We start from the raw sequence: 144,179 nt of genomic DNA, 5'->3' as shown, positions 1-144,179 counted from the left end.
CTTACTTCGCAGAAACCATTGGATCGGATTACTCTAAAGCGGAATCAAGCTCACGACCAGACGTCTCCTCTCAAACCGTCCTCTTCCGCCGTTGGTCGGTCATCGCATCTCGACAGTTCTGATGATAGCTCTGCCGATGACTCATCTCCCACTGAGGGGGAGTTACCACAGTACTCGAACCGGTTCGATCAACTTAGTACTCAAGTGCAGGATCTCTATTCCGCGGTGAATGATCTACGTACTGAGCAAGTCCGTCAGGGAACTGTACTTGATTCCGTGTTGACGATTCTTCATCGTCAGTTTCCTCCGAGTTCCTAGTCTTTGGTATTTGTGCCAAAAAGGGGGAGAGTGTCTCAGTGTTTAAGTGTCTAGGTGTGTAGGGGGAGTATGGGCATAGGGGGAGTTTAGTGGAGTTTACTTGATGGTTGAACTTGGCATTTGAAACTTAACTTGAAGTAATTGTGATAACGTGTGTTTAATCTTTGTCTGTTTAAATTTTTGCTCTTGTGATAACTTGTGTTTTGATTTTTTTATTTCAAGTTATGTTCACTTGATCTTGGATTGGTATATGTTTCCTTGCAGGGATTGATGTGCAAAATATTCTAGACTTGTTGATTGCTCAGTTTGAAGTCATTGTAATATCTTGTAACCTAAGTGTTTTGTCACAAATTGCCAAAGGGGGAGATTGTTAGGTTTTTTATTTGTTGGCAATTTTGTACAAAATATTCTAAGTGTATTCTTTCATGTATTTGAGCTTTACACAAGTCTAGAATATCACTAGTGTGAAGAATTTCAAGATCATTGGAGAAAAGCCGTCGCGTTCTCACCGCGTTCACAAACGCGTTCGAACGCGAAATCTGCGTTCACACAGACAGAGAGCCGCGTTCACAAGCGCGTTCGAACGTGGGAACTGCGTTCACACAGACAGAGAGCCGCGTTCACAAGCGCGTTCGAACGCGGGCACTGCGTTCACATAGACAGAGAGTCGCGTTCACAAGCGCGTTCGAACGCGGGCACTGCGTTCACACAGACGGAGAGCAGCGTTCACAAACGCGTTCGAACGCAACTTGAAGATTCAAGGTGCGCGTTCGAACGCACTTGGGCCTGTTCGAACGCACCTGAGATTAAGTTAGGCCGTTCGAACGCACTCGGGCCGCGTTCGAACGCACCTATGAAGTTTGCAATTTATTGGATTTTCGTGAGTACGAATATGACTTGGATTTGGCTCTATCTTGGAGATCATATATAAGGATAGTGTTGCCCTAACCTAGGGTAGTTGAAGAAGATTATTCAAGGAGACTTTTTGGAGGCTACATCGATTCTTTAACAAATAAGGCCCTTCGCATCTACAAATCTTAATCTTTCGTCTTAAGGGCTATCTAGACGAAAGATCAATCTCGAGGGCTACTGAGATTGGACTTCAATCACAAGAAGCAGTGAATCGTGGGTTCTAACGATCAAGACTGAGAGGAACAAAGTCGTTTGGATCGACGGGTTGTTTTGTGAGTCAGTCTTGTAACTGCTACTATCATAGTGATTGGTTTTGATCCGAGTTTGGATCCGTGGTTTTTTTTTCCCGTTTGGGTTTTCCACGTTAAAATCTTGGCGTTCATCTCTACTTTCGTTTTTAATATTTCTTCCGACTTTTACTTAAGCGAATGATAAATATCATTGCCTAAAGGTTAGATACATACGTGTGTCTAGGGATTTTCAGAGTTATTAGATGAGTTAGCCGATGCTACCATCTTCACCAAGCTAGATCTATGAGCCGGCTACCACCAAATCAGGGTTCGGGAGGTCGACGTCCATAAGTAGGTCTTTCAAACCCATGATAGGCATTATGAGTTCCTTGTAATGATCTTCGACCTCACCAATACCCTAGTGGCTTTTCAAGGGCTAATGAATGATGTATTTCACTCGCTTTTTCAATAGTATGTTTTGGTGTTTTTCGAAGACATCCTTATTTATAGCTGATCGAAGGAGGAGCACCCATACCACCTATAGACGGTCATGGAACTCCTACAAGTGCACGAGCTGAAGGTGAAGAAGAGAAAGTGCCTTTGGGGGCAGCCACGGTTTGGGTACCTAGGACACTTCATATCTTTCATAGGTGTGGAGGTAGATCCCGTGAAAGTTGCTAGTATGGTCCGCTAGCCACGATCAAGGATGCCCAAGGAGCTCCAAGGCTTCCTCGGTCTCACCGGCTACTACCGATGTTTCATCTAGGGCTACAGGAAAACCTTCGCAAAGGCAGTTTGAATGGAACGACAAGGCAAAATGGACATTTGAAAAACTCAAGCAAGCCATGATCAAGGCACCCATGTTGGCCCTACTAGATTTCACCAAAACCTTTATAGTCTAGTGTGATGCATCTGCATCAGGGATTAGTGCAATTTTGATACAAGAAGGGCAACTCATACCTTACATGAGCAAGACTCTCTCAAACCGATCATGCCAATTATCAACGTATGAGTGTGAGATGCTTGTCGTGGTCCATAGTTACCAAGTGGCACCCCTGCCTTATAAAAGGTGATTCATAGTGCACACCAATCAAAGAAGTCTATTACTTACTTGGGCAAAGGATCCAAACTTCGGCACAACAAAGGTGGCTCTCCAAGTTGCTCGGGTATTATTATGACTTGGTTTACAAAAAGAGTTAAGAGAATGGTGAAGTCAATACTCTCTCGCACCAACCCGGTGCAGCTGAGCTAACCACCCTGACGATTCCAACCCTTCCCTTGTTGGACCGGATCAAGGAGGCTACCTTGAAGAACCCCAACCTAGTAGAACTTGTGGCTCAAGTGACTCAACACCCGTCAAGTCATATAGCATATATCACGACAGGCAAACTTGTACCCAAGGGAGACCAGATCCTAAGACTAACTATTGAAGACTAATGGACTACTTTGTGATATGGACCGAGCTTCCACTACCCAATCAAGCTCGAATACAGAAAAGCAGTCCACACAGTTGGAGGAAATAATCTCAAAATATTATATCATAGATAGAAAATTACAAAACCAGTAGTGGTCGATCCGTAACTTCCTGATCTATGTTTTTAGTATTCATGCCCTTTACATATTCTGACTACACCTAGGGAAAAAATACGCAAAAGTGGGGTGAAGGTGGAGGTGACAGCTGATGGTGATGCTAAGAGAGATGATAATGGTGATGGATTGGATGGCACGAGGTGTTGAGGGAATAAGGATAAGGGGAGAGAAGTTGGTCAAGATCCCAAGGAGGAGAGAAGACTCAATAGTCAAGGGGGATTAGAGGTAACTGGTGATGAGATGGCACACGGATAAGGCTTGAACGAGGACAGAGAAGAATTAGGGTATAGAAGGAAAGGAAGGGAAGGAAAATCAATATTCATTCATAATGATCCTTTAGGTTGCCATCCAGATCTTAAGAGGCTAACCTAACAAGCTAAAATGACAAAGAATGGACTCCCTGACGTTGCCCACTTATCTGAAGATATCTTCGGATCTCGCCGTCTGATTCTTCTGAAATTAGATTTGTTGAAAAGATATTTTCCAGGGTTATGACCTATCAAAATTTCACATTGATCCAATAGCTATATCTTTAGGAATCCTCTTCTAAAGTTCCATGTAAGATCTTGTCCAGATTTGAAAACGGGATAGATCAAACCTTAATACATGGGGAGATCGTATCACATCGCCTGAAGTTTGGCTCAAAGCCGCGGTCGAATTCCATCTAATCGCACTCGTTTGCCACTTCTTTTAAAATCCATCCATATTTCTAAGAAGTCAAAGGTTACCGAGCCCAAACTTTGCATCCATTAAGTTCCCAATATAATGTCAACCCCTCGTAAAGCTAAGGGGTAAAGATCCAAGGTGAAGAAATTACCTTCAATCTTCAAAAGAACCCCTCGGCATACATCATTCACCCTGAGCGTTGTGCTATCTCCTAAAGCTACATCGAATCCAGAGGTTGCGTCAATAGTCATTCCTATCTTTTTTACCACATGCTCATCCATGAAGTTGTGGGTTCTCCGGTGTCGATGAGGATCCTCACTGTTTGATTCTTCATGGTGCCATCAACTCGAAGCATCCAAGGTGCATTAGCGTAGGTGTAGGCATGTATGGATATCTTGGCATGGACCTCCTCGCTACTCTCCAAAGTTTCTTGGTCTTCCACCAAGTCCTCTAATTCATCCTCCACCATTTTCTCTTCATATCCTTTGTTTCATCCAACACCATCACCGTGGCCATCAATCGGGCACATTTGTGCCCCGAAATGAATCGCTCATCACAATAAAAACACAACCCTTTAGTTCTTCTTTTTCAACTTGGACTGGGGTAAGTCTCCTCATGGTAGTTCGGGGAGGTCCCCTCACCTCTAGTTATAGCCGTGGAGGTAATCTTGCATCTAACGTCTTAGGTGGAGCTGCTGACATGTGATATGTGGCTGTAGTTTGTCGAGGCACTCCTCTAAATTCCATGGTGCTCCAACCCTCTTTTGCCGCCAACCAAAGCTCTCGAAGCTTCTTTTCCATCAATCAAGTTGTTGCAAAAGCCTCAAGCAATGTTGTTGGTCAAGCAACCTTCATTTCTACTTGAATGTCCCACCTAAGGCCACTAATAAATGTGCTCTTGAGTTGGGAATCCAACTAGCCCCACACTCAATTGCTAACACGCTCGAACTCCTCTTAATATGCTCTCACCGTAGTCCTTTGGTTAGCTTGGTGAGAACAGCATGGAAATCTTTATAACTAGAGGGTCCAAATCAGACGTAAAAAGCATTAGCGAACTTCTCCCACGTTCGATAGGGCTGAGCTTGATTCGTGGCCTAGTACCATCAAATGGCGGTGTCTTCAAGATGAAAGGATGCTAACAGCACCTTTTATGCATTAGGTGTCCTTTGGTACTCATAGAATTGCTCCGCTTAATAAACTCAATTGAGCAGATCTCCATTGATGGGCGGGAAGTTGAGGCGAACAGTCCCTACATAGACGTCATGTTACTCTTCTTCGTGTCAGTTGAGCCTTCCTTCCCTTGGGTTTAATCCAGCATCCTTAGGATGGTGTCAAGGGGTCGCTGGTTCTTTGTAATCCACCCACTCATCATCATCATCATCATCATCATGAAGAGGTGGATCCGATGCTCGATTGCGTTGAAATACCAGTTGGGTACGTTACGCCTTTTGGTCGGCGTAGGCAGCAAAAGGCCTCCTAGCGTAACCACCCATGGGGACTTCATGATCTTCCTCCCACCTAGTATGGAATGGTGGAGGTGGTGTCCCTTGGTGAAAATGTGGTTCCATCAGTTATGCAACACGGGCTCAAGTAGGGAACTCGATCGCCATCGTACCCCTTGGTGCACTTAAGGGGACTTGAGTCATGGCTTCAATCAATGCTTGCAAGGCATGTTGTGTCTCCATCTTGTCCACAAACATCTTGATCAGATCTGAGTTGACCATGGAGGTCATTGGAGGAGTTTCGACCGGTGAGTTTGGGTTAGCCTCCGATCTGATAATCTCCATGGCCTCCTCCTCAGCAGAGGTGCCTTCATTGGGTCTTGTTGCCACAGATCTAGTTGTTTGCATGGTGTCCAAGGAACGGTGGCTCTGATACCACTTGATATTGACCGAACGTTCGCTACCTAATCAAGCTCGAATGCAACAAAGCAGTCCATGCGGTTAGAGGAAAATAATCTCAAAATATTTTACCATAGATAAAAAATTACGAAACTAGTGGTGGTCGATCTGTAACTTCTTGATCTACATTTTTCGTATTCACGCCCTTAGTAGATTCTGACTGTACCTAGGAAAAAAATGCAAAAGTGGGGTGAAGGTGGAGGTGACGGGTGATGGTGATGATGGGGTAGGGGTGTAAACGAGCCGAGCCTGAGCGAGCCGGCTCTGGCTCAGGCTCGGCTCGAAATTAGTTTCGAGCCTCACAATGTTGCTCAGGCTCGGCTCAGCTCAACCCGAGCCGAGCTCGAGCTAAGCCTAACCGAGCCCAAGCAAACCTCGAGCTCGATTAGAGGATGAGGCGGTGGCGACGTGGGCGGTTGCGACGTGGGCGGTGGCGACATGTACAGCGGCTTGCCGAAGGAGTCGGAGACGTATGGAGGAGGCCGACGACGGAGGAGGAGGAGGAGGCCGACGACGGAGGAGGAGGAGGAGGAGGCCAACGACGGAGGAGGAGTTGGAGGAGGCCGACGGAGAGGAAGGTGTGACGCCGTGGTGGTGGCTTGCCGTCGTTGCTGATGGAAACCGACGGGGAGGGAAGAGTGAAGGTGATCGGGTGGATGAGGGTGAGAGTGAAGGTGAGGGTGGGGGAATTGATGATAGGGAAGGTGATGTGATGGGAAAGGTGAAGTAATTAATGAGGGTGGGGTAGGTGAGGGTAGGTGAGGGTGGGGTAGGTGAGGATGATGAATGTTGGGATAGTTACGGGTGAGAATGAGTTAGTGAGGGACACGTGGCAATATTTCCTTATGCCATGTGTCCTTAGTCATAGGGACTCAGGCTATCGAGCCTATCGAGCCGAGCCTGAGCGAGCCGGCTCCAGCTCAGGCTCGGCTCGATATTAATTTCGAGCCTATTATAATGGCTCGGGCTCGGCTCAGCTCTGATCGAGCCGAGCCGGACTCGAGCTTCACCCGAGCCGAGCCCGAGCTGCTCGTCAAGCCTGACAGCCCTATGATGGGGTAAGAGAGATAATAATGGTGATGGATTGGGTGGCATGGGGTGTTAAGAGAATAAGGATACGGGGGGAGAAGTTGGTCGAGATCCCAAGGAAGACAGAGGACTCGACAGTCGAGGGGGATTAGAGGTAACCAGTAACGAGATGGCACACAGATACGGCTTGAACAAGGAGGGAGAAGAATTAGGGTAGAGAAGAAAGGGAAGGGAAAGGAAGGGAAGGGAAATCAATATTCATTCATAATATTTCTTTAGGTTGCCATCCACATCTTAAGAGGCTAGCCTAAGAAGCCAAAATGGCAAATAATAACCCTAGAAATAATAAATTCTTCTCGACCGCATTCGAACACATAATTCGTGTTCACTGTCGATCCGAACGTATGCAAGCATTCTCACGTGGATGTTTGAATGGGGTCGAGTGCGTTTGAATGCACAAATTGCGTTCTTTCTCAATGTGAACACCTGCAGGTGTTCGCAAGGGGCATTTGAACGCGACCTCCCCCACGTTCAAATGCGACATACAGAATCTTTATTTTTTCTGAAGAAAACAATTAGAACAAAATAAGAATAGATCCTCATAGGTTGTATCCATACTCGAGATGACTCAGCGTAGTCCGAACCACATCACTTTGATTAGCCAATTCCTTCACTCACCCCTCGTGGGATAGGAGGGCATCTTCCAAACCAACAAGTGACTAAGGCTCCGATTGCTGGTGGACTAGCATGAAGAAGAACATGTGCAACTACATACACACCTATGAAGTCTACCAACAAACCAAAATAGACTAGACTCCACCATTTGACCTTCTCCGACCTTTCCCATGCTAGAAAATGTGGGAAGATATCTCGATGGACTTCATTGAAGGCTTACCAACCAACCATGGGTGATTGGTTATCATGGTGGTGGTGGTTTGCGAATGAGGATGCGATATATGGTTGAAGACTATGATTGGCCTACAACTGTGGTAAAAATCATACGGAAGGTATAGACAGTTAAGATAAAAAGACGAAGGGGGAGAAGAAGACCTGCCCTACAGCACTAGGGGGATCGACCTCTAGGGAAGATTAGAAGCTAGACGAGACCGTGCCAACGGAAGAGGTGGCATTGGTTGGTGAAGAGGGAGGAGAGAGATGTAGAGGCCTGCAACCTAGCTGAGAGAGATGCTAGGGTAAAAGTCAATTAATCCTTCATTCCAAGCAAGCCTAAGATACAAGTCATAAGGCCCTATTTATACATATTAAATCAAAAAGCCTAAAACAAATTTAACTAAACTAATATTCCTTATCTTCTCGTATTAATCCTTCATTTTTCTATAGATAGATTCTGAGTCTGGAGAAGTCGTGAATACCAAAGTTGTAGATCTGGAGGTTGGAGATCTTATCCTATTGGTTTGATATTATTTGCCTATCTATAGAATATTCTATGAATATTTTACCAAATCTGCACAGAGTTAGATTTAGCTAATTAAATAAAATTCTAACATACTAAAACTTTGACTAAACCATGTAAGAATAACAAATAAGATAACTAGACTTGATCTATCAAGCCCAATATCTTTCAAGGTGATCCGATCTAGCCTTTCGCGTTTGAACATGACCTATAGAAATTATTTTAATAAAAATAAATAACTAATGCTGTTAGGTTTTTATTTGTTGGCAATTATGTACAAAATATTCTAAGTGTATTTTTTTCATGTATATGAGCTTTTCACATGTCTAGAATATCTCTGGTGTGAAGAATTGCAAGATCATTGGAGAAAAGCCATCGCGTTCACACCGCGTTCACAAACGCGTTTGAACGCGAAAACTGCGTTCACACAGACAAAGAGCTGCGTTCCCAAGCGCGTTCACAAGCGCGTTCGAACGCGGGCACTGCGTTCACACAGATAGAGAGCCGCGTTCACAAGTGCGTTCGAACGCGGGCACTACGTTCACACAGACAGAAAGCCGGTTCATCTCTGCTTTCGTTCTTAATATTTCTTCGGATTTTTACTTAAGCGAACGAGCGATATTATTGCCTAGTGTTTAGATACATACATGTGTCTAGGGGTTTTTTCAATTGGTATCAGATCAGGTTCTCTCACTATTTGAGAGAGATCAGATAGGTATGGATTTTCATAGAGATGGACCCTCATCTATTAGACTTCCTATTCTAGATGGATCAAATTATGGATATTGGAAAGCTAGGATGAGAGCTTATTTGAAGTCTATAGATGAACGAGTATGGATGGCCATTATGAACGGTTGGAGTCCACCAATGTACATGGTGAATGATGAGTTTGTTGAGAAACCGATTGAGTCATGGGATAAGACAGATTATGAAAAAGTTGGCTGGAATAGCAAAGCAATAAATGTAATTTTTAGTTGTGTTTCCTTGGAAGAATTTAGAAGAATTTCTACTTGTGAAATAGCAAAAGAAGCCTGGACGATCTTAGAAACAACTCATGAAGAAACAGTCGCTGTAAAACTTTCGAAACTTCAGAGGTTGACTACTAGTTTTGAAACCCTACGTATGGAGGAGAATGAGACATTTGATGAGTTCTATGCAAAGCTGAGTGATATAGTCAACTCTAGTTTCAATCTAGGAGAGAAAATTACTGAAAACAGAATTGTCCGTAAGATCCTTAGGTCTCTTCCAGAAAGATTTCAGACGAAAGTTACAACTATTAAGGAAAGTAAGGACATCGACTCTATGAAAGTTAAACAATTGGTAGGAAATCTACAAACATTTAAGTCCAGTCTTTCAAAATCGAGGAAGTCCAAAGGGATGGCCCTATCCACAGTTGAATAAAATTTAGAGGAGTCTGATGATGAAGGTGATTTAGATGTTGAGATGTTGGCTATGTTTGTCAAAAAGTTTAATAAATTCTTTCGGAAGCCAAACAAGTTTAATGCTAAAAAACTTGAGAAAAGCAAAGCCTTTGTGAAAAAGAAGAATACTGTGAGTTCAAATACAGGTGGTACAAACAACAATGTTAAACAAAAAAATAAGAATACTGAGAATAAAGTTTAATGTTTTGAATGTTCTGGTTTTGAACACATCGCACAAGAATGCCCTAATCGTCTTAAGAGAAAGGGTAAAGCTATGAAAGTTACTTGGGATGATTCAGATGAATCTAATGATGATTCTGAAAAGGACGAAGAAAACTTTGTAGCATTTGCCTCTTCTCTACTTAATACTAACTCTGTTGTTAATACTGATGGTACAGATGATTTTGATATGTTACCTGCTGAGGAAGATGAATCTGAAATTCAAAAGGCATATAATGACTTGTACCTGGAGTCGTTTAAACTCAAGAAAAACAATCTTACACTACTTCAACGACTCAAGGTAATTGAACCAGAAAGAATTCAATTTGATGAGAAGTACAAATTGGAGCTTGAACGTGTCAAAGACCTTTCTGAACAACTTGACAAGGCAAAAAATAAAATGAAGGCTGATGAAATTGAACTAGAGCGATTGCATAAGGAAGTTACATTTCTAAAAGGGAAGAACAAACTGAACGAGATTCTAAAAGCTCAGATCTCTGGAAAAGACAGGTATGGTGTTGGATATACTAGTAATTCAAATAATAATAAAACTGTTTTTGTTTCTGCAGGTATACGAAAGGAAGAATACCTAAAGCCATCAATCGCATTTTCAAAGCAATCCTGGATAAATCCTTCAAAATTGAAGTTGAATCTACAAACTGGTAAATCTTTGACGGCACCAAAGGTAAACTTTAGTCACACTCCTCGACAAAAGGTGAGTAGAAAAAGGTTTGTTCCGACATGCTATCATTGCGACATTCTAGGGCATATTCGACATCATTGTAAATTTTTGCAAAAACCTAGAACTGCTTTCATTTATGGGATGAAAACAAAGGCCATATGGGTCAAGAAAAGTGATTTGAAATGTTATGTTGTGCATACAGCCTTAAAAGCTTTAAATTCTGATTTGTAGTATTTAGACAGTGGCTGTTCAAGACATATGTCGGGTGACGAGTCTTTATTTTCTAATCTCGAAAAACATGAAGGGGGAGTTGTGACATTCGGAGATGGTAACTCATCCAAGGTAATAGGTAAAGGAAAGGTAAGTACTCCAGGGATTCCTAGTCTCGAAAATGTTCTTTATGTTAATGGCTTGAAAGCAAATTTATTAAGCATCATTCAATTTTGTGATGAAGGCTATGAGGTAGAATTCTCTAAAAATGATTGTACTATTCTAGATCATGATGGTAATGTTATATGTTATGGATCTAGAACATCTGATAATTGCTATGTCGTTGGAACTTCACATAAACTGAAATGTAACAGTGCCTCAGTTGACATTGCAGATCTTTGGCATCAACATCTTGGACATGTAAATCACAAGAAATTATTTACTCTGTCCAAACATGAAGTGGTAAGAGGAATACCTAAGATAAAAGAAATGTCAAAAAGAGTGTGGTTCGTGTCAAATTGGAAAACAAATTCGTATCTCACACAAGAAGGTAAATGCAGCTACTACTGACCGTGTGCTACGATTAGTTCATATGGACTTGATGGGTCCAACAAAAACGGAAAGTCTTGGAGGTAAACGCTATATATTCTTAATGGCCGATGATTACTCGAGATATACCTGGGTTGCTTTTCTACGTAAGAAGTCTGAAACCTTTGAAGTTTTTAAATCACTATGCTTAAAATTGCAGAATGAAAAATCTACAACCCTAGTTAGGATTCATTCTGATCATGGTAGAGAATTTGAAAATAAAAATTTTTCTATATTTTGCAATTCTCTTGGTATTCAACATGAGTTTTCAGCTCCTATAACTCCACAACAGAACGGGATTGTTGAAAGAAAAAACCGAGTTGTGTAGGAAATGGCTAGGGTTATGCTTCACGCTAAAAAGGTTACTCAAAGGTTTTGGGTAGAGGCGGTCAATACATCGGTACATGTGATAAATCGTGTTTATCTAAGACCAGGTACAAATATGACTGCTTATGAAATCTGGAAAGGTAAGAAACCTAGTGTTAAATATTTTCAAGTTTTTGGTAGTAAATGTTATATCTTGCGTGATCGAGAATATTTGACTAAATTTGACATTAGAATTAGCGAAGGCATCTTCTTGGGGTATTCGAATAATAGTAGAGCCTACAGAGTATTTAATCTTGACACTTCTACTGTTATGGAATCTGCTAATGTTATGATAGATGAATCCTCGACTGACTTAACTGAAGCTACTCCTATTTCTGTTTCTGCAGATACATACTACGAAGAAATAGGAAAGGAGCTTGATCTGAAAATTGAGAATCAGGACGAGGACAAAGTTGAAATGAACAAAAATGACTGCAACGTACCGGAACCATCTGCTAGAGTGAAATCAAATCATCCACTGTCACAAGTGATTGGAGACGTGAATGAACCAATTAAGACAAGACGACAAATCCAAAGTGAGGTATCATTTACTTGTTATACATCTTCTTTTGAACCTAAAAATGTGAAGGAAGCATTGTTAGACGATTCTTGGGTTAATGCTATGCATGAGGAATTAGAGCAATTTTCTAGGATTAATGTTTGGTATTTAGTTCCTAGACCTAAGAATGTGAATGTCATTGGAACAAAATGGATTTATAAGAATAAAAGTGATGAACATGGCAATATAGTTCGAAATAAAGCCAAACTAGTAGCACAGGGATACACTCAGGTTGAGGGTATAGATTTTGATGAGACATTTGCTCCTGTTGCTAGATTAGAGTCTATTCGTATACTGCTTGCCATTGCTTGTCATTTAAAATTTAAATTGTTTCAAATGGATGTTAAAAGTGCTTTCTTGAATGGTATCCTGAATGAAGATGTTTATGTGGAACAACCAAAGGGTTTCGAAGATCAAAAATTTTCTTCTCATGTTTTTAAATTGAAAAAGGCTCTTTACGGGCTAAAACAAGCTCCAAGAGCTTGGTATGAGAAGTTGACCACCTTTTTAGTGGATGCGGGGTTCACTCAAGGCGGAGTGGAAAAGACATTGTTCATTAGACGTGAAAACAAGAGTTTAGTTGTGGCACAAATATATGCGGATGACATTGTTTTCGGGGCGACGAGTCAATCATTAGCTAAGGAGTTTGCAGATCTCATGCACAGTCATTTTGAGATGAGCATGATAGGTGAGTTGAAGTTCTTTTTAAGACTTCAAATCACTCAATTGGAGAGAGGGACTTTTATCGCTCAAACCAAATATGCTAAGGATCTTGTGACTAAATTTGGTTTAGAAAATGCAAAACATGCTAGAACTCCTATGAGTACAACTACCAAACTAGGTAAGGACATGTCAGGAAAAAGTGTTGATCAGACAGTGTATAGGAGCATGATTGGTAGCCTTTTGTACTTAACTACTAATAGACCTGACATTGCATTTAGTCTCGGTGTGTGTACTAGGTTTCAGTCTGAATCTAAGGAGTCACATTTGTTTGCTGTGAAACGTATCATAAAATATGTTCGTGACACAGTTGATTTAGGTATCTGGTTTACTTATGACTCGGGCGCTATCATATCGGGATACACGGATTCTGATTGGGCAGGTTCATGTGATGATAGAAAAGTACTTCAGGTGGATGTTTTTATGTTGGAAACAATCTGGTTGCTTGGCACAGTAAGAAAAAAAAACTCGATATCTTTATCTACTGCGGAGGCCGAGTATATTGCAGCAGGGAGTTGTTGTTCTCAGTTACTATGGATGAAACAGATGGTCAAGGATTATGGCATTGAACAAGATACTATGGTGCTTTATTGTGACAACATGAGTGCTATTAATATATCGAAAAATCCTGTTCAACACTCGCGTACAAAACATATTGATATCCGACATCATTTTATACGTGAGTTAGTTGAAGACAAAACAATAGCACTAGAACAAGTTGAGACGGAGAAACAGTTGGGTGATTTGTTTACAAAACCTTTGGATTTACAGAGATTTGAGTATCTTCGTACATCCTTAGGGATTTGTGCTTTGGACTGATTTTATTGGGATTTGAGTTCATTTTAGTTTGCGAGTTTCTTTCGTTTCATTTTTTTTAGGTTTTCTTTTACTCTGAAATTTTCTTTGGTTTTAGTTTCAGATCTGTCGAGAGTTTTTGTCATAAAATAAAATTGATGCACTCCTAGATTCAATAATATACTCTTGACATAAAAATATGATTTTTCTCTTGATTATGAGTTATTATAGTCAATCTTGTCATCTTGAAGTATATTGTATCAAGTTTGATTTTGTCACTCCTTCGACTTCTATTCTAATGAAACCAAATTTAATGCACTCATAACGTATGTGTATTCTTGAGTAAGCATGATATCATGAATTATTTTTTTAAATAGCTCACTATTAAATTTGATTTGCACAGTTTGACCTCATGCTTAGTCATAAAAAATTTGTTCATAAAAGATCAATGAAAAGGGCTACAATGAGTTAGTGTGAAAGCCGTCTTGTTTAGAGTCCAATTTAACTCAGTACATTATTTGCAAATTTTAAAAAAAAAATTGACATATGTGAATTTCTTTTTGCACATTGTTTGATTTGTAATATAAGAAAAGGGCTACCTACTCATGTGTGAAAGCCATCAATGCACATATATGTTTCAGTAAAAAAAAATAATACAGGAAAAATTCCTGTTGTGTTATGGAGAATAAGTCGAAAAGTGCAAAATTTCAATACTAAGTTGGTTTGACTACTGTGTTACATCATTGTTTATATAGGAAAGTTTGTTTAAGAAGATTGGTTCATGTTATCTATGCTCATCTTGCATATGCGTATCGTTATGATCAATCAAGATTAATTTAATTTTGAGTGATGCATTAGAATTGATTATAATATGCTTTTGATGATTTGATTGATTCATGTATGACTTATTTCATTTGATTGTCATATTCTATGTGTTGAATATATTTTGAATTTCTAGAAGTGCATCTCCAAAGTCTATTGATCTTGATTGATTTCGAGCGGTTTCAAGTTTTGATCACGTTAAAGTTAATATCTTGATGTTTTTTTGTGCGATTAAACGTGATAACTTAGCATTTTTAAGTGGAAGATGGATTTCACTTAGGGTCTTCATAGTTTCTAGAATTTTTGGATTTCTTGTTATTTTTTTTGTACTCTTTGGGCATATGTTGAATCTTGCGACTTTTTTCCTTCTCTAGAATGCCTAAAAAAAAATAGAAAAAAAAGCTACAGTTACCAAGAAACCAAGGCCGCCTTCGTCACCTACCTCGACTTCGTGTTGACAATTCTTTATCGTCAGTTCCCTCCGAGTTCCTAGTCTTTGGCATTTGTGTCAAAAAGGGGGGAGAGTGTGTTAGGTTTTTATTTGTTGGTAATTGTGTACAAAATATTCTAAGTGTATTTTTTACATGTATATGAGCTTTACACAAGTCTAGAATATCTCTGGTCTAAAGAATTGCAAGGTTATTGGAGAAAAGCTGTTGAGTTCACACCGCGTTCACAAACGCGTTCGAACGCGGGCACTGCGTTCACACAGACAGATAGCCGCGTTCATAAACGCGTTCGAACGCGGGCACTGTGTTCACACAGATAGAGAGCTGCGTTCACAAACGAGTTCGAACGCGGTGCGTTCACAAACGAATTCGAACGCGAAATCTGCGTTCACACAGACAGAGAGCCGCGTTCACAAACGCGTTCGAACGCGGGCACTGCGTTCACACAGACAGAGAGCCGTGTTCACAAACGCGTTCGAACGCAACCTGAAGAATTCAAGCTGTCGCGTTCGAACGCACTCGAGCCCGTTCGAACGCACCAACAAAGTTTAAAAATATTGGACTTTCATGAGTACGGATAAGATTCAGATTTGACTCTATCTTGAAGATCATGAGTACGGATAAGATTCAGATTTGGCTCTATCTTGAAGATCATGAGTACGGATAAGATTCGGATTTGGCTCTATCTTGAAGAACATGATGTTACGATCCTTCCTCGGCTATAGGCTCTGATACCAGATTGATACGAACCCTCTTTTGGTGCTATGGCTCTGATTCAAGATTAATACGATCTTGCACGGAACTTTGAGATCAGATCCCGAAATGAAGATCATGAGTACGGATAAGATTCAGATTTGGCTCTATCTTGAAGATCATGAGTACGGATAAGATTCGGATTTGGCTCTATCTTGAAGAACATGATGTTACGATCCTTCCTCGGCTATAGGCTCTGATACCAGATTGATACGAACCCTCTTTTGGTGCTATGGCTCTGATTCAAGATTAATACGATCTTGCACGGAACTTTGAGATCAGATCCCGAAATATCCCGCCGTTGGATCGCTGTGAAATTTTGATATGTTGTAGGCCCGGAAAAGAGCTTTCCAACGGATCTAGTTTCAGGCGAATCGGAGATGGGGATCTCGAAATATCGTTCGTTTAGTGGACGAACGTTAGGATACTCTGTTTTTGGATTCCGTGGATGAAGGCACGAAATCCTGGGTAATGGTGGATTGTGGAGGGCCGGTGTTGATGGGGTGGCACCGGTGTAAAAGTGATGGTGGAAGGGTTATGGATGATGGAAAGGTTAGGGATAGCGATGGATAAATTGAAAGAAGGGGGAGAAGAGGGCCACTCCTAAGGGACTAGGGTGATTGGCCTGTCGAGGGAGATTAGAAGCGGCGTCGCCGGGGAGATTGAGGGAACGGGAGCGAAGAAGATGAAGGAGGCAAGGCAAACTCAATTCTCAATAATCAATAATAATTTTGGTTGCCCTACACATCCTTTTATAGGCTAACCAACAACTCAATCTTATCCTAAAACACAATTTTCCCCGATCGCGTTCGAACTCGCCCGAGTCGCGTTCGAACGCGACTTACAGAAAACCTATTTTAATGAAAAATAATTACTAAAACATGAAAATAAATCTCTCCTAAGGTAAATCCAAACTTGAGACGATGTCGGTGAAGTCCGAATCGTATCACATGAGTACGGATAAGACTCAGAGTTGGCTCTATCTTGAAGATCATGAGTACGGATAAGACTCGGATTTGGCTCTATCTTGAATATCATATATAAGGATTATGAAACCCTAACTCTAGGGGAGTGGAAGAAACATTATTGAGGGTGACTTCTTGAAGCTACATCGGTTCTTCTACCAACAAGGTTCCACTCATCTACAAGAATTTAATCTTTCGTCTTAAGGGTGATCTAGACGAAAGATCAATCTCGAGGGCTACTGAGATTGGACTTCAATCACAAGAAGCAGTGAATCGTGGGTTCTAGCGATCAAGACTGAGAGAAACAAAGTCGTTTGGATCGACGGGGTGTTTTGTGAGTCAGTCTTGTAACTGCTACTATTATAGTGATTGGTTTTGATCCGAGTTTGGATCCGTGGTTTTTTTCCCGTTTTGGGTTTTTCCACGTTAAAATCTTGGCGTTCATCTCTACTTTCGTTTTAAATATTTCTTCCGACTTTTACTTAAGCGAACGAGAAATATCATTGCCTAGAGGTTAGATACATACGTGTGTCTAGGGATTTTTTTTTTTCAATTGGTATCAGAGCAGGTTCTCTCACTCTTTGAGAGAGATCAGATAGGCATGGATTTTCATAGAGATGGACAATCATCTATTAGACCTCCTATTCTAGATGGATCAAATTATGGATATTGGAAAGCTAGGATGAGAGCTTATTTGAAATCTATAGATGAGCGAGTATGGATGACCATTGTGAACGGTTGGAGTCCACCAATGTACATGGTGAATGAAAAACTTATTGAGAAACCGATTGACTCATGGGATAGGTCAGACTATGACAAAGTCGGCTGGAATAGCAAAGCAATAAATGCTATTTTTAGTTGTGTTTCCTCGGAAGAATTTAGAAGAATTTCTACGTGTGAGATAGCAAAAGAAGCTTGGACGATCTTAGAAACTACTCACGAAGGAACCATGGCTGTAAAACTTTCGAAACTTCAGAGGTTGACTACTAGTTTTGAAACCCTACGTATGGAGGAGAATGAGACATTTGATGAGTTCTATGCAAAGCTGAGTGATATAGTCAACTCTAGTTTCAACTTAGGAGAGAAACTTCCTGAAAATAGAATTGTCCGTAAGAACCTTAGGTCCCTTCCAGATAGGTTTCAGGCAAAAGTTACAGCTATTGAGGAAAGTAAGGATATCGATTCAATGAAAGTTGAACAATTGGTAGGAAATCTACAAACATTTGAGTCCAGTCTTTCAAAATCGAGGAAGTCCAAAGGGATGGCCCTATCTACAGTTGAACAAAATTTAGAGGAGTCGGATAATGAAGGTGATTTAGATGTTGAGATGTTGACCATGTTTGTCAAAAAGTTCAATAAATTCTTTCGGAAGCCAAACAAGTTAAATGCTGAAAAACTTGAGAAAAGCAAAGCCTTTGTAAAAAGGAAGAATACTATAAGTTCAAATACAGGTGGTACCAACAACAATGTCAAACAGAAAAATAAGAATTTTGAGAATAAAGTTCAATGTTTTGAATGTTCTGGTTTTGGACACATCGCACAAGAATGCCCTAATCGTCTTAAGAGGAAGGGCAAAGTTATGAAAGTTACTTGGGATGACTCAGATGAATATATTGATGATTCTGAAAAGGACGAAGAAAACTTTGTAGCTTTTACCTCTTCTCTACTTTATACTGACTCTATTGTTGATACTGGTAGTACAGATGATCAGGATATGTTACTTGCTGAGGAAGATGAATCTGAAATCCAAAAGGCATATAATGACGTATACCTAGAGTCGTTTAAACTCAAGAAAAGCAATCTTAGACTACTTCAACGACTCAAGGAAATTGAACCAGAAAGAATTCAATTTGAGGAGAAGTACAAATTGGAGCTTGAACGTGTCAAAGACCTTTCTGAACAACTTGACAATGCGAAAAATAAAATGAAGGTTGATGAAATTGAACTAGAGCGATTGCATAAGGAAGTTACATTTCTGAAAGGGAAGAACAAACTTGACGAAATTCTAAAAGCTCAGATATCTGGAAAAGACAGGTATGGTGTTGGATACACTGGTAATTCAAATAATAATAAAACTGTATTTGTTTCTGCAGGTATAGAAAAGGAAGAATACCTGAAGCCATCAACCGCATTTACAAAGCAATCATGGATGAACCCTTCTAAACAGAACTTGAATATACAAACTGGTGAATCTTCGACGGTACCAAAGGTAAACTCTAATCACTCTCCTCGACATAAGGTGAGTAGAAAAAGGTTTGTTCCGACATGCTATCATTGCGGCATTCTAGGGCATATTCGACCACATTGCAAATTTTTGCAAAAACCTAGAAGTGCTTTTATTTATGGGATGAAAACAAAGGCCATATGGATCAAGAAATCTGATTTGAAATGTTATGTTGTGTTGAAAGCCTTAAATTCTGAATTGTGGTATTTAGATAGTGGCTGTTCAAGACATATGTCGGGTGACCAGTCTTTATTTTCTAATCTCGAAAAACATGAAGGGGGAGTTGTGACATTCGGAGATGGTAACTCATCCAAGGTAATAGGTAAAGGAAAGGTAAGTACTCCAGGGATTCCTAGTCTCGAAAATGTTCTTTATGTTAATGGCTTGAAAGCAAATTTATTAAGCATCATTCAATTTTGTGATGAAGGCTATGAGGTAGAATTCTCTAAAAATGATTGTACTATTCTAGATCATGATGGTAATGTTATATGTTTTGGATCTAGAACATCTAATAATTGCTATATTGTTAGAACTTCACATAATCTGAAATGTAACAAGATAAAACAATAGCAATAGAACATGTTGAGATGGAGAAACAGTTGGGTGATTTGTTACAAAACCTTTTGATTTACAGAGATTTCAGTATCTTCGCATTTATTTAGGGATTTGTGCTTTGGATTGATTTGTGTTTTAGTTTGCGAGTTTCTTATTATTTTGTTTCATTTTTTTTAGGTTTTATTTTACTCTGAAATTTTCTTTAGTTTCAGTTTTAGATTTGTCGAGAGTTTTTGTTATAAAAAAACATTGATGCACTCCTAGATTCAATAATATACTCTTGACATAAAAATATGACTTTTCTTTTGATTATGAGTTATTATAGTCAATCTTATCATCTTGTAGTATATTGTATCAATTTTGATTTTGTCACTCCCTCGACTTCTATAATAATAAATTTTTAATGCCTCATAACGTATATATATTCTTGTGTGAGCATGATATCATGAATATTTTTTTAAATAGCTCACTATTAACTTTGATTTGCACAGTTTGACCTCATACTTAGTTATCAAATATATTTTTATAAAAGATCAATGAAAAGGGCTACAATGAGTTAGTGTAAAAGCCGTCTTGTTTCGAGTCCAGTTTGACTCAGTACATTATATGCAAATTCAAAAAAAAAATGATAGATGTGAATTTCTTCTTACACTTTATTTGATTTGTACTACAAGAAAAGGGCTACCTACTCATGTGTGAAAGCCATCATTGCACCTATTTTTTTTAAAAAAAAAATACAGGAAAAATTTCTGCTATGTTATGGAGAATAAGTCGAAAAGTGTAAAATTTCAATACTAAGTCGGTTTGACTACTGTGTTGCATCATTGTTTATATAGGAAAGTTTGTTTAAGAAGATTGGTTCATGTTATCTATGCTCATCTTGCATATGCGTATTGTTATGATCAATCAAGATTAATTTAATTTTGAGTGATGCATTAGAATTGATTATAATATGCTTTTGATGACTTGATTGATCTGTGTATGATTTATTTCATTTTATTGTCATATTCTATGTCTTGAATGTATTTTGAATTTTTAGAAGTGCATCTTCAAAGTCTATTGATCTTGATTGATTTCGTGTAGTTTCAAGTTTTGATCACGTTAAAGTTAATATCTTGATGTTTTTTATGCAATTGAACGTGATAACTTGCATTTTTAAGTGGAAGATGGATTTCACTTAGGGTCTTCATGGTATCTAGAATTTTTGGATTTTTTTTGTATTCTTTGGGCATATATTGAATCTTGCGACTTTTTTCCTTCTCTAGAATGCCTAAAAAAACTACAGTTACCAAGAAACCAAGGCCGCCTTCTTCACCTACCTCGACTCTGTGTTGACGATTCTTCATCGTCAGTTTCCTCCGAGTTCCTAGTCTTTGGCATTTGTGTCAAAAAGGGGGAGAGTGTCTTAGTGTCTAGGTTAGTGTCTAGGTGTCTAGGTGTGTAGGGGGAGTATGAGCATAGGGGGAGTTTATGAGAGTCTTAAGTACTTTTGAACTTTGCTTGAAGTAACTATGAACTTTGTCTGCTTAAGTACTTTTGAATTTATGCTACATTGATAACTTGTGTTTAGATTGTTTATTCATTTCAAGTTATTTTCACTTGATCTTGGATTGGTATATGTTTATTTGCAGGGCTTGATGTGCAAAATATTCTAGACTTGTTGATTGCTCAATTTGAAGTCTTTGTAATATCTTGTAACCTAGGTGTTTTGTCACAAATTGTATTGTTAGGTTTTTATTTGTTGGCAATTGTGTACAAAATATTCTAAGTGTATTTTTTACATGTATATGAGCTTTACACAAGTCTAGAATATCTCTGGTCTAAAGAATTGCAAGGTTATTGGAGAAAAGCTGTTGAGTTCACACCGCGTTCACAAACACGTTCGAACGCGGTGCGTTCACAAACGCGTTCGAACGCGGGCACTGCGTTCACACAGACAGAGAGCCGCGTTCACAAACGCGTTCGAACGCGGGCACTGCGTTCACACAGACAGAGAGTTGCGTTCACAAACGAGTTCGAACGCGGTGCGTTCACAAACGAGTTCGAACGCAGTGCGTTCACAAACGAGTTCGAACGCGAAATCTGCGTTCACACAGACAGAGAGCCGCGTTCACAAACGCGTTCGAATGCGGGCACTGCGTTCACACAGACAGAGAGCCGTGTTCACAAACGCGTTCGAACGCAACCTGAAGAATTCAAGCTGTCGCGTTCGAACGCACTCGAGCCCGTTCGAACGCACCAACAAAGTTTAAAAATATTGGACTTTCATGAGTACGGATAAGATTCAGATTTGGCTCTATCTTGAAGATCATGAGTACGGATAAGATTCAGATTTGGCTCTATCTTGAAGATCATGAGTACGGATAAGATTCGGATTTGGCTCTATCTTGAAGAACATGAGTACGGATAAGACTCAGAGTTGGCTCTATCTTGAAGATCATGAGTACGGATAAGACTCGGATTTGGCTCTATCTTGAATATCATATATAAGGATTATGAAACCCTAACTCTAGGGGAGTGGAAGAAACATTATTGAGGGTGACTTCTTGAAGCTACATCGGTTCTTCTACCAACAAGGTTCCACTCATCTACAAGAATTTAATCTTTCGTCTTAAGGGTGATCTAGACGAAAGATCAATCTCGAGGGCTACTGAGATTGGACTTCAATCACAAGAAGCAGTGAATCGTGGGTTCTAGCGATCAAGACTGAGAGAAACAAAGTCGTTTGGATCGACGGGGTGTTTTGTGAGTCAGTCTTGTAACTGCTACTATTATAGTGATTGGTTTTGATCCGAGTTTGGATCCGTGGTTTTTTTCCCGTTTTGGGTTTTTCCACGTTAAAATCTTGGCGTTCATCTCTACTTTCGTTTTAAATATTTCTTCCGACTTTTACTTAAGCGAACGAGAAATATCATTGCCTAGAGGTTAGATACATACGTGTGTCTAGGGATTTATTTTTTTTTCAGAGTGTCTTAGTGTCTAGGTGTCTAGGTGTGTAGGGGGAGTATGAGCATAGGGGGAGTTTATGAGAGTCTTAAGTACATTTGAACTTAACTTGAAGTAATTGTGATAACGTGTGTTTAATCTTTGTCTGTTTAAATTTTTGCTCTTGTGATAACTTGTGTTTTAATTTTTTTTATTTCAAGTTATTTTCACTTGATCTTGGATTGGTATAGGTTTCTTTGCAGAGATTGATGTGCAAAATATTCTAGACTTGTTAATTGCTCAGTTTGAAGTCTTTGTAATAACTTGTAACCTAGGTGTTTTGTCACAAATTGTCAAAGGGGGAGATTGTTAGGTTTTTATTTGTTGGCAATTATGTACAAAATATTCTAAGTGTATTTTTTCATGTATATGAGCTTTTCACAAGTCTAGAATATCTCTGGTGTGAAGAATTACAAGATCATTGGAGAAAAGCCGTCGCGTTCACACCGCATTCATAAATGCGTTCGAACGTGAAAACTGCGTTCACACAGACAGAGAGCCGCGTTCACAAGCGCGTTCGAACGCGGGCACTGCGTTCACACAGACAGAGAGCCGCGTTCATAAGCGCGTTCGAACGCGGGCACTGCGTTCACATAGACAGAGAGCCGCATTCACAAACGCGTTCGAACGCGGGTACTACGTTCACACAGACCGAGAGCAGCATTCACAAACGCGTTCGAACGCAACCTGAAGAATTCAAGCTGTCGCGTTCGAACGCACTTGGGCCCGTTCGAACGCACCTGAGATTAAGTCAGGCCGTTCAAACGCACCCGGGCCGCGTTCGAACGCACCCGGGCCGCGTTCGAACGCACCTATGAAGTTTGCAATTTATTGGATTTTCGTGAGTACGGATAAAACTTAGATTTGGCTCTATCTTGAATATCATATATAAGGATTATGAAACCCTATCTCTAGTGTGGTTGAAGAAGCATTATTGAAAGAGATTTCTTGAGGCTACATCGGCTCTTCAACGAACAAGGTTCCACTCATCTACAAGAATTTAATCTTTCGTCTTAAGGGCGATCTAGACGAAAGATCAATCTCGAGGTTTACTAAGATTGGAGTTCAATCACGAGAAGCAGTGAATCGTGGGTTCTTGCGATCAAGACTGAGAGGAACAAAGTCGTTTGGATCGACGGGTTGTTTTGTGAGTTAGTCTTGTAACTGCTATTATCATAGTGATTGGTTTTGATCCGCGTTTGGATCCGTGGTTTTTTTCCCGTTTTGGGTTTTTCCACGTTAAAATCTTGGCGTTCATCTCTGCTTTCGTTCTTAATATTTCTTCGGATTTTTACTTAAGCGAACGAGCGATATTATTGCTTAGTGTTTAGATACATACGTGTGTCTAGGGGTTTTTTCAAATGCAATAAGAAAAGACCCTAACTAAGTGTATCAGCCCACCACGCTTCCCCCACTTTGTCCTTAAGATGAAAAGTCAGGGAAACGCTCCAAAATATCCATCTCCAACTCCCATGTCGCCTCATCAGGTGACTTGCCAAGCTAATCGACTAGAATCTCTATCTCTAATCTGGTATCCTGACGTCGTTAGTGCCTAGCAAGTACACGAACTGTCTTTATAATCTCTGTCTCCTCTAATGGCTCCAATAGAAGTGATCTAACGACCTCATAATCTCCAATGCGCTCCCTCAGCAATGAAACATGGAAGACAGAATGCACTCTCGACCCCTCCGGCAGCTCCAAATGATATGCAATTGGACCGATACTCTCTAACACCCGATACAAATTGGATTAAGCCAGTTCATAACAATTGGTATCAGAGCCAAGCAAACCTCAAACCTCTATTAATGGTTGAAACAAGATGACATCAACAAGGAGACCAATGGAGAGCACACCGACAAGGAAAGATTCAATCCACAATAACCATAACCGTGAGACCAATTTCTTTCGAGCGACCACAGCAGGACCGAGTCAACCAACGTTCAAGGGTGTGAACATAGGCTTGGCGATGAACTTAGGGGCATGTTCCAAACATTGCTGCATAGGGTTAACGAAATGCAGAATGATCATAATGCTTCAAAGGAATATGTCATGAATCGATCGACTTCGTCATTTCCTCGACAAAGATCGATGCCTCAAGAAGGACCAGCGGTGGGACCACACCGAACTGATACCCCACAGATCTAAGTGCGACATGTTATTGTCAATAATCCTCTTTTACCTATGCCTACACATCATCTCTCACCTCTATTACAAAACCCAAGACCGGCGGTGGTGGAACCCGAGAGGCGAGCTACACTAGTGTGCTTCATCGATGAGGAGGATTAGCACTTTGAGGATGAGTTTGATCCCTTTGGAGATAGTGATGGACGTGCTCGAGGATTTAGAGAAGGATATCAACATGCACAAAGATTCAGACTTGAACTAAGGATCTTTCGCGAACTTGACAAATTCGGGGGAGAACCACACGCTTGAACTTTCCAAAATTTTAAGGCGTTGATCCAACGGATTGGTTATTTCAAGTGGAACAATACATTAATTGTCAAGAGACAGCGGAGGACACAAAGGTTCCGATGGTAAGCTTTCACCTCCAAGGAATGGTATTGCATTGGTATCGATCGGTTATTCGTGGTGGAATGATGTGATTCGGACTAGATCGGATCACCTCAAAAGACATCGGGCTTGATAGAGAAAGTCTAATTATCTTATTTATTATTTTTATGTGGTTTAGTCAAAGTCTTAGTTTGTTAGGATTTTATTTAATTAGCTAAATTCAGCTCTATGTAGATTTAGAAAAATATTTGCAGAATATTCTACAAATACTAGAATAATATCAAACAAGTTGGATAAGATCGCCAACCTCCAAATCTACAACTTTTCTATTCAAACTTCTCTAGATTCAGAATCTATCAGCGGAAAAATGAAGGGTTAATCCGAGAAGATAAGAAAGACTTATGGCTTGTATCTTAGGTGTGCTTGAATTGGCTTTTGCCCTAGCATCTCTCTCAGCTAGACCATTGGCCTCTACATCTTCCTCCTCCCTCTTCACCAACTAGCGCCACCTCTTCCATTGGCACGATCTCGTCTAACTTCTAATCTCTCTCTGTCGCCGATCCCCCTAGTCCCGTAAGGCAGACCTACTTCTCCCCGTTCGTCTCTTTATCTTAACCGTCTCTATCTCTTGTACGATTTTTACCACAGTTGTAGGTCAATCATAGCCTTCAACCATCTATTGCATCCACATTTGCAAACCACCACCACCATCATCTATTGCCGAGCCCCCTCCATCAACTACTCAACCTCCACTCTATCATCACCTCCATCCTATACCTAGGAATCTGTGCCTCCACCCGCGAATCCTAAATCCCATATAGAACCGCTATGAATCGGATCAAGCCAGTTCGTAACAATTGTCTCTCCAAGTATGAGCGCTTCTTAGTGCTCGGCCACCCTTTCATTGCACATAAGGTTATGGAAGTCCTCATTGATGACATGGCTAAACTTCATGGGACACCATGGTCTATTGTGTCTGACCGAGATCTAGTGTTCACAAGTCAATTTTGATAGAAATTCTTTCATCTACAAGGCATGGCATTCTAGATGAGCTTGGCATACCATCTATAGACAGATGGGCAGATGGAGATCTTGAACTGATGTTTGGAGCAGTACCTATGGTGCTACGTTGGAGAGCAACCAATGCAGTGGCTCTAGTTCTTACTGAGTGGAGTGGGCTTATAACATTTTCCACCATTTAGCCACAAGCACCATGTTGTTTGAGGCGGTTTGTGGGAGGAACCCCCTACCTTAGTCTCCTATGCATCCGGCAAAAGGAACTCACAAATGTTAAGGAAACCCTAGTGGATTGGGATGTTCAAGTCCCATAGTTGAGAGCCAACTTGGTGATTGCATAAAATCAGATGAAGTAGATCTATAACCGACAACACTAGGATCAGACATTCAAAGTAGGAAATTGGGTCTACGTCAAACTCCAGACCTACCGACTTGATCTTCTAGATGACTTAGGGCTACACCTAGTGTTCCATGTATTAGCTTTGCGAGTTTGAGTTTCAACTAAAACTGCTATTGTGACCGACATATTGTTACCATTCAGCTTGTTATGACTTTTGTTTATTTTTTATTTTAGAAATAGCTTTTGTTCTAGAAGAATAGGATTTCTGACAATCGTGTTTGAGCGCAACTTCCTGCATTTGAATGCGACTATCGAACGCCTACATATGTTCGCAAAAATAGAGAATGTGTTTAGTGCATTTGAATGCGTTTGACCACGTTTGAATGCACCATTCCATTACCCATGTTCCTCACACCACCATCTGACCCATAGTCAGTATTTTCTGCATAACTTTTGATCTACAAGTCTGATCGATGTGATCCTGGTTGCGTTGGATCCCTTATTTCAAGAGAAATAGTCTGTCCAAGTTATAGATCTATTGAATGGTTAGATCTCCCACAGATCTCCTTGAAAGTTTTACCCTAAAAAGAATTTGGGATGTTCTTCAGAATTTGCACTCTGATTATTCCTAAACCTATCACATACCTAATCCAACCACACATGACTAAGAACCCATGCCACTTTGAGTTCTAGCCAAGAGGAGGGTTCTAGTAGATGAAATATTGATCATGCAAGTACAAGTGGAATAGGCCAACAGACCAACGAACATCCGACTTGGGAGTCCGAGTTTGAGTTGACGCAATGCTTCTTGGACTTCTCACCTTGACCATAACAATTTGGTATGAGAGTAGACCCTTGTTGTGGATCAAGTCTAATCGGGCTGTAACACATTACTTCCTTAAAAAGAATGACTTAGCATTAATGACAAATATAAAAAATAAGATTAGACTTTCAAACTGAACGCGTTCATTTTTTATACTGAATACACACCTTTTGATGACAAAATGCCCACCACTTTATATAAGGGATGGGCACAAATTTTAATAAATTATGTATATTGTATTATAAGAAGATGTGCATCTGTCATTGTAGGAAATAGACAAGTCATTTGTACAAGAACTCTTCAATTTTCTAAATATCAACAATGGGCCATTCTATGCATCTCTTATGTAATTTATATGTAATTCATTACAAAAGATGTGTATCTAGTATATAAAATAAATGCATTTAGTTTTAAGGGCCCAAACTTTCTACTACTAAAAATAAGAGTGTTGTTCTTGATATGAACAAAACTCAGCCCGGATTAACCACTGTTGTAGGAAGATAAAGTACGCAGTCTGTGGAGAATATTAACCAAATATTGTAACATCGTCAGCAAATTACAAAACTAGTTGGGTTTGATTCGTATCTTCTTGAACTATGCTTTTGGTATATTCTCCCTTTGTAAATTATGATCTCTGATCTCTGCTAGGTGTAAAGTTCCATGGAATCTTTATGGAAGGGTTAGTGATGGGAAGTGATGGCAATGGTGGAGATGTAATAAATATGGGGTAATGATATAGGTTGCTCAAGGGTTGTAGGGTGAAGGAAGAGAAGGGAGAAGTGAGTCAGTGTCTTAAGAAGGAGGGAGGGTCCGCTGGACGATAAAGGCTAGGGGTAATTGGCGATGAAGGTGCATGGCTAGGGATTGAAGGAGGAGGGAGAAGTGTTCAATCTAGAAGGGAGAAGAAAAGAAAATTTAAAATTTTCATTCATAAACCCTAATGAGATTGCCATGCACATTATGTATTGGTGGCTAATCTAACAAAAACAACATAAAAATCAAAATCACATCCTAATACAAGCATCTTCGTTGAGTTCGTTCGAACGCGCCCGAAAGATATTTGAACACACTTTGAGTGATCTCTATCTTTGCGAACGCACTCAGGCGTTCAAACACAATCGTTGAACCTAAAACAATATGAAATCCTAATTCTAGCGGATTTCCATCAATCGCGTTCGAACGCACCCGATCGCATTCGAACACACTAAAAAATCCCCATCTCTGGATGTGCGAACGTGATACAGGCGTTCGAACTAGCCCGACCGTGTTCGAACGCATAATATGCGTTCTCTGTATTTGCGTACCTGATGCAGACGTTCACAAGGGCGTTCAAATGCGACCTACATGAATTTTATTTTAATGAAAATAAACACATAATGCAATAAGAAAAGATCCTAACTAAGTGTATCGGCCCACTACGCTTCCCCCACATTGCCCTAAAGGTGAAAAGTTGGGGAAACGCTCCAAGATATCAATCTCCAACTCCCATGTCACCTCGTCGGATGGCTTGCCAAGCCACTCAACTATAATCTCCATCTCCAATCTGGTATCATGTCATCGTCAGTGCCTAACAAGTACACGAACTGGCTCTACAATCTCTATCTCCTCCAATGGCTCCAGTAGAACTGATCCAACGATCTCATGATCTCCAATGCGCTCCTGTAGCAATAAAACATGGAAGACGGGATACACTCTCGACCCCTTCGACAACTCCAAACGATATGCAACCAGACCAATATGCTCCAACACCCGAAACGGACCAAAGTAGCGATGTGCTAACTTTTGGTTACGCATCGAACTTAAAGTTACCTGTCGATAGGGTTGCACCCTCACAAACACCTAACCGCCAATGTTGAACTCCTGCTCCCTATAGCTACGATCATAAATTTGCTTCATGTGGTTTTGAGCAAGTTTAAGATGGGCACGCAACCTCCTCAATGTGGCGTCTCTATCCATCAATGCTAAGTCCACCTTCGTCCTATCTGCCAATGCCACTAGATCATAATCGCGCAACGTCGGAGCCGTGCGTCCATACACCACCTCAAATGGAGTCATGCCAATGCTGCTATGGTTGGCGATGTTATAAGACCACTCTGCCCACGGTAAGAACTCCAACCATCGTCTCGGCATCTCTCCAACAAAGCACCTCAAATACTGCTCAATGCCTCGATTAACCACCTCAGGATGTCGCTCCAGATCATCTATCAGCTCCTGCAACAATCTTAAAATATCTGGGTCAGATATACATGCATACCTCAGCTCGTCAAGGAAGGGAAAAGTAGGAGATGAATAGGCTACAAGCTCGGTGATATCGAGTTGGCGCGATAGTGCATCCGTGCTCTATTTTCCGTTCCCTTCTTGTATTAGATTTCATAATCATATCCCCAGTAATTTTGTGACCCATCACTACTGTGCCGGAGTGTGTATACGTTGTCCCATAAAGTATGTTTCTTTAATTGGTTCGGATAATGAATCGCCTACCGATCAACTAAGCCCTCCATTTTGTCACCGTATGCAGAATTGCCAACATCTCTCTTTCATAAGTCGATAATTGCTGAAATTTTTGTGATTAAGCCTTTCTAAGATAGGTAATGGAACGTTCTTCTTACATTAGTATAGCTCTTATGCCAACACCTTACGCATCACATTCCACAATGAACTCTTTGGTGAAGTCCGGTAGCGCAAGAATGGGTGCCGTCGTCATTGATATTTTCAATTTTTCAAAGGCTGAAGTGGCTTCATCCGTTCATCTAAAATAGTCCTTCTTCAACAAAAAAGTAAGAGGACCAACGATCTTACCATATCTAGCGATGAAGCATCGATAATATCCGATTAGCCCCAAAAATCCTCTTAATCTGGTGGTAGTAGTAGGAATAGGCCAAGCGGTTATACATACAACCTTTTGAGAATCCGCTGCTACACCATTCGCTAAAATGATGTGGCCTAAATACTCCACCTTTGGTACTCCCCATAGGCACTTGGACTCCTTGATCTTCAATTGGTTTTGTTCTAACAAATTTAGCACGTCCTCCAAATGCCGCCAATACTCCAATTCAGTCCTACTATGCACGAAATTATCGTCAAAAAATACCAAGACATACCTTTGCAAGAGAGGCCAAAATATATCATTCATGAGGCCTTGAAAGGTAGCTGGAGCATTGGTGAGACCAAAAGGCATCACTCGGAACATGTAATACCCGTTTGGAGTTCAAAATACAGTTTTATGCACATCCGCTAAGTGAACTCTAATTTAATGATACCCGGCCCTCAAGTGAGGTGGGGGATGATGTGAAGGCATAGGTAGGAGGGATTCATTGATACTTATATGACTCACCTAGACCTATGGGATATCGGTTCGATGAGGTCCCACCGCTGGTCCTTAAAACTTCGTTCGTCGTCGAGGAGATGACGAACCCAATCAATTCACGACATACTCCTTGAATTCATTGTGATCCTTTTGTATGTTGTCAACTCTATGCAGAACATGCCCTTAAGTTCATCCATATTCGAACCCATAGACGTTGGTTGACTCGGTCCTACCGTGGTCGTTCCAAAGAAATCGGCCTTACAGTTAAGATCATCGTGCATTGAGTCCTCCCTTGTCGGTGTGCTCTGCATAAGTCTTCTTGCGGATGTCATCTTTCTCGTTTCAACCATCAATGGAGGTCTGAGGTTTGCCTGCTCTGATGCCAATTGTTAGACTCTAATAGCAAATTGATAGGCTCTGATACCAAATTGATAGGCTCTAATACCAAATTGATGGGCTCTAATACCAATTGATAGAATTGATGGGCTCTAATACCAATTTATAGAATTGATGAGCTCTGATACCAAATTGATGCACTCTGATACCAGTTTGATGGGTTCTTATACCAAAAGATCAGCTACGAAATAATTACCTAAGATCTGAATTTATTGTAGAAAGTAATCCACGCAACTATGAAAAAATATTCGTCAGATATTGTCTAGTAGTCCGAAAATTACAAAACTAATTGGGTTGAATTTGTAACTTCCTAATCTACAACTTTCATATTTACACTCTTCATAGATTCTAATTGTAGCAGAGACGAAAACACAGAATAACGTGGGTGATGGTGGTGGTGACGGGTGGAGTGGATGTTAGGGTTATGGATGGGTATGGAGATGAGGGTAGATTGTAGAAGTGATTAAGAAAGTAGACAAAGGGAACGAAGTGGTCAAGATCCCAAAGAAGAGGGGTGACTCGATAGTCGAGGGAGATTAGAAGTGAGGAGAAACCTTGCCATTGATAGAGGTGGAAGGATGGTGAAGAAGGAGGAGGGAGAAGTCTAAAGAGAAGATAGGAGGCAAAAAAATCAATAATTCAATAGCATAATGAAGTTAGCTGCCTTCCACAAATTTATAGAAGCTAGCCAACAAGTCCTAAAATAATATGAAACCCTAATTCTAGAGGATTCTTGTCGATCGCGTTCGAACACGATACAGGCATTCGAACGCACAATATGCGTTCTCTGTATTTGCAAACCTGATGTAGGCGTTCACAAGAGCATTCGAACGCAACCCCACCAGCGTTTGAACGCGACCTACAGGAATTTTATTTTAATAAAAATAAACACCGAATGCAATAAGAAAAGATCCTGACTAAATGTATCAGCATATAAATGCATTGTCTACTTTTACAATCTACACATATTTTCATAAATATACTGATACACCTTATTAGAGTCTTTTTTTTATTGTATTAGTTATTTATTTTTATTAAAATAAACTTTTTGTAGGTCGCATTCAAATGCGAAAGGAGGCACGTTTGAACGCCTTTGCGAATGCCTACATCAATTCATAAAAATAGAGAACGTGAAATATGCGTTCGAACGCGGTCGGGCATATTCGAATGCCTACATGCGAATACCTACATCAGTTCGCATCCATAGAGAATGTCTTTTGTGCGTTCGAACACGATCGACCCCTTTCGAATGCGATCGACGAGAGTCCACTAGAATTAAGTAATTGTTATTTGGGCTTGTTGGCAAGTCTCTATAAAGGTGTGGATGGCAGTTAAAATTATTATGATGAATGAATATTAGTTTCTATCCTCTATCCTCTCTCTAGTCTCTCTATACTAATCTCCCTCCTCCCTCTTCACCAACCAGCCATCTCTATCGTTAGCAAGGTCTCATCTATCTTTTAATCTTCCTCGTCTGTCGAGTCCTCCCTCCTCTTTAGGATCTCAACCACTTCTTCCCCTTCATCCTTATCCCTAACACTACATCAACCATCCACCCTCATCTACATTATCATCTATAACCCTAATATCCACTCCACTCGTTGCCACCATCATCATTCTCACTCTATCATGTTTTCGTCCCAATTGCAGTTCAAATCTTCGAAGAGCATAAATACAAAAAACGTAGATCGGGAAGTTATGGATCGATCAAACTTAGTTTTGTAATTTTCTAATAATAGGAGAATATTAGGTGAATATTTTTTCTCGGTTGCGCAAACTGGATCCTACAATCAATCCAAATCTTGAAGAGATCATTCTGTAACCTATCATTGGTATTAGAGCCGGGTGAACCTCGGACCTCTATTAATGGTGGAGACAAGGAAGATGGCATCAACAAGGAGATCAATGGAGAGTACACCAATAAGAGAAGACTCAATCCACGAAAACCCTAACCGAGAGGTCGATTCCTTTGAGGCGGCCACGGTAGGACCGAGTCAACAAACGTCCATGGGTGTGAATATAGGCTTGGTGGATGAACTTAGGGGCATATTCTAAACATTGTTGTATTGGGTGGACGCAATGCAGAATGATCATAATGCCTTGAAGGAATATGTCATGAACCAATGGGCTTTGTCATCTCTTTGATGAAAATCGGTGCATCAAAAAGGACTAGCGATGGAACCACACCGAACTGATACCACATAGGTCCAGGTATGACATGTTAATGTCAATGATCCTATTTTAGACCTGAACTAAGGATTTTTCGCAAACCTGACAATGCTATCTAGGGGAAAATCGCACGCCTAGACTTTTCAAAATTCTAAGGCGGTGATCCAATGGACTGGGTGTTTTAAGTAAAGCAGTATTTTGATTGTCAAGGGATAGTAGAGGATGCAAAGGTACCGATGGTAAGCTTTCACCTCCAAGGATCATAAAAATAGGAGACATAATTCACATGGATATAGTAAGTCTCGCTTGGGCTGCTTTAATGGTAGTCTTTACATTTTCTCTTTCACTCATAGTATGGGGAAGGAGTGGACTCTAGGGATACTACTAATTTGATTTATAGCTTATTCCAGTGGTATGCCACCGCACCTCGAAATTGCATTGGTATCAATCGACTATTCGTGGTGGAGGATTTACCTGTTTGGGTAGACTTTTGTAGGAGAATTACACGTAGATTTAGGACAGTGACGTATGAAGATTTTACGGCCACATTAAGCAAGATAGTTCAGAGGACAATTGTATTAGAGTACTAAGCTGAATTTGAAAGAGTTGGTAGTCGTTGCGAGCCACTTTAGCCCGAATCAACATTGATGAGCACATTCATTTTAGGGCTGCGGGAGGAGATCTAGGCTGATGTTCATGCTCTGTGTCCTACCACTCTTGAGGAGGTCTTTGAGAAGGCCGTGAGGATGGGGCAAAAGAACAAGGCTATCAAGATGGCAACGAAAGCAAGTTGGGGCAACCGAGATAGGCAGTTTGCACCTACAATGTCGGCTAGAAATTCTGTGGGTTCAAAGGTAGCGGCTGCTAGTACTGGAGCACGACCACCCTTGAGACCCTCTTTCGATGATAAAGGAGGCACAAGACCCTCCGTTCAAACTCTCATACCTGCCTAGGTGGAGGAGTGAAGAGCAAAGGGCCTTTGCTTTTAAGGTGATGAACGTTTTACCCCTGGTTATTGATTTTTCAAACCGATCGAGAGTGTGATGCTCATCGACAGTCTCAAGGGGGACGATGAGGTTGTTGGTGATGGAGAGTATTCAGAGAAGGTCCATGAGGAAGCCATGGAGGAGGGCGTAGAGGAAGATATCCAAGCTAAAATACCGATGCATGCATATTCGGGTACTTTCGCACCGAGGACATTGCGGGTGGACAGACTCGTTAGAAAGCATTGTGTGCACATCCTTATCTATTCTGAGAGTACATATAATTTAATAGATGATTAGTGAGGAAGTTGGGTTTAGACACTAAACCGACTACAAGGTTTGAGGTTGCTATTAGAGATGGCACGAAGCTTCGGGCGGATAGCTTGTGTCGTCGGATTGGTATACGAGTACAATGGCATGACATCATTGTGGACTTGTATTCATTGGCGTTGTAGGGAGCAAACATTGTCCTTGGCACTCAGTGGTTGCAGAGCTTGGTACCCGTCACTTTTGATTTTCGGAGTATGTGGATGAAATTTAAGCAAGGAAACAAAGAGGTGCGGCTTGATGGCGTTCGATCTCCACCGATTCCAGCGATGCAACCGATGGTGGGGTCGCCTTGTGCAAGTGATTTGGCTTATTTTCTTCAGTTAGGACTAATAGGAGATGAGTCTCTAATGAGTTTGATACTATTCAGGTTTCACCGATAACGTCTCGAGCATAGATACACTTTAGGGGTGTCTTTGTTTCTTGTTTTAGTGTTTAATTCATAGAAAAATAATTTTTTTGTATGTTGCGTTCGAACGCGGGTGGAGTGCATTTGAACACACTTGTGAACACCTTCATTAAGTTCGCATATACAGAGAGTGCGAAATGTGCGTTCGAACGCCATTTTCAAACGCACCTGCGAACGCCTACATCGTGTTCACACATACAAAGAACGCAAAATATGCGTTCAAACGCAATCGGGCACATTCGAACGCGATCGGCGAAAATATAAGTTTTAGGGTTAAAAATTACCATTTTTGAATTGTTTGGTTAGCCTCTAAAGGTGTGGATGGTAACCATAGAATCATTATTGAATGAGTTAAGTTTTGCCTTGTCTCCTTCGTTTTCTTCTCTCCCATTCACTTGTTCCATGGCGTCGCTGCTTCTAGCCTCCCTCGACTGGCCAATCACCCTAGTCCCTTAGGGGGGTGGCCCACTCCTCCCCTTTCTTCCAATCTGATACGATCATGCCTCGGGCTATGGAGCTCTGATACCAAGTTGATACGATCTCCCCTTAGGCTAAGGTTCGATCTTTTCCAATTTCCTAATCTGGACTAGATCTGGCACGAAACTTTGAAATAAGATCCCAAAATATGTCGCTGTCGGATCGACGTGAAACTTTGATATGTTGTAGACCCATAAAATAGCTTTCCAACAAATCTAGTGTTAGGCGAATCAGATATGGGGATCTTGAGATATCGTCCGATTAGTGGATGAAGGTTGGGTGGTCTGTTTTCCGTGGATGGAGGCACGTGATCCTAGGTAATGGTGGTTGAAGGTGGATCGGCGTTAATTGGGTGGCACCGGTAAAAAGTGGTGGTGGAAGGGTTATGATTGATGGAAGGGTTAGGGCAAGTGTTGGATAGATTGGAAGAAGGGGGAGGAGAAGGTCACCCCTAAGGGACTAGGGTGATTGGCCAGTCGAGAGAGGTTAGAAGCGGCGTCGCCGGGGTTTGAGAGAACGGGAGCGAAGAAGACGAAGGAGGCAAAGCATACTCAATTCTCAATAATCAATAATCAATAATGACTTTGGTTGCCATCCACATCCTTTTAAAGGCTAACCAACAACTCAAAATTAACCCTAAAAATACAATTTTCGCCGACCGCGTTCGAACTCGCCCGATCGCGTTCGAACGCACCGAGTTCACTCCTCTGGATTTGCGAACGCGATGCAGGCGTTCGAACGCGCTGCAGGCGTTCGAACGCGCTGCAGGCGTTCGAACGCGCGATCGAACGCCCCTCTCGGTATTTGCAAACATGATGCAAGCGTTCACAGTGCGTTCGAACGCACCAGTGCACTCTCTTCACCCACGTTCACAACCCCATTCACAAACTGCATTCGAACTCACTCCACCCGCGTTCGAACGCGACGTACAAAAAACTTATTTTAATGGAAATTAAACACTAAAACATGAAATAAAAACACTCCTAAAGTGAATCCATGCTCGAGACGACGTCGGTGAAGTCCGAATCGTATCAATTCACCACGCTTCCGCAACCTTTTCCTCAAGGTTTGAAATTTGGGAAGCGATCCATGATATCTGACTCTAGCTCCCATGTAGACTCGTCAGTAGGTTTGCCTAGCCACTCAATCAACACTTCAGTCTCTAATCTGGACCCATGACGTCTTCTCCTACAGCCTAAGACTCGGACCGGTTCAGTGGGGCCATCTTCCTCCATTGGTTCGGGTAAGGCCGAACCCACCACATGGCTAAGCCCGATCTGGGCTTTCAATGCTGATACATGGAAGACCGGATGTAACCTGGTTCCTTCAGGTAGGTCCAACCGGTAAGCTACTGGACCAATTCGTTGTAGCACTCGATACAGACCGTAGTACTTGTAACCCAACTTTTGGTTCAAAATTGGCCTCAATGTTGATTGCCAATACGGTTGAGCTCGAACGAACACCAATTGATCCACCTCAAATTCTCGCTCACGTCGGCCTTTGTCATAAGTTTGCTTCATGCGGTTTTGGGCTGTGGCTAGGTGAGTCTTGAGCAGTCTCAATGTTTCATCTCGATCAGCAAGCTCCAAGTCAAGCTCAGTCCTATCCGCCGCCGCGAGTCTATCATAGGCACCCAAGACAAGGGGAGTGCGCCCATAAACCGCCTCAAAGGGGGTCATGCCGATGCTAGAGTGATGAACAGTATTGTATGACCACTCAGCCCATGGAAGGAATTTGACCCAATCCTTTGGTCGATCCGCCACAAAGCATCACAAGTATTGCTCCAGTCCGCGATTCACCACTTCGGTTTGGCCATCCGTCTCGGGGTGATAAGCTGAACTCATGTTGATTTGAATCCCCTGCAATCTGAAGAACTCGGACCAAAACTCACTAATGAAGATGCGATCCCAGTCTGACACGATCGTCCTAGGCATCCCATGCAAGCGTGCCACTTCCCGAACAAAAATTTCAGCAACCCTTTTCACTGAAAACGGGTGAGACAATGTTATGAAATGAGCATATTTGCTCACTCTATCCACCACAACAAACACCACCGATTGTCCCCGAACCTCCGGCAGCCCCTCGATGAAGTCCATGGAGATATCCTCCCAAATACACTCTGGTATAGGTAGTGGTTGCAGCAACCCGCTAGGCTTGAGTGCCTCCGATTTGACTCGTTGGCAGATTTGACATTCACGCACATACTTCTTCACGTCCGTCTTCATCACTGTCCATGTACAGTTTTGGGCCAGCCGCTTGTAGGTACGTAATACCCCTTCATGACCTGCTATAGGAGTATCATGGAAGTGTGCCATCGCGCTTCCGGGGTACCTTGATTCACCTGCACTCTAGTACTAACCCATCACGCTCCTCGTGCTCGGGGTGGCTTGAGGGGTTCTCTCTCAACTCCTCCATGAGTTGGACCAGCTCACTATCCTCTGCACTGGCTCTCCACAGATCTGAGAAGAAAGAAAAGGTGGGCGCCGAGAAAGAAGCGAGCTCCCTTGCGATCCCTTCATTTGGAAGTTCAAGTAGCGGTTGGCTTCCATCTAGCAGCACTCTCTTGTCATTTCTCCAAAACGTCAATGTGAGGCTTGTAAAATCAAATGTCACGGGGCCCAAGCTTCGAAGCTATTGGGTCCCTAAAATAATATCGGCACCTTGCAAGGCCAACGGATAAAGATCCAATGTAAAAGTTTGGCCTTGCACCTTCAATTCTGCACCTCCACAAATAGAATCCGCTCGTAATGTGGTGCCATCTCCAATCGTCACATCAAACCCCTCCGTGGGTTCCGACTTAAGCCCAATCTTCTTAAGGAGCCTCTTGTCAATGAAGTTGTGGGTGGACCCGGTGTCAATCAAGATTCTCATTGTGGTTTTCTTGACTACACCGTTCACCCGCAAGGTCTTTGGCGCAGCTGTCCCTGAATAGGCGTGGAGGGAGATTTCGGCTATCATGTCCTCCACGGGTTGCTCCTCAGCTTCTTCTCCTTGATGTCCAGCCACATCTACACTTTCAGCTGCAAACTCATCCTCAGCTTCCTCCAATCCATCGATTAGTATCACCAATCCCATCGATTTAGCGCAGCGATACCCGGGTACAAACTTCTCATCACAACGGAAGCATAGGCCCTTGGCCCTTTGTTCCTCCACTTGGGCAGGTGTGAGTGCTCGTCCCGGACCTCTAGGTGCATACTTCACATCTTGGGATGGCTTCAAGGGTGCTCGAGGAGGAACCACTGCAGCAGTAACTCTTGGTACTCCGGTGATGTTTCCTGCCGTTATGGTTGGTTGGGATTGATTGCGGCTTCCTTGGCTCGTCCAACTCTGTTTCAGGTGTAACTTAATGGCCCTATGTTTGTCTTCCATAAGCATTGCATCTTCGAAAGCCTCCTTTAAGGTTCTAGGCCTTAAAGCCCTCACATCAGCTTGTATGTCACCCCGCAGCCCTGAGATGAAGGTGCTGCGAAGTTGCTGATCCATCCATGGTGGATGACATCAGCTACTAATACTCTCAAATTCTTCTTGGTATGCCCCAACCGTAGTCTTTTGCATAGTTTTTAAGAGGAGAGCATCAAAGTCTTCATACCTCGATGCTCCAAATCGCCGTGTGATATCGACGCAAAATTCAGCCCAAGTTTCGATGGCCTCTATGGCATTGGCTGCTCGAAACCAATGAAGCGCCGCCTCCTCAAGGTGGAAGCTCGCAAGCGTCACCTTGTATTCTTCCGCCGTACCTTGGTATGCAAAGAATTGCTCCGCCCTATACAACCAATCGATCGGATCGCCACCTTTGAACTTGGGAAATTCGAGACGCACGACTTGTCCACGGATGCCATTATCTCATTCCGGATCATGTCCAAGTCCTTGTCTAACCGGGGGAGGATGCACCATGAAGGGTTGATGATCCCTCCTTCGGTTTTAATTAACTCACCGTGGTTCCGGATCGTGTTGACCCGCATAAAGTATGGAAGGCTCCTCTGATCGGTTCGGATAATAAATCATTTACCAATCAAATAAGGCCTCCACCTTATCAGCGCATGTAGAATTGCTAGCATATCTCTCTCATAAGTCGATAATTGCTAAGATTTTTACGATAAAGCCTTACTAAGATAGGCAATGGGACGTCCTTCTTGCATTAGTACAGCTCCTATGCAACCACCCGACGCATCACATTCAACAATGAATTCTTTGGTGAAGTTCGGTAGCGCTAGAATGGGTGCCGTCATCATTGCTGTTTTCAATTTTTCAAAGGCTAAAGTGGCTTCATCCGTCCATCTAAAAGAGTCCTTCTTCAACAAAGAAATGAGAGGAGCAACGATCTTGCCATATCCGGCGATGAATCGACGATAATAACCAGTCAGTCCCAAAAATCCTCTCAATTCAGTGGTAGTAGTAGGAATAGGCCAAGCGGTCATACATGCAACTTTTTGAGGATTCGCTGCTACACTATCCGCTAAAATGATGTGGCATAAATACTCCACCTTTGGTACTCCCCATAGGCACTTGAACTTCTTAATCTTCAATTGGTTTTGCTCCAACAAACTCAACACGTCCTCTAACTGCTGCTAATGCTACAATTCAGTTCTACTATACACCAAAATATCGTCAAAAAATACCAAAACATACCTTCGTAAGAGAGGCCGAAATATATCATTCATGAGGCCTTGGAAGGTAGCTGGAGCATTGGTGAGACCAAAAGGCATCACTCGAAACACGTAATGCCCGTCCGGAGTCCGAAATGTCATTTTGTGTACATCTGCCTAGTGAACTCTAATTTGATGATGCCTAACCCTCAAGTCAAGCTTACTAAATATAGTCGCCCTTGCAAGCTCGTCCAGCAGCTCCTAAATAATCAGAATAGGATATCGGTCCTTGACAATAATAGCATTTAGTGCTCGATAGTCGACACAAAAACGCCATGTTCTGTCCTTTTTTCTCACCAATACCACGGGGGATGAGTATGAACTATGACTTGGTTGTATGAGGCCTTGCTCTAACATCTCGGCTACCATCTTTGAGATAACTTCTTTTTGCATATGTGGATACCGATATGGCCTCACGTTAGCTGATGCAGTCCCGGGTATAATCTCTATACGATGGTTCGCCGCTCTCCTCGATGGCAACTCCTACGGCTCCTCAAACAGTCCAGAAAAGTTATCTAATAAATTAGACTATTCAATTATAGTACCTGAACTCGTTTGAGGCTCATCTCCTACTGGTCCTAACTGAAGAAGGTAGACCAAATCATACGCACAAGGCAGCCCCACCATAGGCTGCATCACGGGAATCGGCGAAGTCCGTACACCATCAAGCCACATATCTTTGTTTCCTTGTTTATATTTCATCCACATGCTCCGGAAATCAAATGTGACGGGCCCCAAACTTTGTAACCACCGAACACCAAGGACAATGTCCGCTCCTCGTAGCGCCAACGGATACATGTCCACAATGATGTCGTGTCCTTGCACCCGTATACCGACTCGGCGACATAAGCTCTCCGCCCTAAGCTTTGTGCTGTCTCCAATAGCAACGTCAAACCCCGTAGTCGATTCGGCATCCAAACCCAATCTCCTCACTAACCTCTCATTTAGAAAGTTGTGTGTACTCCCCGAATCAATGAGGATGTGCACATAATGCTTTCTAACGAGTCCATCTACTCATAACGTCCTCGGCGAAGAAGTACCCAAATATGCAAGCATCGATATTTTAGCTTGGATATCTTCCTCAACGCCCTCCTCAACGGTCTCCTCATGGGTCTCCTCTGGACACTCTCCATCATCATCATTTTCATCATCCTCCTCGGGACCATCGATAAGGATCACACTCCCGATAAGTTTAGAACACCGATGACCAAGGGTGAAACGCTCATCACATCGAAAGCAAAGACCCTTCGCTCTTCACTCCTCCACATAAGTAGGTGTGAAAGTTCGAACGAGGGGGTCTAGTGCCTCCTCTAATATCGGAAGACGGTCTCAAAGGTGGTCGTGGTCTACTAGTCACAGCCGCTGTTTTTGAAATCGCAGAATTTGTAGCCGACGTTCTAGGTGCAAACCGCCCATCTCGGTTGCCAATTGGTTTTCACTGCCATCTTTAGAGCTCTATGTTTTTGTTCCATCCTCACTGCTTTCTCAAAGGCCTCCTCAAGAGTAGTAGGACATAGAGCACGAACGTCCGCTTGTATCTCCTCTCGCAGCCCTGAAATAAATGTACTCATCAATGTATGTTTAGGCCACGGTGGCTCACAATGACTACTGACTCTTTCAAACTCAGCTTGGTACTCCAATCCTTTGAACCATCTTGCTTAATATGGCAGCAAAATCTTCATATGCTGTTGTCTCAAATCTGCATGTAATCCTCCTACAAAAATCAGTCCATCCGGTAAATCCACCACCATGAATAATCGATCTATACCAATGCAATGTCGTTCCTTGGAGGTGAAAGCTTGCCATCTGGACTTTTGCATCTTCTGCTATACCTTGACAATCAAAATATTGTTCAACTTGAAATACCCAATTCGTTGGATCACTATCTTAAAATTTTGGAAAGTCCAAACATGCGATGCTTCCCTAAATAGCATTGTCAGGTTTGCGAAAGATCCTTAGTTCAGGTCTAAACCTTTCGGCATGTTGATCACCTTCTCTAAATCTTCGAGCACGTCCATCACCATCTCTATAGGGATCAACCTCATCCTCATAGTGCCAATCCTCCTCATCGACGAAGCGCACCGGTGCCTCACGCCTCTCGGGTTCCATCACCACCGGTCTTAGGTTTTGTAACGAAGGTGGGGAATGATGTGAAGGCATAGGCAGGAGGGGATCATTGACACTCATATGACGCATCTAGACCTGTGGGGTATCTGTTCGATAGGGTCCCACCGCTGGTCCTTCTTGAAACTCTGTTCGTCGTCAAGGAGATGACGAACCCAATCGATTCACGACATATTCCTTGAATTCATTGTGATCCTTTTGTATGTTATCAACTCTATGAAACAATGTTTGGAACATACCCCTTAGTTCATCCATATTCGAACCCATAGACGTTAGTTGACTTGGTCCTACCGTGGTCGCTTCAAGGGAATCGGCCTCACGGTGAGGATCATCATGCATTGAGTCCTCCCTTGTCAGTGTGCTCTCTATAGGTCTCCTTGTTAATGTCATCTTTCTTATTTCAACCATTAATGGAGGTCTGAGTTTCGCCTGCTCTGATACCAATTGATAGGCTCTGATACCAATTTGTTAAAGCTCGGATACCAAATTGATGGGATCTAGAACCAAAAGATCGGCTACGGAATAATTCCTTAAGATCTGAATTTATTGTAGGAAGCAGTCCATACAACCGTGAAAAACTATTTGTCAAATATTCTTCGGTAGTTAGAAAATAATGAAACTAACTGGGTTGGATCCGTATCTTCCTAATCTACAACTTTTGTATTTATGCCCTTCATAGATTCAAATTGTAGCATGGATAAAAATATGGAATAACGTGGGTGATGGTGGTGGTGACGGGTGGAGGTTATGGATGGGTATGGAGATGAGGGTGGATTATGAAAGTGATTAAGGGAAGTAGACGAAGGGAACAAAGTGGTCGAGATCCCAAAAAAGAGGGGTGGCTCGACAATCGAGGGAGATTAGAAACGAGGAGAAACCTTGCCAATGGTAAAGGTGGAAGGATGGTGAAGAGGGAGGAGGGAAGAGTCTAGAGAGAAGATAGGAGGCAAGAAATTAAGAATCCAATAGAAATATAAAGTTGGGTGCCATCCACATATTTATAGAGGCTAGTCAACAAGTCCTAAAATAATACGAAACCCTAACAAACCAACTAAACCAGTATTCCTTATCTTCTCCGAATACCTTTTGGATTAAGCTTTCATTTTTTCATAGATATATTCTGAATCTGGAGAAGTCATAAATATCAAAGTTGTAGATCTAGAGGTTTTTGACCTTATCCAACTGGTTTTATATTTTTTGGATATGTATCCAATATTCTACAAATATATTTCTAAAATTGCGCAAAGCTGAATTTAGCTAATTAGATAAAATCCTAACTAAGTGTATCATGCTCCAGCTACTTTTTAAGGCCTCATGAATGATAGTTTTAGGCCTCTACTACTAAGGTATGTCTTAGTATTCTTTGACGATATTTTGGTGTATAGTAGGACTAAAATGGAGCATTAGCAGTATTTAGAGGATGTGCTAAATTTATTGAAGTAAAACTAGCTGAAGATTAAGAAATCCAAGTGCCTATGGGGAGTTCCACAAGTAAAGTATTTAGGCTACATCATCATAGTGGAAGGAGTGGCGGCGGATCCTCAAAAGGTGGCGTGCATGACCGCTTGGCCGATCCCTACTTCCACCACAGGATTACGAAAATTCTTGGGGCTATCCAGGTATTATCATCGCTTGATTTCTAGAGCATGTGGATGAAATTTAAGCAAAGAAACAAAGAGGTACGGCTTGATGGCATTCGATCCCCGCTGATTCCAACGATGCAACTAATGGTGGGGCTGCCTTATGTGAGTGATTTGTCCTATCTTCTTTAGTTAGGACCAGCAGGAGATGAGCATTTAATAAGTCCAGGTACTACAATTGATTTGTCTAGTTTATTAGATAAATTTGTTGTACTGTTTGAGGAGCCAAAGGAGTTGCTGTCAAAGCAAACGGTGGACTATCACATAGAGATTGTGCCCAGAGCTACACCGACGAACGTGAGGCCGTATCGGTATCCACATGTGTAGAAAGAAGTTATCTCCAAGATAGTAGCCGAGATATTGGAGCTAGGCCTCATACAACCAAGTTATAGCTCTTAATCATTGCTCATGCTATTTGTGCGAAAGAAGGACAAGATATGACATTTTTGTGTCTACTATTAAGGACCGGTATCCTATTCCGATCATAGAGGAACTATTAAACAAGCTTGTAGTGGCAACCATATTTAGCAAGCTTGACTTAAGGGTCGGGTATCATCAAATTAGAGTTCATCCGGCGGATGTGCACAAAATTACATTTTGGACTCCGGACAAGCACTACGAGTTCTAGGTGATGCCTTTTGGTCTCACCAATGCTCTAGTTACTTTTCAAGGCCTCATAAATGATATTTTTTTACCTCTACTGCGACAGTATGTCTTAGTATTCTTTGATGATATTTTGGTGTACAGTAGGACTGAATTAAAGTTGGTGGTATTTGGAGGATGTGTTGAATTTGTTAAAGCAAAACCACTTGAAGATTAAGAAATCCAAGTGCCTATGGGGAGTACCAGAAGCGGAGTATTTAGGTTACATTATCACAGCGGAAAGAGTAGCGGTGGATCCTCAAAAGATGGCGTGCATGATTGCTTGGCCGATCTTTACTTCCACCATAGGATTGCGAGGATCCTTTGGACTGACCGGGTATTATCGCCACTTCATCGCTAGGTTTGGCAAGATCGCTTGATACACCATATTATATTCTTTTCTTATTGTATTAGTTATTTATTTTTATTAAAATAAATTTTTTGTAAGTCGCGTTTGAATGCGAAAGGGTCGCGTTCGAACACCACGTTCGACCACCTTGTGCTCAGACTCTAGACGGGCATTACGAGTTCCAGGTGATGCCTTCTAGTCTCACCAATGCTCCAGCTACCTTTCAAGGCCTGATGAATGATATATTTCGGCCTTTATTGCGAAGGTATGTCTTGATATTTTTTGACGACATTTTGGTGTATAGCATGAATGAATTGGAGCATTAGCGGCATTTGGAGGATGTGTTGAATTTGTGATACACTTAGTTAGGATCTTTTTTTATTGCATTAGGTGTTTATTTTCAATAAAATAAAATTCCTGTAGGTCGCATTCAAATACCCTTGTGAACGCCTGCACTAGGTTCACAAATACAGAGAACGCATATTGTGCATTCGAACACCGTCGAGAGAGTTCGAATGCCCACATTCGAACGCCTATATCGCATTCGCACATCCAGAGATTGAGCTTTTTGAGTGCATTCAAACACGATTGAGCGCGTTCAAACGCGATCGGGTGTGTTCGAACGCGATTGATGGGAAAGTTCTAAAATTAGGATTTCATATTGTTTTAGGACTTATTGGCTAGCCTCTATAAATATGTAGATGGTAGCCAACTTTATTATGCTATTGGATTCTTGATTTTTTGCCTCCTATCTTCTCTTTAGACTTCTCCCTCCTTCCTCTTCACCATCCTTTCACATCTACCGTTAGCAAAGTTTCTTCTAACTTCTAATCTCTCTTGACTGTCAAGCCACCCCTCTTCTTTGAGATCTCGACCACTTCGTTCCTTTCGTCTACTTCCCTTAATCACTTCCACAATCCACCCTCATCTCCATATACATCCATAATGCTAACATCCACTACACCTGTCACCACCACCATTACCCACGTTATTTCATATTTTTGTCATAGTTACAGTTCGATTCTGTGAAGGGCGTAAATATAAAAATTGTAGATCAGGAAGTACATATCTAACCCAATTAGTTTCATAATTTTCTAGCTACCATAGAATATCTGACAAATATTTTCCCATGGTTAGAGCAGAGAGCTTATGTCGCCGGGTCGATATACGGGTGCAAGGACACGACATCATTGTGGACTTGTATCCGTTGGCGCTGCGAGGAGCAAACATTGTTCTTTGTGCTTAGTGGTTACAGAGTTTGGGACCCATCATATTTGATTTTCGGAGCATGTGGATGAAATATAAACAAGGAAATAAAGATGTGCGGCTTGATGGTGTTCAGTCTTTGTCAATTCCTGCAATGCAGCATATGGTGGGGCTGCCTTGTGCGTATGATTTGACCTTTCTTCTTCAGTTAGGACCAGCAGGAGATGAGCCTCAAATAAGTTCAGGTACTACTATTAAATTGTCTAATTTATTAGATAACTTTTTTGGACTGTTTGAGGAGCTATAGGAGTTGCTACCAAGGAGAACGGCGGACCATCGCATAGAGATTGCGGCAGAAATTATTAGAGCATTTTCACCAAACTTCAAAGGCTGGTCATGAGAGTGTTTTGAGAACTTATAGGAGGATATCTCAGAGTTGCACGTGGCTAGGATTGAGAAAGGATGTGAGGAGTTTTGTCCGTGCTTACGAAGTCTGTCAAAGGGTTAAAGCAACCACATTGAAACTGGCCAGATTACTATAGCCTTTACCTATATCGGACTGTGTTTAGGAGGACATTTTTATGGATTTCATAGAGGGTCTTTCGCTGGTACGTGGTTATTCCATTATCTTTGTGGTGGTTGATAGATTAAGCAAGTATGCACACTTTTGGTATTGTCATATCCGTTTTCAGCCAAGTCGGTGGCTGAAATATTTGGTAGAGATATTGCTCAATTACATGGCAAGGGACTCTATTAAACTTTAATTCAGCCTACCATCTATAGATGGACGGTCAAACCGAGGTGGTCAATCGAAACATTGAGCAGTATTTGAGGTGCTTTGGTTGACAGATGCCGAGACGATGGTTGGAGTTCTTATCATGGGCGAAGTGGTCTTATAACACTGCCTACCATAGCAACATTGGCATGACTCCATTTGAGGTGGTGTACAGACTAGACAGAGGTGGACTTAGCGTTAATGGATAGAGACGCCACATTGAGGAGGTTGTGTGCTCATCTTAAACTTGCTCAAAACTGCATGAAGCAAGTTTATGATCGTAGCCAAAGGGAGTAGGAGTTCGACATCGACAGTTGGGTGTTTATGAGGGTGCAACCATATCGGCAGGTGACATTGCGTCCGATGCATAACCAAAAGTTAGCACATCGTTACTTTGGTCTGTTTCGAGTGTTGGAGTGTATTGGTCTGGTTCCATATCGTTTGGAGCTATCGGAGGGGTCGAGAGTGCATCTTGTCTTTCATGTTTCATTACTGAGAAAGCGCATTGGAGATCACAAGGTAATTGGATTGGTTCTACCGGAGTCATTGGAAGAGATAGAGATTGTAGAGCAAGTTCATGTGCTTGCCAGACGCTGACGACGACATGGTACCAAATTGGAGATGGAGATTCTAGTTGAGTGGCTTAGCAAGCTATCTGATGAGGCGACATGAGAGTTGGAGACTGATATCTTGGAGCGTTTCTTCAACTTTTCACCTTGAAGGTAAGGTGGGGGAAATGTGGTGGGTTGATACATTTAGTTAGGATCTTTTCTTATTGCATTAGGTGTTTATGTTTAATAAAATAAAATTCATGTACGTTGCGTTCGAACGTAAGAAGGGTCATGTTTGAACTCCTTTGTGAACACCTACATTAGGTTCACAAATACAAAAAATGCATATTATGTGTTCGAACGTGGTCGGGCGAGTTCGAATACCTATATCGCGTTCGCACATCCAGAGATGGAGCTTTTTGAGTGCGTACGAACATGATCGACGAAAAAGTTCTAGAATTAGGGTTTCATATTGTTTTAGGACTTGTTGGCTAATCTCTATAAATATGTGGATGGCAGCCAACTTCATCATGCTGTTAGATTATTGATTTCTTGCCTCTTATCTTCTCTCTAGACTCTTCCCTCCTCCCTCTTTATCATTATTCCATCTCTATCGTTAGCAAGGTTTCTTTTAATTTCTAATCTCCTTTGACTATCAAGCCACCCCTCTTCTTTGGGATCTCAACCACTTCGTTCCCTTCGTCTACTTCCATTAATCACTTCCACAATCCACCCTCATCTCCATATCCATCCATAACCCTAACATCCACTCCACCCGTCACCACCACCATCACCCACATTATTTCATGTTTTCATCCCAGTTACAGCTCGATTCTATGAAGGGCATAAATATGAAAGTTGTAGGTTAGGAAGTTATATAGCTAACCCAATTAGTTTCATAATTTTCGACTACCGGAGAATATCTAACAAATATTTTCCCACGGTTGCGCGGATTGATTCCTAAAATACATTTAGATCTTAAAAGAATCGTAGCATAGCCTATCTTTGGTACAAGAACCAATCAATTTGTTGAAGCAAAACCAATTGAAGATCAAGAAGTCCAAATGCCTATGGAGAGTACCACAAGTGGAGTATTTAGGCCATATCATTTCAGTAGATAGTGTAGTGGCAGATTCTCAAAAGGTTGTATGCATGACCGCTTGGCCTATTTCTAGTACTACCATCGAATTGAGAGGATTTTTAGGGCTGACCGGATATTATCGCCGATTCATCGCCAGATATGGAGAGATTGCTGCTCTTCTCACTTCTTTGTTGAAGGACTCTATTAGATGAATGGATGAAGCCACTACAGTCTTTGAAAAATTAAAAACAACAATGACAATAGCACCCGTTTTAGCACTATCGGACTTCACCAAAGAGTTCATTATGGAATGTGATACATTGGGTGTTAGAATAGGAGCTATACTAATATAAGGAGGATGTCCCATTGCCTATCTTAGCAAGGATTTATCACAAAAATCTTAGCAATTATCGACTTATGAGAGAGATATTGGTAATTCTGCATGCGGTGACAAAGTGGAGGCCTTATTTGATCGGTAGGCAATTCATTATCTGAACCGATCAAAGGAGTAGCGCATACACACTCCGACACAATAGAGATTGGTCACAAAATTGCTGGGGTATGATTATGAAATTTAATACAAAAAGGAAACGAAAAATAGAGCAGTGAATGCATTATCGCGCTAACCTAATACCGCCGAGCTTGCAGCCTATTCTTCTCCTACCTTTCCCTCCTTTGACGAGCTGAGGTATGCATGTACATCTGACCCAGATATTTTGAGATTGTTATAGGAGGTGATGGATGATCTAGGCTGCAACTGGAACTAAAACACGATATAGTGCGGGTGATGATGGTGGTGATGGGTGGAGTATATGTTAGGGTTATGGATGATAATGGAGGTGAGAGTGGATGGATGATGTTGTTTAAGTGATTAAGATGAAGAAGAAGAAGTGGTTGAGATCACAAAGAAGAGGGAGGACTCGACAGACGAGGGATATTAGAAGTTACGAGAGACCTTGCCAACGGTAAAGGTGGTAGATTGGTGAAGAGGGAGGAGAGAGATTAGGGTAGAGAAGAAAGGAGGTAAGAAATCAATAATCCAGTAGCATAATAATTATGGTTGCCATCCACACCTTTATAGAGACAAGTCAACAAGCCAAAATATAATTATTAACCATAATTCTAGAAGATTCCCGTCGATCACGTTTGAACGCGCCCGATCGTGTTTGAACACACAAAATACGTTCTGTATCGATACGAATGCGATAAAGGCATTTGAACGCCACGTTCAAACATGACCGACCGTGTTCGAACGCGACTAACTATGTTCGAACGCACATTTCGCGTTCTTTGTATTTGTGAACCTAATGTAGGCGTTCACAAATGCGTTCGAACGCACCCCCAACCACGTTCGAACGCGACCTACAGAAAATTTATTTTAATAAAAATAAATAACTAATGCAATAAGAAAAAATCCTAACTAAATGTATTAATCATTCCGTAACCTATTATATACATCAACGACCTTTAGAATTTAGGTGTTTACATTGCATGTGATCTTTAGATTGTGTTTCAGAATACTTATATTACTAAAGAACAAGATGAGGAAGATGAACAGTGAACATGATAGGAGAGATGTTCGATGAAGAAACTATATTCTATGATTATCAAATGAGACCATTTTAGAGGAGAAAGGGTATTTGAATTGTTATTAATAAAAATAGAAGAAAATGAAAAAAAAGAATGAGAGGAAGAATGTAACGCCCTCGTTGGGCACACGACACGCGCAGCGCACGCGATAAGTTGGGTGGGGCTTGTCATTTATAGATACACTCCTGTGCTTATATTATTATGACATCATCAAATAAAATCTATTAACATATCTATGCTCATATAATTTATTACCAAATAAATCATACTATCAATCAGATAAACATGTTAACATATGAATATCTAAGTCCATAATAATATACATTAGATCACTACATAATCTGGCAGGGCTACACAAGCAACGACAAACTATCAAGATACAACTTATAACCACTAACACATAAGTATAATATAATCTGACCTGTATTATATAAATTATCATTTGGTATAATAAAATATAAATATAACAAACAATGATACAACTCAATTTCTATGCAAATTATCATCTATACCATTTTGCACCTATAGCTCACCTCATTATTCTAGAAATAGCTTTTCAGAATGTCTCAAGTGCCACGCACGTGTCGTGTAGGCTCGTGCCATGTATGTGTTTAGAGTTTGGGTGTTACAAATATTATTTTTATTAGTAATTTTTTTTTGCTTGGTTAAAAACTAATTGTTTTTGTCTTTTAATTTTGGTGCTTACCTTAGCTAATATTCTGTCTATTTTTTGTATATTTTTGAGAATATTTTATTTAGGTGATGTGCATGACTTTTTACTAGGTCTAATGCATACCTAAGAGAAAGATGAATAGTGAACAAAATGGGAGAGTTATTGAATCAAGAAATTATCTAAAAGGATTGCAAAATGAAATCATTTTAAGGAAGAGAATATTTGACTTTTTCCTAATAAAACTAGAAGAATACGTAAGCAAAATGAGAGGAATAACATGGCATAAAATAAGAGAAAGAAGATGAAAATTGGAAGAAGCATGCTAAAAAAATAATGGAAGTCTTTTTTTAAGTTTGTTAGGTCTAAATTAGTAAATAACCTAATGGGATAATTTTGCAGGTATTAGTTTTGGTTGTTCTGGACAACTTAATCTTTTTTAAATTTATTAGGCTAAATCAATAAAAAAAAAACACTCGAAATATAATTCTGTAATTGGAGAGCCCATTTATGCCGATCGCAAAACTAAAGCGCTTTTTAGTGCAAATCGCCAGATGGGCTAAAAGCCACTAAGCCGGTTTCCCTATCTCTTCTTCGCGCTCACCTTATCCTCCGCCTTTCCGCCTTCCAGCCTCCCAAATGGCTCTTTTCTCGTTCTCTTTGGCTCTCCCCGCCATTAAGCCGCACGAATCTCACCTCTCTCGCTTCGTCTTTCCCTGGAGAGCAAAATCTAGGCACTTTCGAAATCCCTCTCTCCGCGGCTTTTCGCCCTCCTGTACTAGTAATGGCGCCTCGACCTCCGGCGTCGCATCTGCCGTTCCTCAATCCGAGTCGAAGGTTCCGGAAGGCGGCGTAAGAGCTTCTTCAGTTCTCACGTTTCAGCAGGCAATTCAGCGCCTTCAGGTTTGCGGCTGCTTCTTTTCGATGCCAGCTTATAGCAGATTCCAATTTGATCATGCAGTTTTCTTAGAAGTGAAGTATTTAAATTGAACCAAAAAGCTCTATTTGGGTCAAACAAGAGAATTTGGTACGGTCTTTAGGAAAGATGTATGCCAATTTGACAATTTATGGATAATTAAAACATAATGTATAAAATGAAGGGCAAATTTTTTTTAGCAAGAGTCGTTTTGTGTTTATTGTGTTTTGCAACCTGGATATTTAATCTATCTACTTTATTGTGTTTTGCAACCTGGATATAAAATGAAGAAAACTGACCGGTTAGTTGGTCCGAGAGAGTGAACTTTTCCCTAGTTACTTTGACAATGCATGATAGATTTGATAAATTCCCTTAGCTTAAACTGACCTAAGCCTGTTAGCCTTGCTTCTTTTGAGTTCAACGGAATCACTGGACTGGGTCAGGGATCCCTGAAGCCTATTTCGGTAACCAAACACTTTTTTAATTTTTTTTCCTAATCATGGTCGGTCCCCACTAAATAAAAAAATGATAATATATAAATTCTAATCTCTCTCAAATCAATTCTAATTTTACCCTTAATATGACTTAAATTTATTAATCTAAGGTATTGTCAATTTTCTCTCTCTCTTCTCTCTCTCTCTCCTCTCTTTTCCAAAAAATAAATAATATTTTGAAAAAACCCCTAGACACACGTATGTATTTAAACACTAGACAATGATATCGCTCGTTCGCTTAAGTAAAAGTCCGAAGAAATATTAAGAACGAAAGCAGAGATGAACGCCAAGATTTTAACGTGGAAAAACCCAAAACGGGAAAAAAACTATGGATCCAAACTCGGATCAAAACCAATCACTATGATAGTAGCAGTTACAAGACTGACTCACAAAACAACCCGTCAATCCAAACGACTTTGTTCCTCTCAGTCTTGATCGCTAGAACCCACGATTCACTGCTTCTTGTGATTGAAATCCAATCTCAGTAGCCCTCGAGATTGATCTTTCGTCTAGATAGCCCTTAAGACGAAAGATTAAATTCTTGTAGATGAGTGGGACCTTGTTCGTTGAAGAACCGATGTAGCCTCAAGAACTCTCCTTCAATAATGCTTCTTCAACCACCCTAGAGATAGGGTTTCATAATCCTTATATATGATATTCAAGATAGAGCCAAATCCGAGTCTTATCCGTACTCACGAAAGTCCAAGATTTTCAAACTTCGTTGGTATGACTTCGAATGGCATGACTTGATCTCATCAACTTTGCTCCAATAATTTTGCAATTCTTCAAAACTAGAGATTTTCTAGACTTGTGTAAAACTCATATACATGTAAAAAATACACTTAGAATATTTTGTACACAATTACCAACAATTAAAAAATCTAACATATTTTATTAGAAAAGTGCTCGTATTTCACCATTGCTCACAAAAAGGTAATAATAGAAAAAAAGTATTCATACAAACCGGTGAAAAAAATTAAAAATTATTATTTAATATAATTTACTGATATGTTTAATATAATTGTAAAATGGCTAACTTGCAATTATATTTAATAAATTTAATAATAATATTTTAGTACTATTTGTATTACACATACTTAATTTTCCCCAAAAACAAATATTTTTTTACTTTTTAATGTCACATCAAAGTAATAATTACACCAATATTGTAAGTATTTTCTTTATCTATTTATTATTTCCCTCAAAAATAAATATTTTATTCTCTAATTTTTTTAAAAATTTATTAAGTCCACAATAGATGGTGGAGTAGTTGTAGACTTGTGAGCTTTAAAGCCCACAACAATTCACTTTTCTTAATAAGATATGAACAACTTCTATAAAAAAAAATTGAAGAATAATAATATGTTAAAAATAAAAAATAAAAAAATTCAAAAATAATAAAAAATATTTATAAACTAATACTAAAAAAATGATATTAAGAACATTATTACAAATGATGAAAATTTTTAAAAAATAATATAGCCTTACACGTGGGCTTAAAAAAAGAAGTAATATTATATTATTATTTAAAATAAAATATTAACCTTATATTATTTTAGAAAAAAGAATATGTAAGCCTACGTAGCAGTGGTTGCGGGCTGACATGCATAACCCACAAACAAGGCTTACATGCATTGTAAGCTCATTTGTTGGCTTACATGCATAAGCTCGCAATCGGGGCTTATATGCATGTTAAGCTCATATGCGGGCTTATATGCATAAGCCTACAAACAGGTACAAGCCCACAAATCAATAATTTAAGATTTTATTATTATTGCTAAAATAGTAATATTTTTAAATTTTATTATCAACGTCAAAGGGTAATTTGGACTATTAATTTTATATATCATTTATTTTACTCCAAAATTAATACCTTTTTTATTTTTTCACATCACATCAAAAGTAATAATTACACTTCAGCTTAGTTCACAACCAAATGTCATATTTCTTGTACTAGTTCAAGAATCTTAAATTAAGATTAAGAAATAGAGCTAGCTAATTTAGTTTGGAGTTTAACCTCAAACTAAACAAGGTCTTACATCACTCCTCACGAAATGGTTACTTTAGGAGTTTCAAAATTTCAACTTTTAATCTGATAATTTTTCTTTTGTTTGATTCCACTCCATCAGTTGTTGTTAGGTTACTATTAACTGAAGGTGTTTTTGGTGAGTAAAATGATAAGGTTCAACATGTAGGATGCAAAACTCAGTATACTGCAAACATGCTGTAATGGATAGAAAGTTATTGTTGTAGATTATGACCAAGAAAGTTGCTCTTAATTCATTTTCTCTCCTTGCTTTTTCTAGACTTGGAATAATTTATGTCATGGAAATTTTGATAACAATACAGGATTGAATGAAAAGCAATCCTCTTCTCCATTTCTACTTAGACCTCCAATGTGTTTTCCTGCAAGTTTTTCTCATATGTTGCATTGTGGTAACCCAGTATATAGTGGGGAATAAAGTTGTGATCCAAGTGCTAGATTTCACTAGGAACAATCTGGAGCCAATTGAGTATATCAAGGGTTTGAAAGGTACATATAGAGATTTGATAAATGTCTTTAAGTTGGAGGCTTTTGCCAAATTTTCAGTCAGGATCTTAAATTAGAAATCAAAAGGCCCTTAAACATTAGATTCATCTTTAACTTCGTATACAAAATGTAAGCCTATGTCAAGAAAAGAAAAGTGCACTCTTTGGGTCATAAGATTCTATTTGACCATTGTGGAATTATATACATAGTAAATCTACTGAATTCATGATCTTTTCAATCTTTATCTTTTTTCCAATGTTTGATCTTCATTATCATCTATGATTTTTCACTACGATATGAAGGTGGCTATGGTACTAAAAGTTGGACATGTTAAATTCATTTAGGAATAGCAAGATGCTTTTACTTTTGAATTATAATACAAACAATAAATTCACATTTTTAAACTATTAAAAAAGAAAGAAGTTACGTTCCTGTCTTTAAATCCATAAGGTGATATAGGTCAAATGCAAGTTTGATTTGGAGCTGAAGAGGAAAGATAAATTGCTGTATTGATATGATGCCCTCGATATATTACTATATTTAAGCATTTCTTAATGCAGTCAGTACACTAGTAGATTTGAAAAGCTTTGTATTTATAGATAATAAAAGTTTGATATGTATCAGTATCAACCATTACTTGTCTGGAACAAGGGATGAACTAGGTTTTCCCTTGGTTCCACACCCTATTGTTAGCAGTATTGCATGCAATGTTCTAATCTAGTTGTGGGTGCCATGTTACTATAGTGGAAGAAGAGGCAGATTGGGTTCACGGCCGGTGAAATGATGGAAAATAGATACACCATTTTGACTACCATATTGGCCTAACCACTACTCGTTAAGATAAGGTCTTCCTAATAAGGGCTTCAACTAATGTTCCTCTGATGTCCTATGTCCGCAATTTGGGTCACTGGGATGGCGAGAGGAGAATAGTGGAAGGGAGAGAGGAGAGAGGGAGAGGAAGTACATTCTCAACGTTGATTTCTACACTCACCACTATCCCCATCTCACCTCCTAGTCTACTGTAACATTAGAAGAAAGGAGAGAGGGAGGAAAGAGATGGTGAAAGTCTGAAAGAGGATAAGTATATTTGTCTTGAATTACAAAGACAGAGATTATAAAATCCTAAGCTAATAAGTAATAAATAAATGATTAAATGTAAACCTGGACCATATTTCCTCCTATTGCAGTCATAACATTGCTAAAACATATAACAACTTGGACCACATAAAACAAATAAATAATCAACCGAAACTAATGCTAGAAATAGACTAAACAAGCTTTCCTAATGCAAGATTTAAAACTCATGAATTATAGTCACGTGTCTTTCACTCTTTCATATTGCCATACTCATACTTATCAATCAAAATTTCACTTAGGCAAATTTTTTGCCATTTCAAAACATAAGAAAATATTTGATGTTTTAGAATATTATAGAAGTATGTAACAATGTCAACACAATTCCATATTGAACACATATTACATGATCACCAATACAAGTCCAAGTTCAACACATAACCAAAACTATGCAATGAAATTCAATAACATCATTAATTTCTTGTGTAGTCACCTGTTGCAACAGTCAGAAAGATTTGGTAAGTTAATATTATTATTGAGAAATTAAATAAAGAAGAAAAATAGTCATAAATACAATCAGGAGATGGTAGTCATAAATACAATCATAATTATACTGTAGAATACTGTATATCTATTACATTCATAAAAAATGATGTTAAGAATAAGAATGAAATCTTCAATATAGAAGTTTCCAACTTTCTTGTAAAATGTGTAGTAAATTGGTAATATCAATATCAATGTTTGAGCTGTAACCTAACAACAGTTTGTCATGCTCTTTTATTCATCTACAAACATAACCCTGTACAAACTTCTAAATTGCAGGAATATTGGGCTTCTGTGGGATGTGCCATAATGCAATGCAGCAATACAGAGGTAATGCGCAGTTTCTTTTCTAATTGTACATTACCCATAAAGTTGTTCTCAGGCTCTAGGCATGTGATGTAATTATTTTGAGACAGCACTTGTTATAACTTATAGATTTTACACATACCTTGGAAAGGCATAAGCTCATCTTAGCCTTATTATTTTCCTAGTGATGGAGTATCTGATGTTTATTTGCTTGATGATGAGTTACCATTCTTGTTTTTGAAATAGCTTTTCTAATTTTTGATTTTTTGCATCTTATGATTATCAGTCAAGTTATTGTGGTTTTATAAACTGCGAATTACCTGTCAGGTTGGAGCTGGAACAATGAACCCCTTGACATTTTTGAGAGTATTAGGTCCAGAACCATGGAATGTTGCGTAAGTATGCTTTGCATTTCTTTAATTCTATTAATTGGTATGTTATGCTATTGAGGGATTATAACCAAGTATGAGACAAATTCTTTGCATTTCTTTACTTCTATTAATTGGTATGCTGTGATATTGAGGGCAGTTCTTTGGAAACTCGACTGTTCGACAGTCTAAGACATATGGTACTTTCCTAATATTATGTTTAGCATTCAATTTTCATCTGTATGTTTTGTCCATAGAGTGCAGCTCTTTGGTCGAGAAGGCTCCTTGCATGGATTGATTAGATGTAGTGCTAGCTAACTCATCAATAATTCTCTAAAGCAACGCTTTAGATGCAGTTTAACAGTATGTTACTATGTGCAGTGAGTATCACTTTTGGTGCCACAGATTTGTGTGGGAGATGAGGGCGCCCCCTGGAGGCCTAGCTAAACAGAGAATCATCGAGAGGGGACAATCATATCACTTTGACTAGTTTAAGTGAAGATCTGCTAGATGATCACCTAATGGATTGTTAATGAAAATATAAGAGACAAGTAGTTAGTGGACTCCTGTAGAGAGGCAATGATATGCTTATCTCCTTTCTCAGATTGGGCTCCATGGCATGAGAAGCGTGTTTTTTTAGTATGTTTTTTGTTGGATCTCCACTATATTGTTCATTTGATTACCTATACAACACTATGATTGGAGTCTGTAATTGGGTATTTTCAATCTTAAGTTGACCGTTTTCATGACTTAGTTAATTGATTATGTAGTGACTAGTTTGATAAGGAAATATAAGGCTGCATTACAAAGTCTAAAAGCCCAACTACATAAACTCTACTGACAACTCTTTCCTTTGTACTATATGACAGCATAAAATTTTGTGCCAAGTAGCTAAACCATGATAAATATTTCCTATAATATTCATGTATCCAGATAAAAGAGGAAGGAAGCTGCACATTAACAAACTAAAATAAAATTTTCCTTGGACATGAGCCAAGAGGGAGAGATGCTGTGAAGTATGTCTTCTCAATTTCAGTGAATAATTGCTTATATGGGTCAATGGTCCATCATTACTAATTAAGGCAAGTGCTATTAAGACCATTCATCACTCAGGGTTAAGACAAATCAATTCTGATGTCTTTAATGTTCACATGTCAAACTTAAAATCACATGGAATCATGGATGGCCGTGTCGTGCTGGCGGCGAACCGACACATGGCACGAGGGGTGCCGCATAGTACCCCTCCTAGTAGCTTCGCCGTGACCTCGTTGTTGAGCTTGCCATCGCCGATTGCTGCTTGCCGAGTTGTCGCTTGCTGTCGCCAAGTTGCCGCTCGTCGCTCAAGTTTGCACCCTTGTCGGGTGCCCTAGCTTGAGGGATGGAGAGAGAGAGAGAGAGAGAGAGAGAGAGAGAGAGAGAGAGAGAGAGAGAGGGTCGATTTAAAAATTTAAGTTGTGGATCTGGACGGGGGTTCAAACTCGGGAGACGACGAGCGGTAAGCGACGACTGCGACTGCGAAGGTGAGTAGTCCCTTACCTTTTTCTCTCTCTCTCTCTTAGGCAGGGTCGGTGGTCGGCACGGTCCGTGCCTGTGGCGCGGCCATCATTGAATGGAACTAAATCAAGTTTGTTTTGAAGTTAATTTGTACACAAGGTTCATAAGTTGAGATGGTTTTTGTATACATTGCGATTATTTTTTCAATCCTTCAATTTTAGCTACCTAATTTAATCATCTCAGGGAATGCTAATTTATTAATTTGGTGTTAGGTATGATGCACTTTCCATCAGTTCTCTCTATAAGGGTATTTTTGTTTAATGCAAAGTAGGAAAGGAAAGTGATAATTTTTTGAAAAATGATGACTTTCACCGTTATATGTGCAAATACAAGATATGTGCAAATCTTGGACTTCATCCACTTCTTGTCAACCAAACACACCCTAGAGGAAAGAAGTGGATGAAGTCCAAGATTTGCACATATCGTTATGTATTATTTGATTAATCATGTTGCTGATCCTTACGTTCTTTGGGATGTGTCTACACATTGTTATCTTATGCTATTAAATCTTTACTTTCTTTTGAAGTGTTGGATAAATGAGTTTGACCTTTCAGTTAATATATAATGTGAACACAATACTAAAATATTTTGTTTCAGGTATGTGGAGCCAAGTATACGACCTGATGACAGCCGTTATGGAGACAATCCTAATAGGCTTCAGCGCCATACTCAATTTCAGGTCCGATTTGCATTCCATTTGCACAAATGCTAGCATAGCTTTCATGCAGATTGGTTTTTAGCTGTTTGGGCATGACTCTTGTGCAGGTCATCTTAAAGCCCGATCCTGGAAATTCACAAGATCTCTTCCTTCGTAGCCTTTCAGCATTGGGTATGTTGTTGGTATTTTATTCTTTTTGGAAACAAAGTCCAATGAGATAGTTCTGCAGTATTATAGTATCACAAATCAATTTGTGCAAATTGTGGTTGTGCATCTTCTTTTATTTTAGTTGCTTACGAATTGTTGAATACTCTTTGTATTGAACATTTGTCTTGTAGCAAACTTTAGTAGATCATTGTTCTTTCTGATTGGGCGTGGCCATGCTTGAATTTTGAAGTTATTATTTGATAAATTATTATGTAGTATTTTTGTTATAGAGGAAGTCGAGATGTCAGTGAGCTAATGGTGGCAACCTTTTTCATTGGATATTAAGAGGGTGTACCCAATTTAGTATCATAATTTTCAGTTTCCATTCATTCTTCTGAAAGAGCAAAACAAACTTTGAGGTTCATTAGCTTCTGCTTTATTTCCAGTAGGGTTTTGGTGGCTTTTGCTTTCGATCATTTTTAATGTGTAAAAAGTTTGAAATTCTACATAATCAAAAAATAAATAGATGTAATAATCAAACTAACATAGTATGATGGAAATAGTCGGAAAAATGGTGGATCATGTAGGTGGCATCGCCATGGTGCAAAGATGAAGTGGTGAGAGGTGTGGTGTGTACAACAGAAAAAGGTAAGTGTTTCTATCATTGAATGATTTTAGTTTGCTGGGGATGAGATAATGAATCATATCCGCAAAACTTACTGAAGGTTTAGGATGAAAGTTGTGGATGGTGTGCAGCAGAGCAGGGTCCTCAAGAGAAAGAACTTCATTACATAGAGATATTTTTATGCTGGTTGTTGCAATATATCTAAGGAACCATGTGATGATGTAAACTGTATCCATTCCTTCTCTTAAATTTACCCTAAACCAGTTCGATTGCTGGTTTTGGGCAAAACAAATCTATATGGGTTAAAATTGAGAAAATCTTTAGCATATTTCAGCTTAAACTTTTGGCTCAAATAGTTAGTACACTTACTTTTCTCAAAAAGGATGTCTGAACCATTATGCAATTTGAGGACTAATATCTTCTGCATTTTCTGTAAAGTGAAAACAGCCCTTTCCAACCTCTGCTTTCACAACAAGAACTTGTCACTATTTTTCAGCCTTGTCTTTTATTTTTTTCTTTTTTTCAGAAAGAGTAAAGGAAAGTATCTCATATTTGTTAAGTATCGTCCTTTTTTTTTTGAGGAAAGGCTAATGAGCACATATTTTTGTGTTGAATAGCACTTAGTCATGCCTTTGCAAGGTATAGGACTTTTTGTTGGCTAATCGATGGACATATAGCATGAAAAGCTACAATACTTTGAAACTTTGTAAAACTAAAAATCAAGGATTTGAGTTTCGGCCTGGCCTGCTGCCTGCTGCTGTCAGTAGCAGACAGCTGTCTGCTGACAGCTGCTGCTGTCAGCAACAGACAGCTGTCTGCTGACAGCTGGTGCTGACAGCAGCAGCTGACAACTGCTGCTGTCAGCAGCAGTAGAGAGAGAGGGAGAGAGAGAGTGAGGGAGAGAGAGGAAGGGAGAGAAAAGGAGAGAGAGAGGGAAAGAGTAAGAGAGAGAGTGAGAGAGAGAGGAAAGATTAAAAAAAATGGGGAATGAGAGAGAGAAAATGGAAAAGAGAGTGTGGGAGAGAGAAAGATTAAAAAAAAAAGGTGAGAAAGAAAGAGAGAAAAAGATAAAAAAAAGAATGTGGGAGAGAATGAATAGAAAAGAAGAGAAGGAGAAAAAGATATTTTTACTTTTTAGGCTTTATATGTGAGTAATTATTATTTCTTATTTTCTTATAATTTTTTCTAAATTTTTAGAAATTTCTCTAACATTTTTAATAATATTTAGAATTTTATTTAATTAAAATAATCCGATCCGATACAGGCAGCCGATACGGTCGATACGGCCGATACAGCCGATACGTATCGTTTTTTCGGACGGCCGATCCCGATCCCGATACCAATTTTTGGAACCTTGCTAAAAATGCTATTTATTCTCTATTAGTTCAGTTGAGATGTAGATGGCATGCTCATTTGTATATGTTTGTTGTCCTGTTGACTAGTCTACGTCTACTAGTAGAATCCTCTGTTTTAGGAAAAAAAATGATTGCAACATGTTATAGAGATAGTTTCTTAATAAAAGTTATTGGAAAGATGTGTTGTCTCACTGTCACATCCATCTATGTGGTGGAGTGATGAAATGCAAGACCTTAAGGCCAATTTGTTTAGCCTCATTTAATTATTCTTATATGAAGAAGTTAATTACTTTATTGAGTGGTTAAAAGATTGTTATGATATGCATCTCAGGAATCAATGTTGCGGAGCATGATATTCGCTTTGTGGAGGACAACTGGGAAAGCCCGGTACACTGAACTCTTCTAGCTTGATTCTCTTGTCAGTTTTGTCTCAAGCATAGATGGTTTCCAGTTCAAATATATACAAGATAAAGTCAACTTTGTTTATTTATTCTATCCTTTGATTTATTTAGTGGTCACCAATTTAAAGGATCTCTGTGACTACTTGCATGGAGAAACATATTTAGTTAGGGCAGATGTTTCTATATGCTAAAATGTTACCACAATTAAACTTTGCAGGTTCTCGGTGCTTGGGGGTTGGGATGGGAAATATGGATGGATGGGATGGAAATTACACAATTCACATATTTTCAGCAGGTATGCCCATTTGCATGTGCTCCTTTTTACAAAATATAATTTTTCTAAGGGCCAGTTTGAATGGATCCAGATGTTGTGTGATTCATAGGAATTTGGCATTTCTATTGGAAAGGAGAGGCAGATAGGAATAATTTCCCTAAGGGTGTTCAGGAAGCATTTTAGATGGAGGGTTCCCCCTAGGAAAATTCCTTTTCATTAGGAAAAGAAAAATCCAGTCTCATCATGTTTTTTTTATTTTCCTATTCTCCTCTTCGCATTCTCTGTTCTTTGAATTCCAATGCAGCCCCTCTTTCCTTCTCCCTTCCCCCCTTTATTCTCCCCCTCTCACCCTTTTTAGCAAGTGTCCGACCACACCTCATGTTGAACTACTGGCCATGACCAACGACCCCCTCCAGCAGTAGTTGTGATTGTGCTGACATCGCCTCTCTTAAGCTACCTCTCCTATGACGGTATGAGCCTCTCACGATCTCCTTGCATTACATCATTGCCACCCCCATCTTCTTCCTCTCTTTTGTCCTCCCTAAAGTTTCCTCTATGGCTCTACATTAGATAGAAGCTTATCCTCCTATCTATAGTTGCAATAGCTAGTTCTTATCATGAATGGTCGTGTTGTGCTAGTAATGGCATAACACATGGCACGGGGTGTGCTAGTGGCACACTAATGCCGACCGGCATGCATGTTGTGCTGAGCTGGTCATTGTGCCATGTAGAGCCATCTTTTTAAATTTTTTTCTATTTCTATCAATTATTATCAAACTAACTAATCAATTGATCATTTAGAAGGTTTAAATAAAATTGACGATAATGAGACTAGAGATGATAATGATGATGGTGATAGTGATGTTGATAATAATGAGACTTATTCTAGTGTCGGTGATGATGGAGATGAGACATGCATCTCTGTTACACAATTTTCTCAGAGAAGTATTCTTTTTACATACAACTTCAGTTTGTAGGTAGTACGACATCAGAAGAGGTGCACCCATAGGATGATGTGTTCATTATAATTACCATCATATTAGTCACACTCACTAAAATCAGAACACTATTATTATACTTTATAAACATAATCTGCATATGCTCATGGTGTGTCTATGGTTGTGCCTGTATTGGGTCTGTTCATTTCTGTGCATATTTAATATCCATATCATATTGTAGGAGCATTACAAAATTTTTATTTGTATAAAGGCTATGTGAAACGTTACAATGAGTAATACTATCAGTGAATGAACTTTGAAGAATATCGATAGTATTTAACGCAATATTCTCGTATTATTCTTATGTCGACAAATAAAGTCTTTGATTCTCTTTGCCATTTTATGTTCAAATAGATATTAATTTTAATTATTAAATTATTATTAATTAATATTATGTGTTCAATTATATTATGGAGTATTCAATTATATTATAGAGTGTTCTATCATTAATATTAGTTTTAATGAATATTTTCAATCATAGTATGTATTGAATAGTAATTATATTTAATTGTTGCTTAATCTTTAATAAAATGTCATTTACAAAAATAATATAAAAATAAAGCATTATAATGTAGGTTTTAAACTTTTAATATATATATTTAAATCAAAAATAAAAGATTGACATATTGAAGATCAAAAGAACAACTTTATCTTAAAAAATTTATTAAAAATATTATAAATGCGTGCCAGTGACACGTAAGGGCGTGCCATTGGCATGGCAAGGCGTGCCAAGGTGTGCTGCTCGGGACACTCTGTGTCGATTTGCATGGCCATCGTTGGTTCCTATGGGCTAAATCCTGAATGAATTAGCATATGATGCCAGATAGGCCTTAAATGTTTGTTCTTACTGCTCTATTTTTCTTTATGCATGAAACATCTCTCTAGATATACTCATGAAGCTAGTGTTCTTATGTTTTTTACTTGACACTATCTGAGGTAATGGACTAATCATTGCTTTGAGAATTATGCCACCATTCCATCTCAATATGAGGATGTGTAGTTGAGTTAGAGATGTCTTCCTTTGAGTCTTTCAGTTTAATGATAAACTTATTTGGCCACCACTTTTGAATTATACTAGTGATTACATTTAATGCATTTATTTCTGTAGGCTGGAAGTCTTCAACTGCAGCCTGTTTCTGTTGAAATAACTTATGGGCTCGAACGCATCCTAATGTTACTTCAGGTAAGTAGGTCAACAATGCTTTACTACCTTCTTAGGCTACAAAAGCAACTCCTAAAGCACCCTATTAGCTATGTGAACAGCTATCTGATGATTTTCACACTGAACCTGCTATAATGTTTAGTAAATATGTACTAAATACTTGCATATATTAACTGTTATATATATAGAGCACTTACTCTAGAATGTTGCATGTGAAATATCGTACCACCACTTATTCGCCTAACAGATGATTCTCAGTTGGTAATTTATATATTATTGGTTCATTATTGTGCCATTTATTTTCTGTGTAAGATATAATGAAGGATGAGAGATATTAGTATTTATTTTGCTTTTACTCAACTCTTCTACTTTTTTGCCTCAGATGTTCATTGTGTTATATTCATTCTTTAAAAGCAACCTATATACTTTTGTTCTACTATGATCACCCACGTTTTGGGCTTTGTACCTGCTAATATATGTTAAGCAGGTTGTGCTAGAACTCTTTATTTAAGAGTTTGTTGTTATAACATTCTAATTTTGTTCCTATTTTTCTGTTAGACAGTCACAATTCTTCTAAAGTGTATAAATTCAGTTAAAATTTTCCTTGACCAACTATTTAGCTTCACTGGTCAATTTTAGAGAACTCTTTTCTCTGTTCCTTGTAAACATTTTTGAAAGAGCTGACCTTACTTTTAATTAGATATGATTGGCAGGGTGTAGATCATTTCAAGAAGATACAATACGCTGATGGGATTACATATGGAGAACTATTTTTGGAGAATGAGTAAATTACTTACTGAGGAATTTCAGAGCATATTATTGTCATTCATTTTGTTGTCTATAACTTCATAGACACTTTTTGCTATCTATTACTTTTTATTTTGTTTTTCTTCCTATCTGGTCTTCTGGGTATTAGAATGGGCATTTATTATATTCTCGATCTCATGAAAAGTTTCTTGAGCCTCACATGGTTTGGACCTTTTGGTAATGTCGAATTGGTACAATTCTAAAATTGCATAATCTGTTTGAGATATTCCGCTATTTGGTGGTCAATTGATTGACGAAGAGTGCGCACTCGTACATTGCAAGCAGAAATTTTCGTAAAAAAAATAGCCTGGTTGCATGACATGTCGAGATCTATAGTTTCAAACCGTGACCCGATCTTCATAAGCTACTTTTGGCAAGAGTACTTCAAATAGCCATCTCCTCCTCTATATTGGGGAGATCTCTTCCTCCTCGTTTCATCATGCAGCCATAGTTCTGGTGGTTGTCATCGAAAGCTCGTGTCCAAGAAACGGTGGTTCTGATACCACTCTTGATACGGTTTCTCCTTAGGCTAAGGTTTGATCTATCCCGTTTTCAAATTTGAACAGGATTTGACACGGAATTTTGGAAAAGAATTCCGAAAGTTGCAGCCGTCGGATCAATGTGAAATTTTGATATGTTGTAGTCTTGAAAAAAAGCTTTCCAACAAATCTAATTTCAGAGAAATCAAACGGTTGGATTTTGAGATATCGTCTGACAAGTAGACGAACGTCAGAGAGTCCGTCTATGGATCCGTGGATGAAGGCACGAGATCCTAAGTGATGATTGATGGTGGTAGACCGGCGGTAATGGGGTGGTATTGGTGAGTAAGTGGTAGTGGAAGGGTTATAGGTGATGGAAGGGGTTAGGGTGAGGTAATAGATAGATTGGAAGACGGGGGAGGAGTGGCCTGCCCCTAAGGGACTAGGGTGAGTGGCCGATCGAGGGAAGCTAGAAGCAGCAGCATTGGGGAACGAGAGAACGAGAGAGAAGAAGAAGACTAGAGCAAACCTCAATTTATTCAATAATGAGTCCTTAGTTATCATCCATATTTTAGAGGCTAACCAAATAATTTAAAAATGGCAATTATTAACTCTAGAAACAGTGGATTTTCGCCGATCGTGTTCGAACACACATTTGGCGTTCTCTGTATTTGCGAATGTGATGTAGACGTTTACAAGCGCATTTGAACGCACCCCACTCGCGTTCAAACGCGACATACAGAAAATCTTTTTTTTTTCTTGAAATAAACACTAAAATAAGAATAAAAGATACCCCTAAAGTGTATCCATGCTCGAGACGACATCGGTAAAGCCTAAATTCAATCCACCACGCTTTCGCAACCTTGTTCTCAAGGTGTGAAATTGGGGAAGCGATCCATGATATCTGACTCGAGCTCCCAGGTAGACTCGTTTGTTGGCTTGCCTAACCACTCAATCAACACTTCTGTCTCCAACCTAGATCCATGGCGTCTTCTCCTACGGCTTAAGACTCGGACTGGTTCAGCTGGGTTATCTTCCTCCATTGGTCCGGGTAAGGCCAAACCCACCTTATGGTTAGGCCTGATCTGGGCCTTCAATGTCAACACATAGAAAACCAGATGGATCTGAGTTCTCTTAGGTAGGTCCAACCGGTAAGCTACTGGTTCGATTCGTTGTAGCACTCGATATGGCCCGTAGTACTTGTGACCTAGCTTCTAGTTCAAAATCGTCCTCAATGTGGATTGTCGATATGGTTAAGCTTAAACGAACACCAATTGGTCAACCTCAAACTCTCGCTCGCATCGGCCTTTGTCATGAGTCTGTTTCATACGGTTTTGGGCTGATGCTAGGTGAATCTTGAGTCGTCTCAAGGTTTCATCTCGGTTCGCAAATTCCAAGTCGAGTTTGGTCCGATCCACTGTTGCGAGTCTATCGTAGGCACGCAAGATAGGGGGAGTGCATCCATAAACTGCCTGAAAGGGAGTCATGCCGATGCTACAGTGACGAGCTGTATTATAAGACCACTCGGCCCATGGAAGGAATTTGACCCAATCCTTTGGTCGGTCCGCCACAAAGCAATGCAAGTATTACTCTAGTCCGCGATTCACTACCTCGGTTTGGCCATCCGTCTCGGGGTGATAAGTTGAACTAAGGTTGACTCGAGCCCCTTACAATCTGAAGAACTCGGACCAAAACTCGCTGATGAAGATGCGATCCCGGTCTGACAGGATCGTCCTAGGCATCCCATGCAAGCGTGCCACTTTCTGAACAAAAATCTCAGCAACCTTCTTCGCTGAAAACAAGTGCGTCAGTGCTATGAAATGAGCGTATTTTTGCTGAGGTTAACCAAACAATCCAAAAAGACTTTTTTGGAATTATTAACCCTAGAAACAGTGGATTTTTGCTGATCGCGTTTGAACGCACATTTTATATTTTCTGTATTTGCGAATCTGATGTAGGTGTTCATAAGCGCGTTCGAATGCACCCCACCCGCGTTTGAAAGCGACGTACAGAAAACTTGTTTTTTTCCTGGAATAAACACTAAAAATAAGAATAAAAGACACCCATAAAGTATATCCATGTTCGAGACGACATCGGTGAAGTCCGAATCGTATCAATTAGGTGACAATTGCTTGTACATGCCCTCAACTTTTTCATTTACATACTGATGGATGTGTAATGCACAAATGGATGGTAGATAACATGGTCTCATCATGTTTTGCATATTGAATATTTGAACTTGGCAGGAAGAAAGGTTGTTGATGTTGATGGATTATGAACTAATTGTAACAGATTGTTCATAATCGCTTAGTGTAAAGAAGGGTTTGCTATGCAAGATTAATAGGAAAAAATGGGAAAATGGGAAGGAGAAAAGAAGAAATTAAAGAATAGATGCAGTCTCCTTTCTGAAGTCTTTGCACTAATTACTTTTTCCACTGAAAAACCATTTCTTAATGAGAAGTTTTGGAAAAGGGGAAGTACTAGTTGGACAAACTACTAATTGAGTCCTTGTATGAAATGTTTTATCTGTCATTGTGAAACAATATTTTATAAAGAATTACCCAAACATGTCAAAGATGGTATTGTAGAATTCCTGATAAACTGTCATGGTGCATGTACTGTATCTCTATTTTCTGAGGGATACGTTGAAATTGTAATATGTGTTGTTGCAGATTTTTACCAACTTGGAATGTATATATTAGTGATTTATTTTGCAACATATGTATCGTTGAATCATGGTTACATCATTATTGTTAAAAATCATGACCTGCATCTATAAATTGTTAGAATCATTCTATCATCAGTTATTGTTTAAATTTTTAAGTTGGTGGTATCAAATAGTATTTTAGATATGCAGTATTCAGACTATTTTATCATTTTCTTGATGTAGGAAGGAGATGAGTGCTTACTATCTAGAACATGCCAATGTTGATTATATTCAAAGACACTTTGAGAGTTCCGAAGAAGAGGCTCGCTCATTGCTTTCACTTGGGCTTCCAATTCCTGCGTATGCCTATAACTGACTTTCCACTTGAGTATTCTTTACCAAAAGCAATCCAGTCTTGCCACTTTGTTAAAGTTAACTATTGCTTTGCAATTTGTTAGGTACGATCAGCTTCTGAAAGCTTCTCATGCTTTTAATATTTTAGATTCTCGAGGCTTTGTCGGTGTAACTGAGCGGGCTAGATATTTTGGTCGCATGCGCAGGTGAATTATTTCCTTCTCTACTTTTATATCTTTTAGTATATCTCTTGGTCGCATGCGTAGTTGAATTATTTCCTCCTCTACTTTTATATCTTTTAGTATATCTCTTTGGAAATCAATATTAATTTTAGCTTTAGTCATAGTTTGAACTTTGAATGGATGAATATTCAAATTTGCTTGTCTAATAGTTATGTTTTAGTGCATTAACTTCTTCAATATTTGTGTTCTACCATTTCCCTCATGTTTTGATGTGAATTAGGCTAGGTCGAATTATATCATGAGGACATTGGGCTCAATGGATTAGGTCTAGTTATCTCATTTGTTCTGCTTACGTGGTTAGTTAGAATCTTAGTAGGTTAGAATTTAAATAATTAGCTAAGTTTAGTTCTCCGCACTTTTAGAAAAATATTCATAAGATATTCATTCGACGTCCAAAAAATACAAAACAAGTTGGATAAAGCTCTATGATGCCATTATTTAGAACTTTATATTCAAAGCTTTCTTAGATTTGGACTCTATTTGTGGTAGAAAGAAGAATTAATCTGAGAAGGATAAAAAATGCTGATTTAGCTAAGCCCTTAAGGCAAATTCTAGTACAAGGCAATTTAGGACTAGTCTCTCTCTCTCTCTCTCTCTCTCTCTATATATATATATATATATATATATGTGTGTGTGTGTGTGGAGAGCAGCCTTAATTTAATGAGTCAATGAATGGAGGAAGAATTATTGGCTTAAGTCTTTATCGCCCTATCTCATCCTCATCTTAGCTGACGGCTATAACTCCTCCCTCCTCCTTCACCAATCGACGCCAAGGTTCTCGTCCAGTCCTAATCTCTCTTGTTTGCTGCACCACCCTTGCTCCTAATGGCCGGCTTTCTATTCCTTATCTTTTATTCCTCTCAGGTAGCGGAGAAATTATCCTAACTTTTGATTACTGATTTGTCGATATCTCTAGATCCAATTGGCCAAACTCTGAGATCTTTGATCAGTTGAAAAGTCTCTTTCAAAGCGACAACATATCCAAATTTCAACATGATCCAATGGTTAGATCATCTATAATCACCATCGAAACTTTCGTGCTCAAATCTGTCTAGAAATTGATTCGAATCGAATCAAGGTGATTCATATCAATTTTGTATCGAATCAAGGCGGCCACAAATCCACCACATAGTGGCTTGCGACCACCCGCAGCATCGACAAAAAGAGAATCGGCAACCATTTCCATGGAATGAATTTTGGAGTAGATGCAAGAGAATCAGCTGTAGATCATGAGGAGCATTGAGGGGACCTGACGAAGCATAGAAGCGTCCCAATGTAGTACTGAGGCACTAATGCAACTCCTCAACCAATGGCAAGAGACACCAATCGAAATGCTAGCCCCTTCAAGTGAGCAACCTGGATGGAAGGCTCCTCCACCACGGGCACCCTCACTTCTCAGGCCTCTAGACTTATTGAAACACCCAAACCTCCAAATACACGTGTAAACCGCGTGGGTAAATCCTCCCACGTGGTGCATCATATGACCTATCAGTACAAGGATTTCACAAAGCACACAACAGCACAATTTCACCATAAATAACTCAACTAATGGAGTCCGGATACAAGTTCCACAGGCCACAACAAGCCTTCCAAATATACATCCAAAATACTATGCTAAAGTCCAAAAAAATACAACGTCATCATCATACCCTCACAGGGGCTTAATACAATTAACATACGTACTGAAAAGAAAGAAAACGGCTACTCCTCGCTACCCGCACCTGCGTCCCCTAGCTCTGAAATAATACCGCCACGAGGGGTGAGCTTACAGCCCAGCGAGTAGGATCCATACAATCTAAAATAATGACATCACATGTGTATATCCAATATATGCCTATATTTGCTAATGATAACGACATGCTTATTGAAATGACTTACCATAATTTACTAAGTCAATGCAATTGATAAAGATTACCAATCACTATCCTGGAACCTGCTAGTTCCTAAACATATTATGATAAGTTCACACAGGTATGAAGCTTAAGACAATCTCTTATTCGTACACATCTCAATCATAGGTTTTACATGTTATGCATAGCAATAAAATAGCAGTTTAGTCATCTCATGTCTACCAAAGCAATAATCATACTTATCATCGCTCACCGAGCTATTCGCCACATAGGGTAAATACTCTTACGAAACAATCATCCATCATCACATACATTAAGGGGGGATATATACACATCTAGCGGTAATGTCACCTACACGTGTATGGCGACACTACATGTGACCGGTTGTCTGTGGCCATCAGACTCAGGACCCCGGTCGTAAGCCCATATCTCACTCTCTCTAAATCATCACCGCCCTCGGCGGGAGAATCGGGAGCCCTCGGCTCATCAACAGACGCCCTGACCCTGCGTCGTCGGGTACCGCTAGAGTTATATCCCCGCCTCACAATCATGTTCTTCTATCATTATAATCTAGTCCTAACTATGCAGTATAACTACCTGAACGCCACACAAGCTTTCCGACCTCAGGTGTAGGCCGCTAATAGTATAGACATATATGATTCACTCTACCCTTAACTCTGGGCTGAGTGAGTAGGGGTACTGCCTAGTCAGAATTCGACTACTAATGATAGGTGGAAGTGGTGCAGTGTTTATGCGTGTATAAAGCATGTTATAGTCATTATGATCATTACATTCCATGTTCACAGCAATCATACATCTATGCAATAGTATACCATACAGGACACATGTAAAGCATTATCGTACACATTAACATTCTCATGATACTATGATGAACAGGTTATAAATAACTACATATGCAAAAGATATAACAGGGAGTACCAACTGCATGCATTAATACCGACATTTCCTACAGTATCATGACAGGTATAATGACTGTAATTATGTTATTCTAGATTTGTATAACTCTACTCGCCTGGGGGGTCTCCACGGTATGGTAAAACTCGTCAGCTAGTCCGGAATCCCAAAATCTTCCTCACGCGGTGTCAATCCTATTAATTCACGCAAGTAAGCCATTAGCGAACTAATAGAATTAATTATCTTATTAGCACATTTATGCTTGGTACGAGTCAATGGTATCCTAGGAATCTTATGTTATCCCAAAATTAAGGATCAGGTTAATCAAATCTGGTGAAAATGATAGACAGGGTTATATGGTCCAAATGGCCCCAAATGGGCTAGGCTAGAGGCAATGGGTAGGCCTAAACCCAACCCACAAGCAATAGGGCCTTGGTGGGCTGGGGGCCCAGCCACAGCCCACCAAGGTTGGAATAGTGGGCTGCAGACTGCAGCCCACTCCACAATGGGCTAATGGGCTGCAGCCTGCAGCCCACCCGGATCCAAGGCTAGGTGGGCTGCGGCCTGCAGCCCACCCGAGTCTAGGTGGGCTGCGGCCCGCAGTGCAGCCCACCCCAACAGATTAGTGGGCTGCAGACCACTGCAGCCCACTAAGGGGGAAATGGGTGGGGGTTAAACCCCCACCCCTCCACCCCATCTCCTTCCACTCCCGATGGAAGGAGGGTGAGGCGGAGAGAAGAGCCCACGAGGCTGCGGGGCTGCGGCGGCGCGGCACGAGGCCGGCGACACAGCGCGGGGACGGCGGCGGCATGGGTCCAGCACAGCACGAGGCCGAGGGGGGGAAGGAAAATGGGAGAAAGGAAGGAGGGGAGGAGAGCTTACCGGAGGGGGGGATGGTCGGCGAGCTCGGCGGCTCCGGCGGCTGTCGGCAACCACGAGAGAGAGAGAGAGAGAGAGAGAGAGAGAGAGGAGGGCTGCGGGGTGGCTGCGGTGAGGGGGAAGAGATGAGGGAGATGGGGAAGATGGCGTGCATGGCAAAGGAAGGGAAGAAGAAGAAGAAAAAGGAGGGCAGGGTGGCAGGCTGACAGGCTCGGCACGTGCGTCAGTCAGAGGTTTTTTTTTTTTTTTTTTTAATATATTTTGGGGTGTTACACTTATGTCTAGAACAGCCAGGGGCCAGACCAAGGTCTCGACCTTACCTAGACCAGACCAAAGAGTCTCCTAGGGCGAGAGGAATGTCTCCTCACATTGATGACTTCAAGTCCGAGACGAGTTGGACTTGAGAGATATGCCAATTTTTAGACCGCAATGAGCCGCTAAGCACTCCCTCCAACACCATGTTAGAGGTCGTGATCATGAAGGTGGAATCCATGAGCACTCGGTCCATCTAGAGTTTTCTAAATATCATGCAAGGTTGCTTTTGATTGAGTCTATCAAGTAGAATAATTCTTTAACTACTTTGAAACACTCGATGATCAAAATGTATTGTTACCATCTTTCCACCTCAAAGAGAGGGCCCTTCGATGTTCCTAATTGGTTACAGTCTAATTGAATATGATGATATTCAAGCGTTGTTAACCAAGGTTATTCAAAAGACTTGCGTATGAGCATATCAAGAGGAATTTGAGAGAATCAACAACTACGTAGATGCGTGGAGCAACTCTGCATTAAAGAGTACCTACATTTGTGGTCTTCGTGCTAACATCTAAGCTAAGTCAAGACTTCGCACCAGATCACTGGATAAAGCCTTTACCCTCACGTTGATGGAAGAGAAGAAGATTAGGACAATGGAGACAATGGTGAGAAAAGGCTGGACCAGCCCTCGGATCAGCCAAGCCATGGGCACACCCATGAATCAGATGCTTGGAGCAGCCCGAGACTATTGGCTTCGGGTGTGCCAAATTAGGGATGGGCTCAGCCGAATCAAAGTCGACTAGCCCTACCTTGAACAAGGCTAGACCCTAAAGATCAGTTGAGGATGATAGGCCAATGTCTTACCCCGACACAATTAGAAGAACGACGCTTTAAAGATCTATGTTTCTATTATGATGAATGTTTCATTCCCAGGTAAAAGTGTGCCAGACAACCTGCAACCATCATGAATGAGAGAGTTAGCTGATGATGAATTTGAGGATGACATAGAGGATTTGTCGGTGGCGGAACATGACTAAATTGAAGAGGACACACAATTGATAAAGTAACTACAGAAGGTTTGAAAACCACCATGGACACTTTAAAGACAAGATAACGTAAGCATGATAGATTGATGTGAATCGGATTAGATCAGATCACATTATGAGGACATTGGTCTCAATAGTTAGTTTAATTATCTTATTTATTTTTGTACGTAGTTAGTCAGAGTTTTAGTAGGTTGGAATTTCTATAAAATTAGCTAAATTCAGTTAAGTTCTATGCTGTTTTGAAAAAATATTCGTAAGATATTCATTTGATATCTAAATAGCACGAAACAAGTTGGATAAGCTCGGTGACATCATTATTTGGAACTTTTATATTCAACTAAATCATATCCAAATTAGAAGGATAAAGGAGACTAATTTAACTAAATCATAGCCAAATTACAAGTGGTTCGAACTAGTATATCACTCGTAGTCACCTTCAAAAATCCATTCTAAAATTTGTCCAGAGACTGTCGCAGACTGGTCAAGTTTATTCGAAGTGAGCTTGTACCAATTTGGTATCAGAGCTCGAGTACCATCTAGGCCAGGTTCGTAACAAATTAATGATATGATAAGATTTGAGATGATATTGATAATGTTGATAATGGTGGCGCTGATAAAGATGAGACTTAATCTGAGATTGGTACTGTTGATAATGGAGATAAGACATACGCTCCTACACAACCTTCTTAGAAAGATATTATTTTTATTAAAAAGGAAAACTTCACATATGCCATCGAAGATTAAGATTATGGGGCTAGATCTAGATAAGCATAAGGTAGAATTTATCAGAGATAGAAGAAAGAAAAGAATCATCTCAAATTCAACATGATTACAGTCAAATGAGAGAAAAATTTGAAATTAAGGTAGTAGGATATCATGAGAGATGTGTTCACAGGATTATCTAAGTTTATCATTATTATCATCATATCAATCACATCCAACAAAGTCACAATAACACCCTTATTATATTCTATATTTATATTTTGTATATGCCTATTATGTGTTTATGTCGGTGCCGGTCATTTCTGTGCATGTATAATATTTATATCACATCATAAGAGAATTGTAAAATCCACATTTATATGAAACCTATATGAGATATTACAATGAGCAATGCTATTAGTATATGAATTTGAAGATTATCAATAATATTTGATGTAATATTTGATTATTTTCATGCTATTCGTGCGTTGACAAATGAAGTTTTTGATCCTTTCCATCATTTTATGTTCAATTAGGTAATAATTTTTATTATTGAACTATTATCGTTTAATTATTGTATTCAATCATATTATGTGTTAAATAATATTTTTATTTGACTCTTCCTATATTATAGGTCATTTACAAAAATAATCTTAGGATAAAAGATAAATATAGTCTTTAATATATATGTTCCTACCTTAGGTGAAGGATTGACGTGCCGAAGACCTAACAATATCTTTTAATGCACTAAATTTTTAATTAAAAATATGTTAAAAGCATGCTGATGTGTGCCAGTTGGCACTCCCCATGCCTTCAGCTCGACCATATTCGGTGGTATCCTGAAGTTGTAGCCTAATCAGTTAAATGAAGTCCCATTAATATGAATGTAACAATTACGGAAACATCAATATCTAATAACCCCGAGTCATGTCATCGAGTCATGCCCCATGAGCTTGAGGATATTCTATTTTTACAACATATTTCGATCTCCCATTCATTGAATAATTGATTGCTAACTCATGGCTACAGATTACAGCCTCCGTGGTACTCTATGTATGCTCTTCTTTTATTGGGTAGGTCCTCTACAAAGCTCTACACTTCACCTAAATTATGTGCTGTAATGGTTATAGTTTGGAGTTTGTAGATTTCTGTGAAATGAAAATTCATTCTCTGAGATGATCATTGTAGACCTGATGTTATATAATTCTGAGTTGAAATATATCTGTTTTGCATAAATGGATTTATGTGTAACTGCTTCTCTTTATCTCTTATTAATTATTGGCTTTCTTAAGCAGTCTTGCTCGCCAATGTGCTCAGTTATGGGTGATGACACGTGAGAATCTTGGCCATCCTTTGGGCATCTCTTATGAAGCAAATAATCTTGTCTATCGCAGCTCTCTTGAAATGGATTCAAGAATGGTTTGATCTGTAAAATTTTATTGGATCTGCATAGCTTAAAAAAATGCCTATGTTATTGGTCTTTTTGCTAGGCATATGTTGTATATATAGATTCATGTTTCTGTTACTGAATAGAGCAATTTCCACATTATAGATCTTTGTTTACTGAGCTTTTGAGTGACATCCATATTCATTATTCACATTTATAGTTTGAATCATTGAATGTATTTGGTGCTTCTTAGTCTTATATTACATTTCAGAAATTATTTGCCTGGAACAGCACCAATGGAGCTTTGATACGAACAAGCTGCATGCAAGAATGATATTTAAACTTTTACTAGTCTTATTATTGCAGATGTGTAGAAAACTAGAAATTAGCCATTACAATGACATTTTAGGGCAGTTTGTCTTGATGTAATAGAACTTTCACACATATGAAGTGTAACATAGGAATTAGTTTTTAGTTTGTAGATCCCGTGAAATAACCTTTCCAATGGCTAAATTAGGCTCATCTGCTGCATCTAGACGTCCAATTTAATTAAGTGGATGTCACAACACATTCTCCTAATTTTTTAATGGGAAGAAAAGAGGGAAAATATAAAACTTATGTTTTATTAATTTCTCATTTAACACTACAAATGGTGCATTTTGAAATGCAAGAAACCAAATGGCCTCTATATTAGTTTTGGTTCCTGAATATGCACATGACATTGTCCCGCCATCATGAGGAATTTATCTTTGTCATATAAAAAGAGGTGATGTTTCTAGCCATCATTTGTGTTCAAACTGTGTTATCTATGGTTGACTATGATGAACATTTAGTTATAACATAGTTCAACAGTTACGAATTGTATCGTTTCTACTTATGCATATATAACATACCAATCTCTGTTAGGACCACCATTGACTTTTGTTGAAAGAAATTAACAAGGCACACCAATTTAAGTTGATGGTGCATACATCTGTTTCACCTAGGATTCGAGATCATACTCATTCTGTCCATTGTAGGAGAAGACATTCTTGAATGTCAGTGAACTATAATTTAGTATAATTTTACGACCTAAGTCAAACATGGATAAACTTGACTGTAATTTGGCCACCATATTTTCTTGTTATCCTGTACATAAGCAGTATCCTACATACTAATGGATAAAGACAGTTGTATAATTGTTACAAATAAACTTAGTTCTAACTTGAGATTTTATGAGTTTGACGACTTATCCAGTAAATTTAATATGGCGAATGCGAGTTACAAGTATTAATTCCATTTGGTGCACTTAACCTTTACATATTTCCGGATCTGTTATAAGCTTGAATAGTGGTGTAGTGTTGCATTAGATAGCTTGATAGCTGAATTAAAGCTTAATGTGAGGTAAACTATTAGCTTTGAAAGAATCCTTACAGGTTACAGCAGTAATATTAATGCTCAGACATCACTGATATGTGGCATATTGTATATCCATAGCTCAAGTGTGTCAATGAGCCAACGGTTGAATATTTTGCATTAACTGCCAATGTATATGGGTATGATCAAGGGTTCTTGGATCATTTTGGATAAGTTCAAGTGAATAAATTGTCAGAGGCACGATGTTGGGGTAAATATTGCATATTTGGGTTAGTGACTTTGCATAAGGAAGAAATTTCACTGAAAAATAAGTAGATATGTAGATAAGAGCAGAGCAAACATAATTTGTTTATCACAGGACAATGGGCAGGAGAAATATTTAGTCAAAATGAAAATATGGGACTATATGTTGGGACATTAGAAAGGAATAACATAAAAATTAGAAATAATGCAGATTTAGTCAAAATGAAAATATGGGACTATATGTTAGGACTATGTTGGGACATTGAAAGGTTGGGGAGGTGTAAACAAAATAGAACATTGAGTGATTGACTAATGACAGTTTATTCAGATTGTGACGGTACATGTTGCCATAACATAATAATTTGGAAGGAAGGCTACTACTATCTTTAAATTCACATTAGATATAAGGCATTTCAGTTTGAATATATAAATATGTTCTGCTTACACTACTTAATCCTATGTTCAACATTGCTTTTGGCATTTTAAAGATCTATTATAAGATGTCCTGTCATTGACGTACTTAGGAGTTGATGGAGCAAGTTCGGCAATTTGTTCTTGAAATTGGAACAGAAGAGATGCCACCTCATGATGTATTAGCAGCAAGTGATCAAGTAAGTTTACTTCTTATCTCACTGAACTGATGCTAGGTCTTCTCCTTAGAGTGATTCAATAATGTAATGAATCTTAGGAGAAGATATTAACCGTTTTTTCTTATCATAGATGATACGCTTTCTTGAGTATTGACACATAAGAAAGAAGATAAAAGAAGCTTGTATCTGGAGAAATATTCTATTGGCTTGGGCACTTTAAGATGCTTCACAACTTTCCTACCATTAAATGTGGCTTATTTTCTTTTTTTTTTCTTGTTGTTGTAAAGATGTAAAGAACTGATTTTAAGGCTGCCTCTTTCTTGATTGGTTATTTCTTTTGGTCCATTTCAGCTTAAAACATTACTAATGCAAGCACTAGAGAAACGAAGACTAAACCACGGGAAAGTGTCAACTTATGGTACACCACGCCGAGCAGTGGTATCATTTTCTATCTATATTTTAAATAATAGATATTTTGTATTTGTAGTGAGATTATCCTTTTAAATTTCCTTGCACATATATTAATTGTAAGTTCATCATCTTTTGCCTTTTCTTGGTAGTGTTATTATGCAAAGATGTTTGCTATCTCTATATATTCAGTTATTCTTATTAATTTTTGAAATACAAATAGTTGTGAGTTGTGACTATCTAGAAACATCTGTTTCATTAGCTAAAATAACTCCATATCTTACTGTTTCATTCTGTTACTGTCTACAATTTTTTAAAAGTTTTACAATTGAAATGTGAACATTTAACATGCTGTTAGCCATTGATTAAAGTTCTTTTCAGATCATATGATGTTGGACCAAATCTTCACTATTGAAATCGTTAGTTTACATGTCATGCTGGGAATTTGGTTATTACATACAGACATACTTTTTGATGCATGACATGGCCTTGCGTGCCCATCAGTACATAAGATATTGTGGAGAGTGCCAAATTTATTTTTTATTTTATGCTAATATCTAAGTGGATTAAGTCATATATACTGTTCCATCATCTTTAAAGGAGAAATTTACATGCAAGCAAATTGCATAATTTACTGATTTTTGCAATTTCTACCCATTTGAGTCTATGAGTACAACTGGATAATAAATTTCAACTCTTACATATAGTGCATAAGCTGGCTTTCATATGGAGGTGTTAAAGGCTTGATATATATTATAAATTTGTTATCTTATAATTTAAGCTTTTGGATCATTTGGTGACTTAATATGGTACCAGAGCTAGTTTTTGTGGAGGTCATAGGTTCAAACCTCATTAGCATGCATTTATTCCATAGTTTTTAGTATTGTAATATAGTCTCGCACATCTTATTATCTATCATCGGTCCAAGTGTGATATTAGGGAGGACTGTACGTTAGGGGGCATGTTAAAGGCAATAACATACATTATTAATATGTTACCTAAATAGCTTAAGCTGTTGGGTTAACTAGTTATCTATATCTAACAAGAGAAAACACTATTCCTGCCAAATTTATGCAATGGAACATAAATGATAAAAGGCATGATAATGTTATTTTCTATATAGTTATGTACTACCTTGTAAGGTGCTAGTATCTCCAAGGTTAAGGAGGCTATAATCATGCGGAGCATCACTATTGCAGCAACTTGTCAGACTTTATGAACCTGTCAGGAAGCCAACATTGTATGAGAAATAGCAAATACGTAGACACCTGTCTTAGTATTATCCTTTATGAAGTGATTAATCAAGCAAATATTTCTTAATTTATGCTCTTATTTTGATTTCTTCTAAAATATTCTGTGATATCTATTATCTAAAATTCATCTCAGTATAATATGCATATAACTGTTAATTCCCTAACAAGATTGAAGATATAAGTAAGGTCAATGAACGATTTGCAGATTTCTGTTGAAAATCTTAGCTCCAAGCAAGTGGAGGATGAGACTGAATTGCGTGGGCCCCCAGTTGCAAAGGCATTTGACCAAGAAGGAAACCATACTAAGGTCATAGCTTGTCACTTTTTTGCTTGTTGCAACTAGCAATTTCCGGTTCTTTGGATAGTTCATGTAGTGAAAAGAAAGGATTTTAAATTTTTTATGACTCCAACTAAATGAACAAAAATTGCAAGACATATGTTATTTGCTAGAATTTTGGTCAGTTTTTATTATGTTACTTTGTCCCTAAAATTTTACCCAGCTGTTCTTACCATTTCCTTTTGTCATGAATCTTAATGATAGATTCTTCTAAAAGTCATCTAGCAAACATATTGGTGATATGAATAAGGCACATATAATGTGACTTGAATTAATGATAACTGAATAATTCTCTGTTTGTCTTCAGGCTGCTCTCGGTTTTTGCCGTAAGAATAGTGTCTCTGTTGACTGTCTATATAAGAAATTTGAAGGTTTGTAGTAGTTTATTTTGTTCAAATACACACTGTTCTTATCTAGTTTACCTTTATTTTTCCTGAATCATTTATTCTCTATTTGTCCTTCCCTGTCTTTATTGGAATACATTTAAGTAGTTTTTTGTGACTTGCTACATTCTTGAAATCCAAACTTGTATATTTTATTTAATTATCTCACTTATGCCTCATCTATATACTGAGCTTGATTTACATCTGATGATCCCTTATTAAGGCAATGATGGAGACTGAATTATTGGTTATTGGAAAATTTAGTCATAATAGTTAAGTATTTATTTAATTATAATTAATACTAAGCTTGCTGCGGAGACAAGTTGACCTTATTCTTCCAGCTTGGGTAGTAGTGCTACTTGGCAAGGATTCACTAGTTGGTTTTGGATTGGGTTTGGCTTATGGAATTTCAGTTCCGCTACTTTATTGTCTTCAACATAATGAGAACATTTCTGGCCGATTACGTGTGTAAACAAACTTATGATTTCTCATGAGATAAGGATATTAAAGAAGGGATACAAAATATGGTAATGATGTTCCTCAGACATTTCTTAACTATATATGGTATTTATAATAGAAAATAGGGATTAAATGGGGGTTAAATGAGGTTTGAAATAAGGACATCTACAAAAGTAGGCTTTGATATTATGTTAACTCACTAACTACTCTAAATGCTTTAGTTATTAGAGAACTTATGGAACAACGGTTTATCGTTTATATTCTAATATTTTGCTCACTTTTGGGCTTGAAAGTTGACACTTTGCTAGGACCAAAAAGTGGACTTGACTTAACTGGTCCTAGCCATAATATCCTCATTCAAGGATATCTACATTTTAAGCTTTTAGGTCAATTAGTTATCTGAGAAACCTCTTTCATTTACACTCTTCTCCCCTCCAACCTCTCAATTTTTCTTCCTTTTCCCGTCTATTTTTAATCTCCCATACCCCACCTTGTCTACCCTGCTTCTCTATGCTTCCTCCACCCAAAAGTGAGACAAAAGAAAGAAAATGAGAACTTATCAATTTATCAGGCTGGTTCATCACTCATCAAGGGTTAATCTTGTAGTTTCTTTGACAATATACATTATCTCGTCTAGTTCTCTGACCTAACACTTTCAATTTTTGCCCATTATACATTATCTTTAATGAATATTTAATTACTTACTGTCATCCTTTTTTTTTAATCAGGCAGATGTGTAATTATATCCTTGCTACTGTTCAACCATATGCAGACATGAAAATGTAGATATCCTTGAATGAGGATATTATGTGCCTATGTGGTGCTTTAGAACTTGCTTGTTTATCAGATGGCCAATGTTGATGCCATTTGTATCTATTACATAATTACATCTACATATGGGTGAAAATGGGTCAGATAATATCTAAAAATGTAGGATATGGGCTGCAAAATTCCTATCCGACGAGGATTCTTGGATACAGATAGAAATTCTAAAAAAATTCGGATTTGGATTCGGATATAGATTTGGATATGGATTCGGATTTGGATATCCATTTATCCACAACTATGTAACTTGAATTCACTAGTATTTAATAGATTTCAAAATTTCAAGCTCTCCTAACTAGGTTTGGTTATAATTTATTTTGCCTTTTCATTTTCGATAATCCACATTCTACTATTAAATATGGATTATTCAAATAGTCATTCATTAGTAATTATATATAAATAAATTTGTTAGTATGTTACATATCCTCAAACTTTCTACCTCTTACAATCATGAAATTTCAAATATATTTAGATCCATTTATTTTTCAAATCTATATAAATCCCCATTTTATTTGTATATTTATTCTTTTAAGGTCTAGGCATTCAATTTGTATTGAAATCCATTAAAGATTTAGTTTATATTTGAATCTATTTAAGATTCAGTTCATATCCGTATCCGTTTAAGATTTGATTTATATTCGAGTAATATCCATATTTGTTTTATATGGATATGGCTTTACATTTTGTTATCCGTTCAACATCCATATCCGAATCTATATATAGGGCAAACATATGGATTTGAATGTGGGTTGACAAGTATCTGATCTGTATCTGGTTCGTTTTTATCCCTACATCTATGCTGTTACAATTAGAATTTGGATTTCATTATGTAGAGCAGTACAGTAACTTTCAGTCACTAATTACTATGGACTGCATCAGTTTTTGAAATAGTAGATTTATTCATTAGATAACCATTATATCTATATATATGTTTCAGGTAAAACAGAATATGTCTATGTTCGAGTTAAAGAGGCTGCGCGATCTGCTTTAGAGGTTCTTATTTGTTCTCTTTGCTTAGAAAATCATTTTATCTCGGAGAATTTGATAAATAAAAGGAATAGTGTAATGCTATTTTATTGTACCATTGTATGAGATCTGTTACATTTGGAGTCAATGGTAGACCGGCGGTTTATGAAATCCTTTTGATTCCTAGTTCCACTTTAATAATTGCATGATGCAATTTTTTGTAAATTCTTCCTACCTTTATGCATAGTTTTCTTTGTACCTAACTATAAATGGTAATGTTGATATGAATATTTTTAATTTTCTCAGGTTCTATCTGAAGATCTGCCAAGCATACTAGCTAATATTTCATTTGCCAAGTCAATGCGCTGGAACTCTCATGTAATCGTATCCTCAATTTTTATCTTCTCCCAACTTAGTTCCCAAATATAATTTTTTCTCTGTTTCTTTTTAGCAGAATATATAATATATTCATTGTCCCTCATTATTCTACATATGTTATTTGGGGATGTTTAAGTTTTTACCCATGAAATCATAAACGCTAGTTCCGATATATTATTTTTTCTATTGGAAAAATTCAATTTGTTCATTTATTGCTTATATTTCTTTTCATGTATTATTACTTAATATTTATATTCTTGGCCAAGCTGCTCATGGCAAAGGTGGCATTTGCCGTGCTGGTGGGATAGTAGTTCATGTTTGTGTTGGGGCATTTGACACTTGTATACTACACAAGTTAGGGAGTGTAATGGATCCCTTGGTATCAAAATTTTCAATTGAAGATCAGAAAAAGGTCGAAGTTAAAAAATAGGAGGGTTGCAAACAGTAACTAAGAAGGTTCCAAACAATGAAGAGCTCAACTTCTGAAAATTCCACTTCATAAGAAAGACAACAATTCAGAGTTTTGCCAGTTTAGGCTCTAGCTTCAGTGTTGTTGTTTCAAACTTTTCTATAATATATATATATATATTAATCCAAAAGTTAATAATACGAGAAAATATTAGGAAATAGGAGAAAATGAAGAATAATAACAGAAAATTAGAAAGAATCACATAATCACTTAACGTCATGAAGATAGTGAAAATATTGGATTAAGAGTGAGATAGATATATGTCTTGCATTTTTGGATGACTTAGTTTTAGTTGATGATGAAATAGTGTGTAATATCCTTCAAGGATGGCCGTGCTGATGGGTTGCCAGCATGTGGGTGCTGTCAGCATCCTTCCAAATCAAATTTTTTAGGGCTTTTTTGGAAGGAAGATGGGAGGAAGCGGATGATTTAGACGGATCGCTTCTCATGATGTGCTTGAGAATAAGTTAGGTTCCACTTTGAAAGCGGATCTCCAGTTCTTCTCAAAACAAATATCAGCATGAGAATAGTGGATCCTAACTTGTTCTTATGCCACATGAGAATAGAAGATGGAAATGTTGGGGGAGATTTAGAAACCTAGCCTGAATTAGTGAAATAGATATAAAAAGTCAAACCCTAAGTCAAAGTCAAAGTCAACAGTTAAATCCACATCAAACTAGGAAAGCCTAAACCTACTTGATTTAGAAAACTGATTCCCAATCGAACTTTGAAAACCAAAACCAAGTAGGAGATGAAAATCCTAATTCTAGTCGGGTTAAGTAATCCTAATCCTTGTAGGACTAGGAAAATTTGATACTACTCATACTATAAAAATGAACCAAACTCAAGTTGTAAAGTGAAAACTAAGAGTAGGAAAAGTAAAAGCGTAGCAAAGACATGGCCACGACTTTTTTATTGTGGAAAACTTCCCACATAAAGAGAAAAAATTACATATCTGATAAACCTCTCGGATTAATTTTTTTTCATGTTAAAATATAGATAGGAGATTTACTTACAGCCACTTATATTTGGATGGTCTCATGGATTGAACTTTTTCTCTTGCTCGAACTTCACGTGTTGATGAATTACTTAGCAAAATAGATCACTCCTCATTCTTTCTACTAAATACGATATGGATCAAACTCTATAATTCCTCATGCCAGTATAGATGTGCATGTAGACAATTTGGTTTAGCTACTCAGTGCTCGATGATTAGACTTTGATGCAGCCTATCACATGGACATTAAGTAGCTCTTCTCACACTTTGGTAGAAGGTATACTTTATGATAAAACTAGAAACTCGTAGATGATAAAATTGAAAACTCCTCGAATTCTCCCTGCATTGATCTTCCTTCTGTCCTCTAGTTATGGCAGCCCCTAAGCTCTACAACCATTGAATTCCCAACACTAAGTCTGCCATTCTCAACACCAATGGGTACACGTCGAGGGTGAAGGCAAAGCCTTGCACCCGCAGTGGTACTTGGCGACATACATCGTCAGCTTGTAGAGTCGTGCTGTCACCTATGGTCACATTGAAACCTACCGTCGTCTCTAGCTCTAGGCCTATCTTCCTCAAGAGCATCTTTTTTAGGAAGTTATGAGTACTTTTATCCGGTGATGGCCATGCCAGTACTTTTAATAAATTTTTAAGTATATTTAGAGATGTTTTTGGGTCTTTGGTATGTCAATTTTTAATTTTTTATCTAAATATATGTATTAAAATTTAAAATCTACATTATAATGTTTTATCTTTAAATTATTTTTGTAAATGACCTATTTTATTAAAGATAAAATAACAGTTGAATATAAATATTATTCAACACATAATATGATTGAAACATTTATTAAAATTAATATTAATGATTAAACACTCCATAATATGATTGAATACTCTATAATATAATTGAACACATAATAACATTCAATACATAATTGATAATAGTTCAAAAATTAAAACTAATATCTAATTGAACGTAGAATGACGAAGATGATCAAAGACTTCATTTGCTGGCACAAGAATAACACGAGAATATTGCGTTAAATACTGTTGATATTCTTCAAAACTTATTCACTGATAATATTGCTCTTTATAACATCTCACATAGTCTTCATAGAAATAAGAATTTTATAATTCTTCGATGATATGATATGGATATTAAATATACACGGGATCGACCAGCACAGGCACAGGCACACCATAAGCATATGCAAATTGTGGATATGGAGTATAATAAGGGTATTGTGGCTCTAGTGGGTGTGATTGATATGATGGTAATGATGATGAACTTATATCATCTTGTGGGCGCACCTCTCCTAATGTCCTGCTACCTATAGACTCAAGTCCTTCCCTCATCTGACTATAATCATATTGAGCTTGAGATGATCTCTTTCCTTTCTTCTGTCTCTGATAAATTTGGCTTTGTGGTTGTCTACGTCTAGCAAATGAATTGTCATTCCAATTTTAAAAAATGACAAATAAATTATCATTTCAAAAATAACAAATGACAAAAGTTAATTGATGAAAATAAGAAAAAGTAAAAAAAATAGGTTCTACATGTCAATCATGTTTGTTAAGAAAATAAGTTGATTGATAAAGATTGATGGAAATAGAAAAATTTTAAAAAAAATGTCTCTACATTGGCATATGACTGGCACAAGATTGTGCCAGATGGCACGGATAGGCACTGCACGCGTGCCGATCGGCACGGCTTGGCACGGGGGTGTGCCACTGGCACACCCGGTGCCAAGTGCCGTGCCTCTACTGGTACGGCAAGTGCTGGTTGGCACGGGGCATGTCGACCGGCACGGCCATCCTTGCTTTTATCTATCAAAATCTGAACGATAGTCCGTTTGATGAATCCTTCCATTCGTAGTGTTTTGGCGCCATCGTGCCCGAGTACACATGCAACAGAATTTCAGTCACCATCTCCTCTTTATTCTCCTCTGTCTTGACTTCAGCTCTTGAGACTCCTCTAGACCTTCAATAGCAAGGTCCTTTATCACATCTTGTGGACCATCAAGAAGAACGACACCCATTGGTTGTGTGCAACAATGACCTGGTGAGTACTTCTCATCGTTTCTAAATCTAAGCCCTTTAGAGCGTCGCTCATCCACCTAAGCAGGTGTGAGAGTCCATCCAGGGATTCTAAAAGCATGCTTCACATCAACAGACATTTTCGAAGGAGCCCTCAATCTAGCACTAACAATCGGTGCTCTCCAATTGGTTGCGGCGTTTGTGACAGGTGCGCTTGGTCGATTGGCTTGGCATGTGTCTCGACCGGTCCAAGCCACTCGCTAGTGCAACCTTAGCTTCTCCTATATGATCCTTCACCATCTCGATGTGGTGCTCAACCTAAGTGCCTCGATGTCAACTTGGATGTCGCCACAAAGAATTGATAGGAAGGCGCTCCATTGGTGAAGATAAGACCATGGTGGATCACATCGGCTATGGATGCGCTCGAAGTCTTCCACCTAGGCCTTCATCAATTTTTTTTGGCACACCTTGTTAAGCATAGTGTGGACGTTGTCATAATCGGTTAGACCAAACTGCTTGCACAAGGCATTGATGAACTTAACCCAAGTCCAAAATTGACAATATGTGCTTGTCGAACGGAACTATTGCAGCGGTGTATCCCGAGGTGGAATGATGCCATCACCACCTTGTGATCCTCAAGCATCCCTCAGAACTTGAAGAATTGCTTCACCTTGAAGATCCACATGAGTGGATCACCTTCCTTGTACTTTGGGAAGTCGAGCCTTGAGGTCATTCTTTCGATTTTGGGTCGAACCCAAACCCGACCAGTGGAGGGGGTGGGTGCACCACGAGGTGATGGTATAAGTTGAACCCAAACCCAATCGGTGCATGTTGTCTCGGCTCCTCTCGTTCGTGCTCGGTCTCAGACTCAAGTCTAGCCCATGTGTTAGCACCCTAATTAATCTGAAAGCCTACATCTTCCTTGTGCAACCCTTGCCACGTCCCAACTGTGGCCCTTAACTCTGGAGGGTTACGCATGATCGGTGGCTGCGGCCTAAGGGCGTGGTTGCAGTGGGGCGCCTCCTAGTATGTTCTAATTAAGAGTCCTAATGCAAGAATAACATTTGAGTCCAATTCGTCGTTGAGCGTTTGAATAAGGCCAAGGGCATTCGAATGCTTAAAGGTGCTTTCTACTCTTGGGCTAGGGCATTCGAGCGCCCTGCTTAGGCGTTCGAATGTCTGGACCGAGAGTGGTGGACTGGCTAATTTTGGTTCGTATTAGATGATGCCTTAGTCCAACATTTCCGCAACCAACTTTGTAATTTTTTTTTTTTGAACATGCAGGTACCTATAAGGTCTCATGTTGGCTGGCTTAGCCACTAGCACAATCTTTGTGTTGATTTGAACTTCTTCTTGGCAGCAGCCCTTTAGGTTCATGAAACAAACCAAAATATTCAGTTAATAATCTAATTATTCCAGTGTTTTATCTTCACCAGGAGGAGTCATAGATTCAGTTGGGGCTAGTTGCAACAAGTAGGTCCATCCCCTAGCTCTTGGCAGCCCCGTCATTAGGTGCAAAGTCGGGCTCGGCTGGGATTTAACACCATCAAGGTGCACTACTCTTTCAGTTCGCTGGAACATCATCCATATACACCTAAATTTAAAAGTGACCAGTCCTAAGTTTTGAAGCTATTGAGTACCTAGGACAACATTAGCATTTCGAAGGGTAAAGGGATACAAGTCCGCGATCAAATCGTGGCCTTGGACTCATATCTCCACTCGACGGCACAAGATGTCCACTCGAAGCTTATTGCTGTCACTGGTCACCACCTCAAAATAAAAGGTTACTTTCGCCTACAATCCTATTTTATTCATCAATCACTTGTCCAAGAAGTTATGTGTACTATCCAAATTGATAAGAATGTGTACCATGCTTCTTGACTAAGCCATCTACTCGAAATGTCCTTGGTGGGAAGGCTCATAAGTATGCGTGCATTGAGATTTTGGCTTACACTTCTTTCACATACTCCTCCATTGTCTCTTCTAGATTCTCTTCTTCGCCCTCTTCAACATTAATGTTTTCCTAGCCTCCTTTTGACCATCAATTAACATCACACTCCCTGTCATCTTCGCACACTGGTGATCGAGTGTAGATCGCTTGTCACAACGAAAACATAGACCTTTTGCTCAGCTCTTCTCAACCTACGCTGATGTTAGAAAGTATGAATAGCGCGTCTAGCACCTCCTCACCTCCTCTTACATCTGCTGAAGTTCAAAGGGGTGGTTGTCCAGAATTTCCAATTGTAGCCCTCGGTCCGATGGAAAAATTTCCTAGCATCGAGTTCTGCACACCAGGTGCCTCGTGTCTTGGTTGGGTCCAGCAGTTTGTATCTAGTTTCAGAGTCGTCTATACTTCTTTTCCATAAGTATAGTTCCTCCAAGGTCCATGGTTGAAGCGCCTGAACGCTTGGATTTACTCTACGGTCCTAAGATAAAAGTGTTCTTTAACAATGACTCTGACCCTGGTGGAAAGCAACGAGCACTAATTTTATTGAACTCTTCTTGATATGCAAGCACGGTGGTTCACTAAACTGTCTTAGTAAGAAAAGCATTGAAATCTTCATAGCTCGTTGCTGTCAACTGTTTAGTGAGGCCGGTACTAAAGATTTCTTGTTGGTACTAAAAATTTCCCATCGATCCAAGTTTTGTGCACGGTAGCTATTTGATACCAATGCAAAGTTGAGCATTCAAGATGAAAACTTGCGAGCAAGACTTTTTAATCCTCCAGCATACTCTGAAAGACAAATAATTGCTCTACATGATATAGGCAATCAACCGGATCTCCGTTGCTGAATTTTGGAAAATCTAGCCACACTGCATGGGTGCCATTTGGATTATATCTTTTTCTAGGTCTGACCTGGGGTGTTGTGGTCCCATTCGATAGCGGTTTCTCCTCCTTTTTACCTTGGCTCGGCATGGTTCAAGGTCCAACTCCTCTTGCCAATAGTCCTCTTCGTCAAAATTTTCGAAATTGACTCGGTTCTCGTGCCCGCCATTGACTGATTCTTGAAAGTCAATGTTTGCTACTCTGGCCATACCTAAATGGGATAGCAAGGGTTCTATGTTCTGGTTTGGAGGTATTTGAGAGCCTTGAGGGGCTGATGGTGCGGCTGGAACTGTCGAAATTGGCATTGAAGGCCTTGGATGTAGTGTAGCCGGATTGGATAGTCGAGTGGCGATTAATTTTAGAGCCTCCGTATGCCTTTGCGATGTTTTCATGTTTCTTTGTGTCATGATCATGTTTTCTAGCGTCGTAGAAGGGTCTCCATGTGGCTTGGGGCTATCGGTGTATCCTTCGATCTCCTACCAGTTGGATCTTGATTTGCGGCGACTTTAGCGCCCTCCATGCGCGTCATTTCTTTTGTAGTCTTTTGTGATGTTGTGGTCACTATTGATGGAGCTTCAAGGTGGTCTTTAGGTTCGACTGGCTCTTATACCACTTGGTACGTTCTAGTTAAGAACGTATCAGGGTTCAATCGATTTATACTTCAATTTTAGAATTTAATAAAGGTTAGGCTAAGGCAAAGTGTAGAATATGAATTCAGTGGCGAAATTAGGCGTGTGATTAGGCTATAAGTCGATGAGAAGAACGAGAGGAACATGTTGGTGGTAGTGGTTTGGGTAAAGGTTGTGAGTTGGTAGATGATAACCCAACGTAAAAGTTACGTGGTAAACTAGGGCAAATTGTAAAGGTAACTTGTAGATGTCGAAAACTTGGTAGAATGGAAGAAGGGAGGAGGGAGAACTTGGATCGTCCCTTAGGGGCAAGGGGGGCAATCAATCAAGGAGGAAGGAAGCAATGACATCTCTAATCAAGGCTAGGTTGGTCAAAACCTCGAGTTAGTCAACTGAGAGAGAAAGAGAGCAAGAGAAATGAATATAGAGATCAATAATGCTCAAAATAATTAAATGTTTATCCAAACGGGGTTGTCTCAATATCTGTTTATAGGCTAACCATATCCTAGAACAATAAAAAAGTCCTAATGCTAAAAAAACACGTAAACAAATCAAGTTCAAGTCAAATTCGTTGTCGGGAGTTTAAACGGGGCCAGGGTGTTAAAATGCCTAAATGTGCCTTTTGCCCTTGAGCTAGGGCATTCGAACGCTTGGACTTGAGAGTGGTGGATTTGCTTTATTTTGGTTTGTATCACCTTTGTTTGGGCTATAGCCAATGGGGTGAGGAGCTGGACAAGTTGATCATGGTGTCAGTTCCTAGTACACATCATGTCTAGTAGCAAGCTCGTGATGGTTGTGGGCAGATCTGGACTTGATTGGCAACCCACATGGTGAGGAACTTTGAGGATAATGCCCCTCTCTCTTCACTGCGCGTCGATGATTCCGGTATGTCCTCTGTCATGCGCTTTAAAGACATGGATCTAGTAATCGTCATCTCTACACTCTATCAAAGGTTTGACTTATTTTGGTATCAAAGTTGTTACGATCTCTCTTAGTAAAGACGGATTCAATCTTAACAATGGTTCTGGAGAGATCTTGAGTGAAAAATTTGGATGACAATGCTGATCGGTATAACTGTCGACAAGACCTGAAATTCAAATGTTGTTTCTCTAGAAGTGAATAATCTAATAAAATTAGAATCTCGTCGATCAAATGGGTAGATTAAAAGTTACGATAGATTGAATGACCAAAGGTCAATAGTGGTGATATAGATGTGGATAGTGAATCGACTCTTAGGGACGAATGGAGATGGATGGACGTAATGGAAGGGCGGTGGCGGCAGTGGCCACAACCAAGGTTGAAGCTCGGCGAGAGAGAGAGAGAGAGATTGCACAAGAGGGAGAGTGCGAGGGAGATAAGGCTAGGTCAAAACTCAATTCATTCGATTATGATTAAAGTGGTATGAACCTAATTATTTATAGATGGTCATGGTACAAATCGGTTTGACTATTCCAACCACATCAACTCAATCAAACTAAAACTGAAAGCAAATTCACCTAATACAAGGACTAAACTGCAAAAGCAAGCAACCTAAATAAATCAAAGGGGTTCCAACTCCTATCAGGTTAGCCCAAGACTACTAGGTTGGCCCAAGTCGTAACAGCGACACGACCATACATGTTGCGGCACGTGCTGTGTCAATAAATTATCGACACAAACCGTGCCTATGGCACAACCATTCTTGATATCCTTAAGCTCGAGGGTTTAGGGGAGCTTGACTTGTGTTGGACGGATATAAGAAAGTAAAAGGTTGTTGAAATAGTAGCTTCATTTAATACCAAGAAGGGCTGTAAAAGGAGAGTCTTTTGATTGATATGGCCTATGAATATATAGGTTGAATATGAGAGGATGAAGAGGTTATAGGGGTTGTTGTTGTTGAATTGTTGCATAATTTCTGCAATTGAGAGTAAAATTGCAGCAATTCAGGACAATAAATATAGGCCATTGCAGAATTTATTTTTCAGATCTAATCTAATGCAGTTTTAGGAAGATTTGGGGGATCAGCTAGGGTTAAGGTTTAAATGATTGTAGTACTAGAAATTAGGGATTAGGGTTTGAAGGGGTAGGATTCAGCTATGTTTAGGCTGTTTTCCAAGCCAAAAGAAGAGAAAAAGAAAGGATACCTTTCGGACTCTCGGTCTTGTTGGAATCACATCATGGTTAGCTTCACTCACTTGTCTCAACCTTCGCTGAGGATTACTGATAGGAGTTCATTGTGTGCCCTTATCAATAGGATTTCCATGTATAACTTTCAAACAGTGGATTGATAGGGCTTCAGTCCGTTATTTGAACTCCTTGTGTACAACAATTCATAAGAGAAGAGGACAAGAAACATGAGGTGAATAAATAATAGTGTAACTGTGTCAGAACCTAAAATAGAATTTCATTTAATCATATGTAATTGATTAGTAATGAACAACCCACTTAGGATGGCTATTGTCCTGCATATGCTCTTGTCATACACATCACATCTATTTTTCCTTATAATAAATGGAGATGGAAAGATGGTTGAAACCAAGGTACTTAACCAATTTTTTGTTCTTGGAAAGAGAAAATAAATTTATTGGCCACAAAATAAATATACATAATGAATCTGCTTTTGACTTCCACATTCTAATTTTTTTCCTGTTGTAGTCCAAATTTGAAATATGTTTTTCTTGAAATAAGTTCAAAATTTGTGAGTTACCTCCAATATCTTTTAATATGAGAAATGATACTCCAGAAGTCAATTTGCTGAATCTTTGGGCCCCTAGCTTGTTCCATGATTGATTAATTTATTACTTGATAACCTGTCTTTTAAATGGACTCCGGAGAAGGTTTCTTTATATAATTTTGATACATATAAGAAAAATTCAGAATATTGACAGAGCTGGATAACTGGCCAAGAAATCTGCTTGCTTTAAAAGTAGATGAACTTCATGATGTCTTTTTGGTAGGCATACTTTTGCAAAAATAATATCAAGACAAATATGGTGCATTTGGGAAAGTTTTTTTTTTTTCTTCCCAGCAGGAAGAATAAATTGCATAATTTATTGACACACAATAAGTGATGTTATATTTGCCTTGAAGTTGGAAAAGTAGAAAAGTTCTCCTTAATCTTGTGAATAATATGGCGAAAATGGACTGGTCTCTCGTTACTGTTTTGCTCAAACACCTTTATCTAACACTTTAATGGATCATGTACTCTGCAAGTATTTAGATGTGTTTAGCTAGTTTGGAGGTTCACATGACTCTATATACATGCATATGCAGCCCATAATATATAGAAATATCAATAAATGTTACACAAAGTACAAACAAGTGAAGTTTTATTCTCCTCTATCTTGAGCTTTGGTAGAGATCCATGCATAGTCCTAATAGTTATTAAATCTTAGAAAGAACCAAGGATTACACAGAAGCTGATGACTTTCCTATTCTTTATATGCCTAATCAGGTTTCATAACAATGTTAAGCTAATTATGCTGTTTAGTTTTCTGTTTCACTCATTTGTTGTGTTTATTGATTGTGTTTGACTGTTTGTAGGTTGTCTTCAGTCGGCCAGTTCGCTGGATATTAGCAATGCATGGTGATTTAGTTGTACCATTTACTTTTGCCGAAGTTTCTAGGTGATCCTTTTAGTCCTTGGACTTAATGTGGGAAATGTATCATTTATACTTGACCTTTCAATCACAGTATGTTTTCAGAATTTCATCTGTCAGTAATCCTTTTTTTGCTGTATTTATTGTTCCTTACTAATTTAAGTATTATTTCACATCACTTGGTGTGACAGTAGAATTTCTCATTGCATTCAAGAGGTCATGGTTCCGTACATACTTATTCTGAGACAACCTCCTTAGTAACAAACAATAAGGCTGCGTAGATCTTGCCTCAGACACCATGACATCCAATGATCTTTTGGATACAAATAGTAAGGTAGGATATCAGTGTCATGAATTTTGAGGAAATCTTTGTAGTGTACGGTACAGGTCGTGGCAATCATGAGAAAAGCTCTTTGAATTGACCAAATCCTAGGCTTTTGGTATATCATGAGAAAAGCTTCTGGTATATCATGAGAAAAGCTCTTGGATTGACCAAATCCTAGGCTTTTTCTTGAGTGAGTAATGTATCAATTATGTATCATTGATCTTTGAAAGGATAACTATCAAACTATCAATTCACCATTAGGCAAGATGTTTCTAAATGGAACATAACATGCTTTAAGAAAAGATTGTGGCAAATTAGCAACATTCAGAAGAATATCAATCCCACTAATAGTTGTAACTCATGTCAGCTGTGTGCACTTATAATATGGAGTACTATCCTACCAACAAGTTCTATCCCTTTGATGCAAAACGTGGTGGAGAAAGATAAAATAGGGAAATAAGAAGGGAAGGAATGGGGTTTCACACCTCCACCCTAAGAAATGGTTTCATACCAAAATTCTCTAGAGAACAAATCACATAAACTTTCATTAAATTCTAAAGAAAATATAACAGGTTTATATATAGACATATAATGGAATTAAGCAAAAAACACCCTACATAGGAAATAAATAAAAGACATCCTAAATAAATTAAAATCAGAACCAGATCCCTATAGGAGGGATCATCAACTGTTGGCGCCTCCTGTGCTGGTACACACGCCATCGCATCCTATCAGTGATGTCTGCATCACCCTTTCTGGTTAAGCTCAACCTATTTTCTGTATCTGGGATAATGTGGTTCCATTTGGCACACAATGCGCTGGACCTGTATCGCAATCTAGAGTTATACCTAATCAGATGTACATTTTGATAGTAGCAGTAGCAGAAATAATGTTTTTGTCCACTTTTTTCTTCCCAAATGTGCATAGATACAGTTATAGATACTAAATGATAAACTTCATGAACATATAACAAATATACATTTTTATACATATGAAGTAAATATGGTAGTACTATGACAGTAATTAGGAGTTCAAATAAAGGAATGAAAAGTATGTCTATGTTTTATGCTATCAAAATTTTATTTTCTAATATTTCAGAGATATAAATATTTTGCAAAGTGTTTCAATAGTTTCACCATATGCATACCTCGGTAAGACTATACCAATTGCGAATGGGATTATGGGATATGTATTCAAGCCAGATAATGAAGTCTAATTCCGTACCCAGCCATAGGACACCATTGTTAGATTGGACGGATAAAATGCAACCAAATTGCAACCTTATGTTAGGTACCTTCATGCTAGCTTATTCGAAAGAGACATGAGGTGATAAGGCAACTCCTGGTGTCCAGCTTCAAATTATTCATAAAGTAAAGAATGAACAGAATTTATTCATCCTTTTTAGTCAAGATATCTTTAAGAAGTATTTTGTAGGAATCATGCTAATAATTTTTATTATGTTGATAGTGGAAGGCGATCTTGTGGGCTTCGAAACTCATCTTCAGCTGTTCTTGAGGTAGCTATGCAAATTCTTTTGTTTCACTTCTTTTGCATATCAATTTCATTTTTATTTAGTATTACATTTCGTAGTTTTGAGGTGTCACTTAGTGTAATGATAAGGCTCATCCGTTGCATTGAAGATGTTATAGGGGCAAGTCTTAGAACAACCGTTTTGGAATTAGGGTAAGGCTACATTACATCCTTCTATGCAGACAACAGATAGGAGGGATTTCAAAACTGGCTCTTCAGAAATGAACACATAATTGGTTGCCTTATGTTCTGGATACCCTTTAGTTTGTTTCACATTAATCTTTCTCGTTGTAAATTAGGTTCATTCAATGCATGAGAAACCTAGGGGCCTAGATAAGGGAGAATGATGACAATTTCTTCATTAGATATCTATTTCGTCTTTCAAGACATAGATAGGAGAGTGCCAAATCAATAAGCTTTACTAACTTTACTCCTATAAAGCACGGATACGGATATGGGGATACGGCAAATTTTCAAAAACTAGGATACGATACGTCTAGGATATAGCAATTAAAAAATTATATAAAAATATTATATTCTAATAACAACCTATACATGTGTATGTACAAAAAGAAATTTATATTCTAATGATAACATATACATAATATTGCATTCAATATTTTAATACATCTATTATCTACATAAGCATTTAATAGCAAAAATGAGAGTAATACATATCAAAGACAATTAAACAAAGAATATATCAATATTCAACAAATAATGCACCAAAATGAGAATAGTAGATATTATTGCATTCCATATCATAGCACTAAAGTTTATAAAGTATCCACCAACATGAGAGTAATCATAAGTCAGTAGTGTAATTGGTAATGACATTAATTATTCATTTTCACCTAAGTCATTCTCCTTATTGCCTTCGTCAGTGAATACAATAGCCTCCAAATCAGGTTCATCAAGCGAGAGGTTAGCAACTTCAAGAATACCCGCTCCATCGAATGAATCAAATAAATCTCCAACATCCCACATTTTGGTCTCCCTTTCCATATACTCAGTCGATCTTCTAAAGAGAAGACGAAGATTGTTATGGACAAAAACTAGATTCTCTACTCGTTGTGGAGTGATCTTGTTTCTTTTCATTGAGTGAATAAATGAATATGTGTTTCAATTCCTCTCACAACATGATGATGAATACGGTTGCCCGAGTAATTTAAGTGCTAAATTTTGAAGGTTAGGTGTAAAAGCACTATGAATGACCCACTTCTTTGGATCAAGAATATCTCTATCTTCAATAGAGTCATGGTTATCAAAACCCTCTATTGCAATTGAGAAATTGGCATACTCATTATTTATAACTCTCCTCTCTTCTCCGTTTGGAAAGAACCTCTTCAAACACTTGTTTCTCATATGAAAAATTTCTAGATCTTTGTGTGGAGGAGTGCGGTTTGGATCCTCACTAATCCAAGTATTGGTGTAATATCTAGTAAGAAGAGCACAAAAATTAAATTAACAAAACTATAAACCAAAAGGAACAACTAACTATGTAACAAATTTCTAAGCATCGACTTTATCTTAAATTCAATGAGTGTGCTAAACAATGAAGAGGAGTATTGCTTCTATCCCATCTATTAACAAGAATTTTATGCACAACTGAGTAGAAAGATAACTCTTCATCTTATTTTTTTGCTGTCTATATATAGCTGTTTTTACTCTTTCAATCATATCATCCCATATTTCATAAATCAAATGGAGGTAAGGTTTGTCAGTATCAGCAAATCTCAGTATTGAATAAATAGGTTTAGTAAAAGATAATATATATTCAATTTTGTCCCACCATATATCATTAAGAACATTGTCTTTCACAAATTGTGCCTTTCCTACATCATCCTTCTCAAAAAGAATTCCATTTATCACTAATAACCATCGTTTGTAGCTCACGTTTGATAGTTTTGAATCTCCTCAGCATCACAATAGTTGAGGCAAAATGTGTATTTGCAACAGCAAGCAACTTCAAATTTACAAATTCATTGAAAATGGCAAGTCGTATAGAGTGTTGCAAGATAAAATTTTTTATGCACATCACATCCCCTGCCATAATGGATATTCAACTGCATTCATAAAAAACAAGCTCATTTCCTTCAATGTTTTTTTATGCACAGATTTTCTTTAATGCAAGGTTGAGGGTATGGACAACACGTAGAGTCCAAAAAATATTTGAATACTGAGCCTCTATAAGCATCTGAGCTGACTTACAAATAGAGGCATTATCAGTAATGATTTGCGCCACATTTTGTGCTCCAACCTCTTCAATTACTTTACTGATCAAGCTAGATATAAAGAATTTATCTTTGTATTTCTCTCACTGTTTATTGCTTTGAAAAATATGGGACCATTCTCATTCACTGCCAAAAAATTGATAAAAGTCTTTTTTGTGCATCTGTTCAGCTATCACACACAATGCTAACTCTTTTTTTCCTCCATGTGCCCTTAATGGGTTCCAATAACCTTTCAATATTTGCTCTTTCTTGTTGCAGAAGTGTGGTTCTCAACATATTATATCCAAGAGGCAAATAACCTATTATTTGACTGTTAGTTATAAAAGTATAAGACTTAACATAATATGGGTTCTTAGCAAGATGAAAAGGTAACCCAGTAGAGTAAAATATTTTAGCAATTTGATTGTGTAATTGATTACGAGAAGCCATATTAAATGACTTCTCAAGAGGCTATTTCTCCAGACTTTCTCTTCTTTGATCCATAGGGTATATTAGAAGAAGAAGTTGCAAGGGGCATACTAGAAGTTCCATGTTGAGTTGACATTGGCAATGGTACTGACTTTGGCATAGAGTTCTTTATTTTTAACTCAGCCTGCTCCATTATCCTTTTCATCTCCACAATATACTGACTATTTACTTTAGGGCATGGTTTGATTCCACATCCATTAATTTTCATCACATAAGCCTTTACTCTATAATAAGATCCTTTGTATATTTGCTGACAATAATTGCACTGAAACCTCATTTTCCCTCCTCCTTCTCCCATCATTTCTAATTTGATTACATATTTTTAAAGCGGAGCACTCTCATCTACCGCCACACTATTAGTACTAGAACTCATACCTTCAGTAGCCATTTATCTGTGATAAAAATAAAACAGAGAAATTCTAAGTTCTTACACTATACTAATCTAACTATTAGTATTAGTTCTAACTGCCATACTAATATTTAAGAAGATGAACTCATGTCATTCAAATTAAATATAACCGGCTAATCTAGGAATCTAATAAAGCAATAAATCTTAATATTCAGAATTGTAATACTTAAGCAACTAGAGAAGGTTTAAAGCAATAAATCTTTGAAAATTCAGACATGCAATACTTAAGTGATCATACAGAATTAATTAAACTGTAAATAAGGCAAAGAAGAAAAGGAAAAAAAATCAGAGAAGAAATTTGCACAATTTCAAAGAAAAAAATTCAGAGAAGGGAGAAAAAAAAACTGAGAAAAGAAAAGGAAAAAAAGAAGAAGAAAAAACTGAGGAAAGTAACTTAAAACAGAATTTAAGAAGGGGAAAGTAGAAGAAATCAAATGGAAACTTCAGAGAAGAAATCGAGGAAAAACTGAGAAGAGCTAGTTCGTCGAGAGAAGAAATGAACAGAACATACCTTCATCAGTTGGTTTGTCGAGAGAGAGGGGAAGGGAGAGCGGTGGCGGCGTTAGTTGGCTTGTCGAGAGAGAGAGGGGGAGAACGGAGAGTGGCGGCGTTGTCAACTGATTCGTCAAGAGAGAAGGGGAGAACACAAAGTGGCGGCATCGTCGTGGTCGAGAGAGAGAGGGAGCACGTTGTTGAGAGAGGAAGGGGAGCGGCATTAGAGAGAGAGAGAGAGAGAGGAAGAGCTAGAGCACGGAAACAGGGGAACGAATTGGGGGTGAGACGAATTGGGGAGGGGGGGGTAAGTTAAATTTCTTAATAGGTTTCTTAATGGGTTTATAAAATTAAATTCGCCCGGTTACCCAATTAAACCCAAAATGTATCCAAAATGTATCTGAAACGTATCCAGCCATATCCACCCTGTATTCGAAAATAAAAATTAATTATTTAAATTTAGGATACTTCGAAAATGTATCGGATACAGATACTCCACCCAAAATGGAGTATCCGTGCTTCCCAGCTTTACTCTCTAAAATAGTAGATGCAAGGAAGGCCAAGTCGGTCGACACGCTCCCTACTAATGAATTATTGACAGGCTGCCACTTGTCATGCTGACGAATTATCGACAATCGGCGCGAGTGTGTGCTGAATCGACATTGCCTTTTGTCGAGTCAGATTCCGTCTAAAATTTAATAACCCATTAAGGGTTAGTTAAAGAGACCTAAGGTCTCTTTATTTTGCAGCTACTTTATTAAAAAATTAGTGGAAGTGAGAAGGTAAAAGAGAGTAGAAGAGAGGAGATTAAGAAATAATTCAAGATTTCTTTTATTAATTAATTAATTTTTTTAATTTTTCACTTTTACACTTTAAAAACTAATTTTAGTGGACAAGAAGTACTACTACTAATCAATGGTATTTGATGCAACATTCTCATATTGTTGTGCTAGTAGGCGAAGTCTTTGATCTTTTCTGTCATTCTACATTCAACTAGGTCCTGATTTTAATTATTAAATTATTGTCAATTAATGAATGTATTCATTCATATATGTGTTGAACCATGTTTCTACTTAACATTCATTTATATACAAGGAACATTGACGTACTAAATGTTGTTGGATGGAATTCATAAGTCTCATTAACTCAATAAAAGCAATATGGATTTCTTTTATATGTGATGAAGCAGATGTTCAAGCCTTTCATTGACAATATTATGATTGTAAGACCTCCTTGTATCAAAGAAAAAGACATCCTGCTTGAAGATTGAGAACAAAGGAAATATATGATTATATGGTTCTGATGTTTTGTTGTCTTGACGTTGGATATATTGTAGTTAACTTGGATGTTTTGTTGTGATTTTATGGTGAATGGGAGGCATCAGGAGAAGCACTCCCTTAGCTTTTGTTCTGGGTTGTGGTTGTTGTCATGGACTCCTTTTGTATGCTTGAGTCCAGGATCTTGGCAATTCTGACGCATGGTGTAGGATGTTTTAAATATGTTTCAATGAAACAGGGCCTTTTTAGTTCTCGTCAAAATATGACCTCCTTGAATGAATAGCTATTACATTTCTCAGGTGGAATGTGCAGAATCTTATCTTGATACTGTGAAAAAGGCTGGGATCTTGATTGACATGCAGGTATGAGGAAAAGTACTCTGTTTTCTCATTTCTACAATTTGTATTATGTACATAATCTTTTTTTTTTTTTAAATTTTTCATTTATCTTAGATGATTTTATCTGTTTGTATAATTCCTCTTCTAGATATTGTTCTAGTGTTTCTACCAGAGTTTGCATGAAATGTGTGATAGTACTCTGTATTTGTTTCTGAGATTTATTCATTATAGGCACAGATGTTGAGAAGAAATTTTTTCTTAAAAGTTTCTGCAGTTAATGGAAAACAAGAATCTTGTATTATTCTACAGTTTTGAGTTTAAAAAAATGCAGTACTTCTCATTAGCATCTTAATTACAGGAGCGCAAAGATAAAATATTACATGACTCCAATATATTGGCTGAAAGTGTCAGGGGTCGTCTTACTGTGCAGGATGGCTTAATGCAGGAGGTAAATGTTCTTGTTTCCTTTTCTTTTCCACCTTTGTTGCAGTAAAGTTTATCCTCGGATGGGCATCGTAAGATACCTGAAATTATTGTTTGTAGGTTCTAAATCTTGTAGAGGCACCTACTCCGATAGTTGGACAATTTGATGATTCCTTCTTAGATCTTCCAAAAGATATATTAACGACGGTATGTTATTATAATTTGATTTGTTTTGCAATATTTGCACCCATCTAAGCCTTTCAACTTTTGCTTATACAATTGAAAGAAACTTGCAATTTGGGAAAGGCTTAGATTACTTGGTTATTGTTTAAGTTGTTAATCCCAACATTCATTATCATGTACCATTGTTGTGATAAATGTTTTTAGTCCACCTATGAGATTGATGAGGGAATATAATATTATAAATTGATGTGGTAAAAGAAAATTGGAAGAAAATTAATGTGGTAACCTGATTAGATGACATGTCATGTGAAGTCAAGATCAAGATCAAAGTCAAGTAGAAGTCAAAGAGATTTGAGGGAGCTCTAGAGACATGTGATATGGATCCAAGAAGTCATGAATATTAAGTGTCATGTGCTTAAGTATATCATGAATTATGGTAGTCCAAAGTCCAAACTCCGAAGGTAATTGGTAGTCCAACATCATATCTCCATGTAGTTGGTAGTAAGACAAAATAGAGAAGAGAATTGGTATTGTGTTTGTTCTTTAGTTTGGAGTCTCCAAGGTAGCTGATATGGTCTGGACTGAATTCAAGTCCTGAGTCTGAACTAGCCCAAGATAGCAGGCCAACTGAGTAGGATGGAGTTGAACCCTTTATTTTCTGCATTTCAGATTTGGTTAGTTGCTTATTACATGAGTCAGTTTATGTAAGGTTCAATCTAAAATTGTCTCATTTAATTGTGATGAGTCCTAGCTGAGCCGGTTTAAATCAAATTAGCCTCTAATATAAAAATATAAACAGCAACTCGAGTTGGTGTCATGTTTTTGCTTATTGAACTTATCTTCTACCTCTTGCATATCATCTCTGATCTCTCCCTCCTCATCCTCTAACCCAAGCTATCTCTACCCTTATACGGCTTCTATTCCTTCCCTTAACACTACCAACCAACCACTCGCAATCACCGCCAGCACCACATCATCCTTGCTGAGACCAACGTTTCACTCAACTCCACATCCACCCTTACGGCCAACTATCACTCTAGTCATGACACCTCATCGTTGACCCCAGCCACTACATTCATCTCCCTACCCTAGCCGCAGCTACTATCAGTCCTAGTCAGTTGACTGATCGTGTCCAACCCTAAGCACCTTCGTCCTTGAGCAATCACCCCCCAATACCCTAGCTAGGGTTGCCACCTTCCATCTCAGCCAACCCCCTGCTCTGGACGCACCCCCACTACTCTAGGACATGCCTAGGCCCAGTTCGCCATAGTGCACCCATAGACAATCCTAGGGCTTCTTTGTGTCCAGGCCTGATCCAGGTGTGCATCAAAACCCGAGCTCACCTCACAGTAAGACTCTAACCCAACTCTACACCAAATCTCAATATCAAACTCCTTCCCATTGTCTTATACTAGCCTAAAGCCGTAGTCTATCCCGCCAAACCTATGCCAAATGCCAACTTTAGCGCTTTCTCACTTTTGACCTAGCTCCACACCTAATTCTCAAGCCCTCGCTATATGTAATTCTTACTAAGGTCCACACCTATCTAACAAATTCAATTCTAAGATCAGACTCATTTTCTATTGCCCATGACACCTTAAAGCCCTAGCCATTTAAACTAGCGCACCCAGGCAAAGCCCACTTTCCTTTTCGGTTTCAATCGACCTCTGGTCCTATTGAAATATCTCTGTGGCTACGAAACCAACAATGAGCAATGAGCTGAGAGTGACATCCTCATTAGTCTCACCATCATAGTAGCCTGAGGTTGATATGATAGTCCAACCAACTAGGGGATATGGCGGCAACGCTTGCCATGAAATAGAAGACCATTCTCAGCATCCAAGATAGCCTTGCGAAACTGACTTGCAGGATGGCAGAACGCCGCAAGGAGGCGCACCCAACCAGCTGTCAACTATAGAGAAAGGCATGTAGCCAGGGCTAGTTGACCATTGGCACAGTTGCTACTACCCTGGTTTGTGTAACAGTGCTTCCCACCTCCACCACCGTTGGAATTTGAAGAGGATCTAAATCATGACCTAATTCCATGTCCAAGAAGCCCTATACTGTCCACGCCCATACCGAGAAGAACTTGAGTAGTTGCAAAGCGACATCGGGCCCCGGAGATTCCTCACTTCATGGAGAATGATCTGTCGGTGGATTTATAGGATTTGGCACCACGACAACAACTAAGGGCAACAAAGGATCTTTATCACAATTGTGGAGAAGACCCTCAAGAAGAAGATCATGAGATGGTGATTTAAGAAAGGACAGTCCAATTGAACTTTTCCAAGTTTAGAGGAGGAGATCCACTCAATTGGATTTATCATATTGAACAATTTTTTACATATCAAAGGACACTGGAGACCCACAAATTATTATTGGCCTCCTTCCACCTAGAAGAGTTGGCCATCTATTGGGATGACATCGTCAATGTCTTGTGTGCGGCTCGGTTTGTCAGATTGCGAGGACTTTTAGGAAGTCCTCACCAAGCTAATTTAGATTATGTTGGCTTGAGCATACTTGGAGGTGTTCGAGTCATGGTTCGTTGGATCAGCCAGGATCGGCTAGGATCAGCTAGGATCGGCCGGTTTTAGTTAAACCGGGTCAAGTTCGGGGACATCAATAAGGACATCAATTATTGATGTTCCCAAGCCAAGCCAAACCACTTTTTTAGTTTTTTTACTTTACCTTTTTATTCTCACTCTCTCTCTCTTTCCCTCCTTTCTTATTTTCTTCAAACTCTCTCTTTCTAATGGAGAGATCTAGTTTCGATGAAAATGTTACGATTAAGCTAGTTATGACTTTTGTTTATTTTTATTTTAGAAATAACTTTTGCTTTGGAAGAATAAGATTTCTGGCAATCGTGTTTGAACGCTAGGTAGTCGCGTTCGAACGCCATTATCGAATTCCTGCATACGTTCGCAAAAACTGAGAACGTGTTTAGTACTTTCGAGGGCGTTCGACCACGTTCGAACGCCTGCATATGTTCGTAATGACAGAGAACGCGAAATCCGCATTCGAACACGTTCAACTACGTTCGAATGCAATCGACGAACTAAATTATCCTAGGATTATCTTTTAATTATTTTGTTTGATAGGTTAACCTCTAAATATGTGGAAGGCAACTTAATTGAGGATTATTGATGAAATATTGGAGTTATCCTTCCCAACTCTTTCTTTTTTCTCCAATAGCATCCAATCTTGGATGTCGTCTTCTTCCTCCCTCAATCTGATCGTTCCCTGCCCCCTTGCCTCTCAAGGATTGATCCACTCTTTCCCCCTTCGTCTAGCTTAATGCTCTACCCTACCATCATAATCACCATCTTCCACAAAATTTAACCATTATTTTCCTATTTCATTACTCATGTTCTTCACGTCACTATCTGACCCACGGTCAGCATTTTTCCCATAACATTTGATCTACAAGTTCGATCGACGTGATCTCAATTGCATTGGATTTCCTACTTTAAGTGGAACAATTTGTCCAAGTTACAAATCTATTGGACAGTTAGATCTCCTGTAGATCTCCTCAAAAGTTCCGCCCTAAGAAGAATTTGGGCTGATCTTCCAATTGTTGCAACTTGATTATTCCTAAACCTATCAAAAATCTCCGGCAAACTTTAGCGATGCAGATCTAGCTCCAACAAACTCTGACAAACTCCGGTATATAACTTTATAATTTTATTAAATTTTTTTCTCTCAATTTTTTTAATTTTTTTTACTCTCTTTTCTTCTATCATTCTTCTCCTTCGCTGCATTATAATTTTTTCATTTTTTCTTTTGGTTTTCTTTCTCTCTCTAATCTCTTCGTCTTTTCGGTGAGAGGAATTTTTTTTTTCTTTTGATGTTCTCTCTAATCTCTTCTTTTTCTTCTCTTTATTGATTCTTTTTCACATAATAACTCTCTAAAATTCAAATTATTTTTTGCTGAATTTACTGAAATTGTAACTAAATATTTGGCGAATTATTTAATTTGCTAAATTATTTAATTTGCTGAAATTAAAATTAAAAATCTGCGGAATTATTTAATTTGCGGAAATTGAGATTAAATATTTGTTGAAATTGAAATTAAAATATCTGTTGAATTATTTAATTTTCTGAAATTGAGATTAAATATTTGTTGAAATTGAAATTAAATATCTGTTGAATTATTTAATTTTCTGAAATGGAGATTAAAGATTTGTTGAAATTGAAATTAAATATCCGTTGAATTATTTAATTTTCTGAAATTGAGATTAAATATTTGCTGAATTATTTAATTTGTTGAAATTGAGATTAAATATTTGCTTTTGCTGAAATTGAGATTAAATATTTACTGATAATTTGCTGAAATTGAGAGTAAATATTTGCTGAATTATATTTTTAATTTGATCTCTATTTAGGTGTCTATATTAAAATTAAAATGGCTTTAAATAAAAAGTCAAGATACAGATATTGATTGGCAACATTGGCGTTATTTTTAGCCATAAGACAAAGCGTGTCAAATGCAACTGGTGTAAAAAGGATGAGTGGCGGTGTTAGTTGTCTGAAAAAAATATTTGGCTGGAAGACAAGGAAATGTAGCAACTTGCACTCAACTTAGCTTGAAAATTAAATGAGAAGTGTTGGCTCATCTAATAGGCAAAGGGAAGAGGATAAACAAGCTGCACAAAGAAGAGAATCAATAATTCGTCAAGAATTGATGCATGACCATGAAAATATTGATAATAATAGTAGTGGGCAGAGTGGGGAGGATGATGAGGAGAGACCAATGAGGAGGATAATGGAAGAAAACAGAAATATACAAAGAGAGGAGGAGATGAGAAGAAACAGTGGTAAACTTGATAGTAGCTTTTAAAGACTTTGCGATTGAGAAGTGAGTTATTATTCAATTAAATAATTTTATTATTATTTGTTTCAAGTTTTAATATATTCAATTTCTTATAAAATGTATTCGATAATATATTTAGATAGAGAAATATAGATTGAGAGCTAGCTAATTTAGTACTACTAAAGTTGCTGTAACTATATCTCATAACAGTCTAGCTCAATGGTAGTCCATTTATGGATAGAAGGAGGCACTAAATTTGACAGCAATAGTAAAGATCTTAAGTTAAACTGTTCTTTATCACTGTGTGAAAGAAATTTTGCTACATTTTTCTTAATCCACATCAAAACACGTAACCGATTGATAATAGAAAGATTAGAGAAATTAGTGTTTTGTCATTATAATATGAGATTGAGTGAGAGAAATTTAAAAAGAAAGAAAATGATCAGTTGATTAATTTAAATCATATTTTTAATGAAGAAGACCCTCTGGCTCCATGAATCAGAGAAGTGAAAGATAGATTATTAGATGATAACCGATGGTTAGATGAGACATTGGACGAGACCACAACTAAAGCAGAGGCTAGTAAAAGTCGTTCGGTAGTGAGAGATAGTATAGCTACTAGGGCCAGCGATAATCCTGATGATCCTGATGATACACCTGGTGGTGAGATCGTCCCATCTACATTTGCTGAGGAAAGTAAGAAGGCATAGGGATTGAAGACAGAGAAACTAAAGATGTATATACATATCAGCGATGTCGTTATCATAATGTTGCTTCTTATGACTATTGTTCATCAAGTATTCATTATTTCGAACCATCACATAATTCAAATGCTGATTATTATCCTCCTTAGTATTTTTAGACATAAGATTCACATATTGATTGTTATTCACCTCAGAGATAATAAGATCCATTTAATATTAATGATATAAAGCAATTACTCTTTGGAGTACTAAGCCCTAAACACTATTATTTACAAATTTATGGTGATTATGATGAAGATGACCATAGAGATTTATGAGAGCTAACTTGGTATTCATCGAAGTTTTAACTCTTGAGTAAGTTGGTACTTTTGTTTAATTTTTAAGTCTCATATGTGAATAATTATTATTTTCTTTTTTTTGTCATATTTTCTAAATTTTTTAAAATTTTCCTGCATTTTTATATAATATTTAGAATATTTTCTAATTAAAAAAGATCTTATTCAATCTGGGTAACCAATCTGGCTAATTTGGCCAATATGTATCATTTTCTCGAAAGGCCAATTCAGATCCCGATTTTTCGAACCTTGTTTTGCACATAAAAATATAATAATTAAATTGTACACAAAAATATAATGTTTTATTTGCATACAAAGAAATACGTGATCTAATACCAAAAAGCACGAAATACAAGACGAATAAATATGTGAGTAAATCCATTTACCTGAGTTTGGGTTAAACTACTGAAATCTCTTGTTCTCGTGCTAACAATCACCATAATAAATAAATATGTCAATTTGAAGTTTTGATGAAAAAGCAATTATATCCATAAATGTCTAGGCCGATTCGCACTTACCATGGGTGATGAACCACCTTCGAGGCCCTCTATAGCCGCATGGAGAAGTCGAGGAAGAAGAACAACTTTTCCTAGGATTTTTATGATTGGTATCATTTGGAATAGATGATAAGAACTTAATAGTATTATGATAAGTGAAGATCTGTTATCAGTTGATCTGACTAGGGTTGGACCTCATTGTCTCGAGCTGAATAATTTTTGCTTTTGAAGAATAAGGAATTTTGGCCATGACATTCAAATGCCAAAAGACCTATTTGAACGCGGCATTCGAAAATTTTGAGAGCCTATTTTGGCCATTCGAATGCCGCGTTCGAATGCCTCACGGCAACAATGGATTGTATTAGGGTTATTTCTTGTTTGTTTTCGTTGTTCGGTTAGTATCTAAATATGTAGAAGAAGCCTCATTGAAGCTATTGAAGATTATTGATGTTTTCCTTCCTATCTCTCTTCTTTCTCTCTTTTTCTTCTACAATTATCTCCTTCCTATGGCAGCTATTATTAGACATCGTTTCTTTCCTCCTTCAATGTGATCGTGCCCCCTTGCCTACCAAAGATCGGTCTAACCACTTCCCCTTCGTCTAGTTGTAAGCTTTATCCCTACTATCATTGCCATCACCACCTTTCTAAACCCTAACCCTCACCATTGTTTGATACGATCTTCCCTTAGGCTAAGGTTCGATCTCTTTCAATTCTCTGATCTGAACTAGATCAGGCACAGAACTTTGTAATAAGATTCCGAAAGATGCCGTCGTCGGATGGACGTGAAATTTGGATATGTTGTAGCCCCCCAAAAAAGCTTTCCAACAAATTAAGTTTTAGGCGAATTGGATGTGGGGATCTCGAGATATCGTTCGATTAATGGACAAACATTAGGGTGGTCTGATCAGTATCCGTGGATGGAGGCACGAGATCCTAGATGATGGTGGTTAGAGGTGGACCGGCGTTAATGGGGTGGCACCGATGAAAGTGGTAGTGAAAAAGTTATGGTTGATGGAAGGGTTAGGGCAAGTGTTCGATAGATTGGAAAGAGGGAGGAGAGGGCCGTCCCTAAGGGACTAGGGTGATTGGCCGATCGAAGGAGGTTAGAAGCGGCATCGCCGGGGATTGAGAGAACAAAAGCGAAGAAGACGAAGGAGGCAAAACAAAACTCAATTCTTCAATAATGACTCTCTGGTTGCCATCCATATCCCTTTAGAGGCTAACCAAATAATTCAAAATTAACCCTAAACAATACAATTTCGCTGACCGCGTTTGAACGCGCCCGATCGTATTTAAACGCACCGAGTTCGCTCATCTCTGGATTTGCGAACGCAATGCAGGCGTTCACAGTGAGTTCGAACGCGACGTTCGAACGCACAATGCACACTCTCACAACTACGTTCATAACTGCGTTCACAACCGCGTTCGAACGCACTCCACTTACTCGAACGCGACTTACAGAAAATTTATTTTCTTAGAAATTTAACATTAAAATAAGAAACAAAGACACTCCTAAAGTGTATCGGTGCTCGAGACGACATCAGTGAAGTCCAAATCGTATCATTATCCCATCTTCCACCTTCCACATCCATCCTACCACCTATTGACTCTCGGTCAGTATTTCTACCACAACTTCTGATCTATATCTCTAATTGTCGTGATTCTAGTTGTATTGGATTCCTGACTTCCAGAACAACTTATCAGAATCTTAGATCTTTTGGACGGTTGGATAGCTCGGCATTATCTTTCAAAGTTCTGGTTCCATATCTGTCCATAATTGATCCTTGTTGCAATCACAACCATTATGAGGTGATCGTATTATCAGTTGAAAACTTAAAACAGCCAAATAGATAGAACTTATAAATTATTACTTTGGATTTGTTATCGTTTAAGATAGAATTTGGTAATCTATAATATAAAACAACCATCATCTTCTCTGCTCCACAGTCCACACCCTTTGTTTCGAAACGAAAATGATGGCAACAGTGGTTGAATGATTCGAGATTGAGGGTACCAGTGAATTCAGGCTTCCAAAATAGGTTATTCTTTTCTCTTCTCTTCTTTTCTATTCCATGGCCGTGCTGCATGTCCTACCATTTGGCATGACATCCTTGTTTATATCAATCACTATTGTTGTGAAAGGATGGATGCAAGAATTAAAGAACTGTCTCAAGAATATGTGAAACTCAGACAGAATGTTGCAAAGCTTACTGCTAATGACCAAGAGTCCATGCAGCAAAATTAAAATTAGTGTTGGGCATGTTTTAAAAGAAATTGTGAATTAAGGGGGGATGTAAGAAAAATTCGTCATCATTATTATAGAGTCAAGTATAAGTCACAAGAGTCTTGAAGGAGCTCAAGAGACAGGTGATAAGAATGTAAGAATTATGAGTACTGACTTTCTTAGGCTTAAACTCATGAATTGTGGTAGCCCAACGTTCATTAGTTGTCATATGATGGGACACAAAGGTCCCTATCTGAAGGCATTAAGCATATCACCATGTACTTGGTAGCAAAACTAAATAGTGAAGTAAGAAAATTAGTATTGTTGTTTGTGCTTTGTTTTGTTGTCTGTCATGACCATTACTTGAGATACACAAAGCCTTTGCAATTAATTCCCAAAATCCAAAATATTGAAGAACTAAATATATATTCCAATAACTTCAAGTCAAATAATAGTAAAAGTTCCCAAGGGTAAGAAAGAAGTTCAATATTAGGCAACCAATGTCTTTCAAAATAACACAAACAACTAATGCGACCAAAGGGAAAAAAAACCGAAGTCCTAAGTGGAGCTGAAAGGGTTCCGATGCACCATCTTTATTTGCCACATCGATCATCATTTGAAAATGTTAAAGGGAGTTGATCAGCTAACAACTTTAGTTTAGTGAGGACCTACTCGATATAAATATATAGCAAATGAAAACATAATTGTAAAGCATGATTTTAAAAATCTAAAGTTCAATTTATTCACGAATAATATTTGACATAAAACCAAACATGCTCCTGATGTGAATAAGAAAGCATGAGTAATATTAGTGTTAGTAAAAAACAATTTCATTATGCGGAACCTCACAATCTCTACTAAATGCCATGTTTCTCTTTGTGGGTTTGTGTCCATGGATCCACATCAACCAGCGTTACCTAACTCTTGAAATAGCAATTGAGTCTTTTAATTATTACCGAACTAACCTACAACTATTCTCTAACTTTGCCAGAGTTACCTAAACAGGCTACTATAGTAATTTAGAATAGGTTTGTTTCTTGGACTTTTAGGTAAATTTGAGTCATTGCAGTTTTTTGATATAACATAGGGACTGTTTTCAAAATCATACATATTCCATAACTAGATAAACATGTTCTATATATTTAAACTTTTGCATGAAGAATATCATTACACGGATAATATGGTAATTTATGATAAATAATATACACATTTTTGCAAAATATGAGGCAAAGTAAAATTGAGTGAACTGACTTACCTGTGGTCCATGTGGAATAACTTGAATAAAAAATCCAGATGCGTGGAAAAATGGTCACCTTTATTCATAGACAAATTTATTTTAATTTAACATTTCCTAAATTAAAACTAATTTAATTTGGGCTGATTTGAAGCCCAAAAACTTGGGCTGACCCACTCACTAAGCTACCACGGGTTGGGCCAAGGCCTACAGCCAACTAAACTGGGTTGGGTACATCTAGCCCGCATTGCACCCAAATGCAGCTTGGTTTTGGGCTAAGCTCAACACAAGTTGGGACCAAAAGTCCCAACCGCACAACAACTTCCTTAGAAGACCCATGGTGAGGGAAGGAGGTTGTCGACAATCTCCACTGTTGGCTAACCCTATCAACAACACCAAATTGCTTTTCACAACCATGGTGACCCACATGAGGTGGAAGGTCAATCGAGGCGACTGATAATTAGAAGCACACCATCTATCCCGACGACCATAGTAGTGAATGATATCTCCTACTAGGCCTTGAGGGCACCTATAATAGGTAAGAATAGACTCCACATAAGGAAGGAAACTTGTTTGGAAGGTCGGACGCGACTGCAATGGACGACGATAGCTTAATGTGATTATAAAGCTCGTTAGTGGGAGGCTATCACGACCCGAAATTGGAATCAGGACCAGCCATGTACCTTAATACTCTTGAGATATGTGAAGCCTTATTAATACTTTTAAAGTACACAATGACAAGAATCAATAAAAGAAAAGAATTTGATTTATATAATTTAACCAAATTGTTATGGAAATAACCAATGTTATCACTAACATGTCTCTAAGCAAATTAAATTAGCAAATAGTCTAAAACATAAAAACCAAAAGAACGAAAAGATAAAAGGGTAGATCCTAAGTGGAGGTGGGGTTTCGATGCATCTCGCTTAGTTGCCATGCTGACCATTATTTGAAATATTAGAAACGAAAAATCTATGAGGCAACAACTATAGTTTAGTAAATGAAATCCACTCAAAAGCCAAATAAATCTAAATTTTTATAACGTTAAATAAAATTCAAATTCAGCGATATAAAATGACAATTTTACTAAGCATGTTCTTAAAGTAACAATAATAACGACAATAATCACCACCTTTAAATGATGAGAAAATAACATAAATTTTAATTTAATCCCTAAGAAAATTTCTGAATTTTAAAACTAAATAAATGGCTAAAATGAGTTGATTTAAACCCATCAAATTGGACTATGGCTGGCCTGCCGTAGCCCACCAAATTTCAATTAATTGGGCTGGGCTAAGGCCTTACCAATAAATCGGCAATGGACTGTGCTGCCCGCGGCCCTCTATTTGTTATTTTAGTTCGGGTCTTGGATTTGAAATCCAACCCAAACCAGCAACTTTGAAAAAAGAAAGAGAAAGGTTGGCTCGGTTTAACCCGAGTCTCACCCAACCTTTCTTCCTTGAGGAGGTTGACACAAGGAAGAGAAAATGAGAGAGAGAGAAAAGGAGAGAGTCCACCAGTGACCACCGCTGTCGGCGATCCATCGGTTACACCCCAAGCTCCCCGCCACTATCGCGGCCATGCCAACCGCATGTGGTGGAGAAGCCGCCAACGACAACCAACAATCTTATCTCTTGGTCGGCGACGATCTGAGCCACGAGGGCTCTCCCTGAAGGTAACCAGTGGCACGAGGCCAACATTGTGGAGCTCTTGAGCACGAGCAACAGCCACCCGAAGCCGCTAGTCGACCCGATTTGCTGATGAAATTACAAGCACCAAATTTAGGTATTTTTAATTTACCTTATCAAACTCAAATTAAATTCGTGGGAGAGGGCTTACCCACGAGTCGCGTGGTGGTCTCTGATTGATCCGGCAGCGCTCCGACGATTTGATTCCAAAGCGAAGACTCTGACGGTAAAGAAGTAGGAGATAAAAAGAGAGAAGGGGGCTAGGGTAAAAAACAAAGAGAGGATTTAGGGTTTAAATTATGAAGAAAAATTCAAATCTAAATTAGATTCAGATTCGGCGAAAATACTCGTGGCTGCCTTGTGACGTGCTGGTGAGGGAGAGGGTGAAGAGTGCGCATGTGTGCTCCAAAAGAGATTTTTTTTTTATAATATTTTTTCAGTTCTTACATAGTTACTAAGTGTAGCCTCCCCAAAACACTAGAATACCTATGATGGGTACCACGGCATGATGCCACCCGTATGAAGCTTCTCGAACATGTCCGGTTATGACTCGAAGTCTCCTGCTGACGAAATTTGCCATCAAACCGGAAAATATAAAATGAGGCCACACTACTATATTAAACTGAAAATAGTTGTGAAAGGTGGAAGAGAGCTTACTGATGAGTCACAGAGTGGACTATGATTGCTCCAACGGTGCACATCGATAGTAGGATTTGACAACGTAAGCTTTGAGTAAGGAAGAAGAAAGGTGCTTGCATAGGTGAGAGGGACGAGAGGTAGGGTTGTATAGAGGGAAAGATTCTAGGGTCTGCTTGTGATCTCCCTTATAATTTATTTGGGGACTACGTGGCTCACACACCCCCTCTCATAATGGCTACAAGGAGGAGAAGAGAAACAGTAGTGCACATGCATGGCATGTGAGCCCACAAACTTTTTTTTTTTCTGGTCATTATAGTGTCTCCAAGGTAGCTCCCTAGGGTGCTCTGTGGCTTATAGAGTCGTTGAAATCCAGTTTGATTTGTATATAATATGTACTCCCTCTTGCATGTATTGAGTATTATATAGATCTACACTTCCACTATGTCTCCAACAGCACATGTTTTGCTGCCCGTCACTAGCACGTCATGATGGCCATCATGTTGTGTTGCTAAGCACTAGGCAGAAATGTTGGTGCCTTGGTGCCTTGGTGCCATGTCTTGTACATGTGGAAGCAGCAAGTACAGGTGAGGTGAAGGGAGAATGTAAGTTCATGATCCCGATGATGTAATTTAGTGATCTTGTTTCCTAATAACAACTGCATTGATCTCGGTAGCTACGCCACCCACATTACTTTGGATATTCACCAGAAAAAAGTCAGAATATGGTTTACTCACATGTCAAATGTTTATATTACTTGATTGCCTAATTATAGAGGCAGTATCGGTATACCCTATGTCACTAGCATGGCAATCCTTGATGTATCTTACATGTAATATGCTAATAATGTTCATCAACTATTTTGTGCAGGTTATGTACAAGCACCAGAAATATTTTCCTTTAAAATGCAAATCTACTGGAAACCTATTGCCGTTCTTTATTGCTGTAAGATTTCTTATGGATTTTCATATTTCAAGTTTCAAGTTCCAAGAAAGTTGGTTTGTCCTTTTGTTCTACATATGGTCATATTTGTTAATCTGTTACTATTGGTTCTCTTTTAGGTTGCCAACGGTGTCATCAAGGAAGAAGTAGTTCGTAAAGGGAATGAAGCTGTACTTAGGTAAGTCATGGTCCCTTTTTAAGTTGTGAGAAGACAGTCTCTTTATGATATTGATTATTTAGTCTCATAGCTACTAAAATTAGACCAAGCTACAATATAGTTAGATCCACACTAAACTAAAATTTTTATTGATCTTGATTTGTCCGCTTCTTTCTCTCAGTGAGTAAGGTTCTTGATTGATTAACTCTTTTTCATATCAATTACCAGAGCGCGCTATGAAGATGCAAATTTCTTTTATAAACTGGATACACAAAGGAAATTCCCTGAATTTCGTGGTCATCTAAAAGGAATTCTCTTCCATGTAAGTTACAAAATGTCATGAACTCTCTGTTAAACAGTTTTTATGTTGTATATCCATTTCTTATTTGATGTCTATGTTAACAGGATTTTCTTCATGTGAAATGCAAAACTTTACTGAACTGTTTGTGAGGCAATTGTTTCATTGTGTATTCTTTCTTCAATTTTATGGCTGAATTAATCAGGAAAAGCTTGGGACAATGCTGGACAAGGTCGCACGTATCCAAAGTACTGTTCCAAAACTAACTCTTGCTCTTGGAATAGAAGAAAGGATAATCCCAGTTGTCGAAGATGCTGCTGCTTTAGCTATGTCAGATCTTGCTACTTCTGTAGTTACAGAATTCACTTCCCTTGCTGGTATTATGGCACGGCATTATGCTCTAAGAGATGGTTTTCCTGAGCAGGTTTGAAAGTAGTTTCAGATGAAGATATCTTTCTCTAATTCATGGCATTGTTGTCTATATAAATTATAAAAGGAAGAGGAGCCTTCTCATTTATGATATATAACTATAATGAGATGAGAATCCAGTTAGTGTACTTGAAACTACTGTTGTAGTAGTGATCAGTCATAGATGGATTCTCTGCTGATAATTGCTATTTTTTTTTTTTGATAATCCAGTTATTCTGTTCTAACCAATAGAAATCTTCTTCTTTAGCTTCTCATAATCCTCAGTATCATCAATATTGAATTGTTTATTTGAATCTTCCATTTTGTTGTTTTCAGAATTGTGTTCTGGTTTACATTTGTTTCCTAATATGCTTTTTGGAAAAATTGTTTTCCATGTTCTGCAAACAACAAAATGGAATCATCCAATAATATGAACGGAAGTGTTTAGTGTTCTGCAAGTTTCAAGAGCTAGCTGGAATTTGATTTGCAGATGAGATATGGTGGGAGTTTCATCCCAATATGAAGGTGAATTTGAAAATAAGAATCACATCTTCATGCTTGAATGAAGGGTTAAGTCTTGTTAGATTGAATTATTTATATACTAGCTGCTAAACTTTGAAATAACTACCAAACACAGACCAAAATTATTAGATTCCTCTCCCTTCGCTATCACTTTCTTATCTTCGTCAATCCCCTCCATTCCGTCCTGATTTCTTCTAGCCTCCCTTCTCTGATCCTTCCACTAAATCCAAAGTTCCTAGTATCGGAATCGGGATTGGTATCGGTCATCCGAAAAAACGATACATTTTGGCCATTCGTATTGGATCAGACTACTTTTTAATTATATAAAATTCTAAATATTATTTCAAAATGCAGAAAAATTTAGAAAAATAACGAAAAAATAAGAAAGCAAAAATTACTCACATATGAAGTCTAAAAATTTTTAAAAATGTATTAACTTACTCAAAATTTAAAACTTTGATGAATATTGAGCTGATTCTCGTAAATTTTTATGGTCTTCATCCTTATAATAATCATAAGTTTGTAAATAATAATGTCCAAGACCTGATGCTCCAAAAGTGATTCCATCATAATAGTCATATTGTATTGATCTTATAATGTGATTTGTATCTGAGGAGGATAATAACTAGCATTTGGATCTTGTGTGTGAAAATACCGAGGATATTAAGGATAATAACTAACATATAGATCTTCTGATGGCTCCAAACAATAACTACTCGATGTACTATAATCATAGGAAGCAACATTTTCATGACGACATCGTTGATATGTATATACATCTTAAATTTCTCTATATTTAATCCTTATGCCTTAACTTTTCTCAACAAATGTAGATGAGACGATCTTACAACTAGGTGTATCATCAGGATTATGATCAGTACTGGTAGGTATACTATCTCTCGCTGTTGAACAACTCATACTAGTCTCTGCTCTCGTCGTGGTCTCTCCTAATATCTCATCTAACTATAGGTTATATCTATCATCTAATAATCTATCCTTTATTTCTTTGATCCATGGAGTCAAGGGGTCTTTATCAAAAACATGATTTAAATCAATTAGTTGTTTATTTTCTGCCTTTTTTCTTAAATTTGTCCCTCAATCTCATATTATAGTGACAAAAAATTAACTTTTCCAATCTTTCCATTATCAATCGGTTGCGTATTTTTATGTGGATTAAGGAGAAACTAGTCTAATTTCTTTCACACTATGATGAAGACACAGTTTGACTTAAAATCTTCTTTGTTATTGGCGTCAAACTTGGTGCCTCCTTCCATCCATAGATAAACTATCATTCAGCTAGAGTATTATGAGATATAGTTGTAGTAACTTTAGCAATATTGAATTGCTTAGCTCTTAATCTATCTCTCGATCTGAAATCAAAAATATATAATTGCGTTCTAATTATATTGGAAGTTTAAACTTGAAACAAATAATAATAAAATTATTTAATTGAATTATAACTCACTTTTTTATCGTAAAGGATTTGTTTATGAATATCAGGTCAAGCCTGCTGATTACCTTTCTAACTCCTAATAAGACTTCACTATTATTATTGACATTTGTAGAGAATTAAAATCTTAAATTAAGAAAATACCCTATAGAAATTTAAAATTTGTAAGCATTCATGTTTTTAAATATTCTTAAATAAAAGTAAATTAGTAAAGTAAAACTTAGAACTTAAAAGCATGTTTGCCAGCAGCATATATATCTTTATGTATTTATCTGTTCCATTTAGAATCAAATCTCTATGTATTTATCTGTTCCATTTTTTATAACTTTGACCCATATTTTTTATAATTGATTCTTTTGTTATGTCCATTGTCTTATATAAGAAACTCATCTCAAGCTTGTCATCACAGTCTACAAGTCGTAATAATTTGACAAGAGGCTCAAATATTGTGGTGGCAATTGTAATATCATCCCAAAATGTATTCCAAGAGCCATATTTTTTAAAGTTTCACCTAAAGATTTTATTTTTAGATTTCATATTTTTAATTTTTATAGATCACTCCTGTGATGTAAATATCCGCATAATATCATCCTTGTAGCACATAATGCTCTCCAAGGCTAAAAAGTGAGTGGTAAATCTAGTGACGCCGGGTCTGATGATCTCCCTACCACCAGTTATCTATATTAGTAAATTAAGAACCTAACTATGGTTATATATAAAATTTATCAACCTCTGACCTTCATGTATAACCATGTCAATTTCAGTCTCTTTTATAATATCCTCTAACATTAGATTAATACAATATATAGTATATGGTGTCCAATATAAATGAGGTCTTTTTATCATAAGTAAATTTCTAGCAGCTTTATAATTTTTTCTATTATCAATAACTACTTGGACTACTCTTTTTCAACTAATTTTTTGTACCACCTCATCTATCAACTAACAAATATAATCTGCATTTTTGAAATGAGCAGTAGTATCTACAGACTTCAGAAATATTATCCTCATGCCCAAGTACACTAAGAAATTAATTATATTTCTTCTGTTTTTTGTACTCCACCCATCACACATCAGTGTACAACCAAATTTATCCTAATACTATCTAAGTATCTCAATATAAGTACGAAACTCATCTACCTCTGAATCAAAATATTTAATAGTAATATCATTTAAACTAGGAGGCGAAACACCAGGCCCTATTGATTGTATAGCATCCACCATAGTGTAATAAAAAAAAGTATCAGTTACATTAAAAGGAATATGGTTATAGAAGAAAAATTTAGAGATAGCCCTACCAATGTGTTTCTTTGCATTTTTAATTCCTTTGAGAGCTGTCTTGATAGAAATCTGTGTACGATCTCTTTTTTTCCTAAAGATATGTATCTATTAGTTTAATATTTTCAGACTCTGCTATAACGCTAAGAGCCCTAGGGGTAGAACTGTCGTTTCTATATTCTCTCTTTCATTGTATATTAATTGATTTAGATCTCTGAAAGTTACCACCAGTGCTTCTTCTTATCTCTTCCTCTTTTCTATGCATATTTCTGCTCTCTTTCAGTGCCCTCCTCATCTCTCTCCTCATCCTCCCCACTCTGTTCACTGCTATCATCATTAATATGTATAGGATTATGTATTAATTTTTCACGAACCATTGACTATCTCTGTTGTGTAGATTATTTATTCTTCTTTTTGCCAATTAGATGAGTTAACATCTGCTTTCTAACTTCCAAGGACACTTGAGTTTAAACTATTATATTTCCTTGCCTTCTAGCTAAATATTCTTTCAAACGGCTGACACTACCACTTATTTTTTTTTCTATACCAATTACATTTAATACATCTTTTATCTTGCCCAATAGTGCTACAATGTTGCCACTCAACACTCAATATCGGTATCATATGATTTATCTTTTGGAGCCATTGATATTTTAACTCTATAACTAAAAAACATAAACAAAAATCAAAATAAAATATTAAATAATTTAAAATTTACGAAAATAAAATTCTCTCAATTTTTTTCTTTACTTCTTTCTAGTTTCCACCCCTCTCAGCCTATCTCAGCCTCTCAAGTTCTTAGCAATAACAGGTGCTGTTGCTGCAGCAACAAGTGTGTAATGAAAAAAAGAAACGAGAAAGAAAGGAATTAGAAACTGAAAAAAAAACTCACCGGAGGTCATCGGATCTTCGTCGAAGAACGTCGCCGGAGGTCGAAGTCATCAGAGATCTACTCAGTCACCGGTGAAGAAGAGAGAAAGAAAGAAAAGAGAGAGAGAGAGAGAGAGAGAGAGAGAGAGAGAGAGAGAGAGAGAAAAGAAAAGAGAGAGAAAAGGGTGAAAGAGAGGCAGGTAGATAGGGGGACATCAATTATTGATGTCCTCCGGGTCGGATCCGACCCGTTCCCACCTTGGCCGAAACTCGGGATTGGTCGAAACTCGGAACCTTGACTATATCTACATGCTCTTGTGATGTGAGGCACGGATTGTGCTAGTAGGGCAACAGTAAATCTCTGCTTGTAAACTAAAAGATATGAAACTAATTAGTAGCTGTTGTATTATTTACATTGTTGGCTGTAGTTTAAGACTCATGCAACCAAGAGTAAAACATCCAAGAAGTCCTCTTGGCATAGAAATAATCTAGATGTGGGTTGAGAGATAATAACTTTCAATTTAAGAATTTGTTAGTTTTGACATGGTTGGCTAAAATTTGGTCTTTCTTTTGTTACTTTTTCTATATTTTATGGTGAACTTATCGCCTTATCGATCTGGTAGGAGTTTATTTTGCCCTATATTTCTCCTATCTTTGCAAAGTTTCCTGAACTATAATGATCCTCATTTTGTTTCTTGTCTTCCTCTCTTATAGTGTTGTATATTGTTCTAAAGTCAACACATTATGTACGCAAAAATATTAAATATCTATTTATCGTCAAAATGAGATTCATATTTCTTGGTAGCTGACTTGGCTGACTAAAAGTTCATTTGTTGAAGATTGCAGAGGCCCTTTTCGAGATCACACTCCCAAGGTTCTCCGGGGATGTGCTTCCAAAATCTGATGTTGGGATAGTTTTGGCTGTTGCCGATAGGTAAAAATTACACTCTATTGCTTGTGTGTTATAGGTTAAATAGTTTCTCATGTCCTGGATCTGTAATCGCTAAATGATATTTTCCTACTTTTCTCATCAATATCTTTGGTTACAGAATCTAGTTATCAGTTAGTTTCTATTTGCATATTCTTTTACGTCAATAATGCGTTACTTTTCAGGTTAAGTTTGCTCAGTTCTGTTCGGTTTTTTTTTCTATTTTTGCTTCCCATAATGCTTTGCTCCTCTCTATTGGTCTCTATAAAGCTTAGTTCCCTCTATAGAAGCATCAGCTTTTATGAAGTACTTATATAAACGCTTATCCATTTGTTTATTCAATAAATAAGATTAAACAAGATGACTTGTTTTGCTCGGAGATTTCTTATTTCTGAGATATTTACAATGAGATATATGCAGTCTGTAGTGCTAAAATTTTCAGCTTCGTCAGGTACCTCCAAAGTCCTAACTGCCTAGAATTTTCTTCTTTGTCCATGAAAGTACAATTGTATATGCACTCTCTCCAATGTGCTCTTGTTCTGTAGCTGCCAATAGAATCTGAAAATATGCCAGTAGGGTAATTGAATGAAAAATTGATGTTCTCCCGCTCCTTTTAGTCCATCAGTTGCACATCAATTTCCATGATACTGGCTTCACAGATACTGTAGTGCTTCTGATATATTTTCTTTTTCTTCTGCTTGCAAAAGATAGCTGTTAAAAAGAGTAATACTTGCTTCAATATTTTATTGTTTAACTAGATTTTTATCATTTGTCATTTAGTTTATGTAAGAAGTTACTCATACTTGATATTTTTGTGCAACAGATTAGATAGTCTTGTTGGTTTATTTGGAGCTGGCTGTCAACCAAGCTCGACAAATGACCCTTTTGGTCTGAGAAGAATCTCCTATGGACTAGTAAGTGATAATAGAGAAGAGTCTTTTCTTGTCCATTGAATTATCTTAAAAAAATTATCTATTATCTTTCAGGTTCAGATATTAGTGGAGAACAACAAGAAATTGGACCTAAGAAATGTTTTGATGCTAGTAGCAGATGCACAACCAATTGAAATTGATAGCAATATCATAAATGAAGTCAGTATATGTTTCTGCCATTTCAAACATACCTACTTGTGCATTTGCTGATATTTTGCATTGTGTTATCTTCATTGTTTCTCTTTTTAGGTACTTCAATTTGTTTCACGAAGATTAGAACAACTTTTGGTACGTGCTGTTTTACATATAACAATTTTTGCATTCAAAAGTGTGATACTCTTCACTGTGATCAACTTTTTCGGACTGATAAGTGTCATGTATATAAGTATATCTTCATATGAAAATTCTCCTTTATAATTTATTTTATAGTTCTCTTAGTTTAAATTTGTCTAAGTTCAGCCATGGAAACTCTTTAAAAGCCTTGGCATTGGCAGTCTCATGCCAAACTTCTAAGTTCACTCTGTTGAGTTTCTACTTTCCTATGTTATATTGTGGCAGTGAGTCTGCACAACCACATGTGAGTCCCAAGTCAATCCATGGATCAAATATATTAACTCGGCTGGCAGTAGATTTGTTTTTGTAGCAAGGTTTTCCATCTCCTAGAAAGGGAGCATAAGGGTAGAGAATCTAATTGCTTTGAACTCTAAAGTCTGAAAAATATAATCAGTGGGCATTGCTACTTTTGAACAACAGGGTGACCTCACTAATCCTATGAAAATTGTTTCTCTCTCTCTCTCTCTCTCATGATAATCCAGTTCCCAGAAAAGGAATGTTTTCTAAACTTTGATCTTGACACAGATTTGCCCAAGATTGTCTTGGACTTGTAAAAGCAGTAAGTTTGTGTTGAAGTCCTTCATAGAAGTTAATAAATCAGTATCAATGTTAGAATCCTGGCGACTTGGCAATATTTAATCAGTGTAAGCAAAATTATTCACTATTCTCTACACAATTATTCTCAACATTAACTTTTAAAATTTTTCATTAGAGAAATTAAAAGAAAATTGAAAGACATCTTTAAGGACACGATCTTTTATTTCAATGTGAGTAGAGCTTGTAAGAGTTGCACAAGTAAGAACTTGAATTGAAAGTTCAACTTAGCTGAGTGACACTGGCTAAACACATGTTTGCATTGTGTAACATGTAACATAAGGTTGCTAACATTTATTTTCATTCAATCAATAGATGAACTGGATTAGCAAGTTCATATCCATTACCACTTAAGTTTTCTGGAGGTAAATATGCCAATAGATACTAAACAGATCATGGATGGCTATGCCGACCTATATATGGCACGGAAGGTGCTGCATGGCACCCCTCCTAATAGCTTCGCCATCAACCTCGTCGTCGAGCTCACCGTCGCCGTTGGCCTTCACCGTCGCCACTCGTTTTCGCCGTCACCCGAGCTTGCGACGGTGACGGCGATGGCGATGGCGAAGGTATTACCTTTTTCTCTCTTTTTCTTACGGCACAGCCGACACGTGTTGTGCTGTGCCATGCTAGCCGGTGGTCGGCACGGCCATTGTTGAAAACAGATTATAAACATGGTATGTTTTTAACATAGGAAGTGTACTTTTGCAAAATGATTACATTCACCTGCTGCTTATTAGGTTGATCTTTTACTCCATTTATTCAAATATAAGTATCCCGAGTACTCTCTTGGAAGGACTAGGTGGGGGTCATTTTCTAGTACCTGCAGCCCCATTAATAATATGTATATGTCATCATATTCATGATCTTGTCGACATTCTTTTCCCATAGAACTAGAGGATTAAAAATCTTTGTTCACTTATGGATCTATTTTTTTTTTTAACTTTATCTTAGGTGGATAAGGGCATTAATTCTGAGATAGTCCGCTCGATACTTCTAGAGCGTGCAAACTGTCCCTGTCTTGCATCTCAATCGGCAGCCGAAGTAAGTTATAACTGTTCATACTTCTTTACAAGATTGTTTTCTTTCGGTGCATACTCACTCTTGTCTACCCATTATCCATAAGATTTAGCTCCAGTTGAAAAATCAACAGTAATGTATGATGTACAAGATGAAGGGGAATGGTATGTGCATATCTTGCCCCTTTCCAAGAGAAACTTATGCAAAATAGATGGCACGCATCAATGGTGATATTAATAACCAAGGTTTTAGTGGCGTATGCAAAAGCAGATAAAGTCCAGCATCTCATAGCAATATAGCATTTAATAGTGTTTTAGGAGAATAGGAAGCCCCTCATAACAAGGGCAAAGCTTTGCCATTGAATGGTGTCTTACTGCTTGCAATTTTGATATATTTGTTATTATTAATATAGCTATCTTGGTAGCATTCTCTTGATTTTCACCATTGTAACCAGTAAGTATACTGTGAGCTATTAGTAAGAAAATGTCCTTGTCTTAACATTATTGAAAGCCTGAGGCAATGACTTTCAATTTTAATTTTTTGTGAAATTCAGATGGATGTCTTGTCCAGAAGTGACCTTTTCCCAAAAGTAGTTGAAGCGTATTCACGACCAACAAGAATAATTCGTGGAAAGGACATTGATGCTGATCTGGAGGTAATGAATGTACTTTATAAATGTTCTATTGCTAGCTTTCAGTGTCTGGTCTAATGAGAAACCACCAGAAGTACTCTCTTGGAACTCAATATGGAAGGAAAACCTCTGCCAACAATTAGATATGCTTCATGGTACTCATATAATTTAGGTGGATTTTATTTCCTATAAAAGCTATTTACCTATTATTTATGTTTCTTTTCAGAAAACTGCAAACAGGGAACAGTTTTATTGAGAAACATGCCATATAAATCTGGCCCTAAATTCTTTGAAATCCTTCACCATTGTGGAGCCCTAATTTAGTTAAAGCTCCTCCAGTTCAAGGGTGGCCAAGTGTGTATTTTATAAGGACCTAACTGTTTTGAAATAACTTTATGCAAGCTGTATGGATAATCAACTTATGGATTAATTAAATACAGCACCTGTAGTCAGAACGATTACAGATGCCCCAAGTATGACTGGAAGATATGGGACAAACTATTGACTTGTAAGAGCATTGTCTTTTGATAAGAAAGAACATATATAATAAATTGATTAAATCATTTGTTTTCTTGATCTCACATATGTATCTGCAGGAGTTGAATTTATGTTCTAGTATGCATTTCAGATTCCAGACCATGACTACTTTTATGCCTACAGTATTTGCAACCTCAAATACGATTACCTATCAGTTTCAATTGATTCAATTGAAGTGTGATTAAGTGCATATATATTGAAAAGGGACTGAAGCAGCATTGAAGCTATTATTATCTATGTTCTGACAAATTGATTTCTGATTATTCGGAAAATATCTTAGATATAAAGTTTTAACATCATCCAGCACCTCACTGTGAAATCAATGAATAGGTTGTTGCAGCATCTTTTGAGAAAAATGAAGAACGTGCCCTATGGAGTGCTTATTTGGAAGTTTCTAGTAAAATTCATCCTGGTAAATTAAATTTTTATTGCTTGATTTGTCAACAATGGTGATGATTATATCTGTTGTACCTGTCATGTTATGAGACTGTTGTTCTCTAAACTTTGCCTCTTAATATTTCTTCTTATAGGTGTTGATGTTGGAACATTTATACATGCATCTTTGCTTTTGCTGCAACCTCTTGAGGATTTCTTCAACAATGTGTTTGTCATGGAGGTAAGGTTTCATTATAATTTTAATATCTATTGGCAATGATCATTATAACAGTTTTGAATAACCCTGAAGGTGTATCATCAATCTTAGTTCGTTACAAGATGCTGCCTACATGCCATTCAACATTTGTGGTTTATCTTAGCTATCATTTACCATAACATAACAAGTGAAAACTAACATGCTTGTTTGTTAGGCTGTTTTGGTAAACATTTTACGTGCAGACCATACTCCTTATTTAACAGTAAATGTTAAATTAAAAGCCATCCTATTTGCAGATAGTTGGAGAGTTTCTCAGCTTAAGGACTATCCTATATTTTATTTGTTCCCATTGCAAGCTACCAAGCAGCCTCTAAAACTATTTGTGCCTTTCAGTTATCTATCTTTCATCTTAGGAAGATCTGATTAGCTGCAGAACAAACTTTTGCATATAATACCTGTGCATAGTGGTTGCTTTTTTTCTGCCCTAAATGTACCAAAAGTCATCATTGCTGAATTTCTATTCAGAACTCAATTATATGAAGAGTATACGAGAACAAGGGATCAGCCGCCAAAATTTCTTTCAGTGTCTAAAAGGCTATGTAATCATTTCCTTTGAACCAAAATCCCTGCCAAAACTGCAATATTAAATAGTTACATTTAAAAGGGCAAAATAGCAAGAAGAAAATAGGACATCAGTTGGAGTGATGCTATAATTAGGTTATGCATGGATATGATAAGAATGGAGGTCTGACTACATTCCAGTTTACTTATCAGAGGAGACAGTAGCATGAGGCTCGACATCAAATGGCTTGTGAAGGAAGAGGAATAGGCACAGCATAGGATGGCATTAAAATAGGCTGGGAGGCATTCAAATGGCCTCGTAGTTTGCCAATGTGTTGCAACTTGCAACGAGTTCACGACATAGTCTAGAGTCTGAAAATTGAGCAAGCTTTTGAATGCCCCACATGCCTAAAGATTGATTAATTATTTATTATTTGCAAATTCATGTTTGGTTAGGACTTGTTTGTTTTATTTTCTTTCCTCAAGTGATTAGTCAGATTGAGAGATTATTTATAGGTTGTTTTACTTGAATTGGTCAAGCAATAAACTGTTTTATTCTCTATCCTTCTCTCTCAAGTCTAACCAGGGGGCTAGGGTTTGTCATTTCTCCTCTTTCACCATACCAGGGGGCTAGGGTTTGTCATTTCTCCTCTTTCACCATTAAACTATTATGATATTGCTTGATAGAGTTTTGTCAGGTCAAAACCAATCAGGATACCTAATGTTATTTGCTTGATCCAATTCCAAAAGAGTAAAACATCCTTTTATTGTTGAATTGGGAATGTGAGGTAAAAAGGCCAAAATTTTTGGTTGACATCACATATTGAATTTTGCAAAAGGTTCAGATTGTATTCTACTAAAATTGAAGCACAGCAAGGAATATTGATACGATTATATAGGGATAATGGCAATTTTTTAAAAGCAGGATACAACATGGATATGCTAACAAATAAATAAATATATTTTCAATCTATTGTCAACCAATATAACACATGGTAAGAAATGATAATATCCTAGAATAATATTGTAATAGACACTAATAGGAAACTCACAATGTTAGTGAAATATTAAAACCTAATTTAACTATTCATCTACATTTAATTCATTATCAAATAAACAAATTTTAACGTATCATGAAGGATTGGATGATTGTATATACATATAAAGTATATATTTTATTTCATCCGTTAGCACAAAAATAAAAGGATTGGATGATCAAAAAATGTATTAGAGCCATATGCAAAATATTTGGGATCTAATGTGTATTGAGTATCAATACGAAAGGATAAACATATTCGTGCTTCGTAGTCTACTAACTACAAAATCAGCAAGACAAACAGATCTAGCAGATCCATTAGTTACTCTAAAGCCCTAGTTAGTTCTCTAAGCTAATGAATCTTTAATATGCAATCTTTGAAACACAAATGCTTCATTTACAATGTCGAATGCGTAACCTATATGTATCGGATATGGCTGAAAGAATATTTGAATTAAGAAAACTAATTTTAATTTTTCAATAAGGCTCCAATACATCTCCAGCATGGTACCAATAGGGTGGGATGCTGTAGAATACGTTTTTAAGTTGATTATAGGTTTAGCTAGTCGGGTTTAGAGCCTCCACCTATTAATACATTTAACAACTCATTAAGGGTTAAATGGAATTGAAGAGGAGTTCAAGTTGTTTCTCACATTAATTGAAGGAGAAAAGCCTAGTCATTTTCCACTCACTACTACTTCTCTCTTCACACTCTGATTCCGATACTGGTGAACTCACACCCCTCTTTCATGCTCCTATATATCTCTCTTTCAACTCTGATGGCAAAACTCCACTGTTCCTCTCTCACACTCTGACTCATGCTCTTCTTTCATGTTCCACTCTTTCAACTCTAACGAGAAAACTCCACCACTCCCTTTCTCTCTGCCTTTCACAATATGAGGAAAATATTAAGGCGATGAAGAAATCTGTTTTATTTTCTTGAAGTTGGCTATAGTGGGAGAAATGCTTTCTTTCTTTCTTTCTTTCTTTCTTTCTTTTTCTCTCTTTATCATTTTTTTTATCTCTCTTCCTTCATAATGTGAGACTGTTAGTATGCAATGCTTTGATGTTAGTAGGGAACTTGATAAGTGTGTTTTTCTATGAACTTTTGGCGATATTATTTGCTTATTGTGGATGGAATGATATGCAAATTTTACAGTCTTTAGATTGCAATATTTTTCGTTACTCTATTTGTTGATGTATTATAAATTTGTTGTATCCCTGTATCTGTATTTGTGCTCACTCATTCTTGGCATATATTACTTTCTCTCACTCATGGAATGCCTTTGAACGAGCTGTGAGGTTTTGATGTTATCCCTATGTTCACAATTTAGATTAAAATCTCCGTACTTTGCCTTGAGAAGCTTTTTGTGCAGGTCGTACCTGTATTTTATCAACTAATAGCATTATATACTGATGCTTTACGTGGGAACTTTACTAGATCTTTGTTGGACATGTCTTTATGTTACATATTTCACTATTATTGTCAACAAGTTTGACGAATTATGGTTTACCAAAACAAAATGAGTACGTTGTTTGTGCATGCTCACTGTTCAGGAGGACAAAACTATCAGGAACAATCGGCTAGCACTCCTTAAGAAGATTGCAGATTTACCCAAAGGAATTGCTGACCTCTCAGTTTTGCCTGGATTTTAGAAGTCCGAATTTTTCCTTGTCAGTTGAGCATGTTAGAGCGAGTTTTTTTTCTTATTTTAAAAGAGAAAATGTTAATAGCTTCTAATTTGAGCATAGTGGCCTTTGTAAGAGCCAACTTTCTGTGTAGTTATTTTATTTCATTTCTCTCTTTGACGTGTTTCCAGTTGTTTCCCACTCTTTCAGTCTTATGAAACAAAGATTTTATGTATTGTAATCTAACATAACTTATGTATATCTTTTTATCATCATTTTAAAGAAAATAAGTTTGATTGCTGATCATTTTTGGAGTTGTAAGACTAGTCATCTTTATTTATTTATTCTTATGGTAGATCATGAGCCTGGTAGTGAAAGAGATGAGTCAAGATATGGCCATTCAGAACTCGTCTGCCCTTGATAAAGGCCGATTGGGAGTTACGGACAAGATGACCCATAAAACCACTCAATCTTATGGCTAGGACCTTGGTGACGGTTTTGAAGATGCAATTGATAATGCTGATCAGTCGGATGTACGTGATGCAACTAGCTGAGCCAGAGCAAGTTGGCTCGAGCTCAGGTTAGGGTCGAAATCAACTTAAGTTGAGCCTTAATTGGGCCTATTATCGGGTTATATTCAAGTCAGAGCCTAGTTGAGCCTAAGCACAAAATTAGGTTGTTTTCAAGCTAGGCTGAACCAAGCTTAGCCCAGTCAGATTGAACCTAAGCTACTAAGTCTTAAATGAGCTAGGAGTTATTAAGTTTAAATAGTTAAATTAAATAAAATTTTACTAAAGCTGGAAATAATATTAACCTAAAAATTATAATAACAGTACACCTCCAATAATAAAATTACTATCGAATTATAAAAATATAAGTATCACATCAATTTCAAATTTTACACAGAACTATTCTTATCACTGTGTATATATTATCGTAAGTATTGCTCTAGTCCGCGATTCACCGCCTTTGGCCATTCGTCTTGGGGTGATAAGCTAAACTAAGGTTGACTTAAGTCCCTTGCAATCTAAAAAACTCGGACAAAAACTCGCTAATGAAGATGCGATCCAGATCTAACACGATCGTCTTAGGCATCCCATGCAAGCACGCCACTTCTCAAACAAAAATTTCAGCAACAAACACCACCGATTGCCCTCAAACCTCTAGCAGCCCCTCAATGAAGTCCATGAAGATGTCCTCCCAAATACTCTCCGGTATAGGTAGTGGTTGCAACAGCTCGCTGGGCTTAAGTGTCTCTGATTTGACTCGTTGGCAAATTTGACATTCATGCACATACTTCTTCACGTCCGTCTTTATCACTGTCCATGTACAGTTTTGGGCCAGCCGTTTGTAGGTATGTAATACCACTTCATGACCTGCTAGAGGAGTATCATGGAAGTGTGCTATCAATACTCTCCGTAGCTCTTCATTCTCGAGTACCTTAATCCGCTCGCGCTCGAGCACTAACCCATCGCGCTCCTCGTACTCGAGATGGCTTGATGGGTTCTCTCTCAGCTCCTCCATGAGTCAGACTAGATCACTATCCTCTGCGCTGGCTCTCCGTAGATCTGAGAAGAAAGGAAAAGTGGGTGTCAAGAAAGAAGCGAGCTCCCTTGCGTCCGCTACATTTGAAAGTTCAAACAGCTGTTGACTTCTATCTAGCAGCACTCTCTGGTCATTCCTCTAAAATGTCAATGTGAGGCTTATAAAATCAAATACCACGGGTCCCAAGCTTTGAAGCCATTGAATCCCCAAAATAATGTCAGCACATCGCAAGGCCAACGGATAAATCATACCCCGACACTCCAAATCACTGCGTGATATCGGCGCAAAAATCAGCCCAAGTTTCGATAGCCTCATTGGCATTGGCTGCTTGAAACCAATGAAGCGCCGCATCTTCAAGGTGGAAGCTCGCAAGCATCACCATGTATTCTTCCGTTGTACCCTACTTACAGATCCAACTCAATTGGTTTTGTAATTTTCTGACTACCATAGAATATCTGACGAATATTTTCCCATGATTGCGCGGACTGCGTCCTACAATAAATTCAAATTTTAAGGAATTATTTCGTAGCCGATCTTTTGGTTCCAGATCTTATCATTTGGTATTAAAGCCTATCAAGTTGGTATCAGAGCAGGCGAACCTTAGACCTCCATTAATGGTTGAAACAAGGAAGATAATATCAACAAGGAGACTATGGAGAGCACACCGACAAGGGAGGACTTAATGCACGAAGATCCTAACCATGAGGCTAATTCCTTTGGAGCGAGCACGGCAAGACCGAGTCAACCAACATCTATGGGTTCGAATATGGATGAACTAAGGGGCATGTTCCAAACATTATTGCATAGAGTTGATAACATACAAAAGGATCACAATGAATTTAAGGAATATGTCATGAATCGGTTGGGTTTATCTTCTCGACAACGAACGGAGTTTCAAGAAGGACCAACGGTGGGACCCTATCGAACTGATACCCCACAAGTCCAGGTGCGTCATATGAGTGTCAATGATCCCCTCCTACCTATGCCTTCACATCATCCCCCACCTATCGCCGATCCACCACCATCCATCATCATCTAGGATCTCGTGTCTCTATCTACGGATCTATAGACAGACTCCCTTAATGTTTGTCTACTTCTCAGACGATATCTCGAGATCCTACCATCCAATTTTCCTAAAACTAGATTTGTTAGAAAGCTCTTTTCCAGGGTTACAACATATCAAAAGTTCACGTCGATCCAACGATACGGGATCCTTTTCCAAAGTTCCGTGTCAGATCTTGTCTGGATCTAAAAAAGGTATAAATCGAACCTTAGCCTAAGGGGAGATCGTATCAAGAGTGGTATCAAAGCCACCGTTTCTCAAACATGCGCTTTCGATGACAGCAACCAGAGCTATGGCTGCATGGCAAAACGAGGAGGAAGAAATCTCCCCAATAGAGGAGGGGGAGACGGCTGCGGGAACTTCCACCCGCGGAACCGCCCGACCAAATCTAAATACCGAATAGCCTAGCGTTCAAGCCATGATTGGGTCTCTTTCCGAGCAAATGGCCATCAATAACTAGATGATGATAGAGATGATGCGGGAAATACAGGTGGCAAGAGAAGCCATGGCAAATGAAAATACACCAATGATCCCACGACGCGAGTCCACCCCTATGAACCCGTCGCCACCGGTTCAGAATTTGGACCAACAAGAACCTTTGCTGCCACCACCCTCTGGGCAGAGACAAGCAAGGATGGTTCCACCAGGCCTAGTTGCAGGTGAGCCCATCCGACGAGCAAACCAAAATGGAGATCGTCTTGGAGATTTAGATCCTTGGGCGAGGCAATACGAATCGAAACCGTGCCGAGTTAACCAAAACCGAAGGAGGGATCATCAACCATTCATGGTGCATTCTCCTCCGGTTAGACAAGGACTTGGATATGATCCAGATCGAGACAACGGTATCCGAGGGCAAATCGTGCGTCTCGAATTTCCCAAGTTCAAAGGTGGTGACCCGATCGATTGGTTATATAGGGTGGAATAATTCTTCGCATACCAAGGTACAGTGGAAGAATGTAAGGTGACACTTGCAAGTTTCCACCTTAAAGATGTGGCACTTCATTGGTTTCGAGTAGCCAATGCCCATGAGGCGATTGAAACTTGGGCCGATTTCTGCACCGATATCACACGGTGATTTGAAATGTCGGGGTATGAAGACTTTGATGCTCTCCTCTCAAAGACGATGCAAAGGACAATAGTTGGGGCATACCAAGAAGAATTTGAGAGAATAAGTAGTTGATGCCAACCTCCATCGATGGATCAATAACTTGGCAGCACTTTCATCTCCAGGCTGCAGGGAGACATACAAGCCGACGTGAGGGCTTTAAAGCCTAGAACCTTAAAGGAGGCCTTCAAAGATGCAATACTCATAGAAGACAAACATTGAGCCATGAAGTTACACCTCAAATAGAACTAGACAAGCCAAGAAAGCGGTAATCCTATTCGGCCGACCATAGCAGTAGGAAATGTTACCAAAGTACCGAGAGCCGCTACTACAATGGTGCCTCCTCGAGCACTCCTGAAGCGCTCCCAAGATGTGAAGTATGAACCTAGAGGTCTGAGTCGAGCACTCTCACCAGCTCAAGTGGAGGAACAATGAACCAAAGGGCTATGCTTTTGCTGTGATGAGAAGTTTGTACCCAGACATCGCTGTACTAAACCGATGGGATCGGTGATGCTAATAGACAAATTGGAGGAGGTTGAGGATGAGATTGCAACTAAAGATAAGGATGTGACTGGACAGCAAGGAGGAGTAGCTAAGGAGCAACCTATGGAGGACATGATGGCCGAGATCTCCCTCCACACCTATTCTGGGGCAGCTGCACCAAAGACTTTGCGGGTGAACGATGTAGTCAAGAAAACTACAGTGAGAATCTTAATCGACACCAGGTCCACCCACAACTTCATTGACAAGAGGCTTCTTAGGAAGATTGGGCTCGAGTCGGAACCCACGGATGGGTTCAATGTGACGATTGGAAATGGCACTACATTGCGGGCAGATTTTATTTGTAGAGGTGTGGAGTTAAAGGTGCAAGGCCAAATTTTTACATTGGATCTTTATCTGTTGGCCTTGCGAGGTGTCGACATTGTCTTGGAGTCTCAATGGTTTCAAAGCTCAGGGCTCATAACATTTTATTTTTCAAACCTCACACTTACATTTCGGAGGAATGGTCGAATAGTGCTACTGGATGGAAATCAACCGTGGTAAGAGCCAACGTTGCAACCGCTATTGGAACTTCCATATGAATTCAGGAATCTCTTCGAGGAGCCCCGAGGACTGCCGCCAACCCATCGGCATGACCACCGCATTCAGATCATTCTAGGGGCTGAACTAGCAAATGTTCGGCCGTATTGGTACCCATATATTCAAAAAGAGGAGATAAGCAAATTGGTGGTGGAGATGCTAGATCAAGGGATCATTCAACCAAGTAGGAGTACCTATTTATCGCCGATGTTGCTGGTTCGAAAGAAAGACGGGAGTTGGCGGTTTTGCGTCAACTACCGGCCCTTGAATGCGATCACCATCAAAGATCGGTACCCAATACCGATGATTGAGGAGCTGCTAGACAAACTTATAGGGTTGGCCTACTTCAGTAAGCTTGACTTAATAGCAGGGTACCATCAAATCTAAGTTGACCCAGGAGATGTGCACAAAACGGCGTTTTGGACTCACGATGGCCACTACGAGTTCTGAGTCATGCCGTTTGAACTTACCAACCCACCGACATTCCAAGGGCTGATGAATGACCTTTTTTGCCCGCTCTTGCGTTGGTATGTGCTCATTTTCTTTGATAATATCCTAGTGTATAGTAGGAATTGGAGCGAACACTTACAGCATGTGCGTGAGGTGTTGAATATCTTGTGACTAAACCAGTTGAAAGTCAAGATGAGCAAGTGCCTTTGGGGTGAGCCATGAGTGGAGTACTTGGGTCACATAATCTCAGCTAGAGGAGTGGAAGCCGACCCGAGCAAGATCAAAAACATGGTGGACTGGTCGATTCCCACTAATCAACGGGAATTGAGGGGATTCCTTGGGTTGACGGGGTACTATTGGCGATTCGTTGCCAACTACGGCAAGATCGCTGTCTCGCTGACCTTCTTACTCAGAAAAGGAGGGTTTCAATGGATGAGCAAGACGATAGAGGCTTTTGAAGCATTGAACACAGCCATGTCTACCACACCGTTTTGGCTTTACCGAATTTCAACAAGCCCTTCCTAGTGGAATGTGACGCTTTGAGTGAGGGCAAGTGGCATATATGAGCAAGGCATTGTCAAACCAGTCGTGACAGCTATCCACCTATGAGCATGAAATGCTAGCAATTCTACACGCCGTCACCAAATGGCGACCCTACTTGATTGGCCAACGGTTTACTATCCGCACGGACCACCGTAGTTTACCCTACTTCGTGGAGCAACGTGTGCACACCTCGGCACAACAACAGTGGGTCATGTAACTCCTTAGGTATGACTATGAGCTAGTCTACAAAAGAGAGATCGAGAACCGAGAGACCGATGCCCTTTTGCGCCAATCAGACACAAGTGAGCTCACTTCCTTTTCAGCACCAACCCTTCCTCTATTTCCAGATCTATGGGAAACCAGTGCAGAGGATCGAGTCATGGAGGAGCCTGAGTTAGAGTTCAATAATCGCTTCCCCAATTTCATACCTTGAGGGCAAGGTTATGAAAGCGTTGTGGATTGATACGATTCAGACTTCACCAATATTGTCTCGAGCATGGATACACTTTAGAGGTATCTTTTATTCTTGTTTTAGTGTTTATTTCACAGAAAAATAAGCTTTATGTATGTCACGTTCGAACGCAGTTGGAGTGCATCCGAATGTGCTTGCGAATGCCTGCATTAGGTTCGCAAATATAGAGGGGAAGGGGTTGGCAAAAATCTACTATTTCTAAGGTTAATAATTGTCATTTTTGAATCATTTAGTTAGCCTTTAAAGGTGTGGATGGCAACCATGAAATTATTATTGACTGAATTGAGTTTTGCCATAGTCTCTTTCCTCTTCTTCTCTCTCGTTCTCTCGTTCCCTGGCATCACCGCTTCTAGCCTCCCTCGACCGAGCACTCACCCTAGTCTCTTATGAGTGGCCCACTCCTCCCCCTTCTTCCAATCTATCTATCACCTTGCCCTAAACCCTTCCATCATCCGTAATCCTTCCATCTCCACTTACTCACTAGTGTCACCCCATTATCACTAGTCCACCACCATCCATCATCATCTAGGATCTCGTGCCTCCATCCACGAATCTATAAACAGACTCGTTAATGCTCGTCTACTTCTCGGACGATATCTCGCGATCCCATCGTCCGACTTTCTTGAAACTATATTTATTGGAAAGCTCTTTTCTAGAGCTATAACATATCGAAATTTCACGTCCATCCGATGGCTACATTTTATGAGATCCTTTTCCAAAGTTCCATATCAGATCTTGTCCAGATCTAAAAAACGAGATAGATCGAACCTTAGCCTAAGAGGAGATCGTATCAATGGGGGTTTTGCTTAACACCCCTACCAGAGCTCTCGAACTGGGCGGTTAGATGCGAGGTTGTCGACCACCGAGGACTCCGATAACAGCGAGGGGAAGGGGTTGAATACTGAATTTTAATGAGGGGTTTAGGGGCTTACCCAGAGGGACCTACGGCTTGGCTTCATTGGCTCCGGGTCCGGGGCTTTGTTGGCTCTGATGTCAACAACACGGGAGAAGGAGAGGAAGAGAGGGATGGTGGGGTTGAGGGGAAATAGGGGAGTGGCAGTGATGGCGTGTACGAAAGAAGAAGAAGAAGAAGAAGAAGAAGAAGAAGAAGAAGAAGAAGAAGAAGAAGAAGAAGAAGAAGAAGAAGAAGAAGAAGAAGGAGAAGAAGAAGGAAGAGAAGACGATGGGCAGGCTGGGTCGGCGCGTGCGTGGGGTTTTTTTTTCTAATTTCTGGGTGTTACACTAAGAATACCAAAATGATGTAATTTCTGATTATTTTCATTCAAATGCTTCGTAACAAATTCCGAAAATGATTTATTTCTATTGCAATCCCTCTCAATAGGAAAACCAGCAATCAACATACCAATCATATAGCTATATCCTCCTTCATCAGGATAGGACAACATGGTCAATCTTGAAGCGATTCTCGTGTAGCTAACAAAAAACCAACTCTTGCACCAATGACATGTTGGCATCAACATGAGGAAATTTTACTAATCTTGCTAAGAGTGTATGCATTAGAGTATTATTATGTGGCTCCCTTACACATTTTTGTGTAGCTTCTATCATGGCACGACTGTAACATTTAGAGTATAAATGTATCGTGTATTCATTTTGCTTGATTTATATCGTGTATTCATTTTGCTTGTCTGCTAATTTTTGCTTCTTGCTCGTTTTTGCCAAAATTTCCTGATTTTTAGGTTGCTTAGGATTTTCTATTTCTCGCTTATATTTTCTACAGACTATACTACTTTTATGATTATCTATAAAAGGTGTGCATTATATTGTAAAAATGTGTATATCTAGTGTATAAAATATATGCACTCAGAAAACAAAACATATTGTAGCATTAAAATAGCATATTACACATTTTATGTAAACTTTGTGTATTCGATCGAGAACATATCTGCATCTGATATACAAAATAATGCGCACCTATGTAAATTATATATTTTCATATTAGTCAAGGTGCGTATTCTATTATAGAAATGTATTCATCTACTATATAACAAATGTACATTTAGAAAAATCATATTATATAATTAATAGCTAAATAAGTCATTGCCATTTCAGTTAGAACATAGCTTGCATAACAAATTACAAACTAATGAAAATAAATCCAACAAAATTATCCCAAAAATAGAAAATTATTTTTTTATAATGAATTTTAATCCAAAAAATGGATATTAGTAAAATTAAAAGAGAATGATAAAATATCACTACTCAATTAAAAATCAAAGATATTAGGCTTAACAACAAGAGTATGAAAAACATTAAAAAATTAGATATAAGTATACCATAAGAGTTATTTATGTTTGAAATTTTTTCATGTACAAAATAATTTCTAGGTGACCATGAATTGCACATACTATAGGAACTTTTCCTTTTATAATGTACACCTCATTTTATATGATACTACGTCTTATGGAAATATGAGCAGATACCTTGATTCCTAAAAAATTAGCCTTGAAGATTTTAAGCAATATTAAGGCAAGATACATTTCTTAGTCTACATTGTGATACCAATGTAGCCCGAAGGAAATCCAACTACTGTATGATAGGCTCTAATACCATATGATAGGCTCTGATACCAATTGATAGGCTCTGATACTAAAGTGATATGCTCTGATACCAATTGATAGGCTCTGATACCAATTGATAGTCTCTAATACCAAAGTGATAGGCTCTGATACCAATTGTTAAGGCTCCGATACCAATTGATAAGCTCTGATACTAATTTGTTAAGGCTTAGATATCAAATTGATGAGATCTAGAACCAAAAGATCAGCTTCGGAATAATTCCTTAAGATCTGAATTTATTGTAGAAAAGCAGTTCGCGCAACTATGGGAAACTATTTGTCAGATATTCTTCAGTAGTTAAAAAATTACGAAACCAATTAGGTTAAATCCATATCTTCCTAATCTAAAACTTTCGTATTTGTGCCCTTTGCAGATTCGAACTGTAGTAGGGACGAAAATACGGAATAACGTGGGTGATGGTGGTGGTGACGGGTGGAGTGGATGTTAGGGTTATGGATGGGTATGGAGATAAGGGTGGATTGTGAAAGTGATTAAGGGAAGTAGATGAAGGAAACGAAGTCGTCGAAATCACAAAGAAGAGGGGTGGCTCGATAGTCGAGGGAGATTAGAAGTGAGGAGAAATCTTACCGACGGTAGAGGTGGAAGGATGGTGAAGAGGGAGGAGGGAAAAGTCTAGAGAGAAAATAGGAGGCAAGAAATCAAGAATCCAATATCAATATAAAGGAAGGTGCCATCCACATATTTATAGAGGCTAGCCAACAAGTCCTAAAATAATATGAAACCCTAACAAACCAACTAAACCACTATTCCTTATCTTCTCTGAATACCTTTTGGATTAAGCTTTCATTTTGTCATAGATATATTCCAAATCTGGAGAAATCATGAATATAAAAGTTGTAGATCTAGAGGTTGTCAACCTTAAGCAATTAGTTTTATACTATTTTGATATGTGTCGAATATTCTACAAATATTTTTCCAAAACTGCGCACCTTGCCCTCAAGGTAAAAAGCCAAGGAAACAGCCAGGGAAACACTCCAAGATATCAGTCTCCAACTCCCATGTCGCCTCATCAGATGGCTTGCCAAGTCACTCAACTAGAATCTCCATCTTCAATCTGGTACTATGTCGTCATCGGCGTCTAGCAAGTACTCGAACTGGCTTTACGATCTCTATCTCCTCCAATGGCTGCGATAGAACCGATCCAACAATCTCATAATCTCCAATACACTCTCTCAATAATGAAACATGAAAGATAGGGTGCACTCTCCACCCCTCTGGCAGCTCCAAACGATATGCAACCGGACCAATATGCTCCAATACCCGAATGCATTCGCAGTCTAGCAGCAGATCGCCTCGATTCTCCAACTCTAGATGGCTCTCTGGACGTGGGGTCTAGTGCCTCCTCTAACATCGAAAGAAGGTCTCAAGGGTGGTCGTGGTCTAGTAGTCGCAGCCGCTATTTTTGAAACCGCAGAATTTGCAGCCGATGTTCTAGGTGCAAATCGCCCATCTCGATTGCCCCAATTAGTTTTCACTGCCATCTTTAGAGCCCTATGTTTTTGTTCCATCCTCACGGCCTTCTCAAAGGCCTCCTTAAGAGTAGTAGGACATAGAGTACGTACATCCGTTTGTATCTCCTCTCGTAGCCCTAAAATAAATATACTCATCAATGTACATTCAGGCCATGGTGGCTCACAACGACTACTAATATTTTCAAACTCAGCTTGGTACTCCAATATGATCGTCTTTTGAACCATCTTGCTTAATATGGCAGCAAAATCTTCATATACCGCTGTCTCAAATCTGCGTATAATCCTCCTACAAAAATTAGCTCATCCGGTAAATCCAGCACCATGAATAATCGATCTATACCAATGCAATGCTGTTCCTTGGAGATGAAAGCTTGCCATCTGGACTTTTGCATCTTCCGCTGTACCTTGACAATCAAAATATTGTTCAACTTGAAATACCCAATCCGTTGGATCACCGCCTTGGAATTTTGGAAAGTCCAAACGTGTGGTTCTCCCCCGAATAGCATTGTTAGGTTCCCGAAAGATCCTTGGTTCAGGTCTAAACATTTGTGCATGTTGATCACTTTCTCTAAATCCTCAAGCACGTCCATCACCATCTCCATAGGGATCAAGCTCATCCTCATAGTGCCAATCCTCCTCATCGACGAAACACATCAGTGCCTCACGCCTCTTAGGTTCCACCACCGCCAGTCTTGAGTTTTGTAATGGAGGTGGGGGATGATGTGAAGGCATAGGTAGGAGGGGATCATTGACACTCATATGATGCACCTGGACCTATGGGGTATCGGTTCGATGGGGTCCCACCGCTGGTCCTTCTTGAAACTCCGTTCGTTGTCGAGGAGATAACGAACCCAATCGATTCACGACATATTCCTTGAATTTATTGTGATCCTTTTGTATATTGTCAACTCTATGTAAGAATGTTTGGAACATGCCCCTTAGTTCATCCATATTCGAACCCATAGACGTTGGTTGACTTAGTCCTGCCGTGGTCGCTCCAAGAGAATCGACCTCACGGTTAGGATATTAGGGTATTCGGAGAAGATAAGGAATACTGGTTTGGTTGGTTTGTTAGGGTTTCATATTGTTTTAAGACTTGTTGGCTAGCCTCTATAAATATGTGGATGGCACCCAACTTTATATTGCAATTGGATTCTTGATTTCTTGCCTTCTATCTTCTCTCTAGACTTCTCCCTCCTCCCTCCTCCCTCTTCACCATCCTTCCACATATACCATTGGCAAGGTTTTTCCTCACTTCTAATCTCCCTCGTCTGTCGAGTTACCCCTCTTATTTGGGATGTCGACCACTTCATTCCCTTTGTCTACTTTCCTTAATCACTTCCACAATCCACCCTCATCTCCATACACATCCATAACCCTAATATCCATTCCACCCATCACCACCACCATCACCCATGTTATTCCATAAGTTTTTCCCTTCTACAGTTCGAATTTACGAAAGGCATAAATACAAAAGTTGTAGATCAGGAAGTTATAGATGCAACCCAATTAGTTTTGTAATTTTCTGACTACTGAAGAATATCTGACGAATATTTTCCCACAATTACATGGACTGATTCCTATAATAATTAAAATTTTAAAGAATTGTTTCGTAGCCTATCTTTGGTTTCAGATCCCATCAATTGGTATCAGAGCAGGCGAACCTCAAACCACTATTAATGGTTAAAACAAGGAAGATGACTTCAACAAGAAGACCTATGGAGAGCATACCGACAAGGGAAGACTCAATCCACGATGACCCTAACCATGAAGCCGATTCTTTTAGAGCGACCACGGTAGGATTGAGTCAAACCAACATCCATGGGTTCGAATATGGATAAACTTAGGGGCATGTTCCAAACATTGTTGCATAGAGTTGACAACATATAAAAGGATCACAATGAATTCAAGGAATATGTCGTAAACCGATTGGGTTCGTCATCTCCTCGATGACAATCGGAGTTTCAAGAAGGACCAGCGGTGGGTACTCATCGAACCGATACCCCACAAGTCTAAGTGCGTCATATGAGTGTCAATGATCCCCTCTTACCTATGCCTACACATCATCATCCACCTCCATTACAAAACCCAAGACCGGCGGTAGTGGTACCTAAGAGGCGTGCGGCACTGGTGCGCTTCGTCGAGGAGGATGATTGGCACTATGAGGATGAGGTTGATCCCTATGGAGATGGTGATGGATGTGCTCGAGGATTTAGAGAAGGTGATCAACATGAACAAATGTTTAGACCTAAACCAAGGATCTTTCGTGAACCCGACAATATTATTCGGGAGAGAACCGCACGCTTGGACTTTCCAAAATTCCAAGGTGGTGATCCAACGGATTGAGTGTTTCAAGTTGAACAATATTTTGATTGTCAAGGTACAGCGAAAGATGCAAAAGTCCAGCCGGCAAACTTTCACCTCCAAGGAACAGCATTGCATTGGTATAGATCGGTTATTCGTGGTGGTGAATTAATCGAAAAGGCTGATTTTTATAGGAGGATTACACGCAAATTTGGGACAGCAGCATATGAAGATTTTGCTGCCACATTAATCAAGATGGTTCAGAAGATAATCATATTGGAGTATCAAGCTAAGTTTGAAAGAGTTAGTAGTCGTTGTGAGCCACCATGGCCCGAATGGACATTGATGAGTACATTTATTTCAGGGCTACAGGATGAGATATAAGCGGATGTTCGTGCTCTATGTCCTACTACTCTTGAGGAGGCCTTTGAGAAGGCCGTGAAGATAGAACAAAAGCATAGGGCTCTAAATATGGCAGCAAAAAGCAATTAGGGCAACCGAGATGGGTAGTTTGCACCTAGAACGCTGGCTGGAAATTTTACAGTTTCGAAAATAGCGGCTGCGAGTACTAGACCACGACCACCTTTGAGACCTTCTTCCAATATTAGAGGAGGCACTATACCCCCCGTTCAAACTCTCACACCTGCCTAGGTGGAGGAGCGAAGAGCGAAGGGCCTTTGCTTTCGATATGATGAGCGTTTCAATCCCGGTCATCGATGTTCTAAACCGATCGGGAGTGTGATGCTTATCGATGGTCTTGAGGAAGATGATGAGGTTGTTGATAATGAGAAGTGTCTAGAGGAGGTCCATGAGGAGGCCGTTGTGAAGGGCGTTGAGGAAGATATCCAAGCGGAAATATCGATGCATGCATATTTGGGTACTCGTTAGAAAGCATTGTGTGCACATCCTCATCAATTCAGAGAGTCCACACAACTTTCTAGACAAGAGGTTAGTGAGAAAATTAGGTTTGGATGCCGAACCGACCACGGGATTTGACGTTGCTATTGGAGACGACACGAAGCTTAGGATGGAGAGCTTGTGTCGCTGGGTCAATATACGGGTACAAGAACATGACATCATTATTAACTTGTATCTGTTGGCGCTGCGAGGAGCAGACATTGTCCTTGGTGCTCAGTGGTTACAAAGTTTGGGACCCGTCACATTTGATTTCTGGAACATGTGGATGAAATATAAACAAGGAAACAAAGATGTGCGGCTTGATGGTGTTCGGTCTTTATTGATTCCTATGATGCAGCCTATGATGAAGCTGCCTTGTGCATATGATTTGGTCTATCTTCTTCAGTTAGGATCAATGGGAGATAACCCTCAAACGAGTTTAGGTACTACTATTGAATTATCTAATTTATTAGATAACTTTTCTGGACTGTTTGAGGACCCACAGGAGTTGCCATCGAGGAGAGCGACAGACCATCGCATAGAGATTGTACCTGGGGCTGCACCGGTGAATGTGAGGCCATATCGGTATCCACATGTGCAAAAAGAAGTTATCTTAAAGATGGTAACCGAGATGTTGGAGCAAGGCCTCATACAACCAAGTCATAGCTCATACTCATCCCCTGTGCTTTTGGTGCGAAAAGAGGACGAGACATGGCATTTTTGTGTCGACTATCGAGCACTAAACGTTATTACCATCAAAGACCAGTATCCCATTCCGGTTATCGAGGAGTTGCTGGATGAGCATGTAGGGGCGACTATATTTAGTAAGCTTGACTTGAGGGCCGAGTATCATCAAATTAGAGTTCACCCGGCGGATGTTCACAAAACTACATTTGGGACTCCGTACGGGCACAAGTTTTGAGTAATGCCTTTTGGTCTCACTAATGCTTCAGGTACCTTTCAAGGCCTCATAAATGATATATTTCGGCCTCTCTTGCGAATGAATGTTTTGGTATTTTTTGATGATATTTTGGTGTATAGCAGGACTAAATTGGAGCATTGGTGGCATTTGGAGGACGTGCTGAATTTGTTGAAATAAAACTAATTGAAGATCAAGAAGTCCAAGTGCCTATAGGGAGTACCAAAAGTAGAGTATTTAGGCCACATCATTTCAGCGGATGGTGTAGCGGCGGATCCTCAAAAGGTTGCATGTATGACTGCCTATTTCTACTACTACCACCGAATTGAGAGAATTTTTTAGGTTGATCGGATATTATCGCCGATTCATCGCCGAATATGGTAATATCGTTGCCCCTCTCACTTCTTTGTTGAAAAAGGATTCTTTTAGATGTATGGATGAAGCCACTTTAGTCTTTAAAAAATTAAAAACAGCAATGACAACGGCACCTATTCTAGCGCTACCGGACATCACCAAAGAATTTATTGTGGAATGTGATGAGTCGGGTGTTAGCATAGGAGCTGTACTAATACAAGAAGGATGTCTCATTGCCTATTTTAGTAAGGCTTTATCACAAAAATCTCAGTAATTATCGACTTATGAGAGAGAGATGTTGGCAATTCTGCATACAGTGACAAAGTTGAGGCCTTATTTGATCGGTAGACGATTCATTATCCGAACCGATCAAAAGAGCCTTCCATACTTTATGAGACAGCGCATACACACTTGGGCACAGCAACGATGGGTCACAAAATTGCTGGAGTATGATTATGAAATTCAATACAAGAAGGGAATGGAAAATAGAGCGGCGGGTGCACTATTGCGCCAACCCGATATCACCGAGCTTGCAACCTATTCATCTCCTATCTTTTCCTTCCTTGACGAGCTAAGGTATGCATGTACATCTGACCTCGATATTTTGAGATTGTTGCAAGAGGTGATGGATGATCCGAAGTGCCATCCAGAGTTGGAGAATCGAAGCGATTTGCTGCTGGACCACGGATGTATTTGAGTGCCCACAAATGATGAATTACGGCAGAAATTATTGGAGCACTTTCACCAAACTCTAGAGGCTGATCATGAGGGTGTCTTGAGGACTTATAGGAGAATATCTCAGAGTTGAACGTGGCCAGGATTGAGACAAAATGTGAGGAGTTCTGTCCGTGCTTACGAAGTCTGTCAAAGGGCTAAAGCAACTATATTGAAACCGGTCAGATTACTACAGCCTTTACCTATACCGGACCGTGTTTGGGAGGACATTTTTATGGATTTCATAGAGGGTCTTCTACTGGTACGTGGTTATTCTGTTATCTTTGTAGTGGTTGACAGATTAAGCAAGTATGTGCACTTTTCGGCATTGTCACATCTGTTTTTAGGTCGGTGGCTGAAATCTTTGTTAGAGATATTGCTCGATTACATGACATGCCACGCACGATTGTCTCGGACCGTGATCGTAAATTTATGAGCAACTTTTGGATTGAGTTTTTCAGATTGTAGGAGACTCGATTGAACTTCAGTTCAGCCTACCATCCATAGACGGACGACTAAACCGAGGTGATCAATCGAGGCATTGAGCAGTATTTGAGGTGCTTTGTGGGAGAGATGCCGAGACGATGGTTGGAGCTCTTACCGTGGGCGGAGTGGTCTTATAACACAGCCTACCATAGAAGTATTGGCATAACTCTATTTGAGGTGGTGTATGGACGCACGGTTTCGACGTTATGCGCTTATGATCTAGTGGCATCGGCAGATCGGACGAAGGTGGACTTAGCATTGATGGATCGAGACGCCACATTGAGGAGGTTGCGTGCTCATCTTAAACTTGCTCAAAACCGCATGAAGCAAATTTATGATCGTAGTCATAGGGAGCAGGAGTTCGACATCAGCAGTTGGGTGTCTGTGAGGGTGCAACCGTATCGACAGGTGACCTTACGTCCGATGCGAAACCAAAAGTTAGCATATCGCTACTTTGGTCCATTTCGGGTGTTGGAGTATAGTGGTTCGGTTGCATATCATTTGGAGCTGCTAGATGGGTCGAGAGTGCACCCTGTCTTTC

The 144,179-nt window shown here is 38.7% G+C and overlaps 1 protein-coding gene across 1 annotated transcript; it reads left to right on the top strand.

Moving 5' to 3' along the window:
* Nucleotides 1–50,951: 50,951 nt before the first annotated feature.
* LOC140769629 (glycine--tRNA ligase, chloroplastic/mitochondrial 2) lies at nt 50,952–127,933 on the top strand. The gene is made up of 36 exons (XM_073110411.1): nt 50,952–51,308; nt 56,242–56,292; nt 56,596–56,663; nt 58,788–58,869; nt 58,956–59,019; nt 61,307–61,362; nt 61,594–61,671; nt 63,757–63,831; nt 64,524–64,594; nt 67,987–68,103; nt 68,202–68,303; nt 75,282–75,405; nt 77,497–77,583; nt 77,914–78,000; nt 79,429–79,530; nt 79,868–79,931; nt 82,165–82,220; nt 82,500–82,571; nt 93,053–93,135; nt 94,901–94,949; nt 100,143–100,205; nt 100,540–100,629; nt 100,725–100,811; nt 113,786–113,860; nt 113,977–114,035; nt 114,243–114,336; nt 114,518–114,736; nt 119,680–119,774; nt 120,592–120,682; nt 120,755–120,859; nt 120,950–120,988; nt 122,582–122,671; nt 123,201–123,302; nt 124,146–124,227; nt 124,346–124,431; nt 127,562–127,933. The coding sequence occupies exons 1-36, from the start codon at nt 51,045–51,047 to the stop codon at nt 127,658–127,660; spliced, it is 3,228 nt and encodes a 1,075-aa protein (XP_072966512.1). The 5' UTR covers nt 50,952–51,044; the 3' UTR covers nt 127,661–127,933.
* The last annotated feature ends 16,246 nt before the right edge of the window (nt 127,934–144,179 follow it).

Source organism: Typha angustifolia, chromosome 11 (assembly GCF_048772165.1).
Source record: "Typha angustifolia cultivar Huaian chromosome 11, ASM4877216v1, whole genome shotgun sequence".
NCBI classification, from domain to species: domain Eukaryota; kingdom Viridiplantae; phylum Streptophyta; class Magnoliopsida; order Poales; family Typhaceae; genus Typha; species Typha angustifolia.
The sequence above is the reverse complement of the archived record's forward strand: the minus strand, read 5'-3'. Positions and strand labels throughout refer to the sequence as shown.

Bases quoted from the DNA above. Each gene is read 5' to 3' on its own strand.
- LOC140769629 (XM_073110411.1), top strand. From the start codon at position 51,045: ATGGCTCTTTTCTCGTTCTCTTTGGCTCTCCCCGCCATTAAGCCGCAC. The intron at 63,832-64,523 runs GTAAGTAGGTCA...TATGATTGGCAG, and splicing joins GCATCCTAATGTTACTTCAG to GGTGTAGATCATTTCAAGAA. The intron at 119,775-120,591 runs GTAAAAATTACA...TTTGTGCAACAG, and splicing joins GTTTTGGCTGTTGCCGATAG to ATTAGATAGTCTTGTTGGTT.